A 107,123-nucleotide genomic window follows, 5' to 3' on the forward strand; every position below is an offset into this window, starting at 1 on the left:
TATAAAGGCCCTTTAGGGGTGGGAGTTTGAAACTATCTTAGACTTTTTAATGTAGTGGCGTGTGGCTTTGGTCCATACTATGTACATGTAACTATAAAAATAAAAACATTGATTGACTGATTTGATGGAGAGAATCTCCTCAACAACTTAGAATTGTTTCATTCGCAGCGCTTTGTGGTTTATCAAACGTAGTTTAATAACCTTATTCAATAAATAATAAAGTGATTTAATTCATTGCAGCGTTCTCAAGAAGGTGTGCATTTATGTATTTCTCTTGTGCTGCTGAAGGCTTTACGTTCATGCTGGAAGTTTTGCAGAAATGTTACGAGGTCTGACCTCATAAAAAATACTTGACAACTTCTACATTTTTTAAAAAAGAAGAGCACGACATTGACTGCATTGCAGCTTCTTATGTAGTTCTGGTGAGGAGGAGCCGAAGATAGCGTCTGCATGACCATCTCTCCCCTTCTACCCACCAGGTGCTATGAGCAGTGAGCTGAACGTGCCTATGGGTTCCCCGGCACCAGGAGTCTCAGAGCGGCCTCCGGACGGCGGGGGGATGGACTACAGGGACTGGGTGCGACGTAGTTACCTGGAACTGGTCAGCTCCAACCACCACTCAGTGCAGGCCCTGTCCTGGAGGAAACTCTACCTGAGCCGGGCCAAGCTGAAGGCCTCCAGCAGGACCTCCGCACTGCTCTCCGGCTTCGCAATGGTCGGTCCTACTCCCCTTTTTGACCAGCTTCAGTCCAACACATGTTTCATCCCATGGAAAGTTTTTAGTTTCTAATTGATTAGCTACTTTCCAGGCAGCTCACACAATCAACCACAGTACCTCTCATGTTGTGGGCAGGAACTGGTTTTAAACTTCCTGTTTGTGCTTTTAAGATTTCCGTGTTTGCTGCTGAACAGCAATCTTAATGCTCATAGTTTGTCCTCTTTAATTTAATCTTCTGACAACATCAAACGTAAACCGAAAGCACAGCTGACCGCGACAAACTGATGTTTCAAAAGTCAGTAAATGTTGTATGTTTCCTAATGTTGTCACTTTTTGGCATTTTTAACATTTTCCCGAATACAGAGAATACAGCTGCCTAATAACACTACTATATGATAATATGTATTTTGATTGAGTACAGACAAATATACTTTACATTGCCTTTTAGTTGATGGTTTACCGTATACCATGTGTACTTCCATGGGTGCTGCCATTGTCGAGTGACTTCAGACAACTGCCTCTTCATAAAATCTGGGTAGATGGACTTGTCTTTGAGTGGCGCTTCATTGTACTTTTTCTAGCAGGAGGTTGGAAATTTACGAGTTCTGAGTTATGCTGGAACGCAACATAAGCCCTCAAATTCAGAACACCTTGTCTTTCATCCACCCACAATCTGAAATGGAACTTTTTTTTAAACTGCTGATGGTTTTATCAGGTGTAATCTTTACCTTCCACTTTCCTGTAGTGGTGCAAGTAACAGAATTTTGAGCTCCGTGATTGGATGTTTCTTACGGAAATTCACCTTAGGAGTCACAGGCTTGTACCTTTTTGGAGTTTTTATAACCAGTTGTTCAACTTTTGTAATGATTATTTCATTAGGAGGGTCAAACTATTGATTACCTAACATTGCCTGCCGAAAAGGAATGGGACTTTTACTTGCAGAACCCTGAACACTCAAAATAACTCCTCCTTCTTCGCAGCTCTATCAGCGGTGGTCCGTGTTGTGTAATCCACATGTCAAGGTCACAAGATGTTTAATACGTTGATTTGAACAGGGTTGAGATTTGTTTACACACACTGTATCTTGGTGTGATGGACCTATAGTAACCTGGTTGTCCCTGTGTAGGTGGCCATGGTGGAGGTGGAGCTGGAGACGCAGTACAGTTACCCTCGTGTGCTCCTCATCGCCTTCAGCGTGTGCACCACCGTGCTGGTGGCGGTGCACCTCTTCGCTCTGCTGATCAGCACCTGCATTCTGCCCAATGTGGAGGCCGTCAGCAACATCCACAACCTCAACTCCGTCAGCGAGTCACCCCACGAGCGCATGCACCACTACATCGAGCTGGCCTGGGGCTTCTCTACAGCCCTAGGCATACTGCTGTTTTTAGCAGAGGTGGTGCTCCTCTGCTGGATCAAGTTCCTGCCCGTAGATTCCAGCACGGCCAAAAAGCCCACCACCTGCAGCACCACCACAGCCACCGCTGTGACGAAGCCTACGGCACTCTCGCCGCAGGACAGCGGCTGGCAGGCTGCGCTGGCCTCCACCATCATCATGGTCCCAGTGGGGGTGATTTTTTTGGTGTTCACCATTCACTTCTATCGCTCTCTGGTGCGCCACAAGACAGAGCGGCACCACCAGGAGATCGAGGAGCTGCACAAGATTAAGGTGCAGCTAGACGGCCACGAGAGGGGCCTCCAGACTGTGTGATGACATGACGGCAGCTTTAAGGACTTCCCTTTGTGTCCTATATTCGTCAAGTCCTCTCCCTTCTCTGACGTTGGCTCTGGTCATTGCTTGAACTCGTAGGCAGTGAGCTTGAAAGCTCCTCATGTTGCAGTACAGACAGCCAATACATGTCAGACTGCTAATTTATTTTTAAGTTGCGCCGTAGGATTTGTGCAGTGACCTTGTCTGTGTTTTAGATCTGTAACATGTGTTGGTCAATGATAATGTAAAAAAAGGTTTACAGAAAAAAGGGCTATTATGTTCTGTGTGCCATTTTTGTGCCATGTCTGTTTTCATGTCTAGGGTTGGGTGACAATAGCCGGCTCCATTTCAAATCTGGTTCCACGTTGACTTGGACTCACTCTGAGGCTGTTATATCTCTTATTGAATCTTTGATCTCTCCCCTCAGTCCTTGCTAGAAAAGAGCTGCCGTCACTTTTGGGAGCTTAAGCTAACTAACGTTAAAGCCATATTTGCCATAATGCCGAAATGTAACTCAACTGTTGTTGCTCTCTGTGAGCTGCTTTCTGTGCTCAGCCAAAGATTGTTTGTTAGAGAAAGAAGAACCACTCTCTAACAACACTCACACACCAACAGAGTGGAATCTCCCAGTTCAACTTACACTCATATGTCAATCGTTTAAGCGGATCAATTTGAAAGTTGTGTCTCAGGACCTCCACTGTTTGGTGCAAGCAGCTTCTCAGCCAACAAAAGCTGATTACGGATCTTATACTTTGAGTTTTAGTTATTCATAAATATAGTTCTTTGCAAATGTTGAATGTTAAAATGGATTCATTAAGAGATTCAAGAGGTTTGGATTTACATACCTGATTCAACACTTGATTCAGATTTTATAATCTCACACTCAACCTGCTCCTCAGTCAGGCTTGTGTTTCACATAAAACTGAGTTCGTTGTTTTGACCGCAAAGAGCCGAGTCATGCTTCGAGGGCATTTGTACACCATGTGTGAGAGAGTTTAGTGCAGCATGGTAAACAAATTACCACCAGAGTTGAAAAGGTCTGTTGTGAAGTCTTAAAAAAAATGTTGCTTTCTTGTAAAATTGTCACTGTGTTTTTAAGTCCAAAATCTCAGACAAGCCTCAAACGTTTTTGTCATTTACGTCCTTCAAATAGCTTTTATTGTCTTTTACAAAGACCACGGAGCCTGTGTAAAAGGTGTCAAACCAGTCCGTTCTGCACACTGCTCAAAGTGCTTAAATGTGAATGTGTTACTGTCCAAATATAGTTCTGCCTTACAGAATGATTGCCTTTTATGAAATTTGCTTAAGGTCATAACACAAGCTGATCTGTTTGCTAGGAACGTAGTTAAGCATGACGAAGTTTAAACGTCGAGTCGGATGACGGCCTAAAGGGCTGGAGAGAAATGAGAAGTCACAGAGTGCATGTTGTAATCAGCGTGACCTGTGACCTCCAGTTTGTGAACTAAATATTGGAGACCTTTCAGAGGAGGTCCATCACAGAGTCGGTACTTCCTTGGATGAGGTCAGAATAAGTTACTGTGTTTAAAAAAACTAACAAACAGTGTACCAACCTGTTTATCACATTCCAAATAAGATGACTGACCAAAGTGTTGCTCAGTTGTTTGTTTCTCGCTTCTCAGAGGAGACAAAAGTGCACTTGTAGTTTAGTTGTACAGCGAGTGAGTGCCGGGGGTTCTTATCAGAGAATATCTTGCTTTGTCTCGTGTCTTGTTTATTTGTGCTTCTTAAATGAAAACTGCAGAAGATGGAATTCAAAGCCTGCAACAGACTTCCAAAATAAAATAAAGATATTACAACGGTGTCTTGTGTGTCTGTAACCAGTTGACTTATCTTGACACAATCCTATAAATGTATTATTATAAATCCTTGTCATGTAGTTTTGTACAGCTGTTCATGGTCCCCCGATGATGTCGGTGACCCCCTGATGTTTCCTCTAGCGCCACCATGAGGTTGACATTTGTGGTTTTCTTTGAAAATTACTGTTCTGAAATTTGGTAGACATTCATGTCTTTATCAGGGTGAATTGTAATACATTCAGTGATCCATTAAAGCTGGTGTAATTGATATTTTTATAATAACAATGTGAAAATAGTGCAACAGTGAAGGCGGCTGAAGAGCCAGATGTTTCCCTCAGGAGTTGGAGACCAAAAACTAAAAGAGAGTAAATATTGGACTTACATTCATCACTTGAACACAAACTCCAAATGTTAAAGCTGCTCTCTGACTGCTGGATGTGTAAATAAGCAACTGTTCACCTTAAAAGATGATGATATGTCAATGTCGTGTTCACAGCTTGTTTCTGCTGCCCCCAAGTGGCAAAAAAGAAATCTGATATTACAGGCTTCATTTTTAAGTGAGCGCCGCCTTCATCAGGTTGTTTGGTTCATGACCAAATCAGTGCAAAACGAATGACTTTCCTGTCATCAACTGTCCATTTTGTTTAGTTCTAATTAGCAAATGTTAGAAAGCTGTTAGCATTTAGCTCAAAACACCACTGAGTTTACCATAAATACATCCCATAATAATCTGCTACAGCCTCACAGAGCCACTAGCATGTCTGGAGACTCTTTGTTTCAACAAAATCATTTTGTGATGAAGAATGTGAGTAAATTTTACTATTAAACAACAACCTTTATTACCAAAGATGACATTAACAATTAATATAAGATTTTTTGAACAGTAGACTTACTTGAAATGTAAACAAATGTATAAAAAAAACTATAGATAACAACATCCGAAACACACCTATATTGTGTATCAAATACTGCCAATAAAGCATTGTCAATGCATTGGTCTGGCTTTAATACAGAGTACACTGGGTTTCTGTTTAAAAGGAGAAATGCCCATGACTGTGACTATCATTATTATGTGAAGCCACAGACGGAGAATAGCAGCTTTCATTTCTGTGTGGGCAAATCAATTGTTTTGATGAAATGTGATGCATAAATGTCCCCCTCTCCACTGCACACCTCAGGTAAATAGGGCCTGCAAATATTTACAGATTCTCCCTTAGAGAGCTGCACGACTCATGGGACAACAATCAATTCCTGACAAGAGACGTACAAGAAAGAAAGAAAGAAAGAAAAGGATCGCAGAACTATGAGAATTAAACAGATGGATCACAAATGAGTTAAAAAAAAATGAAGATCACTCTCAAAGTTCCAACCAAGTAAAATTTAATGTTTACAGAGTCCTGAACACAACAGAAAACATGTGGGAGAAACGAATTTCAGTCTAGGAGACAAAACACTCCGTGGCAGCACATTTAGTCAGTAACACGACTCCAATATTTGACTCCAATATTTGGCTTTTACTGGAGATGACGCTGAAATCATTTTTATTTTTTTGTCGATCCTCATTTCTATCTGCAAAAAAGACAAAATCAGAAACCTGGAAATTCAGAAACTCATTTGTTGTACATCCACTTCAAAAACTGAAATGATGCACTTAATATTTCCCCCGCAAGAACAATATAGTTCAGTCTGCCTGCTCTTTTCTTTTCAGGCCAGCAGAGGGCAGACATGCCTCATAAAAGCCACAGCCTGGGTGCCAAATCCAAAATTTACAAGTCAACATGTTACCAGCAACATTTTGGAATACAAGAAAATGCTGCTGGTTACCTGCTAATGTGTCTCAAAAGGGACACAAACCTTAAACAATTGTTTACCAACATCTGGCAGCTACGTGGCGTTACACCCCCCCTCCCGCTTTACATGCATAAGCTACATATATACTACATCTTCAAGACCTTCAAAGCCACAAGAAACACATCAATTCATATACACGGCCTCAGCAAGGATACAGGTACAGATAATACGGGCCGTCATTCTGGATCTGTGAGTTATGCAGGGGGTTATTTTTGATTTTTTTTAAACGTCAAAATAAATATGAGCCTTTCTCAGATCAAATCAGATTACGTTTAAATATCTTACAACTGAATTAACGGGTTCACTTATGTTGTCACAAACTAAAATCTCATTTTAAGTCAATGAACATTCGTATGTCAAAAAAGAAACTTGGGAGACGTTTTGTTCTGAACCAGCTACTTAATTTGTAAGAAACATTTCAGAATCTTATATTATTTATAGGTTTTTTAAGACAAAAAAAAGTCCCATTTTCCCCCTTAGGTTGGCTATACAACGTATGTGGTTCTAAAGCTTTTAAGATGCAGCTTTAGAATAAAATGTTGTACAGCTCCAGTAATTATATAACCAATAACTAACAGGTTGAGTCTCCCTCAAAGCCAAAAAGGAGAAGACGTATAAATCTGCACTTCTGATGGTTTACAAAGTATTCAATATATTTCCCATCTTGTTAATTACAGCTCAATGCCCTCTCTGCTAAAAAAAGATATAAACTAATCTAATAACAAAAGCTCCCAACAGATAAAAGTATAAAGTAGCATTCAGGATGATCTGTTGCTTGACAACTGGTGCTCACTGGGGAATGTTCAACAAAATATGAGGAGTGCTTGAGGTGACCGTCTGTTGGGGCAAATTTCTAAACCGCATGTTTTGTTTTTCTTCTGTTACTTGATTCATATAACTCCAACTGGAAACTCAAGAGTGGCCATGGTTTGCTAATCATTTTTGATGCGTTACTTTGAGATCACAACTTGATTATTTTGGCATTTTGTTTGAGAACAACAAGTTGTATCCGTGATCATAAATTATTTATTTTCTAAAATAAATGGATGTTTTTGTCTTGAGCTCGAGAGGAATGATGTTGACCGTTGTCCTGAGATAAGGAGACATTTTGAATTAAACAAAAATGTCTCATATCAAGACATAACGTTCTAATTTCATCACTATTTCAAAATGACGGCTTAAAAAACAAAATGGCAAAATAGTAAGTTCGCCCACCACCTGCTTGATCTTGCATTTCATGAACAAAATGGCCGTGTTTGTGAGTGGGAGGCCTGTGAGGGATCACATCCTTGATACTGAACTAGTGACTTCAAACTAACTGCGTTTGAAACACCCTCGATGGCGGACCTGACATGCTGCGTCTGACAAATTTTCTAACTTTCTGAAACAGAAGCTCTCTTTTTAACTCCTCACAAAACTACTTCCTTTTTTTGTGTGTTTTTCTGTTTGTCTACAAACGAGTGCAACAACATGAATGCCTTCGGAGAGAGACTGTCTGCAAGTGTGTGGCGTTACCCCCATTTGTACGATGAATTGCGTCAAGACTACAAAGACATGCAAATAAGCGTAATTAATGGAGAGAGAGAGATCAGGGAGGATATGGGATGCAGCCAGGAGGAGGGGATGATGGCAGGTTTTCTCGAGTGCGACCTTGTTTGAAGCATACTGAGACCTTCACCAATGACGTCGTTAGGGAACTTTGTAGAAAAAAAGGGGCCAAAATCACAAAATAAATAGATGATGTGGCCATTTGTTGCATCAAGATAATGACATAATCAAGTTGAGATCTGGAGAAAATGGACCTAAAAGTGACGAGCGACCTCAGCCAGTCTGAGCTTCCATAGTTAACGGTTGTGAAATGTTACCTTATACAAAACTTATTTCAAAAAGACAGCAAACCTGAAATACAACAGACACACTTTCTAAAAAAAAATCTAAAGTCAGATAAAACAGGAAAAAAAAGAAGACAATATTAGACAATACTTCTCTGGTATACTGTTACTCTGAAAGTTATAACAATGTCAAAAAACTGCTATGATTGGTGCAAGTGCTGAGCATTACAACAGAAAATCTACTCATTGTGCAAAAACATCTGAACTAATGAATCTGACTGATGTTGTGTGCATCTGTGTGAACCGATAAAGGCAACAAAAAAACAAAAAAAACAGAAAACAAGTAAAAGTCAGCATGCAGTTGAAGGACTAGCGTCACACAGTAAGGCAACTGAACATCTCGGCCGGCCTCCCGCCTGAAAGCTCCACAAAAATACTGCTGAACAGAGACGTTCACCGCGGCGTGTGTTCTCAAAACAGAACAAGACAGAAATCTGTTAATGAGCTTTTGGTGTTTTGGCAGTTTTCTTCTGTGTTTGTCAGCCCCCCGGCTGATCTCAGAGAAGGCTTTGTAGCATGTCGCTAAGGGTTGAGGTTTACATGCTGGAAAGCCTATCAGCTTCAACATGAGGACACTGAAATTATTCTTGTGTGCTGCTCCCACCAACACAAGCCTTTCCCCCTTGAAGACCTTAGATTTTGTTACAAACAGGTGATAACGCACTGAGGAAAGATCTGGCTATTCAAACCATTGATCACCATGGAACATGTGAGCAGCTTTGTGCACTTTGAGGAGATTTTGACAGGGTTGCTGGAGTGTATCAGAAGTTTCACTTGAAACTTTAAATCATCAAAACGGTTCCTATTTTGAGGCTATGCGACAAGAAACTTCAATGTGAACTTCTTTAAAACTGAAGCCCTTTTTCCTTTCCTTTCCTTCCACATTTAACATCCATGTCCACTATCATGCACAGTTTGTCCCGATAACCTAAAACACATTCAAAAGTTCATTCACCCCCTAAAACGCCAAGACGACACGCCACAGGGTACAAAACACAAAGGGAAACAACTGAAATCATCAACTTGAGAGCTAACATAGCTTATAATCAGTCTAAGGCAAAACAAAAAGGAACAAGTAGTGGGTTGGTGAATTTAGGAGCCTTCCGACAACATACTGTGTAGGCTATCACTTTGTGGACCAAAGTCCTGTAGTCCATGCCCGCCTTCCTGGTGGGAACCCCTCTGTACTCCCGCATGGCCTGATTCCTAGGTTGGGATCTGCATACGACGACCCACCGGGGAGCATTACACTCGGAAGCTCTCTCCTTTGCCGTCAATGTGGCGCAGACGCAGGTAGACGTCGGTGCCGATGCCCTGCATAGACTGTACGGACAGAGAGCCGCCCAGGTACTCGGCGTAGGCCCTGGACGTGGGCAAGCCGAAGCCAAACCTGCAAGACACAAAAGACGCAGACAGCGGCTTTAAGATGACAGTGAGGCATTCAAGTTATATCCTTGACTGATCCACGCCTGGTTGAAAATGATTTGTTGTCTGTAAAACATTAACCTGGGTGTAGATGAACCGTGAAATGCCACGTGCAGGTAAATACGGGCTTGTGGTCCGTCTACGCCGTTCATTCGCGTGTTTTTGTTAGCTGATGCATAACTGTTAGCCAGCTAGATAAACTGTTATTGTATTATAGTTATAATACAACGGCACAAGTTATTCTTCCTCTGGCGCTTTCGTTGCAGTCAACAAACAAAGAGAAGCACGACAGATGCTATTAGATTTCAGATCTGACTGACAAGTGATGCACACATGTGGTTAAGTATAAACAAAAGTGCATTACATCACTTTACATTCAAAAGTGTAAATGGGGCCTGAGGCACGATTGTATGAGACAGAATGTAAATCAGCCTGACAGAGGGGTGACAAAGGAAACATGAACATAACGTGTGTTATTAAGGCATCTTTCCAACACGAGCCTCCAGAACATACCCATGCATAGGGCTGGACTGGTTTCCACTGTTGGTAATGTTGTTGAAGAGGTTGCTCATGCGGGGGTCCTGGGCGCTCTCCTCAGCCGTGCTGTAGTGGTAGTCCATCACCTTGTCTATAATATTGTGAGGGATGCCGCCGCCACGGTCTGAAATCCTTAAAAAGGATTAAAAAAAAAAGTTATATTTCATAAAGCTGGATTTTCTACTTTGAGAGCAACACATGAAGGGTCTCTCCTGACAACCTGGTCGGCGAGGGACCAGAGTAAGAGCAATCCAAACCTCCTCTATGGAACTGCATTAAATATTGTCTTCTTTTTTTTAACCAGTAGCATCGGAAGAGACAATTATCCACTCACCTGATGACAAAATCAATGTCGTTATTGGCAATGGTGACGACCACATCGGGCACATTGTATGGGGTGTCCAGGTGGCTTTCCATGGTGGCCCTGAAGAGACAAACAGATGGAGAAAATGGTGAGTGTGCAAATTGTGCTCTCATCTTGAGATTTGAATTGTGGCACATTGCCACAACACATCTTATTGTCTTACTTATGTTTTAAAGTTTTGATTTCGCCAGTACAGATCTTCACAAACCTGTGTTTATATGAATGTGTTAATACTTATTAAAAGCTATATAAACGTGTGAACTCTTCTGCATACAGAAAGTTTCACCAAACAAAGCCTTAGTCTTTGTTTGCACAACAAAGCTCACTGTTAAATGGACTATCCTGACAGCGTGCGCTCTGGACGAACATCACAGAACTGGAGTGCTTCTCACAGGGATTCCAACAAAAGCTTATTTTAGTTTCACTTTAGTTAACACGCTCTCGTTTAATGGCTCATGTCCACGATCTTAACCGTGCAGTCCTGCATGTGTACTTGTTCCCAATGTCCAATAAAGACTGTTCACAAGCGCCGCAACATTTCTCATTTCCATTTTTTCTTCTTTTTGTTTGCCTATTTAATATTTTTCTCACACTGTAAGTTTCAAAATGATTCGACATGGGAGGAAATGTTTATACTCAAAACAACGGTTAAACTGAGGCGATGGAGAGTTTCTTTATGATGACATTCTCATCTAGACATTTTTTATTCTTCTGTTAAGTTTCAAGTAGAAAAAAAATCTGATTTATTTTTTGTTGAAGGGATTCTATTATTAGCCATTTTCACTGAAACCAGTTTAAACAACAGAACAGATGTGCGAGTGGTAAGTTACCTCATGGCGTTCTTGAGGAGCTCGGGCAGGATGTAATCCAGAGGCAGCGGGATGAAGGGGAAGCGAGCCGCTACGTGTCCGTTGATCCTGACTCTGGGAGAGTTGCCGTACTGGTGCTCACACAGACGCCTGGTGGACGTGAGGAACGCATGAGGAGCATTTACCGAAATGTACAGGATCTGATCTACCACCTCCTCTGCTTTATATAATGTAAGAACCTTGCATGATAGGGTTAGTGGTTCTCAAACATTTTCTGTCACGTCCCCTTCAGAGGCCTGCCCACGCCAGTAAAAGAGGATTTCATCTTTATTAATCATTAACAATATTAGGGAAACTACTGCTAAACAAGCTAAGTTGAATTTTATTGACATAAACCAAAGAGTACGGTTAGCAAGATAGCCTCGCTACAACACAAATGTATAGTAATTGTAATTATACTTCACATGTGCTGATTTCATTGTGTTCACCAGCTTGTATTCTGCTCCAAACAATAACAACAGATAAATTGATTATTTCCGATCTGGTTTATCAGTCCACAAACTGTATGAACTTTCTCTCTTTCGAACTCAGATAAAGTGACTGACTCAGAAAAGGTCATTTGATAAGATTTCAGAAGGTAAACAGGAATGATAGCTCGTATCTCATTTACAGCTCGAGGCGCTGAAACGCGTTCGTTCCTGAGAGTTTATCAGCTGAACTCTGACTTCCCTCAGTCAACAGAGCGCTCACACAGAAGCAGAACATCATCGAGAGGTGATAAATAAACAGAAGCTGTGTGACCAAACACTCACCTGGCAAAGTCCACCCACTTCTCTATGATCTTTTTGGGGGAGAGACGTCTGCATATCATCCCAACAAAATCAGGCTGAAACAAGAACAGAAGTAATTACATTTTTTACTCACAAACGAAGAAAAGAAATATTTATATTGGCTATAGTTCTAATATGTATACTGTAGATCCTGCTATTCAATTAATTCAGCGGCTGTTATAAAATATCATTGCCAAAACAAACATGGCAAGTATTTCCCAACAAATGCACTCCTTCCTCTTGTTTCCTAAAAAAACTACATCAGCTGTTTTAGGAAATTACTGATCTTTAAAAAAAAAAATGAAACTACATATTTGTGTCCCGTTTTAAAAGATTACTGTCTTCAGTAGGAAGTATTGGGCTCGGGGCTGAGAGCCACAGCCAAGGTGGGAAAGTCAAAAATCATTTGAAGCGTAGAAACGATAAGACGTACGTTGTCTTCGTGGAGGGCGAGATGGTGCGTGGCCAACATTCGGATTCCCAGACGAGAGCACAGCGTTGTGTCCAGGAAGCTGCGGAGGATTGTCTCATCCTGAAATAGAAGTAGTAATAGTCCTGAAACAGCTCCAACAGTGGCACCAAAAACAAAGAGCTGATGAAACCCATCAAATAAAGGTTTACTATAAAGCAACAATATGGAATATTAACTACACTCATTGATTTTAAGATCAGATTAGCAGGTTTCAAAACGAAAAGAATGACACATCTAATAAAAATCTTCCAACAACTGAAGGACCTTGAATTACCTTGATGAAAGTCCTCGATAGGATACTCTACATAGGCTATCATTACAAGATCATTAGTGGGGAATCATTTCCATCACAGAGAGTTTCGGGGGTGCAGTTCTTACCTGGACGTGTCTGCGACACTCCCTGAAGCCCTGGGCCAGCATGGTGACCACGTCTTTGTGGTCGTCCAGCAGCTGCTGCACCAGCTTACAGAAGCGAGCCTCCATGTCCTGATCCTTGATCTGTAAATAGAGGGGCGCAAACCCTTTAAACCATAACATTTAAAAAGTTCCATTTTAGAGAGAAAGCTTTTATTCACTTTGAGGTATACTTAATCATTTCTATTCCTGTTTTAATTTGATGTTTCTGCAAACTCAACACTTCCTCCTGTTTATCTGTTGTCCTGATAAATTCAGCATAGAAACACTAAATCCATCGGTACAACAACAGATTCACCGCTCTGTTGCTTTGAGATTCTTCTTGAAAATGCTGTTGGTTCATTTTGTTTATTCATTAATTCATTCATCTTTTCCAGCTGCTTCTACTTCGCTGCTGTCTTTTAATGTGAAAAACCTGCAGAAAATATTGAATTTCACTGACGACAGCTTACCATGCAAGTTATATTATAAAGAGTATGGTCTAGACCTGCTCTATATATGATTTGGCGCTATATAAATAAAACTGAATTTGAAAAGTGTGTGTAGCAGAGCTAAAGTTAGACGGAACTCTTCTTACAAATGAAAGACATCTGATAAAAAAACAATTTCTGTCAACTCCTGCCGGTGTCTTCGATGTGTCTTCCAAAGTAGACTGTGCCGGGTTCTTTTATTCTCAGTTAAAGTGGTTGGCTTATCTCTTCAGGGATTTGTTTTCACAAAGCAAATATTCTTGTTCCTCAGAATCAGAAAAGCTACGTCATTATTCAGAGATGTAAAACATAAAAAAGGTCCAGGAGGATGCAAACATTTAAACGCACTGTCAGAGGTATGTTTTTCTTAATTTGACATGTCTGTTTTTAGCGAGTGTAGAAAGCCAGAGAGCCACTCTCCAGATCACACTGATAAGTCTAAATGCGGGAACAAACGGGCGCCTTAATTTCTATAGAGCACAACGTGAAAACGTGTTCATCAGGTCTGTCACTATCTGCAGTCTTACATGTACTAACACATTTTGTCGTATTTGCCAAGGACCCAATGAAGGCAAAATAATCAAATATAGAGCTTAGGCTGTTCACCGTCACTGTCAACCACGAAATAACTGAAGACGGCTGACCCACATTCCACTCTGTGCATGTTTTCTGAAACTGAATCCATCCTGAAGATTGCACAAGCTGTCAGCTTTTGTTAGCAATAACAGAGTTGTTATCATAATACTGAATACTGAGTAATATTTAAACCTGTATCAACAACAAATTACACAGTAAATTACATTTTGATCAGTGATTTAGAGGCTCAAACACATGCACACCTAAAGCTAGTCATCTCTTCTTACACCACCTTTATTGCTACCTTGTACACTGTAAATATTTATCTTTTCACTCTTCCATATGCACCATATCTGAATTCAAACACAGATCTTTTATTGCAGTTAGTTCTGATGCACCCAAACACAATATTTCAGGCAGCAGCTGTAGGGGCGTCCAACAATTGTATAGAAGTGTACAGCATATTAGAGCAATGTTCCAAAGAGAAAGTAATAATGTTATCTATTACATTAATAAGAATTATTATTCAGCAGATGTCACACAGCACAGCCAGCCATGTTTATCAAACTGAGGATTAAATGTCCGACACTTTGCAGTTAGACATCTGTTCAGTTTCCAAAGAACTTAAATGGCAAAACAATCTTCTTCCCAGAGTGTCACAGTGAAGAGTTGTATGTAATTAATGCAAACACAATTTTGAGAATTACCAGATCATTCAAGAAAAAAAACCTCAGAAATATCAGCTTGTTTCAGCCTGTCAAACATGAGGGTTTGAATCTTTTCTCTGTACATTAAATAGCTTTTGGGGGATTTGGGTCACACCAAATTACTCTTTTGCGCTTTTTATTCCGTAGATTTCATGAAAAACAATAGTTTAGGGCTCAGGGGTTACATTCAGGTTGCTGAACAGATCAACCAATCCTGGTGCTGCTACATGCAGGACTTGACAGCAAATGTTCACACTTCCTGTTTATGGTCAGAAGTAAACCACTCTGTGAGGAATGACGAACTTAACCTTATGACCCCGTGTGTGTTTGTGTGTGTGTCTGTGTTTGCTACGTGTTTGTGTGTCTGTGTTTGTGTACGACACTCACCAGGGGGAAGTCACTGAGCATGTGGTAGGCTCTGATATACAGTTCATGCTGCAAGAAAAGACAAGAGACATGGAAGCTGTAGTTAGACTGACTCTCTGTGATCGTCCATCCAACCATAAAGCATCACACCACCAGCACCGGTCCCTGACTGGGCCCCACACCACTACTGACAAGTCAACATGTGGCTTACATTTCAGGATGCTTCTAAGTGATGAATAGTCTGTTTTTACCAACAATGTTGAACAACTCCTCCCATCCTCAATTAAATTCAACTTTAAATAACAGGACCATACAGTAATCTGGATGTGTATCAGCTGACACTCGAAATCTGCTTCAACCATTGTTTTCTTTTTGATAGAAGAGCTGACGGAGTGAGTACAACCACCCTGACCTACATTACGACTGGCGGCATACAAAAGGAGCTGCGCTTTATGCAATCGGCACAGAGGAGCTCCGTGATACCAGAAAGGAAGGAATGTAGGTGAAAGTTCATCAGCAACGAGACATGCAGAGGCGCTGAATCGGTTACGAAGGGACTGCAGGGAAAAGGAGAGAACATTGTTCCCACATGGAGGCCCTGGACACAAACTAGAAACTCTCACTGAAAATAAAAGAAATGTTACGATCCAGACTCTGATATCCTTTAACTGTTGCGAATCAGCTGAGGCATCTGTGTGTGTGAGGCTTGTGCCACCACCTCCATACGAGGGGGTTTAAAGGAATTTTGTTTGTCCAAAATGGCATTTCGAAAACTCAACAGCAATGTGTCTTTCCAGGAAGTGTCCTGGTTGCTCTGGATAATCCACAGACTTCAGTGTGGAAAGTTTTCATTGGAATGACCTTCTCCTGAAGAAACAGTCCCTATAAAAAAGGTATTAAAAGTAGGAACTGTTTGACATTCCCTGCTCTTGTGAAAATAAAAGCTTTGCTTATCAGAAATGGATCATGTCACGTTGACCCAAACGCTGCACACTGAAGGTTACGTCTGCTGCCAGTCCACATGATATACTGTATTATACAAGCAGAGTAGGGATTTCTGGCACTACTTCACCTACTTCCAAGGTGCATGAAGAAGGGAAAAAGTATGAAGAGGTCAAAACTTATGCAACACTTTTAAGTTTAAAGAGCAACTTTATTGTCATCTTAAGAGCGAGCGAGCTCCTGCCCATCGAGAGCAATCAGTTTCTCGCCCAAGGACACTTTGACATGCAGACAGGAGGAGGTGGGGATCAAACCGCCAACCCTGTGATTACTGAACGACCACCTCCACCTCCTGAGCCACACCGCCCCTTCCCATTGGGAACAATGGAAGCAGCAGCGGTGTGAAAGCACCTCAAGAGAACCTTTCCCTCCTTTCATTCAAAGTTCTCCTGTGCAGTGGCCCAGTTGTCACTTTCTTATTATAGAACCTGCTGCATGGCCGATACACTCTCGCTTCATGTATAGCTGCACACTTTAGCCATAAGCGGTGCTGTGTGTGTCTGGAGGAGTGTGTTCTTACCACTTGCAGAATGGTGGGGTTGCAACCAATAATGAAGGGCAAACTACGGAAGCCCTTGATGCGATGGGCGATTCGCACAGGCAGCTCCTTGTGTAGGTACTTGGCACTGCTCTGAGATCACACACATAACAATGAAGAGCAAGTGAGGGAGGAGTCACAGAGATCAGAGAGCTTCTCATTAAACATGCACTTCTCTCAGTGTGGCTGAAATATTTACCAAGATGTGGTGTCCATCAGGAGACTTCCCAGAATACAGCAGGGTCGCTAAGGTCAGTCGCACTGAGGCCTGGGGAAACATTAACATGTACCATCACAAACACATTCAGTCAGAACTGCAAGTCACCGTGGGACCTAAAGACTTCATTACAAAAGAAACAGCTGTAAAACTCTGACAAACATTTCCTGAGCAACACACATTCAGAAATAATTAGGGAAATAATATAAGTTTTCAAATGTTACATGTTGTATAAACACAAGCAGCCATATAAGAACTTTGCATCTGACCAAAGAATAAGTAAACAAGATTACAAATCTGAAAACACATTCGATGCCAACTTTCGATATGTGACAGGCACATTTTCTTTTTCGTTTTTAAATCTAGTATTAGGTAAGTAGATGGCAGCCAATAAATATCAAGAAATGTCTGTATTTGTACGTGATATGATTTGTTTTCAACTCTAAAATGTCCCATTCAAAACATATCATGGTCACAAGTCTTCAAAGAGACAAAAATGTTTGTTATGCATTCATGTCAAATAATGGGTATCAGCCAATGTATCATTATCAGATGTTTTAACTGAGGGAAAACATGCATGCTTTTCAAACATGCATGTGTACCGCAAATATTAATATCAGTATCAGCCTCTATAATCCAGCAGTGGTCAGGGCTCTACTAAAAATGACTGAATTAAACCACTAGGCCACCAAGTGTTGTATAAAAATATATGTGTGTGTGCAGGGAGTCACTAATGCTCATGTATTATATGAGAGAAACCTCTGATGTGTCTCCAGAGTGTAGGTGGTGAATCAGAACTGATTAGGTCACTGAATCAATGAACACTGTTACACCTACAAGTCAATGACGTGCAATTAACATGCAATCTGTATCTGGATATCAATGCTGTTACTATGAAAGGTGTAAATACATGCAAAATGCATTGTGATAGGATCTCATGGTAAAATCAGGTGTAAATGGGGCCTAACTGGCACACCTCAGTCAGACAGCTATTCGTTTTAATGACACTGCGAAAAGGTTTGCTCAAGTGCAGAGAGGCGGAAGTGTGTTCCTGTGCAGAACTGGAAAGTACAAGCGGAACATTTGACCAGACTGCGGCTGGAAAAGAAAAGAAAAGGTCACTAAAGATATGAGCATCCACAGCAAGATCACTGCAATCTAATTTTTTCCTTCTTATGCATTTAATGGTCTTGTGACCCCCCCCCCTTCTCCTGAGCCCCAAGTTGGGGATCAGTGTACCGTGTTAATGTGTAAGTCACAAGACAAAAACTGCAGCTGACTGCAATCTGCCAGATTTGTGGTGTCTGGGATCAACAAACACACAGTTGAATTCACAGTTACACTCTGCATTAGCTCCATCTGTTTTGAAAAGGTTTAATAGTCTCCTGGCACCTTTAGGTTTTGTTTACTTTCTTTCGGCCAATTCTGCTGTACAAAACAACTACATCTTTCATTTGTAGTTGACAGTGGTCTAGCAGGGTGTCGTCTTGTTAGTCGTATTTTAAGTTAGCACTCAGCTGAAAATTCCTTCCTCATTTTGCTATGAAGAAATACTTGCGACGTTTGTTTTTCTGAGTGAAAAAGCTGATCACTTTACCCAACAGACAGTTGGTAAACACATGACAAACTATTGAGGCACTCAGTTTTCTTGCCGGGCCTCTGTACACTAACAGTTAGAGTAAAAGAGTTGTCCATGTTTAACAACATATTTCCTTGATTATAATACAAGTGCTGGTACAGTTGTAATTATTCGACATTCAGTTAAAAATTCTACATGTTTGCTTTACACTTGAAGAATATGTCAGATATAACTAAAGTTACCACACCGAGGACTGACTTTGAGTTTAATAAAACACTCTGAAGGTCTGTTCAATCCAGGACTCAATACACATTTAGACTATATGTGTCTTAAATTAATTTACAACAGACAAAAACACTTTAGAAGCTGGAGAGCAGCCAGATCGTAAGCTAACGTTAACTTCCATTAATTGGGTCAACCAACCTCCATCGCTGAAACACCATCAACTATCTCTATCTCGTTATTGGTTATAGTTAAAATGACAGCTTGTTATTGACAGCATTTCCTGTACGGTCAACATCAGGGACAACAAACCACTGGACTGGAAAGGTTTACGACACGACGGTGACACTTTGACCGAGATTAAGCTAGCTAAACATAATGTTCTCATGAAAAACCGCTGCATTCACATACTCAGGAGAAAATCCGTCAATTAGCGGTTTGAGCTAAAGTAACGGGCTTGGCGATTTTGGATTATCAAAAATATATAGCTATCGTCATTCTACCGTTAATCGTACACATAGTCACCATCCTATAAACTGTAATGTCATAAATAATATATCCTAAACTTGTGTTACTTGTGTTTTAATTTGATATACGTTGGCGAGAACTTCCATTTTGTTTATTTGACATAATCATTTCAGTTCTAACATAGTGAATTTGCATATTTTACACTGTATATTTCCAATAAATATATCTAAATAAAAAATAAATAATTTCATATATTAAACACGGGTATTTGCTTGTTGGCGACAGCTTTCTCTAAGTTGGACAGATAAATCGAGGTTCATCTTTATTTCGGGTCCGAAGTCGTAACTTAACTGCCGTTAATTTAGCTAGCTAGCTTTGAACGCTAACGTAGATCGGTCATCCATGAGGGGGAATTTCGAATTTACTGCCTTTCCGGTGTCCATGAATGCAGCACAAACCTTGCTAACAGCTAGCATTGCTATCCAGCTACAGTTAGCTTACGCCCTCGTTGCCACTGTAGTAGCACCACCGTTTCAGAGGAGGACACCGGCCAAAAGTCACATTCGTACCTTTTCTGCGGAAACGTCAATTGCGGACTGGTTGTAAAATGACGTGACAGTCTTCGACCGCTCTCTTGCCATCTCTGAAAACCCCTGCATCGAGGACGTGGACCGAAATCTGTGGCTCCCCGTGCTTGACATCGGCGGTACTGTTTTGATGAGGGGGGCCAGCAAGAGGCTGCCGAGCCTCGGCCTGGCTCTGCAGGTGGCACCGCTCAGCATCTCCACCGCTATACCCGCCAGTCCCGGACGCATTTGGAGACGAGCTGGGTGTGTGAACAGGACTGTCCTGTTCCCGTACAAGCACTGAAAACGAGGGTTGCTACGAGGCCATTAGGGTCGCGTCGTAATGGTGCACAAAGGCATGTATCTGAATACAGTAGAGAGGGTACAGAAAGGGCTTTGTACGCATTGGCCAGTCGGGGAGAGAGCCGGGGCGACGACATGACAGCTAAACCAACCATCAGTCAGAGGCGGAGCGAAACCGCCCCCCCTCCAACACACACACACACACACACACACACGAGATACTGTACTGTACTGCAAGGAACAGCAGGAACAGTGGGTAAACAACAATTCGGAGTATTTTAGCCGACTTGTGGCTCAAGGGGACAGGGTCGACACATTTTCAAGATGCTTGCAGGTTTGTTTTTTTGTTTGCAGGTACACATGCATGTTTGAAAAGCATGCATGTTTTCCTTCAGGCCCGGTCCCTCTATTTATTCCCCCACCCAAAACACAAATAAGTTAAGTACTGCAACCTGGAGCTTCAGTTGGTCACTAAAGATTATACATATAAAACTGTGAGCAGCAGAACACTCAGGTACTCATATAACTGCTTTACACTGCTGAAATTATCTTTGTGAAGGATAAAAGGCATGGCCAGATTTAAATGTGTTTGATCATTTAAATATTTACCTTGTAAAATAGGTATTTTTTCAATAGATTAAACAAACAATCATTATTTTGTTTGTGTACAAAAGTGGTTTTATACTGTGGAGTATAAAAGCAGGTGTGACCAATGACTTGCAAGATCATGATCAGCTCCTAATTTTAAAGTTTACGCTGAGCAGGGATCAGATTTTGATCAGGAGTTGGCTTGCGTACTATCTGGTCCAAAACTAGATTTTGACCAGGACCTGGTTAACTTTGTTAGTTATAGTTCCCCAACCCAGTCTCTAATGTCCACATTACTCTCTAGTTTTGTTTGAATTAGAGCTGGAGAACAAACCTCACAGGACAGGTGAGTCTCTCAAAGCACCTGAAGAGAAAATCAACACATAACATATGCCCGTCATCTTTCTCAACATTTGCTGTTATTCTTGGAATTAATAATAAATGTCATGCAAATTGGTCGCAGCCTTTAAATAATTTAGACGAGTTCCAGAGGTATCTTTACTCCGAAGTCGCCAGCAGGTGGTTGTCTTACACGCAGAGATGAGACGCACTTTGACACAGTGACATGGAGTTCATAAAACAACATGGAGTCTGTTCCAACACTCACAGCGGAAAAAAAATACAGCCAGAACTCATTAAATTCATTACGTGAGATACTATAAATTATATTTAAAAAAAGCACAATAATATTACTGCCACCTTGTAATGTAGTAAAATAAATTTTTTTAAATAAATGTCACCTGTTTTAGTTAGTCCTTTCATCCCACAACTGCATACAAATATGAAATAAGTCAAAACATTTGTTTTATTAAATCAAGATATTTGTACAACTCGTGACACATAAAAACATGGTGGGTTGCACAAAGAAACATAAGTACAGTAGAACTACTGTAGTATTACACAGGAAGGAACACGCAGTTCTGCAGTTATTTCCACCGCAGTTAATTGCCAGGCTGCATTTCTAATCTGCCTCTTTACTCCTCACAGCAGTAGTGACTTTTTGTTATGTTATCAGAACATTACACAGTTACATGAAACAGCAAGACTGGCCTTAAAATAGCAGACGAGGACCATTTACATACAATTATTCACATCAAATATGTACATTTGAGTCCTATTCATACAGCCACTGACTTCTTGAACATTTGTTTTTTTACCACTTGGGCGCAGCACAAAAAGCTGCAAACACAATCCTGACATACTATTTATTACCTTATAAAGTCTTTTATGAACTGGCAACATTAGCATTTATTTGGAGTTGTTTTTATGGACACCTGAATAGTAATTGGCAGCATTTTACTACAGCTGAGTAGAAGTTAATTTAATACGGAAGCACACAAATAAAAATGATTTCTGAACCATGACATGAAACTGCAGAGGACTCAAATAAAGCCACAGACAGAAAAGACTATAAAATAAGATCTAAAGATACAAAAACAAAGAAAAAGATTTACGTGTCACATAGCGACAAGCGACAATTCTCTTATTCTACCCTGCTATTCCCAATAGCAGCAACTTTAAGTATGTCAGTACAAAATTCTGCAAATTAAAAGTTTAAATTAAGAGTTCATGCCAAACATTTTCATATAAAAAAAATGAAGAATACTGTTATTGTAGTCCTTCAATCTGTCTGGCTGTAACTTGCTCTTACAGATCTCACTGCAGCATCAACATAAAAATAATTTCCCCAAACAAACTATGAAGAAAAATGAGAAAACAAAACATATCCCAGACAGGATCTCCACAGTCTGTCTCTTATCAGCGGAGTCAGAGTGACAACGTGGTGTTAAGAGAAACAACCTGTATGGATGTTTACTCTGACATTTAAAATGAGGTAATCTTCCATCAAGTAAATGCTTAATTTGATGTCCTCAAAAAATACCAACATTTGGTACACTTGTGTTTTTTTTTTAAAAAGGTTTTGTATCGAAACACATACAGATCTGATTGGCAGTCACGCAGTCCGTGTTGCTCAGGAGGACTCTTCTCTCTCCCAGACTATCACCATGTTCTTGTCACTGAGGGCCACCAGGAAGTGGAGCTCAGGGTCCATTGCTACGCTGTTGATGGAGGGGCCCTCTACTTGACCGAGGCCCTTCCTCACCGGGGCTGGCCACTCCAACACCTGCCAAAACAAAGAACCCGGTGGCGGCTGAGTGGTGAGCAAAGCAAAACATATGAGGACGAGTTTCATTCTAAATATTGATGATGTGTTGCAAATGGAAAAGATAACATAACTAACAAAGTAATGAAAGTTTTCAACAAATACACATTTCTAGTGTGACGTTATGATCATTTGTGGGTAAATGATCTCTCTAAGTTTCTTGATCATCTACAAGATGAAAGAATGCCTTTCAATTAATTTTGGCTGACCTGGTTTGTGTACAAGCTGTCTGTCTGTAGAAAAAAAGTTCAAACCAAACAGGACATTTAGAAGAGATGGATACCTCAGTGGGCAGTATGGGTTTCCCCGCCTGGAAACTGTTTTTCTGCAGGTTGGCGACGTGGTATGTCCACAGGCGGCCTTTGTCATCACCACACACTATGTAGTCTTGGCCTAAAGAGAGAGGAACGAACACACACGCACACACACTGTAAAATGTACGTCCATAATTATTTTCTCAGGTTTGATGCACAATCATTTGAAAATGAAAACAAAATGATAAATGCAGCTCTACAGATCAGGTGACCGTGACGTACCGGGACACGTGTTGAGAGCCAGGTAGGGAATCTCAGTGTTGGCCCACTGCAGCTCAGCCAGAACCACAGCACACACTGCCCCGTTCTTCTTGTCAGGCCGCTGAGCCTTGGTCCTGCTCCAACTCCACAAGTAAATGGAGCCATGCATGTAGCTCTTGGAGGCTAGAGGACCATAATTACGCATGAGGGCAAAAGAAGAAAAAATAGAAGCAAAAATTATGGACATGTACAGAAAGAAGGGAGGACAGGGGGGAAGATCTGTAAGATCGTGTAAGGACCTTACAGATAATCTGATTTAAATGGCAATTCGATGCTGAAATGAAGAAAACACAGCTGACAAAACGGTCCTAATTCTGACTGATTAGACCCAAAAGTTCCAAAAATACACAGACGCATTAAGCACCTTAAGGGGCCTTAAGCTGTTTTACAGCTGGTTCAGTTACCAAATAAATGGTTGGATACACTGATGTACGGACAGACATGTGGGAATCATGGACTAACATGAAACATAATTATAGCGCCATCAAGTGGCCTACTAAAGTAATAAATAGTGAGGACATGTATTTACTGTATTACATGTATATCTGTATATAACTCTTATTGTTGAACTAGTCCTCTCATATCTGCCTCCGACTTAAAATTTCTGGCTAAAAATCCTAAAACATCCAGTGTGACCCAATATTACTAACTGAAGGGGCATACTTTGCATACTACTACTTTTCTAGATATTGTAGATAAGACTACAGTGGTACTGTGGCACACTGTAAGAGCCTTACTTACCGACTATGTCGTCTGTAAGAAAACTCAGGCCATCAATGGTGTGGTAGTCATGGTCTTTGTCTTCCTTCTTATAAATGGGGAAAGTTATCTCCATTTCCTTAGACCTATTGTGAGAAAAATAAAAAATAAACACACTATATGTTACTGACTGGTTCACATGTATGACTTTATACATTGTTGGATAAAAGAACACATGCACACACACTGTGGATGCCTTCACCTCTTTGTGGTGTTGTTGGTGCCGAGTTGTGTGTTGTAGCAGTGCAGGCCATCCTCACAGGCAGTCAGCAGGTGTGAGCTGGGGGAGGTAGGGGGGAGGCAGATGTGTAGAGGGGTGGCGCTGATCTCCAACACCAGCAGCTGACTGGAGGGACAAACAGGGGCAGAAATATTCTCAATATCACAGCCTGAACCACTGCCCCACCCTCCTGGACCCATTACATCACATACATGACATGCAGATTTATTCAGACTCCAAGAATTTTAATTCTAGCAGAGGACTCAAATATACAAGACAAAAGTGTGATAATGCCACAATATAGCCAGTGTCTATTCACCCTCCGTTAGTGCAAGCTAATGAAGCTATAACAAACACTAAATAGAGGTTGAGACGGTCCTCAATTTCTGTTCAAGATGTTTTGGCTTAGAAAAGGTATTATAGACTGATTTGTATCGAGCTATAACAGCAGAAATACTCACACAACTTTGAAGTTGTACTGGATATCCACTCCGCCAATGTCCCACATCACTATCTTGTTATCGTAGGATCCCGCTGTAAGAGAAAATGGTGAATGAATGGTAAATTATCTCACAGGGGTAGCCGTGGATCGAACCCCCAACCCGCTCTACCTCCCGTGCGACAGTGCTAACGACAGAAGTAACATGACTCACTGAAGAGGAAGTTTCCCTTGTGGTGGTTAAAGCGGAGGACAGACAGCGACTTGCGGCTGGCTCTGAACTCCCCGTAGGCCACGTTGTTTCTGGGGTGGATCAATTTGACCAATCCTCTCTTCCCACCAGCTGCTAGAATGCTGCAGTGCTGAGCCGTGGCCCCGCCTCCCCTGGACATCAACACTGTGGACCAGGCCAGGGAGAAGAACTCCTGTTGTGAGGAACAGATACAGACAAACAACTCAAGCTTAAATTAAGATACGGATAACTCAATTATATCCATAGATACTCAGCGACATTAGGTCACTTTCGCATCTCATGAATACAAGATTCTGTCCATTTTTTCCTTCCTTCCTCTCTGATGAATACAAGGTGTTTTCGTAGTGACAGCGTTCAGCAGCAGAAGATGTTTTTCTGTGCATGCAAATGTAGACGTCTGCCCTGTTATTGTAGCCTTAGAGAATAAATAGAGCAAACCTCGCCAGGAACTTTGTACTTCTTCATCACCATCCCTGTTTCACAGTCAATCACACAGAGAGAGTCTCCACCACATGTAGCGACCAAACGGCTTCCTCCACCAGCGCCTGTTAAAGCAGAAAAAGAGACTCTGATGAACATGATTATAGGAAATCTTTTCAAATCTATTTACAAATGTGAAGCCTTTCATTTTGATAATATAAGCCTTGTTTAAAAGGCCTTGTGGATGCCTTTCTCTGTTTTTCTAAATTTGTTGAACAGTACCGGTGGAATCTGGCAGCGGCTGGAAAGCACAGGCCCACAGCTGGGTGGAGAAGTCCTCCGAGCTGTCCTGTTTACTGTGGCACTGGAGGACGTGGAGAGGCTTCAGACATACCGGCTGCTGGAGGAAGGAAACATGGACAAAGAGGGAGATGGAGAGGGCAGAGTGGTGAAGAGACTTAATGACATCACCCAAATGGTGGGCTGAGCAACTGAAATTGCCATCCCTGGAGCCGTGCGTTCATTTAGGATCTTTCATGGAAAACATTAGGATTTATCCTCTGGGGAACATGAATATTCACAGCAAGTTTCATGAGAACTGGGCCTATAGTTGTTGAGATATCTTGGGTTGCTCTGAGCCAAAGTGGACAGATTGTGGATCAGATTTAAACACCATACAGACAATGTGTAACCCTTTGCAGATCCCTCGCAGCCTTTTTGCAAACTATTGTTTAACTTATTGGGGCTCCAAAAGCAGAACACTTGCTTTTGTGGTCCCACACTCTTTAATGGCGTCAGGAATAACACAGGATTGAGTATTTAATAGCTGTATTTACAGTACCTGTGTCTTGCAGCTCTTTACTATGTGCTGCATGTCAGCATCTCTCTGCAGCTCTGTGGCTTTACAATCATTCTTGCTGACATCTTCCTTCTGTTTAATCTGAGCTCCATCGTCTTTGGTTTGTCGGACACCTCTCCTGGGTGTCTCTGTCCTCATTTGCCCTCTGGTGGGGGTAGAAGGAGGCTGAGCTGTCTTGCGGGGGCTCATCCTGACGGTGTTGGTCTGGGTGAGTGTCTGAGGTTTGAGGCGGAGACTGGATTTGCGAGGACTGTCTTCAACTGAGGAGTCTGGGAAATCTGTGCGCAACTTTTTGCGAGGCGTCAGCCTTATGCTGGTGTCCATTACTAATATATTTTGTTTCCTCTTGGTAGGCGTGGAGACCTCCTGAAAAAAGCAAACACACTGTATGAGCTTTAAACTCCAGGACCAGGACTCATTTACACAACATCTTGAATTTCCTTTACCATCCCTGGACCACATTACCCACCACTACTGTACTTTAAATACAACAAATATGGAAATACCCCAAATCATCCCATTATTAAGAGTGGTGCTAGATCAAAAACACTTGACATCAGTGACCAAAACTCCTGATTAGATCCATACTGAACTCAAGCACATTCTGGTATGTAAAACACAGTGGAAACACAAGGCAGAACCTAGTTCAGGTTATGGGAAGCTGCTGGTTACGGGTCATTAACTTTCTGTAGTGGAAAAGACCAAAAAGTGAAGCTAACAATGTCCATTACTGGTTTCAGAATCACAATGACCACCCGGACAGATTTGGTGCAGATAAAGCAGTTAAAGCAGGTCATCCTTCGAAATCTTACACAGTTGTCTTTAGTGTCAGTAGACTTCTTGTTCTCTGTTTCTTCCTTCGGTTCTGTCAGAGAGCGCAGATACTCCTTGGCCATAATCTCCACCTAAGAACCAAAGGAGACGAAGAGACAGTTACTAAAAAATGACAGATGACAACTCAAAAAAAGGGGCCAGAATCTCTCCAACATCCTGAACTTACCCTCCATTTGGTGAAGTCGCTGACTGAACTGGGCCCAAATTTAACCTGCTGACGGGCAGTGCTAACGAACTTTGTCTCCAAGACGGACATTTTCTCTGCTGTGATGGGATCTGGGAGACAGAAGCTCTTCTCCCAAACTGCAATGATCTAAAATAACCAAACAGCTTAAAATAAAATGGTTCTGTACGGACACGTTTAAAGCAGAAATATTTCAAACACTACAGAGACATTGTAACTAAACTGGCAGTGTGGCATGACTTAGTATAGAGTGTAATACTGGATCACTGACACAACAGTCGTAATGTAATGAAGTCAGTTTCATACCCTGGTCCTCAGATTCTCACTGTAGACGTAGCGCAAGTGGTTGGCAGTAGTAGTGACATCTTTACCGTTGTAAATCCTCAGGTTGGGCAACAACACCATCAGCTTGTAATTATCACTCACCTGAGGAAGAAAAGCAACATTACAATCAAGTCTAAGACCCAGTGAGGTGTCATTGTATTTTGAAAGGACTCCTTAAAAGTCAGTACTAAAAGGTAAGATCACACTATATTTCTGTCCTATGAAGGATGCCATGTCACGTTTCTGACGTGGGTAATACATTAATTAATCAGAGCGATCACAAACTGTAAACACTGTTGCACTCGTTTGTAGTCCAATAGTGTGCTAAAGTACTAAAAATAGTGATGAAACACGCTGGAATAGTAACTTCTATTGGCCAACCGAACACACCCACTTGAACTCTGACCAAAGTAGCCAATAGCAGAAATGGCATCCATCTATCCATTATCTTGAACCACTTTGGGCGGGGGCTCAAGTCTATACCAGTTTGGCGAAAGGCGGTTAACACCCTGAACGGTCTGTCACAGAACTGACATAATAAACAACCATTCACACTGACATTTGCATCTATATGACCTGCACGCCTTTGAACTGTGGGAGGAAACCCACTCAGACAAAGCAAGAATATGCAAACTCCACACATAAAAAGGCCCAAGCCAGCTGCTGGAATCAAAAACAGGAAGTACTTGCTGTGAGGGTACTTTGCTAACCACTCGCCCAATATGTCTTAGAAATTATTTGTAGTGAATGAGCAAATATTAATGTTAATGTTTTTTTACATTTCTGATCCAGAACCCCCTTTAAAACTGTGGACTATTAGTAAATACAACGCCATCAGCCATGTCCTCACAGTGATATAAAGATTGTCCTCCATCTTGAGCTCTTCCAGACTGCCCAGAGACTCCAGAGTGGTAACATCCTCCATCTGGTTGTTGCTGAGGTCCAGGCAGCGAAGCGCAGGCATCTCCAGGTTCTTGGGGAACTCCTGCAGTCTGTTCCCAGACAGATCCCACCGCTCTAGGGACTGGAGGCAGGACAGCAACCTGACCGGCAAGTCCTGATGCTTCAGCGCCAGCTTAGATAGACTGAACAGCAGAAAACTCAGGTCAGTGTTGCCACAAGGTAGGAAATCAACCAAAAAGTGTAGTTATTTGCTTTAAAATTAGCAAAAATAATTAACACTTAATGGTCACCAATATACAAAACAAACCATGCTTACTTCAGTGTCTTGATTTGCTCCAGTTTGTTGGCTTTTGGAGAGCCTTTCTCCAGTAAAAGTTTCTCAGTTATTTTCTCCATTGATGATGATTATCTGTAGAAAGGACCACAATACAAAAATGAATAAACAAGGGAATCAGCTGTAGAGCGAGGGTGGAGTATTATAGAGTTGTTTCAAAGCCCTCTTCTGTTAAAAGATTCAGGTCTTTTGCACCTCTGATCACACCCAGCATGAGTGCGTCTAGAGGTGCTCTAGGTAACACCAGGGTGTACTGACCACACCCTGAGTACTCCTCTATATCTCTGCAGCAAGCTGAGAACTTCAGTCATTGGAAGTTAGCAAAAACGTGAATCTCATAAGTTGCTATATAGTTGTAGCAGTAATAAAAGTTACCCTGTGAAGTATTTGACCACTAGTGGCCCCCTGGAGCAATGTTTTGATGAGCATGTCCATTTTTTTTATATATCTCGTGCTCTGCCAGTTCACACATGAGAAACGTGAATGCACACAAGCACATCATGTATGAGCAACACACATTCCTGTCAACGGTTTCACACAGTTCCAATGAGAGGCAGTAGGTGGAAGTATCGCGCCAACAAATATAGCAATGCACCAACAAAAGGCAGCGAAGAAGAAGAACGGTAGCTTGTTTACATGGATGTAAACAGTGCAGATTTCAAATGATCTATTAAATAATTGACTTTGCAGCCATTTTATAAGGACAATTGTTAGGCCTCAAATATACACATGATGCATTTTGGTGAATGTAAACATACAGAGCAGTTTTTGTGCAGTTACGTGCAGTTTTTTGTCTGACACGGCCCTACTAGATGAGTTCAAGAACCCCTCCATCGACACCAACTTGTTATGTTCTAAATGTGCTCATTCCAATCCATTTTATACTAAATGTTATTTAACATTATGCAGTAGGGGATTGGGTTTTTTCTTCCATGCATGAAAAATTATCCTGGAGTTGTTGGTGTTTAGAGCATGTCCCTTTGTTTCAGTGGATTCAGTCAAGTTTGCATTCGTGCTACTGCCACATGGAGTGGCCTTTGGCTTCTCTGCTCAATTGCTTACTTGTTTTCACATAAACACAGCAGTTACGGCATTACACTCAGGTGAGTGGGAGGCATGTCCAGTGGAATCTGCCTTGGTGGAGGTAGTTGGTAGGTTAAATTTGTGGGGAAAATAATTTATACTTTTTCAAATCAGCTGAGCTACTCCACTACATTTCCACATACCCCCTGCAACTGCAGAAGTACCCCCTGGGCTACAAGTACTAGTGTATGGGTTTTAACAAATCTACCTTGTAAAATGCAGCCATTGTTCCTCTTTGCATGAAAATGACTGCCTCATACTAAACAACTACTCTTGCATGGGATCTTCTACTTTGTCGTTCTCCCCTGCATTTCATTGTTTACTTAGCACACAAAATGTCCTTACAATTTTGATCTTACTTAATCTATTTTGTATATGAAAGGAGCCCTGCAATAAAACAACACGTTCACGGTTACCACAGAGGTAATTTACCTGAGAATGGTCACAGACAACAACAAAACAACAGTCACATGTTTCAGATGCGTTATCTTACCTTAAAGAATATCTGTATCAGTATCAATACGTTCGACAGATATTTTTCTTGGAAACAAGAGAGGTTAGCTAGCCACGTTGGAACCACCGAGTGCCATTTCTCATATCTCAAGACTACAAAGTTAACTTTATAGACAATAAAGCCCTTATTCTTGACTTTTAGTTAATAACCAAGTCGTTTATCTCTCATAAGCAAACATTAGAGTTTAGGAATTTGTTAAAATTCGTGTATAAAGTTACTTACCAACACTTCAGCGACAAAGTGGACTCACTTCTTCTGTAGAAACCGAGCTTTCCCGGGGAAACTCTACGTACATCCGGTGGGCGTGGTTTAAATCGACTTTGCCATGGAGTTATTTTACCCTCAGCGCAACCTGTCAGGCAAAGTGTATTCTTCTTCTGTAGTGTTTATTGGCGGTTGGCAAACCAGTTTAGAGGTACATTCCGAGCCCAGTCTCCAGTGGGGAGAAGACTTCAGATGGTTGGTCACAAAAAAAAATATTTTTAAGACAGTAATATAAAATTTGGGGTTTCATGCAGAACAAAGAATTAGAAGAGCGTTATGATAATAGCTCAATTAAAATGTACCAGAATGCAGATATTCAAAGGTTACTTGTTTTCAGCTTTTGAATATCATTTAAGATTTCTAAATACCTATATAATATTCACGTTGTGAATAATACCACACGTTTCGTTAAGTGGCGCTATTTATCATTTTAACAGGTTCGCCACCTGCCTGACAACACACGAAGAAGATGCAGGATGATGGCCCCCGACAGGAGTGACGGTGTGACTTTATGCGCTTGTAAAGGCATTCGGCGGTGTCTCATATGTGAAAAGTTTCGGGGGAAAGGACCAGTGGAGGCGAATGGAGCTAAGGTAAATATATGTGACTGAAAACTGTATTTTACATTGTTTTCATCAGCAGGAAACGGACTTAGTTGCTGCTAGCGCCTCTCACAAATAGCGACGGGAGCCCTCACGGGACATCCCACCCTCTGTTTTGAACGTGTGCGGTCTAAGTTTCTCGTTATGAAGAGGTATTTTGCTACAGTAGTTTTTCATAATCTCATTAACTATCAGCTTTTGTCGTTATAACAAGATACATTGCTATGTCGTTCCCAAAGGAAGACATTGCAGCCATACATATAGGTCTACTACTACTGCTGCTACTACTATATAGTAATGCAGTTATAGTACCCTGTGTGTGCTGAAGGGGCACAAGTATTTTCACAGCTGAAGCAATCCACATATGGCCACCTTCATACCAGTAGTCCTTTGTTTGTATAGGTCTGTATTCTGTACACTTATCTCTGCTGGACTGTTTGATATTGAAAGTGAATAATGACAGGCACCTTCTCAGCGTTGTGAGAAAGACATTCATTTCGGATGTTATTATTTTGTTTTTGTCTATGAAGATTGTGCATAATTTTCTCTACGATCCTGAGACGAGGCTTGCCATTTGCAAAGATGCCGAGACCGCATCCTTCCCCTTTCCTGGTGTCTTCCTGTGGCAGAACTTCATATCAGAAGAGGAGGAGAAAATGCTGACAAGCACGATGGACCAGGATGTGTGGAATGAGTCCCAGTCTGGTAGAAAGAAACAGGTGACGTGGAAGACATGCAGTTTCTGAATGTCATCAGCACGCACACACAACATGACGGTCACGTTTGCCTCAGTTTACTTTGTATTTGGTTTTCTAGGGTTAATTCTCTCCAACTTATTGGTATTTTTCCCACAAAGTATATCCTTATTATTTAGGGAGATTATAATTTAGGGTTGTTTTATTCAGTCAGTGACACTCCCTGCACACCCACACACGTGTTTGCAGATATTCTGGCTGATTAGTCAAATACGTAGAGGAGTCATAAATGTGTAAATGTAAATATAAGATAATCATATTATTATATTCTGATGGAAAGTCTTTTCTCAAATTGTTGCAGGACTTTGGCCCAAAAGTTAACTTCAAGAAGAGGAAAGTGCGGGAAGGCGGCTTCAGTGGACTCCCTCCTTTGAGCCAAAAAATAGTGCTCCGAATGCAGCAAGAGCCGAGTCTAGCAGGCTTTCAGCCAGTGGAGCAGTGCAATCTGGACTACCATCCTCAGCGAGGCTCCGCCATCGATCCACACCTAGACGACTCCTGGCTGTGGGGGGAACGCCTGGTCACCATCAACATGTTGTCAAACACTACACTTACTATGTCCCTTGAACAGGGTCTGCCAGAGTTGGGACTAGCAGAGGAAGTCCACATAGCTGTGCATCTTCCTCGCAGATCTTTAGTGGTGTTATCCGGCGAGGCACGGCACAGATGGAAACATGCCATTCATAGGGAGGATATTCACGAGCGCAGAGTTTGCAGCACCTACAGAGAGCTGTCGGCAGAGTTCCTACCTGGAGGGCAGCAGGCAGAGCTGGGAGCTCAGCTGTTGGACATTGCTTTGAGCTTCCAAGGAACTCCGATATAGGCTAATCTAATGATACAGAGGTGGGGGTCCAGACTCCTTGACTAAGAAGAAGAAGGCCACACTCTTGCCTACATGTGGTGTAGCTTTTGACATATAACAGCCTTGGTGCCCTTTAGTGATGTATATTGAAATGGGACTCACCTTCGATCCTGTGGCTATTTGACTCAGTTGGTCCCAACCAACTTTCACTACAGGCTTTGTTTCACCTGTGAATAGTCAGCAATGCTTCTGAGCTCTGCATCTTGGGTAGTTCAAAGTTAAATAGTACTGTGAAGAGCTGTTGTCTAAAATGAAGTCAAATTCAATTGTACACCAGACTTCCAAAATATATTGGGGAAAAAATGAGTACCATAGCTGGCACAGCTAATTAAGAATCTGACGGGTGACAAATAAAAGGAAAACAGCAACATAAAGTGTCTAAGTACACAAGTCTCCAGATCAACATCAATGCTCCTTTGTTCTAGATTTTGGGTCTCTATAAGAGGGACGAACACAATTTTTCCAAAAGATATTCCCTCACATTGGAGAGCGCTGTCTTAACACATGACAACTAATCTCCCATAGGTTGAGATCTGGTCCCATGGTGTCATTCCTGTTACCACCATCAGATGGCGCTACCATCTTCAAATCCTAAGCATTGAGGTTTTAATGAATTGTTTTATAAATGTGTGCAAAACCCTCTACATCCTCATTAAACAGCTGAAGTGATGACAAATGCAACAAATTAGGTAACCTGATGAATTAGAACTCAAACACATTTCTAATAGAATTATATAAATGTAGTTATTATATTATATATTCAGACCTACTGTCCTTCACAAATGTAGTTGTGAAAGTGCAGTTGATACCACGTACAGCATAGTATTATGCATTTTTGCTTACATTAAAAATTTGCCACCAGAATATACTAGTTACCAGTCTTTTAAATAAATCTAAAATGCATGAAAGTTGAATTACAACAAAAAAAACACAGAAGTGAATCAAAAGATCTGTCACGTGAAGCAATCCTGAATAGCAATTGTCCTTGAATGTCTGCTTTTATTTAATTATTAATGTTTGCTAGCCAGTTCCTGAAATGTTTGATATATGGGGTGAGAAACACGCAGGAGGAGGCCTGAAGACTCAAGACCAGCTGTCTTTAGAAGCTGTATTTTCTGCAGACCTCAACCTTTTTTATCTGTATTTTAATTAAAAAGAAAAACATTTCCTGCCATACACACTTTGCCTCACCTAGTTTTTATATGTAGAATGTGTGTTTATGTTTCCTGCAATTGTGACTGTAAAAGATCTCATCCCAACATACACCAGTGTGTCCATGTCTGGCTGTGCCTTTTGGTGTGGCGGTTCATCTGTAATGTGAAGACGTGGCCACACAGGAGCACTGCTGACTGCAGCTGATTTGAGGTTGAGCTGCTCAGCCGCTGCAGTACAGAGAAGCATCGTAGTAAAGAAGTGGCTGTTGATGTGAACATCATCATCCGCCCTGCTGTGATGCTGCAGCTGACATGTTGTCAAACACACTTGTAAAGGGCCATACCAGTGATTTTGTTTTATGATTCAGCTCCTTTACTACTAGTGATGCTTTTCAGTTCATGTTATGGTGTTTTAGATCCCTACCTCCCAGGCTGCCTTTGCTTTTTATTAATTTCACTACACCAACAGACATATTCACACCTACCAGAGATTAACTAACTGGCTTCAGGATGTCTTTTCCTCTGTAATTTTTTTCTCTTGGGCAGGTTTGACAAGGATTTGGAACACCATTTTGGAAGACCTTTTTTATTGATATTTTATATTTGCACTATTTCCTACTTTGTACTGCAACTGCTGCGCAACAATCTCCCTCTGGATAAATAAAGTTCTACCTTATCTTAGACTCCTATGTGGGGGAAAAATACAGTATGTATTATTGAACACTTCACTGGAAAAAAAAAACAATAAATGAAAAAAAGTAATAAAGAAAATTAGAGACCTTTTTGTTTTCAGTTCAAAATCAGTGAGGGATTCACTGCGGGGACTTTGAAATCTTTGCATATAAATTAGTTTAACAGCAGCTCCATGAGTATACTTTTACTTTTGACATTATTTTACTGATACTAATGTACTTTTTCTGTTAATGCAGGACTTTTTCTTTCATTAGACTTTGTACTTTGACATTGTAGTATTGCTACTTTTAGTTTAGTAAAACTGCACCCATTCGACACGTATTTTGCTGCGTGTCCTATCGCAGTTTTGCATATTTGTTGACCATACCTTTATTTTGAAGGGTGCAGCCGGACATCCTTGTTTACTCTAACTGCTGGCTTGTCGTTGGCTGGAACTGCTGCTCAACCTGTTTGTTGATCGCTCTATGTGGCTTATTAACACCCCGAGTTTATTATAAGCCGGGTTGATTTCTCAGGGAGCTTTAACTTGCCGTCGTGAAGAAGAGATAGCCAAGTGTCAGACAGCAGACACAACAAAACAACGAGTATGTCCTAAGCTCGTATTTGGCGACGGAATTAAACTGAGAGAGGCTTTTCAAATGTAGCATGTTAGCTAGCTCCGTCGCGTACAGTGTACACACAGCTTTTTTTGTTCTGCTCTTGAACAGCCTCTGCATGACGAATTAGTACAAGTGTTAAGGACAGATAGGGCGCAAAACAGGGGTTGTTTTTGTTGTAAAACGTGTCAAGAATAATCCCTGGTTGTCAACCTCAGACCCGGGGCTAACCCCCGGTCGCCGACCGAATTAATGGCCGGAAATCCGAGGAGGGGCGCCGGTCTCATCGGCTTGATGAAGGACGCCTTTCAGCCCAGCCAGCAGCCTCCCCAGCCTCACCAACCTGCAGTGGTCGATAAGAAAATGGTGGAGAAATGCTGGAAACTCATGGATAAGGTATTGACAGTGTTTTTAGGGTCAAAATCGTTACTTGTTTTGTCAGTTGTTTAGTAGTTCTGCATTGGAACAAAATTCACTGCCACTTCCCTTTTTTTCATTAGCACTAAGGGCAAAATTTGTTTTGACATGACCATCTTATACCAGAACTTTTGTTAGTTATACCCCCCCCCCCCCACACACACACACATACACACATTTTGCCATAATCTATTGGTTTTCTCATGTTGAATAAATCCTACCAAATCCCATAGCATTAGATCTCAGAGATCAATATAGGAAGGATGTTTTGTCATTCATTTTAACATTGAGTTGAGGAGCTGTCCACATTGTCTGTATGAGAAAACGTAACCCCCAAAATAGCGTCCCTGATGCATAATCTAATTGGGATCATTTATAGTGAATTAGGTCACAGTGACAGTAATCTGTTGATCATTTTGCCACTGACTGAAACGCCTCACAGGGTCCATGGATGTCCCTGGGAGGACAATATATGTTTAGTGTTTGATCAAAAGAGATATGTGTGTGCTGTTGTATAGAAAATGGCTTTCTTTTATATATTCATTGCTGACTGTCACTGTACTTTATCTTTAGCACAGTCTTAACTGAGCTAGACAGAAGAGGAGAAAGTAGAGAGCGATGAGGAGACAAGCGTTCACAAGAGATTAATTCAGGAGGGCTGGAGTTAAGAAGCATTGCATGCCTGTGCAGTGTACTGTGCAAACACGTGGCTGTGTTGCCTCATTTACACCTACAGCATGATGTGTCTTCATGGCACTGACTGATCCGTTTTGCTGTTGGAGGTTTTAAAACTTTGTGTGGTTCATAGGCTGCCACTTAGGACTGGGTGATAATACAGTGTTTATTGCCTTTCAGTGGAATTGTATCGTGATACTATATTGTAGTCAAAAAGTATTAAAAATTAAAATGTATTTATTGAAGGTTTTTTGTGAAGAGTTTTGTCTAATGCAAAGCAATTTGTTGTGTTGAACATCACTTTGATTACTTCATGTGATTGCTATTTCAACCGTATCTCCTCTAACTCTGTCTCTGTTCCCTCTGCCCCTGAAGTACACAATAAATGTGTTTATAAAGTGTCATGTTGTTAAGCAAAGCAAACATTAACACACACAGTCTGGTGCTCTCATGGTTTATTTATTAACACCTACCGTACCTTACTGTAAAAATACCCTCTCATCCTTCCTGTTTTTCACTGCTCAAGCAAAAAGTAAAATTCCCCCAAAAAAGTGTTTAAAAAGAGTGTTTTAAAACCACCAAATTGAGCATCAAGTCAGTATTTACACTCATACAAAGCTCCTAGTTAAGTTGCTGATGTGATATTTGCAGGACTTGCAGACTGCTGAAGCCTCATTAACTTCAGATAGACATTAGGAAGTAATCTTGTAGTAGCCAGTATGGACAGCAAGAAAAAACAGTTTCAATGTACATGTGGGTACCTGACCTGGAAAATTGTGAACCTATCCTTTAATATCTTTGCTTCCTATCCAGGTGGTGCGTTTGTGCCAGAACCCCAAGGTGGCATTGAAGAACAGCCCGCCCTACATCCTGGACTTGCTGCCGGATACCTACCAGCACCTACGCACCATTCTGTCCCGATACGAGGGCAAAATAGAGATCCTTGGGGAGAACGAGTATTTTCGTGTGGTCATGGAGAACTTGACCAACAAGACTAAGCAGACCATGAGCCTTTTTAAGGAGGCCAAGGAGAGGATGTACGAGGAGAACTCCCAGCCCAGGTAGGCTTATGTCCTGATGAAATGGGGAGGGGGGGGGGTAGGCTATTGCATCAGGGGAGAAAAAGAGTTGCGAAGCAGGGAAAGTGTTTGGGTAACTGACAGATGTTACAAAGATCAGGCTTATCATTGTTTGAGTTGGCTCCATGTCCATGAAATGAGCCCTGAAGATCATGATTGTGAAAAAAGAAACAGCCTACTTGGTACAGTATATTGTTGTACTACTGTTTACATGGCTTTACAGTACAGAACTGCACTTAACATTGGTGGATTTTTAATAGGAGGTGTCATCTAAATGTTAAGTGAAAACCTTTGTACAAATCAGCCTGTTGTGTTTACAAGGAAGAGGCAAATCTTTTAATATTAAGTTGGCAGTGACCTATTGACATAGTTATAGTGCATGTACGGGCTTTAAACAGGTCAGGTAACCACTATATCTAAAGAAAGATACTAAAGAAAAGGTCATTTGTTTTGTAATTTCTTTAAAAAAACACTATAAGGTTGCTTAAGTTCCTCCACACTCCGTTTTTACACTTTCCATCACTGTGATGAAATGCAACCTATGACATTTGGCAAAAGTAGACCAGCCAAGTAAACTGAAGTAAAGCCACTGAAATGTACGATAAAGGCATGATTAAACTGTCGCAATCACGTCCACTTCCTCTGTTTCTCAGAAAGACCTTACTAAGCAAAAGTACCTTCCTCTGACGCACTCTGATTTTCATCAAGCATTTCCTCCTAGATGCTTTGCATCAATAACTATTGTGAAGGTTAGCAAATGTATCAGCCACCGGAGCTTTACTCGGTACAGTTCGGCTAACTGAACCATCAGAGTTGCATTCAACCTCAGGGTTACAGCTGTCATCATGAGGATGAGGATGTTTTTGCAAAGCTTATTGTGCCATGTTTCCTCTGTATGCTTGAGTGTAATGATAATTATAATGTAGTTAAGATGTTAAAACACCTGTTTTGACTAGGTTTGTGTTAGCTAGGTTATGTACTAATCCAAAAGTATAAACTATAGGACTTGTGGTACACAGTATGGTTTAGGTCATGTACCATACTGTTGTGGATGTACACATGTACCATTATACTCGTAGTGTTTTAACTTACTTGCTCTCCTCCACCCTCAACAGGTGTAATCGCTCATGCTACTCCATCCTTGTGAATTAATTTTCAAACTAGAAAAGAGTGGACTCCCTTTAGCTTAGAAATGATGGTTAAATATGTACAAGAACGTAGAAGTCTCAAATCAACCAGATACAAATTCTTGCTACAAAAGGCCAGTGAATCGGTAAAGGTCAATAGGCAAATGGGTGTAGGGCTGCAAGTCCCAATTATTTTCATTATCGATTAATCTGCTGCTTATCATAAACCCAAAGAAAGAACTAAAACGATTATCAAGAAAACTATTTTCTGCCGACTGACTAATCATTTCAGCTCTTAAAAAGGCGTATCTTAAAAATCATTAAAAAAAAGACATGTAAAAAAAACTGAAATGAAGTCTGATGTTTGATTTAGGTTTGAACATTACTCCCTTTGACTCCCATATTAGATTAAGTAGAAAAAGTGGAATATTTTAAGATATTAAGCATGCATACCCTATTAACACTGAACATTTCCTGGGTGGCTGAACAGCACTGGGAACCAGGAAGAATAACAAAGATATATTCTGTAAATAAAGTGTATTTTGCCTTTTTTAGAATGTATGTGTATGTTTGTGGATACGCACATACATACATGTTTGTTAAATGCTGGTAATCCTTCTGACCGGTGACATGAATTTGGAGAAATATTAGAGCTTAGTGTGATAATATCCTTTACTAACTTGTATTTGTGTCTTTCGTTCTCTCTCTTCCTCTTCTCTTACTCAGGCGAAACCTCACCAAGCTGTCTTTGATCTTCAGTCACATGCTAGCAGAGCTAAAAGCCATCTTCCCCAATGGCTTATTTCAGGGCGACAACTTCAGGATCACCAAAGCTGATGCTGCCGAATTTTGGAGAAGGTCATTTGGGGACAAGTGAGTTTCTAAGTGTTTGTGTGTTGAACTTGCAAGTATGTAAATTTGGGTGTTTTCCTGCTCACTAAACTTGCAAATTTGTAAATTTGTATCTGCAGTTTCATGATAAGAGCTTGTTTTGCAAATGTTGTTTACCATTCACACTGTCTTACACAGTGTATTCAAGCTATGATGAATGGTTAGCTTCTTATAAAACCTGTAACCCCCCGCCCGTCCTGTAGGACCATAGTGCCATGGAGGACATTTCGTCAGGCTCTCCACGAGTTTCACCCCATCAGCTCGGGCTTGGAGGCCATGGCTCTCAAGTCCACCATCGACCTCACCTGCAACGACTACATCTCCGTCTTTGAGTTTGACATCTTCACCAGGCTCTTCCAGGTGAGGCTCATAACAACAGAGCGTTCTGGGGATGTCGTGGTATCCAAAGGTCCGTGTAGTAATTAAGTGAAGCATTTAAAAACTCTGAACTCTGAATCATATTTTAGTTAAAGTCAATAACATTTAGAGGCGTTCAGTCATTAATGAGCCCAGAGTTTCAGCTTTGGTCACCACACCAGCTGAAATCTCTGCTGTGTAGAAGCAGAAGTAGACAAGATGGACTCCACATGGAAAGTAACATTTAGGACATTTTGAACTTACTCCGTAGAAATTTGGTCCCTCATTGATTATCTGATCGGTCAAGAATCCATTGACCTTTAGCTTAGCTTTACGTACGATGAGCCTGTGATTCGGGTACATTGAAGGTTTGAGTTCACCCAAAATGAAGGAACATTATTTCTGATCTAACGGGCTCGCTAGTGGTTTCAAATGATTATTTGATTATTGATCATTGATGTGGCTGATTGATTGATTATGGAAATTGCATTGGTGTTTTCTTATAAATTACAGACTAAAAGTGCGTTGCAGAATTTTCTTATAAACAAATAAGTTATGTTTAGCTACATTCAGTGTTACTCACCCACCAAAACCCATTTATAAAGCTTTTAAATTGGTTTTATTTTGAAACTTACTTTGTTTACATCTATGTTGTTTAATCCCGATAATAGATAAACACTTTTAATATTTGCAACAAATAAATGTTTTGTGTTTCTCCAAATTGGTCATTACTGCAGACCGTTGATATCGGTATCATGATCACTATTTTTGTGTGTGTGTGTGTGTGTGTGTGTGTGTTGTGTAGCCATGGTCGTCTCTTTTAAGGAACTGGAACAGTCTGGCAGTCACACATCCTGGTTACATGGCCTTCCTAACCTACGACGAGGTCAAGGCTCGGCTGCACAGGTTCATCCACAAACCTGGCAGGTGAGACACAGATGAGCCCTTAGAATGACACATAATACCCAGAATACAGCACTTTTTAAAGAAGTGATGATAAAGCATGATTTTGGAGTTCTGGATGAATATCGGAGGGATAGGCATTAAACATATTGTTGCAGTTGATCACTTCCAGTTTGTACTGTTGGTTGAGATTGTTGTCTTCCTCTCAGCTACATCTTCAGGCTGAGCTGCACTCGGCTGGGCCAGTGGGCAATCGGCTACGTGACAGCAGATGGGAACATCCTGCAGACCATCCCCCATAACAAACCACTCTTCCAAGCCCTCATTGATGGATACAGAGAGGGATTGTGAGTCACACTACAACACAGTGTCAATGCAACATAATCCCCCTTCTTTGCTTTTGATCCATAATTGCAAACAATCATCACTTGATCAATATATCAAATTGTTTGCAATTATGGATATGCGGTAGGTACGTGAGAGGAACTACTGTTTAAATACACGCCACCATTCAGCTGAGGCGGGGAGTTTTGATCTTAAAGCTGCTCTAATCAATATTTTTTTTAATGGACAATAGGAAAAACAAGTATGTGTAATGTGAACCAGGTTACCAACTCTGCAGCTTCCCTCGGCTCTACAGAGCACTTCAGCGTCTTGTAACTCATTGTTTTGTGTTTTTACGGCTAAGTTAAGTAATTTGAATAATACTGACGTGTGTGTGTGTGTGTGTGTGTTTATGTGTGCGGTGGTTCTCTAGCTATCTGTTCCCAGATGGTCGTGCACAGAACCCAGACCTAACAGGGCTGTGTGAACCTTCTCCACAGGACCACATCAAAGTTACTCAGGTTTGGGCTCGTTTGTTTCCCATCTGCAAACCACTCAACCCTGCTGTTGTGCCTGTTTTTAGTGCAAAGTACACAAGAGCAGCAGTCACACTGCAAGAGATGCATAAGGCAAATTAGTGCCACCATGTTGTGCTACAATATATAGACCATTACACTGCTCGATAGAAGTAGACATAGATGCATATTAGACAAAAAATATTGATTATAAAGCTATGAATAAATAAAAATCTTACTGATGATTATGGATAAAACCTTCTTGGTGGAGAATGTGTTAACGATCTTCAATATAAACAACCTGTGTCTCCTCTTCCTCCTTCCTCCCTGTAGGAGCAATATGAGCTGTACTGTGAGATGGGCTCCACTTTCCAGCTTTGTAAGATCTGTGCAGAGAACGACAAGGATGTGAAGATCGAGCCCTGCAGGCACCTGATGTGCACCTCCTGTCTGACAGCCTGGCAGGTGAGGCTACCTACACACTAAAAAGTTTTATTACATGGGTTTATAGCAGCTCTGTAAATCCTGACTGCCAGAAGGGAAGTCCGATCCTTTGTTGTTGTCAAAGCTTCCTTCATGTTTAAGCTCTCTTTTCTAACAGAAATGCTGCTGTTTTTATTTAGTTATTATTTCCAAGTGCTTCCTCTTTTCCATTTTCTCTATCGCTGTTAAGCTGCCATCAATGAAACACTTCCTGCCTGTGTTTCACAATAAAAGCCTTTCAGCTGCTCACATCCCACCCTCTCCTTATAGGGTTGTAAGTTGAAGTGTGGAGTTATCAGTGCGCAAGTATGACATGACTGTTGCTGTACTGATAGTTTGTGCTGTGGAATGTATATTATGCTGAATTTACCATATGTTGATGGTGTCACATGGTAAATTCAGCATAATATATTTTTCCAGAAGTAAACATTCTTCAATGTTGATCTGCTGTTAATGAAATTCGACACTTTCTTCAGATATTCTGTGGTCAATATTCCCTTCTTCACTTGGATTCTGCCTTTAAACAATTTTAATTTAAGTATAACATGAAAAACGTAGAACTTAAACTTGAACTTAAAGGGATTTAAATGCTCTACTCTGCTACTATTTGTTTTCATCACCAGTTTTATTGCTTCAGCCTATCTAGCTGATGCTCGTTGGCATTGGCGTATCTCCCTTTGAGCTCTCACTCTGTTAGAAAGACGCTCGCCGCTGTAATTTGTATTTGAGGACTTATTCTGCTCCCTCAAATTTTAAACTTAGCTTCCTATGTGTGTGTGTGTCAGGAGTCAGAGGGTCAAGGCTGTCCATTTTGCCGCTGTGAGATTAAAGGCACAGAGCCCATCGTAGTAGATCCCTTCCACCCGAAGGCCAGCGGGGCTTCCTTTGCTGGTTTCCAGGGGTCCAGCAGAGCAGAAGCTTCCGGCAATGACGAGGAAGAGGATGATCGCCTGGAGGACCAGCACCTTGTCATGAGCAGGCTGGCCTGCACCAAGGTAAGAGGACCACATACAAAAGGTTTATATGTCAGCAACCCTCAAATACACAAACAACCAACTGGACAGATACCTCATCAGATTTAGTCTCAGGATCCCACGTGGCTATTGTAGAATTTATTGTATTAGTTTAGATTATAGTAGTAGTAGTTGTTTGGCCATGCAACATCTCTAAATGTGTGTGTGTATGTGTGCAGGTAGAGCGCCCACCGTCTCCAGTGTCTCAGCTGCCTCCGGTGCCCCCCCGACTGGACCTCCTGCAGCAGAGACCCTCCAGCTCCCACAGCGCACAGAGTCAGGGAGCCACAGCCAAGGTAAATGTGTGTGGTGTGTGTGTGTGTGTGTGTTTGTGTGTGTGCACTTAAGAGAGACAGTTTTAGACCCCCCGGTTGTGGACTTTTTTCATTCTTATATACTTGCATGCATTCTGATGATTTATGACCAGAGTAATAATAAAACTCCAGTTATTACAGCTATTGATCAAGTCCACTCACCAAACATTAATCTACTGCCAGCCTGTCAACATGAGGTCCTCATCAGTACAGAAGTACAAGGGTGTGTGTGTGTGTGTGTGTGTGTGTGTGTGTGTGTGTGTGTGTGTGTGTGTGTGTGTGTGTGTGTGTGTGTGTGTGTGTGTGTATACGTGTGCCTTCACGTCTCTGCTGGGTAATAACACCACCCTCGGCTCCTACCTCCACTCCAGATGCCAGCAACTCACAGAGACAAGCCTCTACCTCTGCCTCCGGCCCTGAGAGAGCTGCCCCCTCCTCCCCCTCCTGAGCGCCCCTCCCTGGTCGGCCAGGACTCCAGACTCCAGAGGAGACCCCTGCCCTCCACCCCCGACCAGTCCGCCTGGGCTTCCAACTACATGGTCCCACGTCCGGTAGCCAAGGCCCTGTCCTCCACCTCTCAGAACAACGGGACTATCGGAGAGGGAAGCAAACCTCAGGCGGCTACTAACGCTGTCTACTGCCTGGCTGCCAGGTACGGAGCTCTGCTGTTGTGTGGTGCAGTGGATAGGTAGTTACATGATGTATCAATATGGAATATGTAACGAACCACACAAAATCTATTCACAAGTTAAAGTATTAGTGCAGCATATGTATTCCCGAGGTCAAGGAAGAACCTCCGTTCTCAAACGTTTTTTAACTCCAGATCTCTGAAATGAAGAAATGAGAAAACACATGAGAGAAGCTGATTTGTAAACCACAAATGGAAAACGTTGAGTCAGTCCTAGCATGCTTTGTGTCATCTGTGTCATGTTCAGATCTCTGTCAGCATCAGCGGTGTCGAGCGGGGAGAGGCCGTCATCCGACGGTGAGGAGAATGAGTACATGAGTCCCACCTCTCTTCCGGCCTCTGGTGCTCCCTGGGTCATATCGGGCTCCTTGGTTCCCCCACCTCCGGTCCAGGCAAACCACCACAATGACATCAGGTAAACAGGAGGACAAGTGGCTCCCCGGGCCATTCATTGTCCTGAAATGATCATTAAGTATTTATCAGGTGTCTCAGTGTGGAAATAAATCCTTTGACCAAACTTTTAGAATGTGTTTAGGACTAACAGTGTTTTATCCACTGCAGGAACCTAACAATACGTAACATAACATGCAGCCATTTAGTTTTTTTAATATGTATTATAAAAAAATCAATACTTCTTCCTCGTCAAACCTGTGCCTACTTTACACACAATGCAATTCAACTGCAAACGCTTCGGTGGGATATTCAGCTAGCAGTGGCTAATGTAGCCTCGAGCATCTCGCAGAGATGAGGAGCTCACTTCTGTCTCTCCAATCCACACATTTTATAATTTTCAAACTTGTAGTCTTCAGGCCCAACCGCTGTTTACTCAGGGGACATCACTTGAGGCAATTTATCAGACTTTGCACATCTCTCAGCTTTTTTCACATAGGCAGCAATATTCTCCAAGACCTGTGAACAGCAATGTGAATGTGTTAAATCGGTGCCCTTCCCCTCTCACTTGCCGTCCAAACAGCATCCAAAATGTCCTTGTTTGTAAAATACAGTGGAAATGCAAAGAAGGACCAAAGGCTTACCAGGTTCTTAAAAGTTCAGGTTCTGGGATCTCCAGGTGTGTGTTGCAGTGGAAAAGGGTGATGAGGGAACCTTAATGACTTAGCAGGAAATGCAAATGCAAAGACAGGGTCGCACATACAGTAATACTGGACTAAATGCTACAGTAACTTACCTGGAGCAGTTGTTTTTTGGTCCACCAGGGGGCTCTTGAGCCTCAGTTTTGTTTGTACGTGGATGCCCCAGTCGTAAATCCACGAATACCTCCCTTTCACTTGTTTGCTGCTGTTCCTTAAGTAAATCATTTAAAGGAGATGAATCCACTGCGAGAGATGTTGCTCAGCTTGTTGTTTTGATGAAGCGAAGGCATTAAATACAAGACTAGAGTCAACACAACAATGGAAGAAGAATGAATAGAAGGGCTTCTGAACTGATAAAACCAGTGAGCTGTATGTTATGGTGTGAATGGTGAGGTAAGCAGTGGCAGTATTGGCTTCATGCACAATCTTAAATTTCGATGCCATTGGTGTCATACATATCTTGGTATCATTAATATTGATATTTTTGAGGCAGAGTTGGAAAGATGCAGATTAAAAGGGCAATTTCACAAATTGTGTCATGTCAAATTCTCTCTCTTTCTCTCTTTGTTCCAGCACTGAGGTGGTTGACAGTGACTCTGAGGACCCCCAAGTCTACGAGTCCATGTGTAATATCCAGGCCCAGGCGGGTTCCTCTGAGACAGCACAGGCCCCTGACCTGGGTAACATTCACACCTCATTATCACTGTCCTAAGGGAAAATAAAGGGGAATGTTTTTGCTGTTTTACTCTTAAACTCTTGTTTGAATGCTTGTACCAGTGTTACCCCGGTGCTTGTTTATTGTAGCTGGCATTACTTTGCTAACGTGTCTTGAAGAAGCACTCTTTTGGGGAAATAATTCAGCTAAATACTCAACAGAGAGAGTACTTTCCTCCTCCAAAGTTGTTTTTCTTCCATGTCGTGTTTTCTTAGCTAACAAGCGAGTCACCCATCTACTAAGCTGGCAGTCAGTCAGCGTATGACCAGCTTTATTACGTGTATTACTTAATTTATGTCATAAAACATACGAAACTATCAGTGTAAGCTGTGTCCAGGTGTTTTCATTGTGGTGTTTGTTTTTCAGACCACCCTCAACACTCAGCGGTGGTTTCCCAGGACAAGCAGGAGGAGGCCAGTGAGGAGGATGTTTACGAGTATGACTGTCCCAGGCCGGTCGTCCCACCCGCCCCCACCAGAAGAACCCTCTCAGATATCAGCGGTCCCTCAGCTGCCTTCAGCACTCTCAGTATAGACGGTGCAGTAGAAGCCAGTATGTATTTCTACAAATTGTTATGTATTTTTCTAGAACATCTGCTCAAAGCAAATTGTCTACAGCTGCTTCTAACTTTACCATTTTTCAGTGACTGATTGACTAAGTGTCATGGGTCGGCCTACAGAGGCAAAAACCCAGACTTTGTAATGTTATCTTTTGATAATGCTAGTAGCCCGCCGTCAGTGTGATCCAAGTGTTGCCATCAATAATAAATATCTACTCTGGAGCATTAACTCTGTGTTCACTTCACAAAATCAAAATCCTCTGTATTCCTTCAGGTACTTGAACCCAACACATTGTTTCCCACTTTTACTGACTGTTCTTCCCTGTGTGTTTCCAGGTATGTTTGCAGCAGGTGTCGACCCTGAACGTCCCCCAAAACCTCTCCCACGGCGAGCCAACTCCGACCGACGGCCTCGGCCTGTAAACCGTGAATTTTCTGCTCCATTGCCAGACCTGCCTGGTCCCTCCTCCTCCTCCTCTGACCCCTCCCCTCCTCCTCCTCCTCCTCCTGCAGGCCCTGGAAGCCTGGCTCTAAACGGGGAGATTGAATGCCTGGTGTCCCAAGGCTACTCCATCCAGGACATCCAGAAAGCCCTGATGATCGCCCAGAACAACCTGGAGACGGCCAAGAACATCCTGCGGGAGTTTGTCTCCATCCCCTCCACGGCACACATCGCCACATAGTCGCTCCAGGCACGCCCCTCCTCTCTGTCTCGTCTCTTGTCTCCACTCTGTGCCATTATCATGGATAGCATTTACCAAGCACTTTCCTGCAGGGCCGCAAGTACTTGCCAAAAGGCTTTACTCTGAGGAGTAATGCTGCGTTCACGTCATATCAGAGGATGCAGACGAACGAGATGACGACTACATCATCTGCAAGTTCTAGTCACTGAAATACTCTCATCCAAAGTCACTTGTAACAAACAATGAACAAACTGCAACAGGTATTACTTGCTTTTCTAAGTTGAGTTTTAGTGTGAAAATATATTATTTTGATTATCTTGAACTACTGTTATTCCAATGCCAAGTGGTTGAAGCCTCAAAATCTCTTGTTTACTTGTAATCGCCACTTGAAGATTGAGGTTTATGGCCCAGAAGGAGCACGCGGCTCCCTGGAACAGTATCCTCCGGTCAGTCGCTTCAAACCTCTTGTCCTGTTTGGATTAAGGAGCAGCTCAGTAGAGGCAGACATGTCCGATATGACCTGAACGCAGCATACATGGAGAATTGAAGCCTTTTAATGTGAGCTCTCTGTAGCCAAGCTTTGACCCTGCTGTTCTTTGCTGAGGTCCACTCGTGCTGTGGCCGTACTTCCCCTCAGTCTGAGTACATCTCTCATTAAGCTAAGTGTTGAAGCTACAGCGACTTTGATCAGTAGAGGGACCCCGCGGATCGTTTGTGTCCCACCGCTGGCAGCCATTCACTCTGGTGCTTTACGGGCTTCTTGGCAAATTGTGGCGTACGAATATGTAGCGACACAAGTTTGGTCGGAAAAATTAGTGATTAACTCTGTGGTGTGTGTGCTCACGCTGATGAATGTGAATGTTCAGTCGCAGTGCAGTATTGCAGGGCTTCATGTCGTACGCGTCACTGTGGCTCGCTCTGTTTCGATGGTATTTGACAAGTCGAACGTGACTCCATATTTCCCCTCAGCTCCCGGTTCAATGATGGTTCTATAATGAAATAACAAGTTTAATGTTTAAAGTACTCTCATAAGGTGTTGTGCTGTGTATAGTACTAACAATGGCTGAATTTTCAGAAGTTTATTTTGTCATTTAACTCCATGATTGCCTGCCACCATCCCAGGTGGTCTGACACTGAAGGCTCATTTATTTACTCAAAAGCTTCTGTACGCTCAGATAGTTTCTTTTAACAAGTGCTGTTAGATTTTTCTTTAGCTCAGCATCACCTTTGTACCCAGAACAGCTTCAGATTGAAGGGAGTGACATTGAGATCTAAAGCAAAAAAAACAGTAATAAATAAACAGTAATAAGCCAGGGTTGAATGTAATGAATGAGCAGATGCTAAAGGACATATAGGGATGACGATGTAGTGTTGGCATTGTGGACGAGCACTAACTCACTCCAAGGATCGGACTTTCTTTCTTATTGTTACCATACTTTCATTATATTTACATTCAGCCAATATATTTAATATTTTAAAATCAGGTTTGCTTCCCCACGCCCCATTCACCTCCTCCAATTTCAAACTCTGGAGGTGTCTAATTTGGTCGCCATAATCCACCCATCACACAACATATCACAGTCCTGGATGGCTGAAGCGGACGTTTCAGTCACTCAGCAGTTCATGACACTTTGAATTGAATGTTGAAAGTCAGCAGCTGGTACGCAACCTAAGATAAGATATTAGAGCTGAAACGATTCATCGATTATGGGGAAATGGAGAAAATAGAATTAAAATTGAGTCCTCTAAAGTTGTGTTTCACTCAGGTTTTTCGATTTCTTTCCAGTGGACCAATAATGAGCAGCTGTCCCTCCCAGTCACTGCACCCTTACTCGTACGGTACATCAGCCTGTCAGTGGCATTCGTAGCTCACACGAGGGCCTGTGTATTAAAGCAACCACAGGATCATTTAGAGCACGGATGAAAAAGGTGTCGTGAGTCTGATCTGAGTCCAGGACTACATCAGTGCAGAATACAAATCCAATATGAGAGAAGCTCCATCCGCTGTAACATGGCTGTTCCATATTAATGCGCACATTTAGGAACGCTGCCAGAAAGCAGACGGGGCTGAGTCTCATTTCCTCTTTCACGTGTAAACTGGAAAACAAGTGTCCCTTTTTAACTATGAGTGCAATTTCCTCCTTTTTCTTCCCCAAAATAGATCCTCAACCGTCACTTTTGATTTCTGCAGTAACGTGTCAATGTGCCTTCTGTCCATCACAGCCTGCACGCGCCAGCAGACGAACCAAAACAAAACAGATCCTCCATGTTTACTGCTTAAATGAAATGGAAATCTACACTTTCTGTTTTTAATTGGAGCCCTTCTCTGAATGCGGTTGTCTCAGATATTCACTTTCAATAACGTTACTAATTCCAATATATACTATGTCATAATAACAAACCGTGTCCAATGTTTATTTTAGTTTAGTGAATGTAACATGCTTACTGTACTTATCGGCTGACTTATCCCAAAAGTATTGATACTACCGACACAAAGTCTTGTTTTGAATATCGATCACATGTTAGATCACATCCTGGGCCCATGAACACTCTTCTAATGCTGCAGTAGTTCAGAGGATGAACGTTTATTTACCATTAAAAACTGTCTTGTGTGTAAACATGCATGTGATTAACAGAGAAAAGTAAACAGAAATGCTTCCTGTATGGTAAATAATTTGGTCATAATTAAAATATATTCAGAAGTAGCCTTTTTAATAATACAATGACTAAGTTATGACAATATTTCTCAACCATACATGATAGCACATTAGCTGCTTTTAACAATAGAAAAACAATCTTTATTGATCAATGATCCTGGCCAAACCTTTGATACTGGCATATTTGTCAAATTTCAATTCGATATATTCTTCTCCCAAAAAACGTTTGAAACATGTCGACAAGTGTGTAGAATCCATTGGTCGCTGTCTCCATGCTCTTGAAAACAGAAAACTGAAGTGTTGCCTGAAGTGATTGAAATAGTGAGGAAACGTCTATGTTCAACGATGTAAACCCACGAGGAAAAGCAGTAAAATCAGCAAAAACTGACCAAGTGTACATTGATCACGTCCCTGCTGAAATCTTGAAGCTTTAATTGCCCCAAAAGTCGTCGGTCCCTCGGCTTTGAGTTCACTCGCTCTAACAGGGACTAACTCTTGACCATGAAAGTGCCGCTGTGTGAGGATACACTTGAGGCTGACAGTCGCACTCATGTTGAATTACTGCCAGAGGCTCCGCCGTCTCTCACACACACACACACACACACAGTTTCCCTCAGAGTCACTCAAACTCAAGCTGGCGTGTTGGTTCAGATCCACTGGTTAATGACGTGTTGTATAATCAGTATAAACTAGCCTTTTCAACGAGAACTTGCCTACTAAAAACTTGTCTTCATTGCTTTGTTATTGCTTGTGTAAATATGATTTTATTTATTGTCTTTTTAATATCCTCAGCATTCGTTGTGTTGCCATGTTTTCATGCCTAAGCCATTAAGATTTTTAATTAAACAGTATTTTCTTTAACATTTGATCTGTGTCGTTTGTCCGTAATGACTAGTACACCCAAAAGTACTTTTGAGTAGTACACTGCAATACAGTACAGTAGAGTAAAACAACACTTTACATGTTGTCACCAGTGTGTCTGTAAAAGTCTCAAGTCTCTACATTTACGGTATTAAATAGTTAAAATATGTCTTGGACACTGTAAGTAGTTTCCTCCATGCACCAAAACAGCAGCAGTGCTTGTTTACTGTATGCCAATAAGGGATAGTTATTATGCTGTAACATTCATGCTTCCCTCGGGGGAAATGTAATAACTTTTGTGATCCCCTGATTTTTCATCTAATGCCATCTTCAAGTCAAAATTTGGAAAAGATGCCCGCTAAACATCAGCATGTTAGCATAGCATTTGTATTGGTGGAGGCTGAAGACAAGTTTGAAAATGTATAAATTCTGGAGGTAATGAGTTAGAAAGCAGTGTCACCTGCTCCTCATCTCTGCTTGAGACTACTTTAGCCGCTACTAGCATAACACAACCGACTGTCTGCGGTTGAGTTGCATTGTGGGTAATGTAGGCGCCAGGTTTTGACAAGGAAGAAGAATGTGTGGAATAAAAAAAAGTTAATATCTCCGGTCGTGGCTACATGAAAAGAGAGTAGCTGGCGTTGTTTTGCAGTGAGACGGGCAGCTATGGAGGCGCTCGAATTTGTTGCAGATGTGAGCTGTGTTTTCTGTCCGTCCTCCTTCCAGACTCCAGCTGGAAATCTGAGCTACTGTTGGAGTCATTTCCAGCTCGTGCTGACAGCGGTTTGGAGGCAGCGCTGCTTCCTGTCTCCTCACTGTGGGGCTGTGCAGCGCTAGCAGAGAGCACACTGAACTTCATATTAAGCCCTCGGGCAAAAGGAAAGCCTTCCAACAATAACTACACTTTCATACCTCAGCTAAAATAATGACAGAAGAAAGATGGTCTCTCTTTAAATGAAACATTTTTTATTTGGCATTATTTTCTTGCAAAAAATATAAAAAAACGCAAGCATCAAGGAATCACATGTACAGTACTTAATTTACACACACTTAGGAAAAAAAAGAACATAATTGCAATGATCAGTTTCAAACTTGTTTTCCAACTGGTGAAAAATCCAGAACAATGAACTGAAAACGTGGTACTAAACTGAGAAGACGAGGTGCAGATTTATGGATCAAATCAGAAACGTCTGACTGCACGACCGCGGAGGGTTGGTGTTATGGCTTTGTGCAGCTTCTCTAAACCATAATAACAGCGTCGCACCGCGCACGAGGACACTTCTTGCCTGAGGACGTCCCGTACCTGGATATTTCTACAACTTCAACACCTCAACTCAGTGGAAAAAAAACAAAACAAAACAGAAAGCATATCACTACTTTGTTAATGTTGCAAGTCATCTGGGCAATGTAGCGCTCGCAGCAACAAAAGGTGTCTTTTCACAATAACCTACACAGTGAGCGATCAGTACATCATATTCACAACACGGGCCTCAAAAGGAGAACGCCAGTGTTGTTGCATGTTTTAGCTGGTTTACTATAAATCAGACACAGTGACACAGTGACACACCATCTGAGCATCCTGTAGATGAGCTCCAGTTTGTGCCTCTCATCTATTATCAGAACATTCAAATATCCATTTTTCTGAAGAATAAATCCCTGATGATCTTTTAAAAAGGAAGAAGATCTTCTGAAGGTATTTACAGAATCTTCAAAGACCCATCTGGATCAAAAAAAAAATCCATCTGTTGCACAATATAAAATGTTTTTAACCCATTTTTAAAATGATGAAAATAAAGTTATTGCTGTTTTGGAACCTTTTTTGATTATTTTTATTGCTATGATCTTTATATTTGGCTTGTTTTGCCTTTTCTCGTGTTCTATTGATCAATGTGATTTTAAATTGTTTTTTTATTTTGTTTTTGTTGGACCCCAGGAAGAGTAGCAACCTCTTTGAGGAAGCTGAGGAATAAAATAATAATAAAACTTAAAAGTTTTGGTTTGCATCCTACAAATCGGGCGAGGAGATGCAGTATGTCACTGTCCGTTTTTGACCAATCAATATTTTCATACACAACAAAGAGAGAAAGGTGATTTGTCATTTTTGGTTATCGTTTTAGGAAATTCGCAGAAAGTTGCATCTTAGAGTTATATGAGTTAAAATACAGCAGATGGAATATCTGGTTGATCCAGATGGTCAGAAGGGTTTAAGGACTCTGTGAAGTGTCGGTAAACAACTTTCAAAGATCGTCAGGGATTCTCTTTGCTCTGTGACTTGAATGTAGAGATGATTACACGGCAAACTGGGGAGAGCACAGCCACTGCTTTACATTCACTCAGTACTTTAGAAAGACACCTTGAAACTTGAGATCTTGAGTTCAGTAAGAACACCCATGTCTGCTTTTATTGTTCTAAAAGATTCAGACTTTTATAATCAGTCTGCATTACTATGGAATAATATTGTACCTTTGAACTAAATGAAAACTAAATGTTTTAAGAGCCAGTTTATTGTCAAACTGCACAGAAACTTGTGCAGAATACTCAGCAGTACTGTGTGTGTGTATAATCTGTAGTAAACGCGTCAAACATGCTCAAACACTGGAACACTTCTTCAGGCCCAACTAGCTCTCAGTGGAAACACAAAGAAAACACACAAGAGCAAACCAAAGAAACAAAAAACAAATTCAGTGTATGATGCATTCTCAAAACAGGCACAGCAGATCACTAACCTTTGACCTTTTCACCTTCAGCAACAGTCCAAGGCCACCACTAGCAGGTCTGTACACTACATGTATTTACAAACAGTACAAGGGCTTGACAGCAGTTTGCAAAAGAAGGCTGCCAGTGTGTCTGATTGACAGGTTTTATAGATAATATCAGTTATGATTATCCTGCGTCACAAGCTTTAGTGTCTCCTGATGTTCAGACTGTTTTTTCAGAGGGTTTTCCACCAAAACAAAACATCGATTCTGGAGGAAACGCTTCAGTATTTGTATTTTTTTCCCTTTTTTGGGGGGTAAATTTCAATATTAATTTCTACAAATATTGGTATCAATCAAAAATCAAACTGAAGCAAACACACCGACAAGCCTTCTCTCTCAGTGTGACTGCGAAGCGACAGTTAAGAGCTGCCACAGGGGAGCAGCCAGCGTTTGGTCTCTGACATCATATCCTGTCCTGAAACTCACCTGGACCCATGAACACGGATCAACATGCACATGACCCAGACGCCAACGTGAACTGAAAATCTGAGTGCCAAAATATCTTAAATAACAAAATATATATAATATATACACTTTCATTAAAAAAAAAGAAAGAAAAAAAAGAAGTTGATGATGCACATGAGACACCATCATAAACACACACTGAACACGAGCTGAACACAGTTTGAGGAAATAGTAGAAAAACAAACTGAATGTCGAGGAAGCAAACATTCACTCAAAAGAAAATACACATCTGTACATACACACCTGTGTGTGTGTGTGTGTGTGTGTGTGTGTGTGTAATGTGTGTGTGTGGACGTGGCCGTGTTTAAATCTACTGAATACTGCCGAGAACAAAGCACGATGGGGGAAAGTCCGGACTGTGAGGTGGTGTTACCCTGCAGGTCTCAGATCAGTGGGAGCGTCTCCTGCCTCCTCCGCTCCAACACACACTGACTGCTGGCTTCATGTGTCCTGCGTCCTGCTGCATGACGTCACTGATGAACCAGCAGGGACTTTACTGGAGGGACAGAGGAGGACATCAGCGTCAACACCAGCGTCACACCTACACGGCTACAGTTACTATACATGACAAGTGAGCGGTGTCATTGTGTCTCTAATGTTAAAATAAATACCAACAGAATACTGCAACAGATAGTGATATCGAAAACACATTATTGTTGAAGTTACTGAATTATAAAAAGCACAGTGGTAGCGTAAAAGACGTCACTACATCTCCCCAAAAACAGACTATAACATATTTCTACAAAGACAACCGTATGCCGTCAGAATCACTTGAAAGGTTAAAAATCCATTATATTTCTGCACAAAATGACTTTTTGTTGAACAAAACAAAGCACTGCATGTACTGTTATAATGTTGACAACCAATATACCAATGACACCTCTGTGAAAGGTCATTTAAAACCATAAACATTCTCATATTCATTCTGCTACTAATAGCAGCCATTTTAGCCACATTTAACAGCCAAACAAACAGCATTAAAGCACTGGAGATAATACTGACAAACACGGGAGTATCCCTTTAAGTCACAAACACTGTTTGCATCACGTCCAGAAATCCTCATTCCATCACAATTTGTTTTCTGCACGCCAGCAGCTGGTGGGGGTTTATTTATAACCATTAAATAATTGATACAAAAGCCACGGCTATTACCCCGAATACATTACATATCCACATTTAAAACAGCTTCTGTGGGGACCATGTAAGTGAGCCAACTCTTCCACAACTGGTAAACTTATGCATAACATGTTGTATGTTAGCAGGTCTTTAGGCTTTGAGTCTTTTTTTTTTTACTGTGAAATAATAATTAATAATTACCTGGTCATTAGGGCCCTTTTTGTCTCCGTTGACAGCCTTTAGGAGGACAGCGTCCTCATTCTTTGTGTTGGTCTTCATCTCCACGACAATGTCATCTTTGGTGGTCTTCTCTTTGGTGCTGCTGACAGAAACAAGGGTTGACTAACTGCAGTGGGACTGGGTATCATTACAGACCACATGCTTCTTTTAACATCTTTTAACTTGCGTTACTTTCTGTGTTACTACATCCAGGTTTAAGCTTTTCTTTAGTCAGTTTTAAACATTTCTGCATCCTGTGAGCACCAGAAATACATTCATTATTTTAAGGTTTTGGATGCATTTAAAAAGGGTAATTTTCCCTGGCAAGATTTGATATTTTTCATTATTGTCAACAAATCCCATGAAGAGACCAAAACCTATGATGTATTAGTCCATCTCTGAATACCTTCTGACTTCCCCAAACTGTCTGTGCCATTCACATCTTTCAAAATAGGTCAAAATAAACTTTAAATAGTTTTCAGACGACAATGGAGCTCTATAGCACAGAGGAATCAGATATATCAGGCTTTGGATACACAGATGACACAAATATAGAATATCACCAGACTCATCAGTAAAGTACTCACATCTCCTGTTTCCCTGAGCGTCCACACGGGATCTTCCCCTTCTTATGCAGGAAGTAGAGAACGCTGCCGAGGATGGCCAGCAGCAGCAGACACAGTATGATCACCACTATGATCACCCCGCTGCCCTCAGCTACACAAACACACACACACACACGCAGACAGAGAGACAAATCACATGTTAGTGTCTAACAACATGTGGATTACATCTAGCAATACTATTTATCTGCTACTTTGACGGCAGTGGCGTTTAACGATACTGGGTGTGAAGTTTTAAGACCTGGGATGTTTATGACCCAGGCAGGAAAGGTCTAACAAAAAGATGCTATTGGTTGCATTAAGAGACGTGTGTGAGTTTCGACCCCTACTGGGGTCTAAAGGTCAGAATATCTCGACCTTTGCGACTTCAATTTCAGCCATTCTTCTTTTTTAAATCTGTCTCTTTCAGCTCCCCCAAACTTTATGGAAGTGCAATGCTAAATGACTGGAGTACCCTATTTAAAAATAAAGATAAGGGAACATCTGTTCTATACCTACAAATTGCACGATTTAAACGATTTTGTTTCTTAAGTCCTTTTCCTCATGCATAAGAAATAATTAGCCGAGCGTGAAATTACGTCTATTATATTTCAGTGTCATTAAAGTGGCAGGACAGCAGAAAAATGTCATTTATTTTGCGCAGCATCTGTGACCCGTAGCCTTAATAACTTTATTTAGATTACATTATCCACTCACAATGAAAAGAGGGATTTTCTTTATAAAAAAACAAAGAAGCTACACTTTATGGTCTGCTGGTTCAGTTTGTGTTAGAGGAGAATATCTTCTCCTGAACTACTACAGTATGTTAACGTATCATCAGAACATGTTGTGTTTGTGTTTGTTATATTTCTGCTGTACAAAACCGGCAGGGCTCTCATCTAAAAGTAAAAAAGTGTACATTAACTTCATCATGTCCGGGCAGCTTGAGAGGCTCTTTAACATTTGGTACAGCTGCAACTTCATTTCATATTTGATTTTGATCATTTCACTTTAGAAGGAGCCGGAGCAGGATGACAAGACATGGACAGAGAGGTGGAAAACAGGAATTAATTATTTCTACCCCAACTGAGTATATTATTAGTTTATTCTACTGAATAACTATGTGTGCATAATTTATACTGCATAAAGTTCACTTTATAACTGTGCTTTTCCCACTGTGACATGTCAAAATGTCTTCTGTAAAGGTCTGTAGTGTGACATTAGGCCTCGTGGGATGCCAACCCACTTTATGTAATGATCTTTTATACATTTTAAAGTAATAGCGCAAAGCTTTCTGTCTTTCTCTTTTCTCTCCTCTGCCTGGACTAAATATACGACTGGAGTGAAACGTGACAGAGACGACCTGAGACTTAATCAAGCTTAACTTAATAATCTTTTAAATGATTGTTGATGTTCAGGCTGATGCTGTTGTTCTCACAGTTGACACTTCTGTTTGAACTGAAGTCCATATTTTTTACCATACCCCGCCAAAATTATTCTTAACCTTTTTCACCTTTTGCAACGCACTACAGATGATGCTATTTTCTGGATTTTATTTGCTTTTCCTGCATTGAATTATCCAGATCAGCTTTCTGAATAGGCTGAATCCACAGAAAGGGAGAAACAGACGAAGACGGCGTCGTTCATTTTATGGTTCTGAGTGTCATAAAAAAAAAGTGATGTAATTGATTCTTAAAGTATATCTTCCACTCCTCGTTAAGTGAGTGCAGCAGGGACTGTGCGAGTGTTTAAACACGACCCCTAATAACCTCAGTAAACAATTAGGGGAGCGACCAAACATTTAAATCCTGGGAGAAACACAGCTCTCTACTCTAGACATTTTTGACATTGTTTTTTTTGTTGTTTTTGTTGTTCTTAATGATTGTGGGTGAAGAGGAGGAGGAGGGGGGGGCTTTCTGAAATGCTCTTTATTTGCTCGTTGTATTCCCCACAGGCTAGTGAAGATTTTAATGGTATGAAGTGATGGCTCAGATAAAGTCAGAAAATTGCTCCATAATAATGCCCTTCTTCATACCTCACTGCAATTTCACCTGGTATGTAAAAATCCTCCATAAAACACGAGACTGTCTGGAAAAGTCCGTAAAAGTGAGACACTGTGTTCTTAGTTATTTTTGTTTGTTTAAATAAATTCTGGGATGTACAAATAATGTTTTTTTTTACCACTGCAGAGCGTTTGGTTCAAGTATCATTATAACTGTTTGCATGCTTGAATTTGCTGGTGTTATGATTTTTCTTTCTGCATCAAACAGAATATTTAATATGCCTACAGGCCATCCCAAAGATCTGCCAGCAAACCAAAGACAGTCCTGGTGTACAGTCACAGTATGAAAGTCATAAATTATGTATATGGTCCTCCAACCCTTCATTGTCACAGACAGAAGTTAGTCTAAAGCCCGAACATTGAGACAGAAGAGAGTCTTTGATTTGGAAGAAACTGAGCGAAAGAGAAAGAGGCGTCTTTAATAAGAAGCGACTGTAAAGCATCTTACCAGGAGAGAAGGGAGCAGTTGAGGTGACCCTGGGAACTGTGAACAAGTAGAACAACACTTAGAGTGGGACCCCAAAACACACACACACACACACACACACACACACACACACAGACACACACACTTTTAAAGAACGTAAAGACCTTTTTAGACAGAATATGCAACAATGCAGGCTTCATCTGTTCCCGACCTGTGGGTCAGGAAACCAAAAGGAGTCACAAGATGTTTAAAGGAATAAAAAAGAAACTTTCAACACTTCAGGCCTCTTAAAATCCTTCAAATAAATAGTCTGAGAAGGAAAACGAATAATTCCTGCCTGCACTGTGGTCATAACCTGTAATGAGCGGTCACAGGTAGACTTCATTTTATGGGGTCAGAAGCCAAAAAAGGCTGTGAATTAATCATTAAGTGGTGACTTTTTGTCAATCAGACAAATGTGTCCATTATTATGTGTCTTTCAGATATGACAGCAGAGAGGGAGGGGGTGGAAAAGTGATGACGTGTTCTCTCACCAGGGACAGATTTTTCATGACGAATTCGAACTAATGAAGGCCGTAAAAACATTTCTCATCAATTTTATAAAGTATTAGAGAATTCGGCTGCGTATTTTATGAAGTCCGACACTGTACACGCAAAGAATGACAGATGTTAAGTCAGGACTCTCATTTGCCCACATACAGCATGTAAAGCATTCATTTCATGAAAATAACGTCCATAACCTGAACATTTATGAGCGACGGAGGATTAATGTGGTTGTACAGGTTTTTTTTTTTTCTCTTTTGTCCCACATCACAAGGGGGAAAAACATTTCTGAGTTGTTTAAGTTGGTGTTACTATTATCTCATTTCACCAGAATAATGTAATTAAATTATAATTAATGATTGAGAGTTGAGGCCATTATAATAACTGATACCGGACACCCAGTTAACACACACACACACACACACACACACACACACATATGCAGAGCCTGAAACATCTGTGAGTGTCGTGGGCTGTTGCTAATGATTTAATAAAAAGAAAAGTGTAACGATAAAACTTGCGAGTGCTCACCCTATATGTGAATTCACTAAAAAATATATATTAAGCAAAACACTTCAGATGCAGCTTGTGAGCAAATAGGAATAAATAAGAGTCCCAACTTAACATATTTTCATTCTATGCGTGCACACATTAGTGGATTCACTGTGAGAAGCGAGGCAAGCCACGCACATGATGGTCATTAATTAAGGCTTCAAAAGCAAAATAAGTTTTAAACTCCATCACTGATGCAGCCTGAGAGAGACACTCCTCTTCCTTCACATGATTACTTTTCAACTCAACAAGGCCAAATATTGTGAGAGCATCGTGGCGTAAAACGTCCTGTCACGTTGGAATAAAGGTTTGAATTAAATGGGCCAACGGATGAAAACAAAAACATGGTATGGCTCTTAAACATAATGGAGGAATTTTCCAAACTAGCACTGTTTAAATGCAAATGTTGCATATTTTAGCCGATTACAAAATGATGGTTTATGACAATTTCAAGCCCTGGATGCGGTTCCCTCTCCACCCCATGAATAAGCAGCGCGATCCACTCATACACATTTTCCAGTTGCGACGAGAGAGAGCGGCTCTTACTGGCTTTGATGCTGAAAGCCTTGACTTCAGTGCCCATGTCGTTGGAAGCGTTGCACAGAGCGCTGATGTCCGAGGTGACTTTGACTGACACCACGCTGAGAGTCATGTGCTCGTTAGCTTTGTTCAGCACCTCTTGCCAGTTCTGTGGACACACACACACACACACACACACTTTGTTAATGAGAACACCACGCACATTTCCATCTCGACATCAGTGAGCATTAACGATTTGCAAAATGCACTGGTCCGCACAACTAGGAAAACTATAAAGGCTATAATCTGAGATATAGTAGGTGTATCACTTACACAGTAATTTGTGTAAATGACTTTACTTTTAACCACTTTTGCCAAGAAATATGTCCAGGAGACCCCGTCAAACCTGTTACCTGCCGAAAATAGTACGTTTCCTGGCTGAAATACCACTTTTACTTTTTGTTTAAAATTTTTATTAAATGATGTATTTTATCTGACAACACTGCAAATCATTAATAATCCTCAGGAGTCCAGGTTCATTTTACTTATTTTTGCCGCCTTGCTATGCATTCATAGAATTTCAAAGACAAATGTCTTTGTTCAGCACCAAGATCATATCATTTTTTTAAGCACAAAGTAAGCCATAAGTCTGAAAATATGTTTTAATCTTTTCTGATAATCACTCAAAATATTATCATAGAGCAGTTAAATAATAGTAAAAACCATTTATACACACAAATACGCACAAAATAAAACTTTAATGATATAAACAACTATAAATCAACCCAAACATCTGTGGTTTGTGTTTGGTTTGACTCCACCACTTTCATGATTATCATCTAGATTAGTGTCTACTGTACATGAACATTGCATGATGAACTGCCTCTAATTTCCACCTATCGTGAAGTACGTTAGTGCTGTGCGTCAGACTGGATACCTGGCTGCCGATGATGTTCCAGGAGATGCTGGGCAGTGGATGGCCCTGAGCCTCACAGCTCAGGTTCACCATCCTGCCTGCTGCCTCCTCCATCTGCACCTCCTGCTCACCTCCCACCAACTGGGGACCACCTACACACACATACACAAACAGGGTGTTATAGTATGCATATGATAAAGTACAAATAAATAAATGTACATTTCCATAGCGCTAATCTATCAGTAAAGTCACGTCATACTCTCCATTCTGCTGCTCTGAGAAATACTGCTTTCATTCAAAAATAGGTTCCAGTTTTACTTGTCATTCGATGTTAAGCTACTGTCAATTGAACTTGACACTTCCTGCACAGATGTGTCACATTAAAAGCCCTCCAGGGGTTTGAACGGGCACAATCCTCCTCTTTCCTGGTAGGCTTTTAAAGGGAAAAAAGCTGCACACTCATAACTCTGATGCAGTTCTTCATTTCAAGTTCTACAGATTGACGTTTGGTCACACTGCCTTCTATGGAATAAGATCCAGACTTCACCTGATTGACAGTTGTAGTAACTGTGGCAGAAGTTTTAAATCAGAGCTCTCAGGCCGATCAAATTGGAGGACATAGGAATAGAGTCACTAGAGAGGCCACTCAAAACCAAGAAAAGGCCTGCAACTAAAACATGGCCACATATCTAAGAACCCACAAGAAGAAACTACAGAAATACAGTCAAAATAAACATAGAAAAAGTCTATCATTTCACAAGTGAAGTTGTTGAAGTGGTGCAGGGGATGACTGACCTTGGACGATGATGTGAACGGAGCCGCTGGTGTGCAGGGCGGGCAGGGAGGGAACGGTCACCTCACATGTGTACTCCCCTGTTGTTTCATAGTTGGCGTCCTTCAGGTGCAATGTGTTCCCCTTACCCACCTGCTGCCCATCCTATACACACCCCCACACACACACATAGACAATAATCACACACACATACAATCAGTGAATGAAAACAGGTGATGTTGGCAGTTGAGAACGGTCAGCGGACCTGAATCAGTTAGAGCTGCGGCTCTAAGGATGTACATTCAAGGTCCCCAGAGGATGAATTGTTACAAATGATTAGCACATATTAGCATGCTAACATGCTAAACTAACACGGTGAACATGGTAAACATTACAACTGCTAAACATCAGCCTCACAGAGCTGTTAGCACGGCTGTAGACTCTTAGTCGTGTTTTGAATTAAGTTTTCAAGTTCTGCAGCTGATGATGAAACTATTGTTGTTCTGCAAATCCCCCATTCATAATTCAACTGCACCCATACTTTTTTACATTTCTCAGTGTTAGCATTGCTAACTATTCATATTAGTATTTTCTACTGTGCTCTATATCGACAAAAGACCAATAAAATGCAAAGGCAGTGTACTGAAATGTGTTTGTACTCTTAGTGTATATATTATAACTGACTACATTTATGAGCTGATTTTAAATTCAATGGAATCAGTCCTAATGTCTTATGTGTACGTCGTACCTTGTACCAGACGGTGGATGTCTTCAGGGAGGACAGAGCGTTGCAGGTTGCAGTCAGATCCTCTCCTCTGAGCATGGCTTCTGAGTCTTTGGGGACCACCACAGCTGGGTCCAAGTCTGAACACAACAAACACAGTCTCACAAAGTTAGGTCGAATGAATTCAATGGTTGAATGAATAGTTCTTCTGTGCTTATTTGCTTTCTTTCTGAAATTCAGACCAATATCAATCTCGTGTTTGTACAGAGCTGGAGTCAGGACGTGGTTAGCATAGCTTAGCATAAAGACTGGAGGCAGGGGGAAACAGCTAGCCTGGCTCTGTCCAAAGCGAAAAAGCTTCTTTCTCTAAGCCTGTTTCAAACATATGTCACGTTATACATATGTGTGTGTTTGTTTATATACGTGTGTGTGTGTGTGTGTGTGTGTGTGTTGTTCCTCACAGTGCACAGTGAGCTGCATTTCTCCTTTGACCTCGGTGTAGCCGTTGGTGTCCAGAGGGCGACACTGGTAGATGCCGCTGTCTTTCCGAGACACTGGTGACAGGATCAACACATCACCGCTGCTCTCCAAGTCCACATCCAGCTCCTGCGACAAATACTCCAGTTTGTAATCAAAATCCATATTGTGATCGTGTGAAAGTCACGACAGAAGCTGCAGTATGTTCTTTGTTTGTTTTTTTTACAATCCGGGTGGAACTGGACAGTTTCACTCCTGAGATCTGGGGACACAGCTACAAAGGCAGTCACGATTTACTTTGGAGTCCATTAGGCCGAGAAACACAAGTGGTGCAAACCAGACAGAATTTAAACAAAATCCTTAATGTTTAATCGTACTATCCAAACCCACTTACTTGAAAGTATAAACGTTTTCTCTTTTAATTTCATGTCAATTGTTCCATCCATTTGACTGTCTCTTGTTCCAGAGTGAAATATCTTGGCATGAAACTAGCTACATCATCAGAAGATGAACTGTGGTAACCTCCCATAGACTGATACTGTATATACCATATCTCAATATATAGCTAGTGGACTATCATGACAGTGGAGGATGTACCCTCTAGTCAAATGATAATGCAAACCTCTGAACACTTTCAGACTCGCTAGAGGATAACCCGTTGATTTCTTCAAGAATCTAAAGCAAGTCCAGTTGCCATAGACTTTACACTTTTAGATATACTATGACCTGGTATATTGGATGACTGAGAATCTAAAAGACCTGTTGATTTAGTTAACAACATGGTCTTTCCACCAGGGGCACCCCCAGGTCAAACTTAACGTTGTTTGCCCCACTAAACGCCTGCTCACACCAGGGAGCGGCACAGCGATTGTACATCATTCAATTCAATAAATTTTAATAAAAAGTTACTGAAAGGGGGCAAAAAACTCTCCGAGCTAGCGAGCTTGCTAACTGTCAGATAGAAAACTAGTTAGGTTGTTAAAGTAACAATAAATTCACACAGTTTATTCAAAAAAGTCACAACTGTCTGCAAACCATTCCCCTTTTGTAGAGCAGTTTATTCTCAGACAGAAAAGGTTAAAGAAAAGTGGATAGTGCAGCGGAGCTTTCTCCATTTTGGATTCTTTGGCTCTCTGTTCAGACGGCTTGCTATTCATCAACAGCGCAAATTCACATGCAGAAGTCCACCAAAGTTGAACTTGACACAAACAATTTGCACAGATTTACTTTCCCGCCCCCCCCCACCAGTGAATCATTGGAATTAATTCATGATCAGGCCATAAGGAAGGGGCAGCGAGGATCTCTTTTCTGTTAGAGAAAAAAAAATGTCTCTCTGTTTGTCATTCATCCAACAATTATGTTTTCTGGTGTATAATGAACCGTACAAAAATTACACTTTCCCCTCTTAAGTCACGGTTACAACAACCACTAACCAAATGCCCTTGACTGCCAAGATAGGAAAAGTTAAATCGGCCATCAGCTGAGTTTTTGTACTGTCCACACATACAATGGATGTGTGTCTCTGACATGGGAATGAGTCCTGCCCATGAGCCCTGTCAGTGTGGCCTCCGGTCTCAGACCCCAGCCTGGATCTGCAGGGTCAGAGCTGACAGAGCCTTCACAGACCTTGCACACTCATGTCTACATGGGGCCCTGTGAGCTCTGCATATCAAAAACATTCCCTACATGTCTCCCGTGTGTCACCCATTCTCTCTTGGGGACGTTTAGGGTGAGAAAATGCCGTCCATTCTTACTTGTTCTCTGTTGAAAATGAAGGGAGGCGGGGGGTTGCCGTCACCCTGGCAACGCAGCTCCACAGTATCCCCCTCTTTGACCAAGCCCTGGGGCGACTCCTTCCACAGCTCCACCATGGTGGTGGGGTCTGGACACACACACACAGAATCAAATTAAGCAGGCTTATTCAGCTAAAGTCACTTTACAAGGCCATTTCCATAACGCTGACAGCACAGACTGTGTCTTGTCATTTATAGTGACATAGTCACTATAAATGATCTTTTTCTGAGATACAGATACATTTATTACAACAGGATTATTCATTTGTAATATTACTTATTTATTTAAAATATTACAATGTTGTTACAAATTTGATAGAAGTGTTTGATATCAGTGTGAAAGCACTATATGGTACTCCCAAATTTTCTATATTTCTATAAGGAGTATTATATAAATATACAAATTACAGGGAGTATGCTGTTTAGGCCGCAGGTTATTAATGGTGGGTAAAAGAAGAGGAATTTTCTAAACAGACAATTTTAGAAACAAAAGTCTGTAAATCAGCTCATTTAAATGTGATGTTGGCTTTGGTGGTTCCCTTTAGACTTCACTGTCAATAACCAGGTCACTCAAGTAAGCGTGATTGGATGTGTTTTGTAGGAGGACTGGTTAAAATTAAATTATAAATCTGTTTGTCTTGAAGCAAGGAGTCCACGGAAAAAAAGGAATTTAACTCACAGTGAACAGTGATGTTGACGCTGTTGGACTCGACGGTCCTGATGGCTCCCGGGACGAAGAAGCTGACCTCACAGGAGAAATGGGCATTCTTGTCCTCCTTAACCACCTTGTACTCCAGGGTGCTCTGGACGGAGTAGAAGCCAGTGGACTCCCGCGTCACCAGGATCAACATGTTTACATCTGGAGTATGGGCAAGACCATATAGACATGTAACAACGGACTACAGCCAATACTCACACCACATTAAAGCAATTTTCACATAACTAAGTGTTGAGGCACTTATTCTTGGATTATTCCTCATTTGTACGTCGCATTGGACAAAAGTCTCTGCCAAATGAATGAATGTAAATGTGAATGTAAAGGAATGAAAGTAAGAAGACTAAGAGCCACCTTCCCAGCTCTGTGAGGCTGCGAACAATATGCTAACATTTGCTTACAATAAAGAACATGCTAATGTTTAGCAGGTATACCATGGTTGCCATTTTATGTTAGTGTGTTGTCATGCTAACATTTGCTAATCGAGTTCTTATAAAACGAGGGCATCACCAAATTTATTACAGTTCATCCTGTGGGGAACATGAATTCCTGGACCTGTATTTCATTCTATTCAATATTTGTCAAGATGTTTCAGACTGGACCAAAGTGTGTGTGTGTGTATGTGTGTGTGTGTGTGTGTGTGTGTGTGTGTGTGTGTGTGTGTGTATAAAAGATTTCTCTGTTCCAGTGCTGATGTGGAAAAGTCGTGGCCTTAAACCAAAGGAAGCACTTGGGTGTTAAGTGGTAAAACCCTCTGAGACAAACACAATGGCTCATCCACTGTTTGCACTTACGTCCTGGTGCAGACATCAGTGGCATGCTGTTCCTGTACCAGGTGATGTTGGGTTTAGGGAAGCCGTTCCGAGCCTCACATGATGCAACCTGGAAATCCAGTCACATTGACAAATCTTTATTATCTTGAAGTTGGCCACTGAAGCAGTAAATGGGGAACACAAACAATGTAGACAGAGATTTCAGTAACTATCTGATGCATGCTTAACATCATAACCCTGAAGAGTATTGAAATGGTTGATCTCAGCGTCTAAGATTCAGTGGACCCACCTTAGACGGCCCCTCATTGGTCACAGATATTCCAGTAAGGACACCCTCGATCACTGGAGCCTCTGGAGGAGCTGAATCAGGAAAGGAATCACTAGTCGTTTATAATAAATAACTACATCATGAGACAAAGATAAATATTAAAGCCATTCTTAAGACGTTGAATGGTTTATCTGCCACAGAGAAAGGCTTCCTTACCAAACACTCTGAGGTGGGTCTTGCCCTCAGCGTTCCCGGCAGCCAGCCCGTTGACCTGGCAGAAGAATTCCCTCTCGTCAGAGAGCTGGACGTCTTGGATGGTGAGTCGAGTTCCCTGCTGGTCTGAAGTCACCTCGATGCGACCGCTGTAGTCCGTGTTGTTGTCCACCATCTGCTGACTGTCATCACCGTAGAAGATCCGCATCCGTGAGCTGTTACCTACGGCTTTCTGCAGGAGGACACACAGTCAGGACAAACTTTACCTTTGACTCAGATATACAGTATTTTAGGGTTCAATCAATGGAAACATTTTCTTGTGTATTTGGTTCATATTGGCCAGTTTTGCCTACAGGTATGATGGGTAACGTGTGTCCAGCTGGTAAGTGTTAAACTAACTTTAGCCTTGTGTCTGACGGGCAGAGAAGAAATGAGTTTTTGCTCTCACATCCCCACATGACTGTGACTGGCTGAGCCATTTCTCTCTACTTAAACCTGTAAAAGAAGATTTTTTTTTCCCTCAGACATTCTGACGCGCTGCTCTGATTAACTTCTGCAAAGCAAATGAACAATGTGGTCCATCCATCCATCCATCCATCAATCAGAGACGCCTGCTGAGCTGAATCAGACTGAATCTTTGACACGTTTTGTCTCGTCAGTGTAGTCGTCATGGTGTTTGCCAGTCATTAATTCTTTCTGTCCAGTCAGCAAGCACCTGACTGGCAACTCACCTCTCATTCCAGATCCCATCAATCCCAGTCACACCAGCAGTTGCCCTAGCTGTGTTCCTGTCAGTTCCATTTGATTGACCTGATTCCCACATTCAGCCGTGCACATACTCATTTCCATCTATTGAGCCATCTTAGCCATAGCTTCTTAGCCTGGTACCTGTTTTCCTGCCTGCCCTGTTTCTGACCCTTGCCTTAGTTTACACCCATTTGGACTTGTTTGCCAGATTTGACTGCTTACCTGTTGCCTCATTGTTTCAGTAAACTTTGTTTTTACTCCATCTACTGAGTCTAAGAGTCGTGTTTTTAGGTCCAGATCTTGTTTTGCTGAGTCATTACAGTAGTTACCACTGCCACTGCTTGATTTCCCTGACGCTTAATATTATATTCCATGACTGCATGTGAGCATGCATGTTGTGAACTGTTGAATTTTACGAGACTGAGGGAAAATCATCTCTAAGAATTGAACAGAGGAGAAGCGACATCACTTACTATGTGTTGAGTTGTTCTTGTTATCCTGTTTAAGACTTTGTAAGTCCTTGTGACTTTTATCCTCTTATTTTACTTGTTTTGACAGTTCTTATTTATTTGTTTATTCATGTTGTCTGAGGACAATAATGCAGGAAATAAAAAAGTCTGATGCTACTACTAGAAACTGAGCTTGGGGCTCTCGGACCATGATTCAAATTACCAACTTTAAGGGGGCAGCCCCACTCTAAACATGCGCGGTTGGATAATTTCTGACAGGCAGTGTCAGTTTTCGCAGCAGGTCCAACAGTACTCACCACAAACCACTGGATCATGACAAAGCTGGGCTCGTTGTTGGCGTCAGTGAAGCTGTACTGGCAGGGGATCTGAGCCGAGTCACCCAGGTACACCTCAGCACTCTCATGCATAGTCAGCTCCACCTTGGCCCATGCTGAAAAACACACAGACATGCACATAAATCAACTTCATGCTTTCTGCAGGTACTGTCCCATGGTCCCATATTATTCATGAACCATTTAAAGCAGGGGTATTCAGCTAACGTTCGAAGAGGTCCAGTTAGAGAAAATTTCCTCAAGCAAAGGTCCGGAACATCATAATGTCTAACTTGCGTTGTGATTTAGTGTGATATAAACTGAAGTAGCCTAGTAGTTGTATCGACGTCTGCATGTGATCAACAACTGACTGTCAAATCAAATAAAGAAAGTACAATTCAAAAACATTTTGACCATATTTATTGTCACTTAACATTGAACTCTGCAGATATATAATACTGTAGATATGTATAATGTTCTTCTCTCATTAACTAAAAGAAGGGCTGCATTTAAAAATAAAATAGAGAAAATAAATAAAATAGCTTTTGAAAAATTGTGCTTCTTAAAATAAAGTGCTTAATTTTAGAAAAACAAAATAAAGTGTAGCAGCAGCTTGAGTTTCCCTTTTTCTTTGTTAACTGTTTCACATCTTGACTTAACAGTCTCAACCAATTTCACAATAAATAATGTGTCTTCTCTGCCTGTGTCGTTCACTCGTCTTATCATCTGTCACTCGCCTCTCACCTCTCTCGTCTGTCTGTTTTCAGAGTCGCAATGTTTATCGCCTGGAATGCACAGATTTGATTGGCTGAGTAGCGTCACGTGGGCTGGCGTAACTCGTATGCAATTGGTCTGTGAGTTTCTTGAGCCAATAAACCAGTGCCGCGAAGACTAGAAAAGCTGCACCAGTTAAAATAGAAAATCCCTTAATAATTTATTGATTATAGGTCCAGGTCCATATAGGACGGCGTCTGGGTCCGGACTCGGACCGCGGTCCGCCTGTTAGTGACCCATGATTTAAAGCAATAGAACAGTACTAACATGAAAACATACTCAACGAAAAACAACTCAACATAAAAATGGCATTTCACTGTGGCCGCGTTCTTCCTTACCTACATCTAATTCTAATGTTGACCCTCAACCTTAATTTCATCCTAAACTGCATAGTGTTTGGCAGATGACTGACTGTCTTTGCAGGCCAACCTGGAGCCAGTCTGCCATGTTAGCAGAACAAAGAAGAAAAGGCTTCTTGTCCACATGGCATAATTTTCATCTCCCTTCTGCCTGGCTGACTGCAACCACAAAACCACATCTTGGCCAGAAAATCAGTTCCCTAGGCATCATCGAGGGAATGCAGGCATGGGAAGGCTAGCCAGTTTGACACTGGGCTGTTGATTCAGAGAGCCAAGTGCTTTTTTCAGCCATGTTGGACTTGGCCGCGGTTATAGTGGGGCCAGCTCACACAGTAACAAAGAGAAACAAGATGGCACAAAAAGTCTATTTTCTCAGTTTAATCTGGTTTGGAGTTGTTATGCAAGACGGTAAAGGATACTTACCCTTCCCTCCCCTCCTCTCCCCCTTACACTGTCAGGTGTCACTGTGTAATGTTCAGTGGAATTACTGTCATGTGTTGTCATTTTAGCATAGCCTCTTTTCCTTAACTCGGCTGCGCCTGCTTTTAATTTTCTACATTTGTCTGCAGGACTTTTGTCCAGAAGTACAGAGCAGAGACTTCTCCCAGTATGATCGTTGAGTATCTCTGCAAACCAGGTCTCCTTGAAAAAGGTCAGCGTCCGTTGATTCAGGACTATCACCACCTGGGTCTGTTGTTTGAAGCGAGAGACGAAATACTCAATTTATTTCTTAATACTTTTCTTGATATATCTGGTTCTGTCGCATTAATTTTGATCTTTTTTATTTTTACTGTCCATCATGAGTCCAACAGTGTAATCCTAAACAGGTGTAGTACTCTTTTAAGTACAGAACTTAAATACATGTAAATGTAACACTACAAAACACTATATGAAAACATAAAAAGATGTGAAGCAAGCGTTATTGTCTTCAGGCAAAACTATTCATATGGATGTTTCAACTGTATTGTGTTTACTGATATTATTGTAAGCCACATTTTAAGCGCATTGAGCAGCAGATACAGAGAGGCAAAAAAAACAAAAAAACTGGAACATCCCAGTTTTTGTGTTTGAATATCTTTGAATGGTTTTCAAAAAGAAAGGAAAAAACAATTAACAAGGGCTAGACCTCAGTGTCCTCATATGTGTTTTCAGCGTTGGTTGAAACAGACCAAGCATGAAAAGAGCTTTAAGAGTCCAGTTGCCACCCTGCTGCCCCCATTCAGCCGGCTGCTCCCCCATCACCACCCTCAGCACCAATCATTTTCACAACTCATTTTTTTTTCCTTTCCGTCCCTCCCTCCTCTGCTCGGGCCTGTGCTCAGCCAACCATTCCTTTCAAGACAAGGGGCACGCCATTGTTCCCCCACCTGGGTGGACCAGACCCCCCCCGCCCCCCGACACACATACACACACCCCACCCACCAGTCAGCAAAAAAGATGCTTTTCCATCCCTGAACTGAAGGTTAAAAACAGTTCATCACGTACTGAAGTTGTTATTTACTGTGACAAAGATGATGTGAGACGGCTTTGAGACAAGAAGCAGATTATGGAGGCTGGAGAGGAAAATATGTCACAGAAGTCAGTGTAAAAAATGTTGCGTCTCTTTGGGGCCATGCTGCTAACTTTTCAGCTAATCCGATTAGCACTGGGGGGTTGCTGGGGATTTGGCTTCCAAAGCCAACCTGGGACCAGTCTTATCTGTTCCTGTTGTGACTTTATGCTGCATGGACTAAAGCACAAACACACATGACCCATGATCTATGGACCCTGACAACCAAAACTGCTGCCTGTGGGTGTGTGTGTGTGTGTGCATACATTTGTGGCTGTCTGCTGTCTGCGTCTGGATGATACAGAGCTAATTCATTCAGAAAAAAAACACACCACTCCAGGATATTTGGATGTGTTGACAGGATCAGGCCTGTGACTGGACAACAGGACCCCAAATGTCTGGCCTGTTAGAGGGACGATCAACAGAAGGGGGCAGGGAGAGAGACTTTCCCAGATCAACAACAAACACAATTACATTTCAAACGGCAGATTAACTTCTCCACTAAAGACAGATTTGTTCACAAAATGCTGCTGCAACATTATCCATTGTTTAATCATTATTATGTCATTGTTAAAGTAACAATATCACGGCAATTAAATAACTGTATAGTTAAAGCTAAAGTTTGTATGTGCTCCTTTCTTTTTCTTGTCCTCCCCTACATCCTTCTCTCCTTTGTGATCCAGAAACTGATTTCAGTTTCAGCAGGGCTGGGTATTGTTTCAAAGGTTTTTCAGAACTAGTGCCAATACAATACGTTTTGTTGCCAATACCAAAATGTTTTGAGGAATAGAGGTACGTTTTTCTGCAAAACCCCTTTTGATCATTTGAAGTCAAACTTCTCAAATGTTAAATCTTTGCCTATAAACCTAAAACTGGCAAAAGTATGATTTAAACCACTAAATTGATTAAAGACTAAACGAACATGATTGCAAATCTGACCAGACATTCAATGTCACCTTTCAGTACTTGATATTTTCAGCCATGTTAACGCGAGGCTCTAAGAATGGCAAAGTTGAGGCAATGTTGGTCTATCAGTCAGTCTACCTGAAACTTCTCACAAACCACTGGATGAATTTTTGTACAGTCATTCATCTTCCCCAGAGGATGAATCATACTGATATTAGTGATCCCCTGACTTTTCCTCTATCGCCATCACAAATTCATTGTTGGGAATGATCTCATTAGTTTAGAGTGATTAATGTAAAGTCTCAAAATTACTTTGGTAATGATCTAGGCTATTATGTAGCACTTTTAACCCCTCTAAACCCTTTATAGAGAAGGCAGAGCATGTTAGAGGGGAAAAGGACAGATTTAAGAGAATAAAGACAACAAATTCATTTTCTGTCCTTCCATTTGAGGCAAATAGAGACAGACTCACACAACACTCTCACAATACAAATCAGACAATAACAGACATAATGAGGGGGATACTTCCAGGACAGCCACTGCATTCAGTCGCTCATTATGCACCTAACCCACAGACAATACCCTCACAAAAAGACGCGCTAACTAAAGTGGTCGCCATTATTGGCTTTCCCATTTGATTAAGGCTGTCAGCTTAGGTCTCCAGTAGATCTGCAGCTCGCCCACTGATAAGAGTCCAAATCACCTCTGACACAACAAACCTGCCTCATTTACTCACCCTAATCCCTCACATGCCTGGTGAGCCATGAAATGAGACTGAATGAAAACGTCCTGTAATAAATGATCTATAAACCCTCTTGTTTTGGGGGAAATGAGCAGAAAATAATAGAAAGATGTGGAATATTTTCATTTGATGTCATTCTGTAGCCACAGAAAACAAGGTGTCTGGAGTTTGAATATTAAAATTTGAGGGTATAAAATATGTAGGTTCACAAGCAGATACACCATATTCTGCATATGTAATGTCACACGTTATTCCACAACAGAAAATCTGCTTTTTTGAAGCTACTTATGAGGAAATGTAAGAGCAGATCAGCGTTTCAGACTTTTTCAGGACCTGGAGACTCTCTGAATACAAGTTGTGTGTGGACACTGTGGGTCCCTCAGAGAGTGGTGGGTGTAAAAAGCTAGCATGTAAGTGTGGATGACAGGGAGGAGGATTTCTCAATACGCAACCCTGGTGTGGTGTCGAACACCTGGGGGACACTGTGTACTGCCTGACATCAAAGAGCACAGACACACACACACACACACACACACACACACACACACACATACATACACAGTCACACACAGTGAAAGCATACAGCCCTACAGTGGAGATGAGAGCTCCTTGTCCTACTGATGCGTCTGTGCTTTCAGGAGCAGCATCTGGCACAAATCTCCCAGCAGCCTGTTCCCTGGGTGACAGTCAGTGGCAGTGAAGGGTCCAGGCTTTATTCTTTCACATCGAAAGATAAGGAAGTGCTGCAAATCTCCTCAAAGGCACCTCTCTATGCATCACTGATCCCCCCTTTCATGCAGCAGAGCATATCGCACTTCCAGCTCGGGACCTCGCACATAGCCCTTCATGATCACTGTTGAGGTGGACTCACTCAGGTTCAGACTAATGTATGGGGCTGATACTGATCTTTCACTCGCAAGACTTTGCATTGTGCACTCTTAGTTGCAAAGAAATTTTCACAGGACAGTAGTCTATTTTGCATTTGCACCTGTTTTGTAATTTCTCCAAAACAAATCCCACATGCACCAAGTTAGGTGGAGTGGTGCAACTGAAGTGTCCATGCAGATCAGGCAAGTATTCTGCCTGCACAGACCACCTCTTTCTGCGAATGAAAGTGCAACATTTCTGTGGTTTTAGCTGCAGAGGGCAGACACACACACACACAAAGACTCATTCCAGATGCTTCAAATAAGTCTGGAGTTGTGCTCATTGATTTGGAGCCATATAAATAAAATCGACTTGATTTTGACTTTCATCATATCCTTGTTAAAAACATAAACTGTTCTCTTGCGCACAGATTGTTGTGGCCTGGTGGTGGGATAGAGGACATTTCAGGGGGTCGACAAAAACATTAAAACTTTTTGTACACCGAAAAAGACGTGCTGTGCTTAAAACGTAGCTGTGGCTGTGCAGACACTTTGAAGCTGCTGGTCTTGGCTTGGTTACACACACCTCAGCTCTGTTTTTGTTCTTGACTGTTTTTTTCTTCTTTATTTATATAGAAAGTCATGTAAAATTCACATATTTGTATTAATTGTGTCAACAATGTTGACTGTTTTTTTCTTCTTTATTTATATAGAAAGTCATGTAAAATTCACATATTTGTATTAATTGTGTCAACAATATGGAATCTGTGTTTCTGAGTTTATGCTCATTTTGGAGACTGTCCTGTCTTAACTCTCATAAATCTGCCTACATGGCTTAAAAAAACATGTTAACATTCTAGGTTTCTCAACGTATTTTATGGGTTTCACTACATCTTCCAGCCTCTAACAACACTTTTAAAGAATTGCTAATCATTCCCGCTGGTTAGCAATGTCTTCAGCAGCTGCATTAATTTTTCATCATCACACCCGATGGGTGAGACTTCATTAAAGGAGTAACATGAATGTTTTATTTATGCTTGTATCTGATGTTCAGCAGTGAGTGTGGCTTGTTCCTCTGCATCCACTACCCATCAATAGCCCCCTACAGAGCTGCTGGGCTCTGGCATGCAGGTTGCTCCGCAGCCACAGGATGGCTAATTAAAGGTCAACGGGCTAAACACTGTATCTACATCAAGGGGGGTTTCCTTAAGCTATCAGCAGAACAAAAACTAATGTGGAGAACAAACCTACACTAACGCGTTTTCCTAAAAACTCATTTAGCAGTGTGTACCTCATTTCTAGAACCCCAGAGCTAAAAACAGAAATACTACATAAATGTATCATTTAGTCATTCCACTCGCCAAAAACAGACCCAATCCAACTATAACAACCGTGGATTAATCATTATCTAGTATCTGAATACGGTGATAGCCACTGAAACTAATGTTGGAACTGGGAACAACAGCAGCTGCAGTTCCACAATCCAGAAATACTCCTAACCACAATGCTGCAGTTCTGGGGGAAACAATATAATTCTGTTTGGTTTCCATTTCAAACATACATATCAATTCAAGGATACATGATTGGATTTCCTTTCCCCTAAATGTGCTGGTATGTTTGGACAAAATACAAACCACAAGTATGGAGCACGTCCTGACCTATCAAGAAATGCAGACATTAAAACAACCAAACATATGAAGCTTTGGAACCATTTCCATTGATTAATCCAACATTAAATTACACGTTGAGTGATTCCACTTCACTGATGGTGGACAAAATGACATTTCAAGGTAGACAAAATCTGGAAACAGCAGCGATTCCTTCTCCGTCTCATATTAAAGTGTGTGAAAGACGAGACATTAAGGTAAGAGGGGCCAGGTATGAGGCCTCAGCTGTTATTCTAACACTATAAATAGGAGACCTTTTTTCCAATCAAACCTCTGACGACAGCATGCTGACTCACTGCTGTACTCTGACAAAGGCTTTATTATCCCAGCCCCTGTGGTCATCATCACAGTGATGAATATCCTTGAAAGCTACAAACTGGGTGCCAACTAAATCAGCTTTCCCTCAACCATCCAGCAGAACGAGCCGGCCTGTAAGTAATCACTTCCATTTCAATCTCCAGAAACCAAGAGCTCTGCTAACTTTCAATACAAGAAAGTCACTGTTGTAAGAGTATCAGACATATCCAGTACGTATGTTTTTAAGGCACTCTTACCTTTATTGGATAGTTGACAGTGTAGATACAGACATGAAATATGCAGAAAGAGACGTTATGACATGAAAGGTCCTGTTTACACCTGGCATTAACATGAAAGTGGATAACTCTAAGTACAGGTGTGAATGCACCCAAGACGCCTTGAGGACGCATTGAGATCCAATTGCTCAGACCACATTCGGAGGTGGTCTGGGCAGCATACGGCCACATTCTTTTAGCAGTGTGTACGGGGCTGTTTCCTGGGCCTTTAAGGAGCATTAAGGAGAGTACACTGTTACGAAGAGGACTTGTCAAGTCAGGGAGCAATTTTGATCCTAATGGGTGAAAGTGTTGCAGAGGTATGGTCCACTTCATTTGACACAATGGCAGAAATGGTCTCCCCTAACTGAGGTCAGTGTTCCTGACAGGACTGCAGCATTGTTTAAACTATTCACTCACTACTATAGGAAACTGATGAGTGGTCCAGGACATTTAACTAAGAGTTTCCATCAACTAGCTGCTGGCTTTAGTCACTCTGAGGGATCCTGTTCTATCTTCTATCTATCTATGTGGGCTCACACTTAATGAATGCGCTGGAGTCTTTGTTTCTAACCTGACAGAGCAAAAATTCAAGGAGATGCCATAAACTTCCATTGCAGCATAAAGCAAGCGCGAAAGTCCAGATAAACAATAGGATGGATGATTAATTTCTCTGGTCTATACCCAACCACATAATAAGCATTTATGCAAGCAGGCTGAATCTATTGAGTGTGAATGTTCTCTGATACAGCTTCACATTGTACTTGATGAGTCGGCTGGGTTTTCACAACAAACTCTTACACAATTAGGTTTGATGGTGATTGCGAGCTACGCCTCTATCACACACACGCACGAGCACCCCATCTCGGAGAAATCACAAACACTTCCCTTGCTGTGAACGCGTGCATTAATATTTGTTTGAACTTTTTTTACATTGTTTTGTGGGCCTGTGTCTGTTTGTATGTGACTGTTATTAGCATTCAAGCTGCGCCTGTCCTACAACAAAGGCCTATTTGTGCACTGCCTCTCCTTTTATCCCATCTACCAGACATGAGGCGAGCTGTCGGGCGAGTGTGCCACACCTAATTCACCGGGATCAAAATGGCGAACCCCCGGCCCTCCCCCTTAAAATCCCCCACTGGGAAGCTTAATGCTCTCAAAGAGAATATCAGAGTGATCACAGGTGCACTGCTGTGCTAATGAGGAGGAGAGGCTACTCCCTGTGCCCAGACCAGTCCTACTAACCCCCACCCCCCAACACACACACTGCACGATTCAAAAGCAATGTTGTTTGGACTGTATTGAATAATCATCTCAATACCGTTGACAGACCCCCCCATCAAAACCCATCTGAAACCCACAGTCCAACCAGGTGTGACAATGGGCAGAGCTCCAATCACCTCACAAACTGTTGTCTCCACATTCCTGTTTCTACAAACATGACCACATTCACAGATGAACTACGATGGCGGTGATAAGAGACGGTGCTGCTTTCAGAAGAGAACAGTGTGACAGAAACCTGGATCAGATACAGCTGGACGTGACAAATACTCAGGTACAAGGATGCCGTTCATCCCTCCAGTCGGGTTCAAAGACTTGGAGAAGCCAAAGAGCACTGAAGCTGTTGGCTCGACTGACTGAAGACCCAACTATCCCAACAGGAAAACACTGTGCATCTTGAACTTAACACGAACCTTTCTTTTATAAAGCTCCCAGTTAATGGGTTACCTTCACACATGGTCATCTACTGTCCAGGAGAGGGCCACAAAATATATACACCATATACGTTTAACCACGTACAGTAAATCTAACTGTGTTAACCCTTTACTACCCACCAGCTTTTTGTGGGTGGTCCACCTAAACTAAAACAAATTGATTGTTACACCATAGAAAGACTGCAACTAACAATTGTTATGATTATCGATTCATATGCAGATTATTTTCTCGTTAATTGTTTGGTCCAGAAAATGTCAGAAAATAGTGAAAAACGCTCGTCATAATATCCTGGAAACCAAAGTGACATCTTCAAGTTGCTTGTTTTGTCTAACAAACAGACCAAAGCCCAAAAATATTCAATTTAGTATTACATAAGACAGAGAAAATGCACACATTTGAAAAGCTAAAACCAATAATTCCTTTGGCATTTTTGCTTGAAAAATTACTTAAAACATTAACTAATTGACTAATTGGTTAATTGGCAAATCGTTTTAGCTCTTTGTTTGGACATTACGGTTTCTAGGATTTATTACATTGGATGGTAAGAAATGTAACTAGGTTTCTCCTAAACCTTTAGCTTAATTAAGGAAACCAAGTTTCTTTTTTACATGAGATTTAAGAAATCAAAAAGTCAACAGTAATTTGTTTACTTGCAAACGCACTCAATCTTATGCCAAGATACATAACACTGAAATGTCGACACACTAACAGCATAACATTACCATTATGCTTTTATGCAATGCCAAAGACGTAAAACAACCACGTTTTACTCCGAGAGCAGAATCAGTGTTTTCTGTCTTGATTGCGTTTTCATATTTAAAGCAATGTTTGAGCAGACAAGCGTGCAGCTGTTCTGAGATAAGATGAAAAGCATTGATAGGAAGGTCACAGAAAACAAAAAAAAAGATTTAAAAAAAAGGGAAAAGATTTAAAGATAAGATTAGACTTTCTGATGCCAATGTTTTGTCTAGTTAATCAGTAAAACTTTTGTTTGGTGAGCTTTTTAGATGTTCTAAGGCTGGTTTAAGGAGAGTGCAGCCCAGACAGTGTCAGGAATTGCAGGGTGGGGGAGGGAAACTTGTGGTGGAGGGCGGCAATGGGGGAGCAAACAAAGCACATGTGGGCTTGAAAAGATTTTACAACTCTGGAGGGTTATCACAGCAGCAATCACTTTATCTTCTGCCTCCACAATCGCCAGGCAAACAGCAGAAATACGGCGCTTGTGTGTAATTGGCCAACACAGTGCATCGCGGGTGACTTTGCATTGTGTCACTCCTGTTGGGTCAATGGAGTGAAATTAATGAGAAGGCACTTTCTTATTAAGTGAGGACAATATGTACATATGTGCTCATGAGCATGTGTGCGTGTAAACACAGTCTGTGAGAGTCAAAGGTTCAAAACATGGTCACCCTCACAGCAGCCTTATTGACACGTCTCACAGATCTAAAACTTGTGTATTTTCACAACAAACTTGCCCTGTATTTCACGTCAAAACACGGCGCTCGCCTCCAGGATGTAACAAACACTTTCTCCTTTTACTCTAAGGGGAATCACATGCCTGCAGTCGGTCAGACACAATGTCAAACACAATGATATATCTGTGTTGAGAACTCATAACCAGTTGCATTGTTTGATATGAGAGCAGTGAGCAGCTCAACGCCTACTTTATCTTGATCTCCAGACTGGGAGACTCCAGTTCTCAGGGCTCAGCAGACAATATCCACCACTTGTTTTATTCACTTGGCCGCAGCGTGCCAAGACCTTGAGCCGGGGCCGTGGTTATGACTGGATTCCCAGTCGCCGGGTGGCACTGTGTCCCGCTGGGCTGGGGAGGATGGAGGAGGTGGGGTTCACGTTGACACAAGCAGCTGTGAACAATAGAAATGTCGCCCCCATTCCCATGCTGTAGAAGACAGGGGCAGCTGGGGAGGGAAGCGCTCCAACAACACCTGTGGGCAGCCCATTTATCAAGTGATTTGTGGGAAGGAGTGTAGGAGCAGTGAGAAGAGAGGAGGGAGGGCAAATAGGGGTGTGTGTGTGTGTGTGTGTGTGTAGAGGGATGAGGGGGGGTTAACTCAGAAGAGTATTATCACGGGACCACACACAATGAAATGCCTGTTGATTTCACACACACCTGTGCATCTATAAAAGATCTGGCACTTCCTGTAACCCTCTCCCAACTCCTTACATGTTCAAGTCCTGTCGAAAACGACACCATTCCTGTATTTATTCAGTTTTCTGGTCAACAAAATTATCCTTCACACTCAAACCCGAGTCTGTGCTCAAACTTAGACTCAGAGGTCAGTTTCACCACTCAGTCGGAGTAAATGGTTCTCATAGTTCAACCTGAGTTTAATGGAAAATTCTGCTAATCACAATCTGGGTCTTAAAGCTGCACTAATCAATATTTCTATATTAACAGTGGACCAAATGACTATGTGTAATGTGAAAGGGGTCATTCATAGAGATGAACCCACAGAGATTTATCACCCGACTCTGCAGTTCCCCTTTGCTCTACAGAGCATTTTAGCTTTCAGCTCATTGGTTTGGTTTTTTTAACGGCAGAAAGCGGAACAAATTTACTGTTTTGGTTCACTGTCATCACTCACAGTCAACCTCATTTCCAGCAGCAGCAGGCAGCTGTTTTCAGTAAAAAAGCCCTAAAAACTGTATGCTACCTGCTCAGCACCAAACAACTAGTTAACAACTAGCTGGTGAACAAAATGCCTCATTTAGAAGAGAGAGACAGATAGATATTTCCCTAGAGGAGGAGGAGAGGAGAGTAAACATTGGACTAATGCTACTATAATTTATATATTACATATCTTAACAATATCAGAAGGGGCAAGAAACACGAGCAGCTAGATATTCAGACAAGTTGTTAACATCGCAACCGTTTAGCAAGTTTGTTTGCTAAAAATGCCCTATTGCACAAGAAACCCATCGCACGGTCTGTAAACTGTGATGGAGGTTTGCAACCGACAGTTTGAGTAAAAATATTATTGTTCGTCCTCGTTTTCTGCTCTTATTAAGTTTGGCTAATCTGGAGATTTGTTTAAAATCGTTAAACTGCTCGTGTTTCTTGACCCGTCTGACTTCTTTCTAGCGAAGAGTCGCAGTGTTCCCAAATCTTAGGAATGAGTACAATATCACTACTGAGAGGAGCAATACAACGCTACAAAAACAATAAGAAGTGCATTTAACAATACTACACTTGTATTTTGACTCACTCATCTACTAAACAGAACAAAAGGCACAATAATAGTCAACATGTGGCAAAGTCAGCAGGTTTATATATAACAAGAATCCATACACACAAGCGCTCATGAGACAAAAGTTAGATAACCCAATTTTCTGCTGAAACATGTATAAATTTACTTCCACAGACGGGGACACTGGGAAAATCCTCTGCTCCGAACACTCCTCTTTGATTAGGCAGTTGATCTTTTAACAGCGTCCAATATCAAGGCTGAGGGAGTGGGGGGAGGATTTGATATTTAAGCATCTCTTTATCCTCTCCCTTTTGAAATGTCAAGTTCAAAGATCCAGACCAGCGGCCTTGATCTGTGAGCTAAGACGACCTAGAGAATTACCCAGCAACTCCTAACCGTCATCACACGGCAGAGCGGGCCGCGGCTTTGTTGGCGAGTCGCAAGACGCTACACATGGAGTGTTATTAACTCTGATTATATTAGTCTGTAAACAGGCTTTTGATGTTTGTTCCTCGTGCTCCGATCAGACCTGCTTAATCGAATCTAAACAGTGTTTTCTCTGTAGTGAAATGCTCATTGTGTGTTTGAGACTTTTCTAATTAAATAGAACCATTTCAATTAGGACACTTTCCCAAGCAGTCCCTCTGATGTTACACTCACATCCCACCGTGTGTTAAGGCCTACCAGTTTGTGTAATCTTTGAAAGACAAAATATGAAAAAGGTTTTGATGTCTATGATGAAGAGAAGTGATGGATACGCTGCTCCACAATGTCGAGTAGGGGTGCCAGTGTCAGTGAATGAAGTACTGCCAGTTCACTTAGAGCCAAACAGAGCCTGATGTCCTGCTGAACGGGAGCCAAGCCAGGCAACGCACTGAAAATAACACCAATATGCCAAAGATAGAGCAGAACCAGTATTATGTCCACCTTAAAACCCAGTGGAGAATCGTGTATAAACAGATAATTAATGACTATATAAGTCTTCATAGAATGAGTTGTTGAAAATGTTGTTAAAAATCAGCTCACAAGTACATTGTAGAACAAAGAAGGGGATGGTTTAAGGGTCACAATAGTTGTATTCGCTCTTTACTGCTTTGAGAATTCCTTGGTTGATACAAAACAACTTTTTGAGCTTGACGGATTATATTTTATTTACCTAAAACAGTTCTTATCAGCACAAGATGCGGCTGCTTTGCCCTCAACAGCCAGACAACATCTTGTAAGCTCAGTTTTCACCACGCGATTTCAGTCTGTAAAGCAGTCGAGAATCGATTCAGCTCGGCTAGACACGTACAGGGCCGATCAGCTAACATTTAGATGATAAGACGATCAAATGCTTATGGCAGATTGAGTCCACTGAACGACGAAAGTTGCCTACGTAGGAAACCACAAGGGGGATGAACAAGAGAACATGGAGGCAATATAACTCTGAAAATGCTGAATCAGAGCTGAATAAAGTTGAAAAATTGAGTTTATTCAGTGAAGTTTGAAAAGTTATACAGTAGGTTAAAGTTAAGTTACAAAGTATCAGCTCATTTTTTGGTCACCTCAGAGTTTTCTCAGGTGAAGCTACATCTTTCACTACGAACACGTCAGCACCTTTTACAGCATGACTGCCTCTTATTAAAGGGACTCTCCACTGATTTTACACATGAGGATCAGTTTTCTCACTGTGGACAGAGCTACTCAGCCAGAGGAAACTGTTGTATAATGTCTTAAACTCCGGACAATGTCTTTGGGGTATCTCAGCTTAGGCTTGGAGACTGCTTTTGACCATGCTTTTTTTTTTTTTTTTTAATCTGTCTCTCCGAAGTCCCCAAACTTTATGGAAGTTAAGCACTAAATCACTGCAGTACCCATTCAAGACCAGACATAAAAGAGAAAGATGCAGACAAACATTACAAGGATATGTCTGGTTCTTAATTTATCTATCTAATTTATCTATCTGATATGGCTTCTGTCCCATAGGCCTCAACTGTTAAATAATATATATATAAACACATCAGTGAGCTACACCGATGCAAGACTGGATACTCACTCGAGAACCAAATGTGTAGTAATCCACGACTGAAAATAGTCCCCAACAAATGCACTATTCACTCCAGTTTGAGTGATGTTTGCTAAAAATCTACAGAGCCCAGCTGTTTTAGGGAAATTGCTGAACCTTTTTAAAACTTACAAAACAATACATTTGTGACCCGCTTCTTATGAATTAAGAACAAACTGGTTTGAGGCAGAGCGCTACGGACAAGTCTTCTCATGAGATTTACAGACATTAACAAAGATAGAGAGCACTGCCAGCCTTAACCTTTGAGTACACAGGTCCTGAGAAATTTGAGCCTGTTCCTTAGCAGCTAATCTGTAGGATTAATGTATATCTGTAGGAAAATTCTTTTAGCTGACGGCTAATCTCTCTCAGCCTGTGTCACTCACTCTTCTCCAGCTCCGGGTTAGAATTACTGATGGAAACCTGTCCCATGTAGCACTCAGGATCTGAGATTTACGTTGTTGTCACATAACATCTTTGCTGCTGGGGAACAAGCACTGAGTGGTTGTGGCTCAGTCGTTAAGAATCAGTGAATCACTGACCTAAATGACAATCCCAGTAGGTGGTGAGATATAAAGAACTGATGGTCAGAATTGAAACTCCACCCAAGAACATGAAGAAGAAGATCACAATCCAAATGAATCATTACAGCCACCTCACAGTATTACTTGTCTACTATTATGTGCCATGTGTTATGTACCCTTTAACAAGCACAAGTGTGTTTTTTCAGGCCTGTCGATAACAGTGTTCCTGGTCTCTGCTGGGCAGCAGATGCCAAGCTGGCTGGAGGTGGAGGAAGCCCACGGCGTCATGACTCCTCCGGCCCTGTAGGGGGGTTTGCAGAGTCACAGATTTCTTCAGCCGGTTTTGCTGCTCGTCAACCTTAGCGTGTTTGTGTTCGGACGTGGTTTCCAAAAAAACTAGTTTCATTTGCTTAGCTTTTTCGACTTGATGCATGTAGCTAGCTGACATACTGTATACAGTGAGGGACTTTTAGAAACACAACCAAGCAGCTGATGACTGTGCAGCACTTCAGGAGCCATCACTTATTAAATGGGACTCTGGATGGGGTCTGTTATGTCAATACAACTGCATATTAGATAATTGTGACATATGCCACAACTTAAACATGGGGGCTAATCCCTCCTCCACCGGGCTCTTAAAGCTGTACAAACACACTTCATGTAGCAGTTACCGGCATGTTTGAGACTTGCTTGAACGTACTTCCAGGAAGAGTAAGCTTGAGAGAAATTAATATGGCAATGACTGCTAATTCACAATATGGCCAATCTTACTTTATTTTAGGTACTTTCTGCTGCCACTAAAACCTACAACATAACAAAGGAAACTAAAGATGGTAAAAATAAAATAGTTTGATATTTGTGTGTGGTGGTAATAACCCTAAAATGTAGGTTTACACACTCACATTTTCAGACCAAAAAAAACTAACAATTGCACACCAAGTAAAAGCAGACATTCATGAAAACATTGTATGGTTCCTCAGCATCATAATAGTAAACTGTCTATTCCATCCACTTTCAGTCACTTATCCAGGTCAGGGTCACTTTCACAACAGGGCAAGCAGAGCAGCCCAGACGTCTGTTTCCCCGGCAACCTCATGCAGCTCCTCGAGTCTCCACAGGGGGTTTCCCTGCCAGATGCCCAAACCACCTCCTCTCAATGTGGAGAGGCTGCAGTCTGGCACCAGGGTCTGCTTCTGTCACCCACTGATGATGTCAGAAGAACTACAGGGAGACGTTGGCTAAGATAAGATTCGTGTTCTCGTCTCCACCTCGAGGGATGCTGAGAAGTTATTCTGCTATCACAGCTGAGAAGTGCATTCAGGACCGCCAAAAATCACTTCCCAGTACACAAGGACTATTATGGAGTGTGAACAGTCACAACAGCTAACCTGCAGATGAACCTCACTTTGGTCGTCGCATTGTATCATTCTTGCCTAAAGGTGTGTATTTGACATTTTGATTTGAAGGTTAAAACAAAAGGAAGGTGTCCAACCGTCAGGCATATCTGGCCATTACATTTTCAAAACATCAAAGTGAGAAGAACATCAAAAACATTAGAAACCATCACATATTTTGCATATATTTGCACAAGGTAAAACTGTGACAGGTGACACTTCTAGTCACTGCAGAGATTTCAACAAAATCTTTCAGCCAGCCTGCACAGACCTCACCAGTAAAAGTGAATTTGTTTGGAGCCTAATGCTGGCTGCCACAGAGCTACATAAGCCACCACAGTGAGCATGATGTCTTCATTTGGTTTTGATTCAAGTTTTTTATCATGTTGAGGGTTTTCAAAAACATGGTTTTGGTCCAGCTTTATCGTCACACTCTTGTTTTTAAATAGTCAGCAGAGAACTTCCAAGTAGGTTTGACACAGGATTTGGACAGAAAAGAAGTACACCTAAAATTACATGCAGGAAATATAGTAAAGGAAATACACTCAAACAATGAGCATGTCATCAAATCATCTATTCATATTACTGCTGACTTTGATACTCAACTCTGCATCTCACACCAACCAGGAAGGTGATTGCCAACAGCTAACCAACAGCCTTTATATTATTACTAGTAATGCAGTTTTTACAGTGCATGGGACAGTGTTTGTCTGGAGCCTTGACACGTCTTTATTGCAGTAGTAGAAGAAGCCCCACAGGGCAGATTCCAAACCCTAAATTTGAGCTGCATAGGTAGATCACATTACAGCTTTCATCAGACACGTTTTCAAAAGACGCTGGTAGGGTCTGGCAGCCACTAAATTGCCCTAAAAGTCAACTCTGCACCGAGGCTCCTTAATAAATCCTGTCTGCGACTTGGACATCACCTTTCAGTGTCTGATTCTTATCTGTGAACAAAGCCTGTTATCACGTCCCACGTCAACATCTGTGACATTTCTCAACAAAGCCCACTACAAGTCGCCATGCAAACTCTGTTATAACCAAACATCTACTCTAAAAAAAGCTCATGTTACTCCATCTGCATACCGTGGAATCCATACTAAAGACCTTCGCAGTTAGAAAAGGACACGTTTGTTTGATCTTTTCCAATTCAAATTCAGCTCATCTCACTTCAAACTGCCAGGCATCTGTCTAAAACCCACACGTCTACACTATGACTGGATGGAGAGTGACAAAATGCATGCAGATGCTGTTCTCATTCTTCTTAAATATAAAGCTCAATAAATGCTTATTTTGCCCAAACCCCAGTTGATCTGTCACAAGTTTGAGACTAAGCACAGGGTATCGAGCCAAAGTACTTTTTTTTGGTGAGCTGGCACCTGCATCTGGTCAGATCCGTGATCTTGTTTACTTATTCTTTGATTTTATGGATTATTTTATGTATTCAGATTTAAGTCAAAATCTTGCCAGAGTAAAAGTTCTCGTATGCTACTTGTGTTTACATTTAACATTTGAGAACTTTGGCTTCTTAAATGAAAAAATAGTAAAAGTTAATTCATGACCATAGAAACATTTTGACAAAAAATGGTCGAAATGCGGTGGAAAACTTATATAAATAAAGCCAGTAAAAGTGGACTTTTGTCAAAGAAAACATATTGTTAAAGAAAGACATGTATATTCATCACAGAAAGTTATCAGAAAAAATATTGTTTAAGTATCTACACTAAATTTCAGGTATCATATTGATATTTGTTTAGAAAAAAGATACATGATACCCAGCCCTAGTAACAAGCACATCACACACTATAGATTTTAACAATTTATACTTGATGTTTAGTGCTGAAACGATTAGTCAATTAATAATTAGTTGATGGACAGAAACTGAATTGGTAACAATCTAGATTATAGATTAATCTTTGAAGTCATTTTTTAGCAAAAATGCCACAAAAATCACTGGTTTCAGCTTCTGAAATGTGAATATCAGGTGATTTTCTTTGTCTTCTATGAAAACAATAATCTGAATATGAGTTTTAGACTCTCACCTTGGGCTCTGTAAAAGTTTGATGAGTATTTTCCACTTTTTTCTTACATTTTATAGACCAACTGACTGGAAATATTCTTAACAAATTCCACTGTCCAATCAACAGTTGCTGCTGGTTTTGCTGCCTCTCTTGGTTCTCCTGGGTGACACTTAAACAAAGAGATGAATCCTCTGGGGAATCTGCCAAACAAATGCCCTGCAACCACTAACTGAACAACAGAAAAAGACAAAAATAATTAGGCCTGCACTATGAATCAGCTGAGGGGGAGAGTCCCACACAAAGCATGAAATGTGAGTTAAATCTGGCCCTCTACCATAGCACTGATCGCTGGGCCTCAGGGGTTGGGATAACATTTACAGCACTGACACAAGGCTCTGTAATCCTGCTCTATGCTTAATATCATATGCAGACATCCACATCTACTCCTTCATACAAAGTTTATTTTAAAAAGCACATAATGGAGGGTGTTTTCTCATTTTAACTACAGGAACTGAGTTTTGAGGTGTGTGGAGTTCACACTAAACTCCTGAAAATTTTCAAAAACAAGTCATAACCAGCCTATTTGAGATTGAGGGCAGTTAATTTAATTTCTAAACCTGGCTGCTAAGTTTATAGTAACGAACAGACTGATCGGAAAAAAACACTGCCAGATGTATTGCCATATCCATGGCATGGCACAGCCCATTAGCACAAGAGGCAAACACCATGAAAGACGGTCTGGTTCGCCCCGAGGTCGTCATGAATATTCATATGCACATGTACACGCAGAACACAGAGATGTCTTTTCACCATCAAAGTCGGCCCAGATTTAAACTGACTTCATTTTAATTTGACAACAGATGTGAATGCAACTCCATGTGACAGGAAACTGACTGGCACAGTGCCAGACATCATGTGATTTATCATTTAACCTGGATGGACAGATGGAAAGATATAGCGTCTAATAATGTGATTGGATGGTAAATGCATCCCACAACATTTAACATTTAGGTTGTTTTTAGTAGCCATGCCAGCAGTGTGGCTGTAAGGATGACAATGTCAGTTGGTCCACCACTTTGGTCCAGACTGAAATATCTCAACAACTATTGGATGGACTGCCGTGAAATTTGGTACAGACATTCACGGTTCCCAGATGATGTATTATAATGACTCTGGTGATCCCCTGACTTTTCCAATAGTGCCACAATGAGGTTGGCATTTGTGGTATTGAGTGAAATATCTCGGCTACTATTGGATGGATTGCCATGAAACTTGGTACTGACAGTCATGCCCACCTCAGGATGAACTGCAATAACTAAGAGGCATCATCAGGTCAAAATTTCCCTTTGATTTATACCTTCAAAACAAAGGACATTCCCATCAGCCTGAGCTGCTAATTAACAAATATTAGCATGCTAACATGTTAAACTAAGATGGTGTACATGGTAAACACTGTATCTGCTAACCATCAACGAGACAGCATGTTAGCTTTTAGCTCAAAGCACGGCTGTGCCGAAGTACAGCTTAGCTGCTAGCATGGCTACAGAATCTTGTTGTTTACACACATACTTCCTCTCAACCTGCCTTAGACCCTCTATTAACACTTCAGTTAAAATTCCCTGCGTTTCGTAGAATGAAAAGGACCATTGCGTTCGACCTGTTATAAAATTTGAGTTTTGAGTGAGGTTAAAGGAGGTAATCCATTACAATGAACATTTTGTTGATGTTATTTTGTCATGATAATGTAGCTGCAAACAGGGGACGTTTTGATCAAAGTTGGAAGATGCCCCAACATCAAAGATTTTAGATTACATTAATGTCAAAGCATTTTAATGTCAAACTTTTATTGAACTACTGAAATATTCATGACTGCCACCAGAGAAGTTATATTATTGCCCATTAGATAGCTTATGAGAGGTCATCTCAGAAATTAGATTTTGCATGCTGCCTGTTAAAATATTCTTTAATCTTCAAATTGTTAAATGATAAGGCCGATTTTATTCTGTGTATCTATTTTTCAGAAATCCCATAAACCTTGCAACTCAATGGCACAGAATAAATAAGATATATCAGGCTTTGGATACACAGACAATACATGAAGTAATTGTTGTTGGTTTTCGGCCTTTTCGTGGGATTTTGAGGACAATAAGAAAAGTACAAAGTATTACCAGCTTTATCCTTTTAATGATTTATTGATTACTATTTACATGTATGTTGGTTGGTCATGTCAGACAGGTGCATCACTACGTCTCTTATGTTTGTGTAAATGTTCATCCACGATAAAATAATGCTAAATGAAACAGCAATCTGATCATATTCAAAGCCTTCTGGATGAGTAAATCCAGTCTCCAGTGTGTTTGGTTGAAAACAATATGGACTCTGAAACATAGAGAAGCTATTTTTGGTGGTTGTCATAATAAATCACTTTTGCCATCAGGTGTTATCTTAGCTTCTGGGCTCTTTGCTCCTTAAATGTCCGGAAAACTACAGTACTTGTGGTGTTTACTATTTTGTTACTTTCGTCATATATACTCATGATATCACTTTGCAACTTAATCCTGGTGATGAGCTGAATGCTACCCTAAATATATTTCTTCAGGGCTCCAGGTGACACTGACACATTGGTTTGGCACTTTGACATAAACCTTAAGAGCAAAAGAAATCAGAGGACTTGGCATTCCTCAGGACAATGACGTGGTTTTAGGGGGGCGCCTTGAGCAAATACTGATGACAAGACGGTGGCATCTGCATTGTTCCAAGAGGAAACATATCTCATATCCATTTCAAGAGAGCAAACTTAAAGATACGAGTGAAACCTCGAACCAATGACATAATGTTGTGGTCACATTTCATACACACCTAAATCTCTTAGGATTTAAAGGTGAATCTGTGCTTTCCCCCCACCAGCAGTAATAAGAGTTCATTATAGACCCTTTTTATTGTGGACAGCCTCACTGATTAATGGGTAACTTTGCTCTGATGACGCTGTACTCCAGAGTTATTCAACCTTAGGGTCATGACATTACAAGAGATTTAAATTTTTCATGATGTTTGGTCAATAAACAATATAAATACATTTCTAAAGAGTTATTATTTCAAATTCTGTATAATCCAGCCCCATTTGGACCTGCCACTGTGTTTGTCCAAGTGATAAATCAGCCGGCCAATATTATTGGCAGATATTAGCTTATAATAGATATACGAGTATCTGCATATATGTCAGCCGATAAGTAACAAGAAATTGCAGTAGACACACCACAGATATGTTTAAGGTCATTTAGAAACAGTGTCACCATTTCAGTTCCAGTAGTTTATATTTAAGTTTATTTTTCAAATGTGAAATGTCATCTCAGTATATCTCTTGGTCACAATGCTTTAAAGGAATAATTTTGGTCATTTTTTTGTATAGATTAAACAAACAAGACACAACAGGTTAATTAATTAACTTTAGAGGTCCTGGTAGGTGGATTTTCTTGATTTTTATTGTTTTTTGTAGCTGGTTCCCCCTGTTTCCAGTCTTCAAGATAAGCTAAGCTAACCAGCTGCTGGTGGTAGGTTCGTATTTATCGTACAGACATGACATTGATATTGATCTTCTCATCATCAACTCTCAGCAAGAATAAGTATTCCTTTAATAACCAAGGGGATCGTCAAAAACGTTTTTTCAACTGCCAAATATTAATCATCAGTATCAGTTTCCAAAATCAAGTATCTTACATTTATCATCATTTCAAAATTTAATTCTCATGAGTTTCCAGGTTTTCAACATTACTTTTCACAGAATGTACAAATGTGTAGCTCACTACGATGGTCAGCTTTTATAACGGCAGGTAGAAGAAAAACACCTTCAGAGCCAAAAATGAACATTTCTGAAATCAAATTGGTTTTGTTTGGCATGAGGATCTCTTGTCCTTGTTGGTTTGGACACTTTGGAAGTCTTCCAGCTTCTAAGAAACTGTTCTTGAAAGATAGGCTTACCAAGTGGGTGGTATGTTATGTAGTGCCAGCTTTATGTGCGAAGCTTCAAAGCTTGATCAACTGAGAAAGCTGACGTGACATTAACTTAAATTTTACAGATTCTTATGCTCACAAAGATCAGAGTGTTTGAATACTGAACAGACTTAAGGAGCTCTTTCGCTGTAGCACCATATAACACATTTATTAAGTTAATCTCGTTTGCATACAACTCTTTCCTGTGTGCTCCGACGGTGTCAGCCAGAACTGTTGACAACAACAAGAGCAAAGTAAATATTCCCAGGCTCCGTCCACTGCACTCAAATAGAAAAAAAAACAAAAAAGGCAAAGGAGGGGGCATGAGAGAGGTGTGTGAGGAGACACAGGATGGGGGACACGGCTCAGAAAAGGCGGGAAGGAGGCTAAGACCATTGTGGTGTACAATTTCTCTGTAACGTGAGCCCCTGCTTGTTGCCCCCCAGCAGAATGTGCCTTGTCCGATGGATTGGGGCGTCAGGTGTGTGCAGCTGCTGGTTAAGCTCTGTTTGCAGACCAAAGAGGGAGAGAAGTGGGAAAAGTAGGAAGGAAAAGCTTCTCAATGAAGGCGATACTGGAGGTTTTTTTGTCTCTCCCTCTGGCACTGATGGGACCACTGCCAGGACTTGGATTGTGGCCCAAGAGAGTGCCATGTGTCCCACAGATGGGCCTTCTAAATATGAAGGGACGTCATGTACAGATGGCCAATTTTGCCTGTGCAGAGTTTAGAGACAAATGGCCAAATCTGCCAAAGACTGAAATACGACTAATGAATGTCTTATTTTAAAACAAAGAAAACAGGAGTCTTCTTCCATATACACCTACACATCTCTAAATATATGCATGGTGTCACATAACTGTAGTACGTTTAGCCTAAATAATGAGTATAACAACATATGCTCACTTAGTGCTATTGCTATTACAGAGGAAACAAACTAAATTTAAATACACTCAGCTTATAAATGATCATTTGGGCACCAGATTGCATAATGACTAAATACAACAGCAACACACAAAGCTGAAAGCAAAAGTAGGTTTGTAGAAGTGGTTTGATAACCTTAAGAAAAACAGCAGAGGTGCTACGTCACACAACAAAGGCCACATACTAAATTGATCACGAGACGAGACAGCTGAGGTGACAACGCCTGATTGATCACACTCAACTTGTGGTGATTAATCGTTGCATGCTTTTATTGTGGATATTAATGCAACTGTTGTGTGGGTTTTTTAATGCACTTCTGCAGGTCGCCCACTCTCAACGCCCTCTGTTAGGAATGTTCACATTCCAGATACACTGCAAGTATATTTGCAAGTACTGTACTTGGGCACAATTATTTATAATATATAATATTACTTTTTACTCCACTACATTTATTCAGCAGCTGAAGTTAAAAACTGCATTTAAAAAATACCCAGCAGTATATAAAATGGGTAAAGTTAGTTCTACCACACCCAGTTACGTCATCAAAATACTGCTAACACGTTAATACATCAGTACTAATAATCCAATAGTATAAAAAATAATAATGTAACACTGACAGAAGCCATTTTGCCCATGAAGCAATAACTTAAACATGAAGTTTAAGTTGATGTATTAAGTACATATTGCTGATAATACTTTTTGTTGGACTTTTACTTGTGTTGGGAGCATTTTCAAATTGTTTCATTGCTACTTTTACTGAAGTAAACGATCTGAATACTTCACATCACTGCATGTTCACGTTGGAACATAACAACGGGGTAATCATGAGCAGGAAAACACTAATTTCTCCATCGATGAAGTTTAAGGGACAATTTAGGCCACTTGGACAGACTGGTTGTCCACATTACAAACAGCAAAATGTTACTTTAAATATAGACAGATATTAAGGTTTAACTCTTGAGGTAAATAACCGTGCAGATGACTGTGTTGACATGGATGTGTACAAGCAATTGACTATCCAACCAGGACAAAAACACGCCTCTACATTCATCACACTGCTCTTACAATACCGTACACAAATAATCAATCCAGTGCAAGCAGTGCAGCCAAAACCAATATTTGGGATTCAAAGAGGCTTTTAAGAAACAACCCGCTCAGCACTCTCCCAGCACGGCGAGAAAATACTCTGATGTGGAACCCTGCAGCACTTTTTAAAAAATAGATTTAAAAAAACCCTCAGCGTGGTGCTGGAGACATTGTTCACGTTTCTGACACAGCGTGTGATAAAGGTGTAGCGCTCTGGCACAACTCCATGACGAGCTCTTCACCCTCTGAATGCACATGGATGTTCCTCCCTCTCATGAGTAATTTTCTACATTGCTCTTCTTGGTAGATTTTGCTTACACAACCGTCTCAAGCTCCTGAAGCAGGTCCCATCGTCTCTAGGGCAGATTGCTCACTGTATAGATTTTTCACTGTGTTGAATGATGTGAGCTTTGAATAACACACAACTCAAGGATGTGTTGGACAGTTCTTCAGCACAAGAAAGGTAGTCGATACGGGAGAAATTCCCTCCCTGAAGGCCAGGGATCAAACTACAGAGGCAGATGTTGGATATAAAATCCCACTCAAACATCAGCCATCCACTGGCTGCAGAGATACACCAGACATGCAAGGCAAGGTTCTTGAAAACCCTTCAGTTTAGGCTTAAGGGTGGATGTCAGCTCTGCTCCTGCCAGTTAAACAGCCACAGCTTTGATTTTCTAAAACATGTCTTGGATCTTCAGAGCATGCACAGGCTTTAAAAGACTGACACAACAAACACCAAAACACTGTGCTTTTACAGCAAGGTTTCAGTCAATTTGCAGCAGCTCAGCAGACAGGTTTTTGCAGATTTAAGGGGATAATGTTCAACTTTTTCTTTGAAATCAAAGTCTGTTTTGAATCCTGTCTCTGTTTTGTAACAAAAGTAATCAAGCCTGTTGTGTTCATGCACCCTTCAATCAATCCTGTCTCTTGAAAATGACATTCATATACAACTAATTGGCTTTGGTACACAATACAAAGCAGCTCGATTTACAATTTGTATCAACAAAACAGGAAAACATTCATACTGAATAGATCTGCAAAATGCTTAATTTGCTTTCCTATAATCTCCACTCCTGGCAATTAAAGCATGAGGAACGTTTTCATAATTACGTGAATACAAATAAAGCACTTGGTTAAGGTCAGAGGAAGGCGGTGGACTTGGTTAACTATTGAACAAGTCAACACTGACTTGAAGCATTGAGTTTTTCAGTGTTTAACAATAAGACATCTTTCTTTAATCTTAACCAAGTGCTTTAATTGTCTAAACAAAACATGGGACAGAAGATGCAAACCCTAGTCTCTGGTTTTTAAGTCCAGTCCTGTCCTCCTGTCCCGTTTCAGTCCAGCAGACACTGTTGTAGACAAAAGCTCACAAGCTTGAATATTCAGTGAAAGTAATGAAAAGAGTTAACTCAATAGGATGTATTCCATTGTTCACCAGGCTGATTTACATGTTAGTTGAATTAGCTTACATATGGCTAATGCTATATAGCAAGGCACCATTATAATACCACAGGGATCAAACAGCGCACTCTCTTTAATGAAAACAATGAGCCAATACATTAGATTACATGGCTGTCATGCCTGGCTATCACTCAGGCAAACGCACTAATCCCACATGAACAACTGCAGCCAACAGCTGCACACTTCCTGCTACATCCAGACAGACTGAAGGCATTCTCAGGCATTCAGCCACAGAGACGGATGAAGAAGAGGTCAGGGAGACCAGCCATTATTTACACGAGGAGATTGACTAACTGGGATACCCTATGACTCATTTTTGGATACTTAACTAGTTCACTACTTTTCTCGCTCCAAAAAAACAAATTTTCTTATCTTGCCAATAATGAATGATTAATGAAGTCTTAATACTCACAGACAAACAAAACTTTTTATAAATATAATGCAAATATAAATATAATCTGATCAAAGAATTGGATCGCACAGCTCTACAAATGTATTTTCGTATTGAAATAAGTGTAGTTTCCTCTTTATGTAGTCTGACCTTGTGGTCAAAAACAATTTGAATATCTCAATTATAAGATTGGCAGTTTGAGTAATTAAATTGAATACTTTTTTTTCATTCTTAATTTTTTTAAATATCAATAAATCTATATAAATCACAATGAATAATACATTGAATTGCTTTCCAAAACATTTCTGTTGAAAAGCAACACACAGCGTATTGTGTAGAACTGAAATATGACGTTTCATATGTTTATTTTCATTTAAAAAAAAAGAAAACTGTGTCTCCTATAGCCCAAGCTCACATCTTCAGATTGTTTTATTTGACCATGTGCAAAGACATTCAACTGATGACGATATATGATGAAATCAATCAGAAAAGCAGGAAATTCTCCCATTTGAGAGTCTAAAACTAGAGATGGTTTAGCCTTTTTGCTTGATAAATGACTTGAATGATTAATACATTATCATATTTCTGTCAGTAAACTAATAAATTACTTGACAGATTATTTCTGCAGTAATTAACAATACCACATATTTTTGAAGGCTTTTATATGTAAATATCAAAGTTCCCTCCAATTGTGCATTAATTACATCAACAGGAAACTCTAAAATGTGCAGAATTTAAGAATTAGTTACTCTGGACCGAGTCTAGAGCTGATTCCACAGCAACGTACTCCACACACTTGACACGACTGACCTAAAATGACTTCAGAAAGCTCTCCATCAAGAAGGAAGTGCATTGTTTCTCAGTGGCTTCACTGAACAAAGAGGTAAGCCATGATATCCCTCAGCTCTAAAAAAGTTTCTGGTCATCCATTAAGGAAAGCTGCTGAAATGTATTCTCATAAGAGGCACGATGCTTTGCTCCAAACGTGCCACAAACAACAAAAACAATGCTCCACGTCCATGTCCATAAATAAGTGCAGCATTTGTTTATGAATGACGTCAAAGCAGTTTTAAATGATGTCAGTCCAAACACCATTTAAATGTCAACCTACCCACATATCATCTCACTAGTCTCTACATCAGTCACTGCCTGAGGCAGCTGGCTCAAGTCATCAGACAAAGGGAGTATCCTGGTATGGATACTGTATTTTCACTAGAGGTGGAAGGATTAACCACTACAGTCAGCGATACAGCTGCATAGATAACAGACCAAAGCTAAACTCTGTCTGAAATTCAAAATTCAAGTTTGCTCTCTCTGACGGTAAAGTTAGCAGCTGAACAGACAACCTGAGGCGAGTACCACTAGCATTAAGAGCTAACGCTACTTCCAAAGCACCCTGGCACCAAACTCCTCCCTTATCATAAGAAAAACCGCAAACCAACCATGTGTTAGTCTGTCTCTCAATACTTTCTGACTTCACTTTACTAAGAAGAAACTGGGATGGACTGTGGATGGTCAACATCACCTGGGAAACTCCAACACTGGACCGACCAATGGTGTAACTTCATCACTCAGTTAGGGACAGACCCCTCTTTGCTGTGGACCAGCCAAAAAAGATTCAGTAATTTCCTGAAACAGATAGGCACTATAGTTTTTAGCAAACGCTACTCAAACAGGAGTAAATAGTGCATTTGTTGGGAACTATTTTCAGCCACGGATTAATAATTAATAATAATTAATAATTGGTGTTCTATTAAGGGTTCACAGGAGCAGCACAGTGCGTCTTGGATTGACTCAAAATAAGCTTCCATGTTTTTCATGTCACCCAGTGCGGCTCATTGTGTGTGTTTTTAATAGTTTTGAACTGAAGGTTTTGGGATAAAATGTTACCTCAACTATCGCTGCTCAAGTCATCTATTGTTGGCGTGGCAGGAAACCTAATTTTCTGTTGTATTTCTGATTGAGGAAATGTTTATTTTTCTTAATTTAGTACCAAAAACCCTTTAAATCTTGAACAAGTAAAGACATCAAATCCTACTGAATCCATCTTAAATTGCAGCAGAACTGCATGTTTGAATTTAACATTTCAACAAATGTATCTGTATCGGATTGTGAATCATGTATCTATCTAGATAATATTGAATCGTTTTGGTGAGATAAACGTATACCCCTAATTTTCACAACTGTCATCTTATCATTGTGGGCTTACATCTAATTTTTCACGACAGACAACTGAATTAAGGATCCCTCAGAGACTTGAAATGGACTGGGTAAAAGGATAAAACCTTGTTTGGTTGAAAATATTTCATAATGGCATGAACTAAGTAAGCGTGTTCTTCGTGTCTCCTTTCTGCTCTGTAAATGTCTTCGTAAAAGCTCTGCCCCTGCTCTGATTTACTGCACGGCCACACCACCCGGACCACTTGCTCATTCCTGTAACACAACATGACCATCATGCTGATGAACACTGGTCTGTGGAATCAATAGAGGTTGGTACACAATGCATCAACTAAGCTACATGTTTGGGTTTCTTCTCATACTCAGGATAGGTTTATTTCCATGCAGGCGAAATGCTTTTAGCCACAAATTGTATCTGAGTAAGTGCCCTTCAAGGCCCATTAGGGAGGAGGTCAGTTTTGACAGAACCTGGTTTAGAAGCTCTTTAGAGGGTCAGGGTCTCTAACCATCCCCTAACCGGCGACCTAATCCAAAAACAGACAGCTTTACTCTGTCTCCAGAGGAGGTAGAGGGGAGATGAGGATTAAATAGAGGTAACCCAATTAAGACAAGGCTGATGGAGTAAAAAAACAGGGATTTAAGAGAAAAAGAGGTTTAAGGTCAGAACAGAGTGAGTGTTGTCCTGTTGTGAGATGCTACATGGAGAAGAAGGATGGTTTACATTTAATTCTGTACAGTGAGGCTTGCTTGAGTTAGGTAATCCTTCAGTGAACATGATGTCTGCCTTTAAGAGAAGGGGTGGGGAAAAAACGGGTTCACATAAAAAAAAGTGTTTTCTTCTTATTCGATTAAAATTATTTGTATATCAACACACCGCACAACTTCAGCCAAAGAAAATAACTTGGTCCATAGTTCAAAAGACTGTGGCTGTGCAGGTACTGTTCCTTGGTACTTAGTAGTACTTGCACCACAGTGAGAGCACACAGCTGTACAGTCGATATATCTGTTACTACATGTTTCGGTTGGACTCTTCCTCTACATTTGGTTCATTTATTCCTTCAAACTGTTGTAAGGAAGCTGAGATAAACTGAGCATAATACTGTATGAAGGGTACTTATACACACACATATTGTACATTTGTATTATCACACTTGTGAGGACCTCGTTAGCTGCCGTCTTTTCTCACGCCTTTATCAAATGTTAACAGTGGGGCTGAAAGTAATGATTATTTGCATTTTTGATTAAACTGTTAACATTTCCTCAATTATTCTATGGATTGTTTGCTCTTTAAAATGTCAGAAAAAGTGAAAAATGTCCATCAAAAGTTCCCAAAGTCCAACGTGACGTCCTCAAAAGCCTTTTATTGTCCGACCAACAGTCCAAAACCCAAAGATATTCAGTTTAAAGTTGCATAAAAAGAAAATCAGCAATTCGTTTGGCATTTTTGCTTAAAAAATGAACAAATAACACCATTATTAATATCAACATTTTTGCTGGTTTGTCTGTCAATCGACTAATCTAGCCATTATTTGTAACTGCTTCAGTTCTAATTAGCTGCCAGTATTACATGGGTCAAAACAATTGGTTGATTACTGAATTAGTTTTAAGACAGAAAATCAATGAGCTGCTGATCAACTGTGAGATGAAGATTCACTGCTTTTCTCTGGTTTACATTATTGTAAACTGGATATCTTTGAATTTTGGACTCTAGGTCTGACAAAACAAGACATTTTAGGACATGACCTTGGACTATGTGATGGACATTTTTCACTATTAATGGAGAAATTAATCTTCAGACTAGTTAAGACTGGAAACAATTGTTGCAGCACTGACTGAATATATATATATATATATATATATACACACACACACACACACACAACTCCTGACCCTTAAAATTCCTTGAGGAATACATATCCACAATCTAAAGATAAACTTTAGCTAACTGCTCTGTGCTGCGTGTAAAAACCAGCCTCACTCTTCTTGTCTGGTTTAAAAACATCACCAAGACTCAGAAACTAACCATGTCCTGCTTTTGGGACTCTTTGCTGAGTCTGGTCTTGCGGTCTCACCGCTGTAGTTCTTTAGATGTTAATAGCAGTCTTGTTAAACCTTTAATAACTTATCCAGACTCTGTCGTACAACAGTTTAAGACAAGAGCCTTTAAAAAAAAGACACCAGTCACGTGCAATATGTGGACTATGCTGACACTAACTGCGCAGCTACGTGTTGGTGGGTTAATTGGTCCGCTAACAGCGTCAATTACGCAGTAATTAATTACACCTTAAAATATTTTACGACGACTCTCGACTGAAAACAACCAAACTTGGCGGCAGAAATGCTGAAAAAGTGTCACATTTGTGAAAAGCCTACATCAATTCAACATTACTGTACGAAATTTAGCTTTCAAATTCACAGCCGAAGCAAAGAACAGCTAATAAGCTAACATATTTAACAGGTTTTTAAGCACACGCGACCAAAAACAACACTTATATTCGAGTTAACTAAATAAAACCTTTGAAAATGTCAATAAGATTTGGTTGGAGCATCCAAGAAAGGCACCCGCACACGTTGTATTGTCATTCAAACTCGTATCAACGGCTCTTCCTCCTCCACTAAACTTGTCTGTTTAAAAAATAATAATAATACTAATTGAGTTTAAAACTCACCGCTCCAGTTGAGGAGGCAGACATGAAGAACCAGCGGTAGAAATGTTCTCAGTAGGAAAGCCATGTCTTGTCGTATCCAGTCCCCCAAAATAACGTGAGCTGTGAGTGGTGTGTCGACGAGAAGTTAGCCAGGAGGAGACTGAGGAGAGGAGGAGGAGGAGGAGGAGAGGGGAGGGAGCTCAATTAAAGTCTGGCGGGGTCCTCCCATTGTGGGGCTCGTATATGTGTGTGTGTGTGTGTGTGTGTGTGTGTGTGTGTGGTAGAAGCAGCTTATCAGTGTTTTCTTCCTGCTACAAACTGCATCTCCCAATTCACACAGCGATTGCTTCTTGGTAGAAAGTCCTCAAGGTCACACAATAAGCCTACCTTATCACGAGCGCACACCTTTTAGCCTAAATCACACGGCCTGTTGGCTGAGTTCAGCTTAACTGGGACTCTTTATTTGCATTTCCATAGTGGTGGAAGGTAATAAATCCATTTACACATGAGCCTGAAATTTAATTTTTAAGTATTTCCATTTTGCAGTGGTAGAAAAGTATCTTACTCAAGTACTGCACTTAAAGGAGTAGTTTGATATTTTGGGAAATATCCTTATTTTAGATTGATATCACTCTCATATCTATAGCCAGCAGGCGGTTAGCATAGCTTAGCATAAAGACTGGAAACAGGGGGAAACAGCTAGCCTGGCTTTGTCTAAAGGTAACAAAATCCACCTACCAGCATCTCTGGAGCTCACTGACAAGCTCACTTTTGTGGATTAACTCTTGGCTGTGATTGCAGAGATAACAACTAGTTTAAGAAGTCTACACCACTTTTGTCACAACTTTACTGATACGGATGCAACAACTAATACTACAAACTGCAATACTATTACAAGAAAGATCAGACACCACCTGATATGGATTTACTGTCAACCTGATTAGGATTTACTACAAGCTAATAAGGTTAGCTTAAATGCATGTTAAAACTGAACCCACTCATAAGTTAAAACTTCCAAATGCTTCTTTGTTAACTTTCACATAGAGGGGACATGTTTATAAAAATACAAGATATCTACTGACTTTCTGACTTAGTTACTGACTTGTTATCACTTTTAGAGCTCAGCACCTGCCTATAGGGGGCTACTGCCGCCCTGTATCACCATTTGGTCTCTAATATTCTGACCAAGGGTTTTTGGGTTGTACCTGCAGGCTTAAAACTAAAGGACACTGTGCCTTTGAAGTTGTGGCTTCGACACTTTGAAGCTCTCCCTCTTTGGATTTAAGATCTGTGGACATTGTGGACAAGTTTAAAAAGAAACTCACCTGTAGACTTCCCTTTGTTTGGTTTTGTTCATTTAAACCTTTGTCTTATTTATCGCTCTTGTGTTTTATGTTCTGATTGTGTCTTTTATTGTGAAGCACTGATCTATAAAGGTGCCACACAACTGAAACATAAAGTTTTATTTTTAATTATAAAAACTTTACAACTGTGTTCTTCTACCACCATATACACCACAAACTACCTAAGTAAATTATGAAGACCATAGCAGCCATTTTTGATCATCTAGCAATAATAAACACTTTAGTAACCATTTAAATGTTCGTTTTTTGACACTTTCTCCAGAAATATGGTCTAATTAAAATTCTTCTTTTTTAAAAAGCAACAAGGACCGTATTAATATTAGCATATCTATCAATACAGGAATAAATTAGAAATAAAATAGTCTAAAATAAACAGCCATGACTCACACAACACAGTGTTCAGAGCGAGGGCTGAGCAAAGGTTAGAAACACTGGACGTCTTCCAGTAAAGTGAGCTGGCTTCTGGTGTTTTCATCACAGACTGTGGAGTCACCTTGGCTAACAGCTGCAGCAGAAAAGCTTCCTGGAGTTGGTCACCCAGCTGTCCAGCCCCCTGTCATACATGAGCCCACAGCTGTGGACGGAGCACAGGTATTAGACATGGAGACGAAGATCTTGTGGTTACGTTATAGGTTTACCAGAAAGTGCCTCCAAACATACCGTATGAGGGGAACTCATGTTGTGAAACTGTGAAACTTTGATTGACTACAGTCATTAATCACCACCAGACTGCACATCCAACATTACAACAACAACAACAACAACAATAACAACATTAATGTATAAGCGTTAGTTTTTACATAGTTCACTGTATGTCACAGTGATATGAAAAAAGTGACATAAAATAAAGTATTCAGTCTCATTTCTTTCAGGTGTGGTTGGTTTGGAGTAATGTAGAGATCAAATATGTATCTCAGGTGTATTTCAAGCCAGCGGTTCCCAACCTGTGGCATTCTCAGATATTTTGTTGAAAAGAAGAAAGTACCCAGCAAAATGAGAGAAAAGTTAAAAAAGCACTTACCTTGTTCATTCTCATCCACTAATGACGACTGTGAAATGCTGCTGAGAGCTCAGAAAAAGCACCTATATGAAACATAACTCAATCAGCCTTTGTCGACTTAAAATAAACCTAATTTGAGCTTCGTGCTGAAAAGAGGACAGCTGCAGCTGCACACATGTGAAAAACTGTATCTTGCACCTCATATCAGGGAATATTTGGTTTGGGTCTGAGCCAAGTTCTCCCTCCACTCTGGAGGAAACCATCTTTCACATGAAATCTATCTACCGTTCACTCATGAGACATGATTCTAACCAGGCTTCTCCTAAAACAGTTTTTTTCCCCCCCAACTGTCATCCCACACATACTCTCCTTTGTCAATACCAGTAGCTCGCTATCTACTGGCTCTTTCCACCTTAGTTACACCGTTGCTCAAGAATCTGATGAACAAAACCTCTTGAAAATAATCATGAATGATCTTTTTTTCACACTCACAGAACCAAATGTATAGATATGAAAACACAGTTCCTTTCTGTAATGTGGGAAGAAGAACCAAAGCTTTTAAAAATGTATGACATGTGCCTTCTCAAACACAGTCAGGAGTAGTAGTAGTAGTAGTCGTAGCAGTAGATGTTAAGAAGCCACTTTTCAGTAGCTGTCTGCTCATTTTGAATGCAGAAATAGACGATCACACAATACAGCTGCTGTCATTAATCTGTACTGATGTTTATGCAGTCAGACGACTTTGCAGCATAAAACAGTGTTTTGATCAGCTGTCTTTCTGCACTGGTAGTGATTGCGGCTGTGTCTGCCACACTTCTTACCAGATGATGCCTGTAATGCGCATTTTTATTGTTTGACAACCCCACTGTTTGTTGCCAACTGAAAGAGGAAGGATTGAGTGGCTTTTCCCTTGTTTTTGTATTTAATTGTGGATGGAGAACTTCTCCAAAAAATTACCTGAAAACGCCAGTGTGGACACAAGCAACATGTAACATGTTTATCCCTTTTAGTGTGGACGTGACTTTTTAGCAAAACATTTTGTGTTTGAAGAGGCCTCTTTTTTTTAGAGCTGCCTTCACTTGTGGCGTCCCTCAGGGATCAATACTAAGCCTAGTTATTGTTTCAATTCCAGTTCTTTCATGAACATACCATTATCATTAATTTTAGCAGACATTTACATCATAACACAACCAAATAAATATGATCTAATAACACTGGGGAACAATTTGAAAAAAAAATTCTGTTGAGTTAGATTTTTATGCTGATTAAAACTAAAATTGGCATGCTGATTCCAAAATTGCAGTCAGTTTTTTTCTAGCACGTCAAGTTTTTTCTCCACAGCTTACCCTCCAGATAAGCAAAATTCCACTGAGCTGTAGTAAGACTTGCCAGCTGATTACGATTGGACTCATCTACAGCTACGTGGCAACTTGTTTGTGCAGTCACAATTGAGACAGTGCGGTGAGAGGTGTGTGCAGCTCCCAATAGGTCAGTACTATCACACACATATCTGTTAAGTACAGTATTTTTCATATTTTTTAAGAAAACGGGGATCCTATAGTTCAAAAACTTGACGTGATAGAGAAAAACTGAGATCAGTTTTGGATTCCGCACCCAAAAATTAGTTAAAAACAGCTGTCAGACCTAACTCAACAAAAATTGTGTTCCCCAGTGTAATAGGCACACGCTCATAATCTGGTTCAGATTTTTGATCCTTCACTTTAAATATCAAATAACTAAGAGAGTTATAATCCTGTATTCTCTACGTAAGATTCAAAAATAGGTTCCGATCCCAAGACAAACCCTGGAAAGGTTATCCCTGCCTTTGTCTCCTCTTGACTTGACTACTATAGTTGAACATGAACCCTGGTCAAACCTACAAGTCCACCAAATTACGCAACACAATACGTTGTTTGTTGTTGTCCTCCAGAACAAGACAAGTACGTGTTTTCTGATCTGATGATTAGACACAAAAATGACATAGGTGGGGAAACATTGTGGTTTTAGTTAAAACTTCAGTAAAGTTAAGGGACCTTGTCATCACGTTTGAAAGAGGAACTACTTGGTAAAGGTTTAGGAACAATAGTGGTAATGGTTAAAGAAACATCCACCCGGTCTCCTGCCTCTGCTGAGTTTGGGGCTACAGCAATATGTCAGATGGAGATTATGCTGTTTGTTGAGCTCATTACTCAACTAATGTTTTGCTTCTTTGTGGTTTCCCCCTATATTCTCTTCAGTTCAGAGTGCCCAGTTCCCCCTGCACTGCATTCATTTCACTGCTAACTCTACTGTTGTCTTGGGGAGGGTGTGGACAGGCATGTGCTACATCCGTGACAGATGGTACGGCCAGCCACTTCTCTCCTTCACCTGCCACAAGAGAGGAACTTCACCAGGAGAGCATGACATGCCGGAGGTTCATACTACCCCCTCAAGATCACACCCCCCACCCCACCCTCCGTGCAGGCGCCCACAAAGCATACGCTCTCATAACTCAACTTTGACTGGAATTTTTCAGCCAGAGCTCCTGAAATTTGGAACTTTTTGCCAGAGGATCTTCGGTGTGCTTCCGCATCAAGTCAACCTCTTCTTAAAACCACTTCTCTGACCTGTTTCTTACCCTCCTTTTTAAAAATTGTATAAACAATTTAGTACATTTGATCTAGTTTTTATTGCTTCTGTTTTTACTTTTTGAGTGCTGTAAAACTGAAATCATCATTAAAAGTAGTTACACACTTAAAAGTGGGAGGTGTAGCATCAATATATCAATGAAAAATGAATGCAACCATGTTGAAAATTACACACATTACAAATAGAGTGTACAGAAAACAAAACGTGGCAAAATGAACTAATGTCAACAGCGACAGTGTCATGTTTGTAGAGCCATTATTTTATGCTTTTCAAAATAATCTGACGAGGAAAGTACTTGCTAAGTGAAGTAGATACTCATCACACAGGGTTTTTAAAATGCTTCACGTTGCGCTCAAGTCAGAAACAGTGTTGGAGTCATAGTGACTGTGATATTGCAGTAAAAATCTATATTCGTCTCTTTAATTCTTGGCTCGCAGACATGAAGGTTGGGCCACACAAATATCACTGGCCTTTGGAAATGAAGTCTGTTTTATGGAAGAGTGGAAAGAAAGTGAGAAGCTTGTGTGAAAAAGTCTTTGAAGTGGGAAGAAATCCCAAACCACATCTGAAATCCGTCTTTTCCCCTGTAATGGAGAGGAGAGGCAGAAAAAAAAAAGATTCCCCTTTGCCAAATCTTTCTTCTACTGTATTTTTAAATCAGCTTTGCCTCTTTGTTATATCCCCTCCCCTCACCTTTTTCTTCTTTCTCTTTTTTCCAGCCATCTCCAGTGATGTTGGATGTTGCATGGCTGAAAAGTAAAAAGAGGGAGCGGGTGGGAGGAGAAATAATGGCGTCAAACCAACGTTGTAACGGTCGGACTCAATTAAAATACATGCATGTTGTTTACATGTAATCATCTAAATTTAAAATTCTGAGTTTCACTGAGTTTGTATTGATCCAACAGCAAGTCAACTTTGTTTTTTTCTGTCAAAACAAGATATTTTCACTTGATTTGACTTTCTGACGTGCGCAGATTAACCTGTCAGGGGACTCAAGGACAAAGCTTTGTTGTAATGCTGCTTGTTTAGTATTCAAAATGTACCCTAAACATCTTGAGAATCATGAGGTACAAACAAGATGAGTGTCTTCATGTCACTATGACGTAATGTGAAACTGCTCTCCCAGTGACTACATGTCATATACATGCACATGTTGTGGTTGCTAATCAGCTTTGAAGCCCATTATATCATTATCATAACTTAATCATCTCACCAGTGCAAGATAGCAAACGGAGCTTATATTCATTTTGTTCTGAGCTTGTATACACCAGATAGTAATTTAAATCAGTAAGTTATAAGAATTCTTTTAAACAAAATGAACTTAAGGCGGTATGTGAGTGGTGGTAAATTGTAGATTGGCTTAGAAACTAGTGAGAGATATCCACGAGTATTAAGAGACTGATGATATTCGAGTACACTGTGTTTAAAGTATTTGTTTGAAAAATGAGGTTTACTATAAAATGTGACTCATTGAAGGTGTTTAAAATGGAGATTCAACGTTTCACTAATTAATCTGTTTTATTTAGAAAAGTTGGTTGTAATGTATGTTTTGTATTTTGGGCCATTTGTATTTTTCATGTAAACTTTTTAATGTATAAAGAGTAAATATTGCATTTTGTAAAAAATGTTTTCAAAAGATAACACCAATGTTGTTACTATTTATAAAGAAACTGGAAACAACATCAGAAACCACCCTGAAAAAAAGCAAAACAGCTGAAAACTGAGTATTATACACTGTAGAAGAGGTGTGCAAATAATGAAATATGAAATCAAACCCTGTTTCTGATACCGTTTACACTCAAAGTATTCACATCTTGTAATTACCTCACTGTATAGTCATTTTCATTGTTAGTGACAGAGTCCGCCATTCAGGGAAAAAGCTATGTATTTTCCACCCACCTCAGCACTGACACTGATCGTTCATCAAAAATACGTCTACAAAGCAGGACATGCTCATTTGTGGCATTTTTTGACAGCAGATCAGTTTTAAATGTTGCAGGGAGTAATGGAACAAGACGGGCCAGACACAGTGAGCTGTTAGATGACGAGCTGCAGGCGATACACACCTCAAAAACCTCTCAGCGAGGAAACCAACTCCTTTTACTGTGCCCTCGCATGATGGACCAAAAAAAAAAAACTTTAAAACATTAACACATTAAAACAATGTGAGTTTGCTTGGCTGGACTGTAAAAAGATTCACTACTTGCTTCTCAAGGAGTCTTTGTTGCCCCGCGGATTCTGGATGTGTAGTATTAAGCCGCACTTGTCGTTAACACCAGTCACCACTGGTGTTGACTGACATTTTAAGGATTATAACTTTAAATATTGTATCCTGTCTTGAAATAACAAGTTTCTGTACTTAGTAACTGAAGTATTTCATCATTCCTCTGTAGCAGGGAGACAAATATTTAACACACATTAAAGGTGTTACTCTGATATGTCTGGTATTGCACTTCAGTAAATTTGGGGGACTTACAGCAGAGATATCCTGACTTTTAGTCTGTTGTTTGGATCAAGCTCCAAAAGCACTGGATCCTACACTTCCCATGATACAATTTGATAGTGTGTATTAATAAGTGCCCCTTTAACACCATTACCATCATTTCACATCTTGACATAACGATATACTGACTCACTTACTTACTGCTACTGTGTAAATCAGAGTTACACCTAACATGACCGAGTCTCAGCATGTTAAGTTAAGGGTTAAATACAGTATATTCAGTGTATCATGCACATGAATACTACGCAGCTGTAACTGTAGTGGCTTTGAGCAGTACAATGTAGAAATTGTGCTCTTGTGAAGGCCGACATAGGAGTAATCATTCAGTGGCAGGAAACAATCTTTGAAGTGTCAGGGCATTGTGCTCAAGTTCATCGTCGTCTTCATCCATGTCTCTGAAGCCTGAAGTGAGCCCACACACCGGCTGCTCTGCTCACACAGATTGGGGGCAGAGTGCTCCCCCACAGGGGTGCCAGACGAAGTCAAGGACCAATGGCTTGAACAGACTCTGTCAGAGGAAGGGGTGGGAATGTAAGAAAGGACGCCATTCACCAAAAAAATGCCAGGGAGCT

The 107,123-nt window shown here is 40.8% G+C and overlaps 6 protein-coding genes across 6 annotated transcripts; 3 read left to right on the forward strand and 3 right to left on the reverse strand.

Moving 5' to 3' along the window:
• Window positions 1-484: 484 nt before the first annotated feature.
• Window positions 485-4,238, forward strand: orai2 (ORAI calcium release-activated calcium modulator 2). Its single transcript, XM_070917384.1, has 2 exons — window positions 485-715; window positions 1,845-4,238. Exons 1-2 carry the CDS (start codon window positions 485-487, stop codon window positions 2,424-2,426), a joined length of 813 nt encoding a protein of 270 aa, XP_070773485.1. The 3' UTR covers window positions 2,427-4,238.
• Window positions 4,239-5,600: 1,362 nt separating this feature from the next.
• bckdk (branched chain ketoacid dehydrogenase kinase) lies at window positions 5,601-19,875 on the reverse strand. Its single transcript, XM_070917099.1, has 11 exons — window positions 19,552-19,875; window positions 16,696-16,764; window positions 16,479-16,589; window positions 14,978-15,025; window positions 12,802-12,921; window positions 12,385-12,483; window positions 11,934-12,007; window positions 11,143-11,271; window positions 10,283-10,372; window positions 9,925-10,080; window positions 5,601-9,376 (listed from the first exon to the last, which is right to left on the reverse strand). Exons 1-11 carry the CDS (start codon window positions 19,795-19,797, stop codon window positions 9,232-9,234), a joined length of 1,287 nt encoding a protein of 428 aa, XP_070773200.1. The 5' UTR covers window positions 19,798-19,875; the 3' UTR covers window positions 5,601-9,231.
• Window positions 19,876-22,411: 2,536 nt separating this feature from the next.
• Window positions 22,412-28,769, reverse strand: lrwd1 (leucine-rich repeats and WD repeat domain containing 1). Its single transcript, XM_070917897.1, has 15 exons — window positions 28,690-28,769; window positions 28,321-28,555; window positions 27,453-27,572; window positions 27,129-27,275; window positions 26,941-27,033; window positions 26,111-26,494; window positions 25,552-25,669; window positions 25,288-25,394; window positions 24,811-25,021; window positions 24,619-24,691; window positions 24,140-24,283; window positions 23,920-24,023; window positions 23,140-23,301; window positions 22,887-22,996; window positions 22,412-22,564 (listed from the first exon to the last, which is right to left on the reverse strand). The coding sequence occupies exons 1-15, from the start codon at window positions 28,767-28,769 to the stop codon at window positions 22,412-22,414; spliced, it is 2,241 nt and encodes a 746-aa protein (XP_070773998.1).
• Window positions 28,770-31,044: 2,275 nt separating this feature from the next.
• On the forward strand, window positions 31,045-33,953 carry alkbh4 (alkB homolog 4, lysine demthylase). Its single transcript, XM_070917886.1, has 3 exons — window positions 31,045-31,161; window positions 31,701-31,889; window positions 32,227-33,953. Exons 1-3 carry the CDS (start codon window positions 31,045-31,047, stop codon window positions 32,746-32,748), a joined length of 828 nt encoding a protein of 275 aa, XP_070773987.1. The 3' UTR covers window positions 32,749-33,953.
• Window positions 33,954-35,482: 1,529 nt separating this feature from the next.
• LOC139295180 (E3 ubiquitin-protein ligase CBL-like) lies at window positions 35,483-47,222 on the forward strand. The gene is made up of 15 exons (XM_070917306.1): window positions 35,483-35,626; window positions 37,136-37,383; window positions 39,255-39,401; window positions 39,623-39,779; window positions 40,582-40,703; window positions 40,889-41,026; window positions 41,437-41,524; window positions 41,852-41,983; window positions 42,787-42,996; window positions 43,194-43,310; window positions 43,700-43,980; window positions 44,264-44,431; window positions 45,681-45,787; window positions 46,189-46,374; window positions 46,718-47,222. The coding sequence occupies exons 1-15, from the start codon at window positions 35,483-35,485 to the stop codon at window positions 47,062-47,064; spliced, it is 2,592 nt and encodes an 863-aa protein (XP_070773407.1). The 3' UTR covers window positions 47,065-47,222.
• Window positions 47,223-54,217: 6,995 nt separating this feature from the next.
• On the reverse strand, window positions 54,218-99,141 carry mcama (melanoma cell adhesion molecule a). The gene is made up of 16 exons (XM_070917854.1): window positions 99,078-99,141; window positions 68,011-68,144; window positions 66,501-66,729; window positions 66,306-66,376; window positions 66,038-66,125; window positions 65,208-65,387; window positions 64,490-64,617; window positions 62,720-62,864; window positions 62,283-62,398; window positions 61,558-61,699; window positions 60,784-60,914; window positions 59,874-60,015; window positions 58,254-58,289; window positions 55,729-55,858; window positions 55,124-55,244; window positions 54,218-54,302 (listed from the first exon to the last, which is right to left on the reverse strand). The coding sequence occupies exons 1-16, from the start codon at window positions 99,139-99,141 to the stop codon at window positions 54,300-54,302; spliced, it is 1,860 nt and encodes a 619-aa protein (XP_070773955.1). The 3' UTR covers window positions 54,218-54,299.
• Between the last annotated feature and the right edge of the window lie 7,982 nt (window positions 99,142-107,123).

Source organism: Enoplosus armatus, chromosome 13, assembly GCF_043641665.1.
Source record: "Enoplosus armatus isolate fEnoArm2 chromosome 13, fEnoArm2.hap1, whole genome shotgun sequence".
NCBI classification, from domain to species: Eukaryota; Metazoa; Chordata; class Actinopteri; order Centrarchiformes; family Enoplosidae; genus Enoplosus; species Enoplosus armatus.

Excerpts from the sequence above, each read along its gene's own strand:
- orai2 (XM_070917384.1), top strand. The coding sequence starts at position 485 with ATGAGCAGTGAGCTGAACGTGCCTATGGGTTCCCCGGCACCAGGAGTC. Across the intron at positions 716-1,844 it reads TGCTCTCCGGCTTCGCAATG|GTGGCCATGGTGGAGGTGGA; the intron begins GTCGGTCCTACT and ends GTCCCTGTGTAG.
- bckdk (XM_070917099.1), bottom strand. The coding sequence starts at position 19,797 with ATGCGTCCGGGACTGGCGGGTATAGCGGTGGAGATGCTGAGCGGTGCC. Across the intron at positions 16,590-16,695 it reads CTGATGGACACCACATCTTG|AGCAGTGCCAAGTACCTACA; the intron begins GTAAATATTTCA and ends GTGTGATCTCAG. Across the intron at positions 11,272-11,933 it reads AAGTGGGTGGACTTTGCCAG|GCGTCTGTGTGAGCACCAGT; the intron begins GTGAGTGTTTGG and ends CACGTCCACCAG.
- lrwd1 (XM_070917897.1), bottom strand. The coding sequence starts at position 28,769 with ATGGAGAAAATAACTGAGAAACTTTTACTGGAGAAAGGCTCTCCAAAA. Across the intron at positions 26,495-26,940 it reads CTGACACTAAAGACAACTGT|GAGGTCTCCACGCCTACCAA; the intron begins GTAAGATTTCGA and ends TGCTTTTTTCAG. Across the intron at positions 24,024-24,139 it reads ACCAACAACACCACAAAGAG|GTCTAAGGAAATGGAGATAA; the intron begins GTGAAGGCATCC and ends TTCTCACAATAG.
- alkbh4 (XM_070917886.1), top strand. The coding sequence starts at position 31,045 with ATGATGGCCCCCGACAGGAGTGACGGTGTGACTTTATGCGCTTGTAAA. Across the intron at positions 31,162-31,700 it reads TGGAGGCGAATGGAGCTAAG|ATTGTGCATAATTTTCTCTA; the intron begins GTAAATATATGT and ends TTGTCTATGAAG. Across the intron at positions 31,890-32,226 it reads AGTCTGGTAGAAAGAAACAG|GACTTTGGCCCAAAAGTTAA; the intron begins GTGACGTGGAAG and ends AAATTGTTGCAG.
- LOC139295180 (XM_070917306.1), top strand. The coding sequence starts at position 35,483 with ATGGCCGGAAATCCGAGGAGGGGCGCCGGTCTCATCGGCTTGATGAAG. Across the intron at positions 43,311-43,699 it reads GTCAGGGAGCCACAGCCAAG|ATGCCAGCAACTCACAGAGA; the intron begins GTAAATGTGTGT and ends CCTCCACTCCAG. Across the intron at positions 46,375-46,717 it reads AGACGGTGCAGTAGAAGCCA|GTATGTTTGCAGCAGGTGTC; the intron begins GTATGTATTTCT and ends GTGTGTTTCCAG.
- mcama (XM_070917854.1), bottom strand. The coding sequence starts at position 99,141 with ATGGCTTTCCTACTGAGAACATTTCTACCGCTGGTTCTTCATGTCTGC. Across the intron at positions 66,377-66,500 it reads GACCCACCTCAGAGTGTTTG|CTCCTCCAGAGGCTCCAGTG; the intron begins GTAAGGAAGCCT and ends TTCCTGATTCAG. Across the intron at positions 62,399-62,719 it reads AATGCAGCTCACTGTGCACT|ACTTGGACCCAGCTGTGGTG; the intron begins GTGAGGAACAAC and ends TGTTGTGTTCAG.